The sequence below is a fragment of the Impatiens glandulifera genome, chromosome 2, assembly GCF_907164915.1.
Source record: "Impatiens glandulifera chromosome 2, dImpGla2.1, whole genome shotgun sequence".
In the NCBI taxonomy this organism is placed as follows: Eukaryota; Viridiplantae; Streptophyta; class Magnoliopsida; order Ericales; family Balsaminaceae; genus Impatiens; species Impatiens glandulifera.
In genome coordinates this window covers 2,565,318-2,709,496 of record NC_061863.1, presented here as the reverse complement: position 1 = coordinate 2,709,496, position 144,179 = coordinate 2,565,318, and the positions used below count along the sequence as shown (strand labels likewise).

Below are 144,179 nucleotides of genomic sequence, written 5' to 3'. Positions count from 1 at the left end.
AAAAAATTGGATAACTTGTTTTAAAAAAATGTAGTTATTTTTTTTTACTAGAAAAAGATGTATAGGTTAGTTACTAATAAAAGAAACATTTGAATTTGTTTATATGTTAATAGGTATAACACTAAATTAATTTTCTTTACCAAGAAACAAGCTTCTTGAAAATTATCACACTAAAGTTACTTCCTTAACAAAGTGTCATTTGTTATTAAAAGTACAATTTACTTGAAATACCAACTCATCATATTTTTGGAAATAATTAATTAGATTGGTGAATATAGTACATCTCATGTATTTATCAACGAGAGAGTTAGAGAATTGTTATGATCATATATATATATATATATATATGAAATAATTTGATTTATTTCCACTTATGTTGGATTGTAGATCAAATTGAAATGTCACTTTTAGGAGGAGTTTTTTTATTATTATTGAAATAAATAGAGGAGTTCCAACTCTTTCTCAAAATAAAATTTGACACAAAAGTGGACCATAATTCATTTGAAAGATTTTTATATCATTGTTTAAGTAGACAATTCAAGTCGTCTTCGGGTTGACGGTTCGAACGGACAAGTTAACAAGTTAACAGGTTGAGTGATACTAACCTAAACTTCACTTGTAACCTAAACTTCACTTACAGGTTAAAACCAATTGACCTGATTAACTTGTTTGGCTCGATTGATCTGACTCAACTTAAACTCAACTCCGATGTAATTAATATTATATATTTCTTTTTCAGATTAAAATAACATCAACACAAAATAAGAATGAAGTTAAATCACAAATTCACTTACAAAAACCCTACGAAAAATGAGTGAGTAAATAGGAAAAAGCAAACACAAATCTTTACAAAAAAAAAATTATAAATGGATTTGTGAGTCTACTTCGTGTCATTTAAGGTCGACCCCATTTTGACATATTTATTATCAGGTTAAATAAACCGACCTGATTTCGACCCAAACCTAAAAATACATGACCTTATATTGATTTTATCGTGTTCGGTTAGGATTGTGTTTTTGTGTCGGGTTATAATTATACGCCCTAATATCAACCACCAATTTAAATAGGATAATATTATTTAATTTTTTGTATTAAAAAAACTCAAATTTTTAAAAAAATTGTTAGATAAGTTAAGTGCCTAAATTACATTAAAAAATTAAATATATAATATTTGTTTCCCATACTAAAATTATTGTTATTGAGAGAAAAGAATAATAAAAACAAAAACAAATAAATTTAAAATAAAATATAAAAGTTACATAAATAATAAATAAAAAATATTTTTGGCATAGGCCCAAACTTCGGGCCGGTCTTGTAATGATTCGGAATTTTGTAAAAACAGATAAATTACCCTTTTAAAATCCACTGGTTTCAGCATGGAATAATATTACAGAAAAAATACGAATGGGCCTTTAGATAGTTCAACTTCAACCCAAATATAGGCCATTAACGAACAAACCCAAACCCAGTGTCATTAACGAATTTCTTTGTATTTTATATATATTAGTTGAAGATTAAAAAAAATATAAATATGTTTGCTATATCTAATTTATTAAAATATTATTATTTTATATTTTATTGAGTTTACTTATATATAATTACATCAACATATCAGTATTTATTATGAAGATGAAGTTAAATGACAAACAAATACTAAGAAATTATTGAAAAATAATGCATATAAATAATAGTAGTTTAAAGTACATTTGTTCTTAGAGATAAGAAACCTAGAAAAAAATAAGGACAAAATGCGTCAAGAGAATAATGAAAATAAATAAAGAGGAGCATGGATGATGACAATGTTTTGAATGATTTTAGACAATTTTATTGTTAGGAGTGACAAAAATGATAATTTCATTTGTTTATGGTTATTATCAAATTATTAAACATTTTGAATGATTTTTTTTTTAGAAAATTTAAAATAAATTATTATTTTATAATTAAATATTATTTGTAGGTAAACTCATACGAGTAAGTGTATACATTTTTCAGAATCCTCTTTATCTAAATAATGTGTAAATATTTTTTATTTTTCGATTTTATAGGATTTTTCAAAAATAAAATTGAATTTATATTTATAAATTATTAGATGAATTAATATAATTAATTTATAAATATAACATTTTGTATTGTTACTTATTTATTATTAACTTTTAATTAATTTTTTACTTAATTATTTTTAAAAAATAATTAATATAATTATAAATAATAATAATATATAATTAATATTTCTTTAAAATAATATATGGGATCTAAATTATGTATAACACTACAAGTAGTTCCAAGTAGTTATGTTTGATTTTCAACACTAATTCTCTTTTTCAAATGTTGGATATATAAACTTATTTAATACATAGATTTAAGGAACACAATGGATATTTAAAATCGAGTTCGAGTTCGGAATCAGAGATAGGGGGTGAAAATGTTATCCGATTAGGTTTGGGGTTGTGGATGGATACAGTTAGAAACTCAAATCCGATATCCGAATATATTACTTTTAAAAAATATATATTATTAAAATTTAAATGACTTTTAAATTCCACCTCTTAATCAAAATTATAATAAATATTGTTGTACCCAAAACAAAACTCTTTTACCCAAAACCATAAATACGTCCGCATCATTATAATAAGTTTTCACTCTCCTCATTAATCATACTCTTAATCTTCATTTTTCATATTTTTTCAACATCAATTCCACTTTTATCTTCAATCAAAAGATAAAAAGTTCTAAATCCAAGTCTCTAATAATAAAACGATTGTTATATTATTTAACCTCTACGATATAACTATGCAAATAAGTAATGTTTTCATTTGTGTTTTTCAAATTTCAATATTACTAGTTTTAATGTTATTTATTATTTAATAAAGTTATAATGCTTCTTTTTCAATTCTTATAATCCTATAAATATTTATTAACTTAATCTTCTATCTCTATTTTGTATTTTTTTCTTCTGTTTTAACAAAAGCAAAATTGACATTTTTATAAATTTTATAATATTATTTAAGAATGATGTGTTTTTTTTCTTTTGAGAAAAATGTATTGACGATAAAGATTTTGAAGTTTATATTTAATTAAGTATTATGTTATATTCATTTCAAGTTTATTTTGTAATATAAATGAATTTATATTATATAGTATAGATGATTAATGTTATTTAAGGATAAAATATTTATTAATATTGTTTGGTCTATCATATTTTGTAATAACATGTGTTAGTTAATTTTTTTTAATATTTAGTATATTTAGAAAATAATAAATATAATTTCACACTTTAATTGGGTAATGGGGTACTCGTCGAATATCGGTACCCTATAAATATAGAGACACGTCGGGTTCGAGGTCGAAATCGGGTAGTAAAAATCGAGTTCGAAGATGGATACTTCACTACCCGTAGGGTAAGGTACTCGTTGTCAACTCTACCTAGATTACAACAAAATCTAGTTGAATAGGTTACTAATATATAATTAATTTTCTTTTAAAAACTTTAATTTAATACATAGATTACAATAATATCTAGATGAATGGGTTGTTCTTTCCACATGACATACCAGCAATAATTAATCCATAACTTTGAGATAGTAATGTACTTATAGAAATAACATAGAATGCAAACTTATATTAATGACATTGCAAGAATGGATTAACCTTAGAATAATAAATTTGATAACTCCCATTTGTTAAAATAGTAGTTGAGTATGAATAGTTATATAAATTAACAATTGTTTTTGAACTTAATTTGTGGGATTGTCCATATATATAAAAAGGTTAGGGTTCAAAATGTTATCATCCTATGTGTGTTTCCATTTATATGTTGTCCTTTTTCCTTTTCTTTTTATTTATGCTACTTTGAACTTTTTATGATTTTTGTATTCTATGTTGTAACTTTTAACTTTAACATCCTTTATAAAATGAATCATATGAAAAATCTTGACCATACTTATAAAGAAAATTCATTAAGGAAATTGAAACAAAAGGTTCATCACACTTAAACATCTCACATAGCTAGATTAGTACATCTACTAGAAAAACATGAAATTATGATAACCTTTTTTTTTATTACACAACCTAGATGGGAACTTGAACACAGATCCCTTGTTACTAGAAAGCAATAACCAAAAGTAAATAACACCGCGCCAACTGCGTTTATTAGACGCGCGCCAACATGAAATTAAGTACTTAACGACTCAAACTCCAAACCTGAAAAACAAACAAAATCAACCAGTTCATTTCAATTTTGTCAATATGAATGGAATAATGCAATGAAAAATATTGAAAATCCTTCACTAACAAGATAAAAGTATTCTGAAACTTTCGAGTTCATTTATCTGTGCCCCCATCAACATTCAAATCTGCAGCTTTTTCCTGCAATGAAAACCATGATAAGAATTCTTACATTTTACATCTAAAAACATGATTTATTTCAGAAGAGTAATAAATGTAAAAAAAATAGAAAATGATTGTCATTGCATGAGTAGAAACACGAGTTTAAGGACAAACCTGTTTCACCATTTCTGTCTTACTATTACCCATTCCTGAGGGGCTTGAGGGGTTACTAACCACTCCTGGGGGGCTTGAGGGGTTACTAACCATTCCTGGGGGGCTTGAGGGGTTAACAACCATTTCTGAGGGGTTAACAACCATTTCTGAGGGGCTTAAGGAGAGGTTAACAACCATTTCTGAGGGGTTAACAACCATTTCTGAGGGGTTAACAACCATTTCTGAGGGGATTGAGGAGGGGTTAACAACCATTTCTGAGGGGCTTGAGGAGAGGTTAACAACCATTTCTGAGGGGCTTAAGGAGAGGTTAACAACCATTTCTGAGGGGCTTGAGGAGGGGTTAACAACCATTTTTGAAGGGCTTGAGGAGGGGTTGACAACCATTTTTGAAGGGCTTGAGGAGGGGTTGACAACCATTTTTGGAGGGATTGAGGGGTTAACAACGTCCATTTTTGGAGGGATTGAGGGGTTAACAACCATTTTTGGAGGGATTGGGGGGTTATTAACCATTCTTGAGGGGTTAATAACCATTCTCGAGGGCAATGCATCGTAGTTCAATGAAAGCTTCAACGGATTCGGATCTACCGGATGAGTTTTCAACAGAATTGGTCCGGCGAATGAAGAAAGAACGAAAGGTGGATTTGGACCTGCAAACTGGGACGTTTTCGATAAACTTGGTCCAGCGAAATTAGAAGGCACGAAAGGTGGATTTGGACTTGCCAACTGAGTTTTCAACAAACATGGTCCGGGAAAGGAAGAAGGCACGAAAGGTGGATTTGGACCTGCCGGATTAGTTTTAAATAAGCTTGGTCCGGGGAATGAAGCAGCCACAAAAGGTGGATTTGGACCTGCCGGATTAGTTTTAAATAAAGTTGGTCCGGGGAATGAAGCAGCAGCCACAAAAGGTGGATTTGGACCTGCTATATTGGGATTCAATAGACTTGGTCCGGCAAATCTAGAAGTGATAAAAGGTGGATTTGGACCTGTGAAATGAGTTTTCGATGGCATTAAAGCTAGATTGTGTGGTCCATAAAACTGATAGGGAGGTCTACCTTTTTGAAGCAAATTAGCCATCGAAGTACCCACGAAAGGAAAATAAGATGCACCATTATTCATGTTCGACATCGACCGGCCTGTCCCGGACCTCCTTTGCAATGCCATAATTTGTCCCCTAGGAGCCAAGTTTAATGGACTTGCTTTGACTGTTTTAATCACCTGTGTATAAAACTTAATTAGTAAGAAATTAACAATAAAACTAAAAGTACTCTTGATTGTTTGTTATATATAAGGTAGTGAAAAAGCGTACTTTTTGGCCCTCTGGTTCATTAGTTGCACTAGACTTTCTCTTCAAATTGACCTTGGACTTGACAGCAGTTCCTTCTCCACTATCCTGATCAGAAGAATCTGATAAAAAGATAATGGTTGGATATTCCTCCTTTTCAGCTACAGCATCGACCTCATCCTTCTTTCCCTTTTCAGAAATTGTTTGGTGAATAGTGAGACCGAGTTCATTAGTGATGAGTTCCTTTTCAGCATCAGCATCTTTTTGTCTGAAATTTCAAATAAAGAAAATAAAAAGTTCAATCTTTACAATAAATTAAAGAAAAACAAAGAAACATGTACTTACGACTTTTTAGATTTACGGGATATCTGTGCTTTAACACGTTCAAGCTTATTTTGTGCCATTATATAATATTCGTATAAAGGCAAGGTGAGGAATGTTGAAGAAACACCAAATGATAAATCAAGTTCAGCCAAAACACCTTCAATGTTCCTTTTTCTGAATGAAAATCAAGATTTGATCAATTATTAGCTAGCTAGAGATTAAACAAAACCCTTATGAAAAATATATATGTAATTTGAATAAAGAAGAATACTACTAACCTTTCCACAGGATTCATCGTTGTTAATTTCTCAAGCTCTAAAGAGATTAATGGTTCTTGGTGAATATTTCCATTGAACCAAGACATGGATTTTATAGGTCCCAAAAGCTGTTTTCTTTACTGTCACCTGTTGTTTTTTTTAGCAATATTTTAGAGAGAGAGTATATTAATGATGAAGAGAGAGAAAGAGAAAGAGAAAGAAAGACTGTATAATTAATTTTTTTTTTCAAAAAATAAATAAATATTAAAACATTTAAACAATTAGAACACAAATATTAGCAGACTTGGAATTTGAAGAAAACTACTAGGCTTGTTAGGTAATATTTTTTTTTAATTATATATTAATAACTTTAAAACAATTTATAAGATAATTAATTTGTATAATATATAGTTTGTGATGATAATTAATTATGCATGTAACATTGCAACCTTTGCCTTGCACGTGGACTTCTTATGATATTAAAAACAGACACCTAGCTAGGTTGTCTATGTCCCACACAATTTAATTTACATATAATAAAAACAAAGATTGTATGTTTTGAGAATTGTGTATAAGCATTTAAATTATTGCATGCAAATTGATGGATGTATGGTAATAGCGCACTATAGATTATCTCTAGGACTTGTTTGTTCTTGATTATTTGAAATTTTTAATAATTTTTATAAAAAAATATTTATTATAGTATTTTAATTAATAAATTAAATAATGGATAAACCAAACTTTTTTGGTATGAAATAAGGAAAAAAAATCAAGATAGAGATATTTTTCACCACATTTGGCCTAATCAAAAGAGTTTAATATTAGTTAATCATGTTTTTGTAGTAGTTTATTTTGTGTTTAGGTATTTTAGGTATTGCCTACATAATTTAGTGTCATACTTAAGATTTACTTTTATATTTTGGCATAGTCTCTTTTTACTGTTATAAACATATACATACTTTTAATTTTTTAAAAATTTTTTTTATATAATTTGAAATATACTCTTATACCTAACAAATTTATTATATTTTAAATTTTTTATATATAGTATATTGTAAACTTAATTTTATTTGAAGATGTAATGTTAGGGTTTATTCGGATTTGGGAAAAAATTATAACTCGGGTTATTTGAAAATAATGATGGGTGGTAATTTTGAAAAAAAATATAGAATATTTTTGATAAAAATACTTAAAATGTATTAATGTATAAGGATAAAATAAAAAATAATAATTTAAAATAAACGATATTTAGTATTTTGTGTAATGAATTAAATATTTTGATAAAAGAGATAAATTAAAATATATTTTTTGATTTTTTTATTATTTAAAAAATTAAACCGAACAAACCCTAGTATGACGTGTGAAAGACGACGTAATCTACCTTTCTGCAAATTCTGTTTTCAAAACCTGACTGATTTTGAAGACGACAAACAGAATTAAGAACGTTCCATAATCAACCTGTCTGCAAATCCTGTCTGATTTGAAGGCGACAGAAACAAAACCAATCTTTTTGAACCTTTCTGATGTGTAAACGACAGAGAATCAACATTGTTGACACTGATTGGTTCAGTTGTATGATACGACATAATTAACCTAGTTGACACTGATTGGTTCAGTTGTGTGAAAACAGAAAAAACTTCTAAAACGTTGATTTTTTTTAATCGCACAGGTGTCCGATATTTTAGGGTTTATTGAGGCCTTGTTCTCAGTTGTTTAAATAACTGAAATTAAAAAATATTATATCACATTTTTATTTATTTATTTAAAATAATTTTGTTTACTTTAAGTCTTTAAAAAAAAATTACCTCTTTAAAATTACATATCACTCTGTTTTAAATAACCTAATTTTCTCGTAATCTCAATCCGAACAAAATTTAAACAAATTCTGATTTATGTAAAAAATTATTGATGGCTGTGATTTTGATGAAATATATTTTTTACTTGTTTGATTATGATTACATTAAAAAAAACAAGTCTTAAACCTAATTAGTTAATTTTATTTTTATAAATCAATTAAAATAATTTTATTTATTCTTTAATTAATTAATTAATTCATCAATCAAAATATATAATAAAATACATTTTTTTAAAATTATCTTTTATTATATATTATACCCTTTAAATTGTATTAACATAAAATAATTTTAAAATTGTATTAACATAAAATAATTTTAAAAATCTCTATATAAAATAAGGTATTATTCGATAGAATTAATTTAAATAATTAAAAAAAATTAATTAATTCTTTTATCAATCAAATCACTTATCATTTAATTAATCAAAATATCAAAATATTTTTTTATTTCTTTTCAAAATTTAGTTTTCAATGAAATATTATTACCTTCAAGTTAATATTTCAATTCGGTAATATTTCAATTTTTCAGGAACTTTAATCAGGAGTTCAACGTTCTTTTATTAAAATTTATAAATGTATGTAATTTTTATTTTGAGGAATTAAAAGAGAACTAACATTATACCCTACCGACCCGACAATAATCACTACTTAAACTCAAAGCGCTTCCGGATAAAATCGAATCCGTGATCTTTTTAGTTTCTTAAACCGATTCTTACCCTTGACTACTCTGGTGAATTTTTTTTATGTAGATTTAACCAAAACTCTATGGAGTTATTTAATAATATTATACAGTGAGATTTTTTTAATTAATAACATACTTGATAGTATTAATATATAAGAAATTTTTAATTAAATGTATATTAGTTTATAAATTAAGTGATATGGTTATAAAAGAAGTGAATAAAAAAATAGTTTAGAAATTATTTAATAAAAACTATATAATTTTGCTCATAGACAATAATTTTATTTTTCATTTAACAATCTATATCCCAATAAATCTTTATATAGGCAATTTTAATGTTATCAATTGTGTTAAAATGATAAAACTAAACTTATGAAAGAAAATATGTAGAAGATTTGCAAAAATGAAAGATAAAAACTAAGACATAATAGTTTAATAAAAATAAATATGTTCTTTTAATTAATACGTTTATTTATTTTTTTGGTTAAGTTTATAGGTAGTAGGTGAATTTGAATTGATATGATTATTTAATGCGGCCCTGCTCTGTTTTTTTCAGTCGTCAGATCGATATCATATCTCCTGGCTTCCACCACAAAAATTGAATTTGAATTTGCATGCAACCTTAGGCTTGCACGTATATGTCTTATAGGTTGTCTATGTCCCACACACATTTATTTTACTTATAATAAATGACAAAAAAAGATTCCTTGCTTTGAGAATTGTGCATATGCATTCAAATTAGTACATGCATCGTGATGGGGACATGACGGTAAATAATGCAATGTGAGATTTAGGCCTTGTTTGATGTTGGTTATTTTGACATTTTTATTTGTTTTATAAAAAAAATAATTAATTGTTACTTAATAGATTATTGAGATTATTGAGTTTGTAAGTTCACGATAAGAACAATTAACTCATTAATTTAGATATATTTGTGAACTATCTAGAACAATCATAATCATACTTACATTTAATCATTATCATTAATTTAAATTTCTTAGATACTAATTAAAGACTCGGACATTACCCAATGATTCTCAATAATATTTCACAAAAGACTTCAATTTCTAGCCGCTCTTCGAAAATGCAAAAGTAAGTGAGTTATCGATTCAACTTTCTCGTGATAGTACAACAACGACTAGTATGTGAACACTTATTTACATTCTATCAAAAATAAACTTTATTATGAAATAAACTCTCCATAATATTTAATCTACTTCTATATCTAATTCGGTTAACGAATTGAATCACTAGACCGATGATCAAACATGTCATTAACTATGACATTTCTACATATATCAATAGAAGCAAACTAATGAGCCGTCGTAGCTAAATTTTTTACAATACACTAAATTTCATCTTAAAAACTGATCGAAAAAATCATACTCACAATGAATCTAAAGAACTCACAAAAAATTTTGCACACAAAATAAAATTTTCTCCAAATGCTATACCCATTGGATAATTAGATATTTTGGTGAAATATCTAGAACAATCATGATCATACTTATATTTAATCAATCGATACTCAAAAACTATTCGACTATGTTGCACATCTATTACACTTTGATATTTGATAAAAGAAAGATTAAAATATTTATTGATATTCATTAAAAAAAAATTACTCAAAGATTAAGTTATATTAATATAATGTTTTCTATTTGGTGTAACGTTTTCTATTTGGAAAATTTCCAATATTAAAAAAGAATATGACTTATAATAAAAGTAAAAAATAAAATAAAATATATACAAAATATAAGATATTTAATTAGTAATGAAAATGAGTACCCAACAAATAATACCGTCAGTATTCCCAAGACGGGATCGAGAATGAATAACTAAACTCGTGTTTGGGTTTGGGTTCGGATTCGGGTTAGGGTTTGGTTTCGGTTTTGAGATCTGGAAAGTGAGTAAAAAATGAAATATTCGTTGGGTTAAAAAGATTGATAGTGGTTGATAACCGACCTGAAATCCAAACTCAATTTATACATAAAAACAATATATATATATATATATATATATATATATATATATAATAAAATAATAATATGCAATATTTAGAATTTTCCTACTCTTCCACATATAGAGATAGCAATGTGCTCATATCCGCATGTATCTTCGGATGGAATCAGAAATAAGAATTCAAATCGAGTTCGGGCAGAGTGGGACCTGAATTTTGGGTTGCTAGACCCAGGTAGAAAAAATATGGTTTTTTTTTTTTTTTTACATTAAAATTTTGATTTAAAACATTGATTTGGTTAGAATTTAAACCTATAACTATATAAGAATTCTTAGTTTTTATCTTAAACAACTATACTACAACATTTCATATTTAAAAAAATATATTTAACTTAAATATCTTATTTGGACTGAAGAACAAAAACAAATTCTATTGTCCTATCAAAGGTATCCAAGGGCTTGATAGACTCATTCCATTTTCGATTCCGAGTTCGGATCGTGAATAAAGAATTAAATGAAATAATGGTCAAGTTCAAGGATGTCTAATGATTGAGAATCGCCCGTATCCCATAACAGATTTGTACATAAAAATATTTCACATATATATTAAGATTATTATATCTAATATTCATAATTTTCACTCTTTTACATTTTTTTAGAATGTAAGTCTTTTTTTTTTCTTTTTTTTTTCTTCTTATTTTAAGTTAAACAAAATAAGATTGATTAGAGATATCACAATATTGAATATTTTGGATGGGTATATTTTGGATACCCATCGGGATCACATACACATGTTATCGGAGATGAGGATAGTGTCGGAGATGGCTAGCTATATTAAAATTGGGGACGAGTTCAATACTACGCAGGGCCGGCCCTGGGTAAGCCCGACAAGCCCATGGGCTAGGGCACCCACTTCTAGGGCAATCTATTTAATAACAAAAATAGAATTTAAGTTAAATTTATTAAATTTTTAACCTAAGATTTAAGATGAAAAACAAATATTTTATTTAGTTATGAGTTCAAATTTCACCAAAAAATACTTTTTTAAATCAATTTTTAAAACTAAAATTAGGGCATCAAAAAAATTCGCCATTTTTCTACATGGGATAGGACAGCGCAATTCTCGGGACCGATACTAAATTACTAAGCGACGGGTTTGTACATATGTTGTCATCCCTATTTACGTATCTTTTTTTTCTAATCCTATGTTTAATTATTTTTTTTTACTTGTTTTTAGGTTTATTTTAAGTTGAAAAAGACAAACTGAGACCAAAATTATCATAAAATCAGGGAATACTCGAATTATTGAGAATGAAAATTGAATATAATATAGTGTATAATTGTATTGCAATCAAATATATGCGAAAATCCTACTCTCGTTTAGTATTGTTATCCTATATTTAACCCATTTAATAATATTTTCTTTAAGTAAAATAAAATGTGCTGTGAAATCTAAATAATTAATAGATTTTCACATATTTTTTGACAAATCAAATTTTTTTATATCAAACAAGATAATTCTAATTTTAAATATTTTAATTGTAAAAAATATAATTAAAATAACAATACATTGTAAATTAAAATAATATTCTATAATAATGTGATCAAAAGTAGGTAATTAGTTAGTACTAAGTTCTAAGTCCAAACACAACCATAACATGAATATGGCACAACATGATTCATTTTGAACCTAGATATCAAAATTAGTCAACACAAATTAATGATAATTCAGGAAAAACATAATTCACTTATATTCCTTTTCATTTTTAGTTAAATATGATTGCACTTTCCTAATTATCTCTTTCAAAAGTGATTTTGTATTTATATACATTTTATGTGGTATCTGGGTTAATATGAATTTTTCTAAAGGGGACACTATTGGATTGTTTGGTCCCACAAACATTATTGATAAATAAAAAGGATAAGACAAACAAAAACATGTTTCCATTGAATTTTTTTTTATAAATATAATCCTAATCAAAACATTATTTCATTCCTCTACTTATCATAATATCACTTAATTCATTAACTAACAATAAAATATTTTTTATTTTTATTTTATTATTATATATTTATATTTTTTAAATCGTTTTAAAAAAAAATAACTTTCTCAAAATCAACCCCATCAACATATTTTAAATAAACTTAAATTGAACCATTTGATATTTTATTTTGGATTTTTTTTGAAGCTTGAATAAAACATTTTATGTGTCTTAATTTTTTTAAGTTTAAATATCACTTTACCTCTAAGTAAATAAAATAGAAAGATGAAAAAAATTATTAAACTAAAATATTTTATTATTTTAATAAATAAAATTAGTTATGAGATAAATGAAATTAAATTACATTAAATGGTGAAAATATTGAATATTGTATACAAATAAAATAAAAAATTGATATAGAGTTTTTTTTTTTTTTATCACATTTCAAATCACCACAAAAGATAATTTTTGAAAGTCTAATTAGCATTTTACTTCTAACTAAATGAAATAAAAATATGAGAAAAAATTGTTAAAAAAATGTATTTTAATAAATAAAATGATTGATGAGATAAATGAAATTAAATAAAAAAAATGAAATATTAGGTAAAAAATCCAGAAAACCAATATCAAACAAGCTCTTGGTTATGGATATATATATTTTTTTATCACATTTTGAATTACCATAAGAGTTAATTAGATTGTATAGGAAAAAAATTACTGAATTTTTGGTATATCAAAATAGAGTAAAATATGATACTAATATCGAAAACTTCAATAAGGTAAAAGTAAAAGATTTTCAAAATTTTAGTAAATCGGTGTATACAAACATATCTAAATAATATTTATAAATTAAAAATATAATTTAATTTTCATTTTAATAATTAAATTTTGACAGAAGTTATAACTTTTCAGTCAAAATAAACTTACATCAACTAATTTTAATAAAAAAAAATTATAAACAAATTTGAAACTCTAACTCTACAAATATTTATTTTTTATTTCTAACCATATTTTTTATTTCTAAATATATTTGATAATAATTTAGCTATAAAATCCTATTTTTTGAAAATTAAAATATAAGTAAATTTCAATATTAATGTTTTCATATTGAAATTGTAGTATATAACGTCAATATTCATATTCAATAGGATCCTCGATCACTACGATACTATATCGAATTAATGGTACGATAATGATATAATTTTTCATATACTAATTTTTTTGTACGATATAGGGTTGGGGTGTTCAACGATTCGGTTTTCGGGTTATTCGTGTTTCACGGTTCAAATTTTCAAAATGTTTTTAACCAATTCAAAAACCGAATCAAACTTAAATAAAATTAAATGAAATTAAACCAAATTTAAATTTGAGTTTTGATTCGAATTCAAATAATTTAAATTCGAACCGAATTCGATTGTTTTAATATATTATATAATAAATTATAAATATTTAATATAATATATAATAAAAATAAATAATAAAAAATAAATTCAGTGTTCGGTTTGATTTTGAGTTGCAACTCAACTTGAAAATCAAGTTAAAAACGAATTGATATAATAAAATTTATTAATCGAAAACAAAATTCGAATTCGGTAAGATATTAAACCTTCTAAAAACCTACCTTAAGATTAAATGTTCAAGTTTTTTCTTATAACAATATTTATAACAATATGTCCAATGTTTATGTATTTTATATTTTATGTTTACATTTTATACACATTTTATGCACATTTTATACACGACTCAACATATAGTTGAGTTGTGTCATCTCTTTTTACCGGTCATAAAAACTTATTGTTTATTTATTTTGATTTTTTAATATAATTTTTTAATATATTTTAAATTATACATTTATATACATTTTAAATTAATTTTTATTATTTATAATAATTTTTATATATAATATACTATCAATAAACATAATTTGACCCGTGTCAGTCCATTTGAAGACATCATGTGAATTGACGTCATACCATTCTGATGTGAAGATGTTATGCCTGATAGAAGACGACAGAATCAACCAATGAAATTATGGATCAACAAAATCTACCTATATTGAAGACAACAAAATCTACCAATATTAACACTGATTGATTAATGTAATAAATAACACAGATTGTTTTAATGCAGTTAACTGATTGGATCAAACAATGCAGTTAATGTTATATATGTTACACTGATTGGTTCAGTTGTATAATGTTGTTAGAATGTTTTTTTAATTATAAAAATTCAAATATATCTGAATTTCTTATCTATTAAATAAAATATTAAAATACATTTTATTTTAAAAATTAATAATATTTATTTTATTATTATATATTAATATTTCTTAAATATTTTTTTTTATCAAAAAATCACTTTTTTAAATCAATTCTTAAATAAATTCAAACCGAACAAATTCTAAAACATTTTCGATAATTTTATTAAATCCAACCATAATCATTTTCTCGTAAATCATGTTATTTAATTCATTAATAAAATACTAAAATATTAATATTTTATCAACTTACATACTCAGACTTAATATTCCCATCAATCAAACCTATTTTTCTTTCTGTATAAATATGTTTATCTTTTTTTCCTTCTATATTATCGGATATTTTGGATATTTATTGGGAATGAGATATCCGAGTTATCAAGTATGTAGATTAAATATTAAGTATTTTTTAGGACCGAAATTGGGGATGAGTGACTATATTAAAATTGGTACGAGTTTGGATATAATATTCATTCGGTAGTGTATCTTTGTCATTCCTATATTTAACTCATTTTTTTTATATAATATTATATTTCAATAATAAAAACAAATAATATATATATATATTAAAACTTATAATAAATAAAATAAAATATGTTAGGAAATCTAAATAATTAATAGTTTTCCACATTGTTTTACTAATTAAATTTCAATCAAAATTTTCCTATCAAACAAAATTTTCTAATTTTTAAATAAAATTTTATAGTTTAAAAAATGAAGTATAATTAAAATATAATACATATATTGAATAGTTAAAAAACTTTTCTTTAATAATGTGAAACACAACCATTAATCGGCCTATATATTATGATCCATTGGTCGACACAACGTTAAGAAAACTTAACACGAACACGATATATAAATAAAAAATAATTTAATACCTAAAATATAATATAAATTTTCAAAAAAAAGTTATATATTTATCAAAATATATATTGTTATATTAGTAAGTACAATTAACCATATCACTTTTATATATATGTCAAAATTTTGAATCTTACCTTATAGATGTTATTAATATTTTAATGTCAAGACAATGGCTGAACAAGAAATTACTAGCACAGTTTGATATCTTTATTTTTATTTTCCTTCTAAAAACTCACTAATTATATCTTATTTATTGGAGTTACTTAATTTATTAATAAAAATATCAAATATTTTACCTTATATCAAATTTAAATTTTAAATATAAAAGTTATTATAATAATTTAAATAATTAAAAGTCAAAATAACTTAATTTTTTTCATTTAATAATTTTAAAAATATATATAAATAAAAGTTTTATATAACCCAATATCAAACAAGCTAGTAACAATTAGTCTAGACATAATTTATAATAATAAAAAGAACTTGTTTCTCTTATATAATTTTTCATTTTTGGTTAAATAGGATCACACTATGGTGATTATCTATTTCAATAATGATTTTGGATTTATATTATTGATTTTATGATTGACGTAAATTCTATGCATATAGAGGATATGGGTTGTCTGGTTGGATGTATGCTACTATGTATTTTTATGCATGTTGATTTTAAAGGACCTTCTTTATATCCAACATTGTCATTGCACGTGAATTTCGTTTGTTACTCAAAAAAATGGACACATGGATTATTTGGGGTCCACACACATTATTCGTATACAAAAAGTTAAAATAAGATAGACAAATTATGCACGTATTGAGTATTGTGAATCGGTGGTTAATACAATCATGTGACATTTTGGATATGTTTGTCTTCATATTATGCAACAAATACAAAAATAAAGATATTGATATTATTATTACACATTTGGGCCAACACGATCCATAGGTAATAGTTATTTTTGTGTTTAGGCACGACCTGAACTCATTCGTGTCGTATTTAATATTTACGTTTACATTTTTTTTGACACGGTATAAGAACATGTTGAGTTATCATTTTCTAACGTTATAAATTATTATATTTTTAGTTTTTTTTTTAACTTTATTAATACTATTTTTCATTATATTTTTAGGTCTAATAAATTTATTTTAAATAATTTGATCAATTTTTTATATATAATGTATTCATCAGTGTTATAAAACTTTTTGAAACCAAATTTGGAGTGAAGTAGACATAATTAACCTATAATGACTTGTGTTTTAATGTAATTAATCTTATGTTGACACTGATTGTATCAGTTGTGTCTACAAATGAGAAAAATAAGCTAAACATAAAAACTATTTAAATATATAATTAATCAAAATTGTTGTATTATATTAGTTTTTTTTTTTGTAAAAATATATTTATTACAAAATTAAAAAGGGTGTTTGAATAAATGTGTAAAAATGATATTACAACTTAAATATTTTACACATAGAGCTCCATTGATCTGGATAGTTTTCTTTTTAACTCAGAATTAACTCTTTTATATATATATATATATATATATATATATATATATATAATAAAATAATTTATTAATCAAAATACTAAAATACTTTTTATTTTATTTTTATAAATTTTAAATATTAAAAATATTAAAATAATTCAACAAAATAAAAATTAAATAACCTTAATTTTAATCAAACAAAGTTTTTAATTAAAAAAAGTCTTAAATAAACCCTTTAATTTTAATCAAACAGTTTTTAATAAAAAAAAGTCTTAAATAAACCCTTTCAAGTCAAAATAAAAGCCTGATAATATTTTAATAGAAAAATAATTGGAAGATGAAATTTAGGGGAGAGAATGTGGGTAAGAATGACATGACAAATAATAATTCGATTAATCAAAATAATAACAAAATTTTAATATCTTATCTCTTCTAACCCTCTTTTTACTCTTTATCATTTTTTTAACTAGTGAAATAGTGACATCATTTCTTTCTCATTCTCTTAATTTCTCTATGTCACTCCAAATTTAAAAAAATACAATAGGCTATTTATTTGGTTACAGAATTATGAAAATTATGGTATTGTGTTAATAAATTAAAAGTATTAATATTTAATGATTTTTTAAAAAAAATTATTCTTTTATTAATATTTTAATTAATTTATTCATTAACTCAACCTTAAATTAAGAGAAAACCATATATTCACAAATCTTTGTTACATGTATATAGTAATTGAATTGAGAAGTGTTTTGATTAATAGATTACAAATTTTAAATTTCACTTGATTTAAAATAAAATTCATTTCTGAACTTAAACTCGTGTTGAGAATTAAGTAAATATGATATTCAAAATTTCAATATCTTCTCTCTCAATTGTAAACTTATTATTTGCTATATTTTGATAATTAATTTTTTAAAACAAAATTTATTGATTGAAGATGATGTTATTTGAAATTATTATATACTCACTATTGACATTTATCTTTTGGAATCAATTTTGTGAATTGTAAATATATTTGAAAAACTTGAATTATGATTTTTTTTCATTATTGAGATTGTACTATTTTTTGTCTCATATTCATGGATAAATTATATTCATGCTTATATTCTAATTTTTGTCAGTCCATTGTTAGTTCATTAACAATCATAATTGATTCCCACATATAGAGCATTCATGGTAAACCCTTAGAAATATTTGTTTATTTGTTCTCATGATTGAATTTAACCAAAATGAAAACAAACTATTTTAATGGTATTATTTTGTTTAAATGGATAATTACATAAAACAAGTATCAAACACTCCTAAATACTAAAAATTAAAATAAGCCCAACAACTTTCAAACTCAAGGCCCAGTATTCCCCTCAGCCCAACCCATTTTTTTCTTTATAAATATATTGAATGTTTGTCCAATGACAAATTTGTCCACTTTTGATCATAGCTCTCAAGAGCCAAGAGGAATAACTGAAATTTAAAACTAAAAGGTTAAGAAAATATATTTTTGTGATTTAAAAAAAAATAAAATTTTGTTCTGATTATTAGGTTCCAATCACCAAATTTCATGAAAATTACAAATTTGGAATTAAAAAAAATCTTATTGTGAATTCTTTAAAGATGTGTATAGATATTTTTTTTTATCATGATATTGGTTTTCAATTCAATGAAATTGGTGAGAGATCACATGATGCAAATCTCTTACCTTTATTGTATTCAATAATAGAAAAAACCACAAAACTAAAAAAATATGTTTCCCCACAAAACTCATTTTTAGACCATATTACGACAAGTTTTGTCGCACGGATAAGGACAATCGGTGTTCCTACTTTCCGCCCTGTTGAAAAACCAATCTCCCACCGCAATTGCGACTCTCTGTTTATATTATCAATCAAAGAGTTATTTTAACATTGAAAATGCCTAAATAACATTAAGCAATAAAATGGTAATTGGTAATTAATTACCTTATTGCCAATACGAGGAGAGTCGATGGCAAACCACAAGTCTTGATGCTCGGTATGGCAATGAGTAAAACACGAATTTATAAACCACCCATTCTGTTTCGAAGTAGAGAAACTGTTTATTGCAGTCAACATATGATTTCGAAACTCTGTACAAGAAAAAAAAAATAAGTCAAACCATTTGTCTATTTACACATTGATCGAAACATTATCTGGAGTTAATAAATACCTTGAAAAAACTTGATTTGTGAAGTTGAACATTTTAAATGGCTATGCCTGCAGCCATTTGGATCATTTGTGGGGATTAAACTATTTTTAACCTGAAAAATGAATATATCTTTAGTCACACACGAATAGAAAGCAAATAATCGAAATGAAGAACATGTCCAATTGGGATGATTGTTTTACCTGCCATGAATCATATGCAGAATTGATTAAAAATAGAGGTGTTTTGATGTTCGCAATCAAGTTCTCCGGAAAAAAACACTGAGACAACAATTTTTTAATAAAATATGAAATACGCAGTAAGAAACAATGTTTTCATGATAATAAGATTACGAAAGAGAATTTAACCGAAGTAGCATTAAGACGGTTGGTGCAACTAGATGGCAAATTCTTTGCCACTTCCTGTTTGCAAAGAACAATAAACGATATTTAGAGTTTTACTTGCAAATATTTGTTACTAAAGTAATATGCTGAGAATAATACAATGGTAAACGAAGATAGCATGGCGCACCTGCAATGAGACAGTGCCATCGAAAATATTCCTCATTGTTCGCGTACCGTACCAATTTATCCTGTATTTTTTTTTATTAAAATTGACAACATTAATTTAATCACAAAAAAAACATTAGATAACTTTTTACAGGTATCGACAACATTAATTTAGTTTACGCGTCCAAGAATAATCCGGCGTCGCCGAGGCATTTCACTTTTGTACTACTAGGAAACAAGCCACGAAACTCGTCGCAATGTAGTATAGAGGCCAAACCCCCGGCTGAGCAACCGGAAAGAAGTGCCTGGAAATTAAAGGGAAAAATGTGTTATAAGAACAATTGCTATGCTACGATTAAATGAGCAATGTTAGTGTCAATAAATATGTAAACCTGGTTAGCTTTTTGCATTCCTTTCGACATTAATTCTTCCATACCAGCTAACCATATTCGTTGGCCCCGAAATTGGAGTCCTGCAGCCTATAAATCGACAATTTGGAGCGATAAGTGGTTCGGGTTAATTCAATGTTCATCTAAATAGACTTGGATGGTTTTCTAACTCTTGCAAGTTGTTGGTTAAATAATATTGCTATTTAATAAATGTAACATGATGCATAAAAATGACACTACTCATTGTTTGAAGATGTTTTTCTTCCTTTAGAGAAGGACAATTGTGCCATGTTGTTTTCTATGTTTTTACAATTCCAAAAACTGTGGTTACGTTTCTAACCAGAAAACCACGATAACGAGACGAACCTTGTCTTCGCCTTCTCCTGCAAATGATGCGCCGTCACAATAGCGAAGTATAACTCTGTTCCAATTAAAAAAATCTGAAAAAAAAAATATTGAAGTTGTTCAAAAATAATTTAATTAAAGGAATGTATAACTATAATCTAAATTTTATAGTTTATATTATGTAAATATTGTTTTGTCAACAAAATATAAAAGTAACATGTCCTTTTGATATTTAGGTAACCTTGAGAGTTTTTTTATCTATTGAAAATAATTTGTATTTTCAGATGTAATAAATAAAATTTCTCTTCAAAAAATTAAAGGAGCTTAAAAGAGATATATTTAGGAAAGAAACCAGGATTTTCTTCTGGCTTATCACTAAGGATTCCGGTGAACGGCCATCGTTTCACCATGTGGGTCGACGACCCTAGTCGAGTCCCCTTGCGAAGGACACAACTTGCCACATCGTTGCACCACCCTCCTCCCTGTATCACAAATGGGCAACACTATCGGTTTAGGATTCAATCCGACGATTTCCAATAGAAAAAAAAAAACTCTGTGAATCGTCACACAAACAAACCTCTAAATGAATGAGCCAACTATTTGCCCCCAAACCACGGCCAAGGTGTAGATGATATCCGGGTAAAGTTCCATCTAAACAAACTAAAATAACCAAACAAATATATTTCAAAATAAATAATGACAAAATTTGTAATAAGTTTTACAAAGAGTACTTACATGCGTCCTTAGTAGCCGCTCTTTGAATAAGAGTAAGACCCACAAAGAGTGGGTTGGGTCCGACGGGGAGTTTAAGGCCATCATCATTGACAAAGTTTTCATCGGTGTAGTTCGAATACCCGAATCCATTTACCCATTTGCATAGAACAATAAGAACACACAAAATTGTAGTAATATTGCCCATCTATAGTCACAGTCCCTGGACTACAATTGAATGATAGATCCAGCTATTTATAACAAAATGTATTAATTATAAGAGATATATGAACTTAAGGAAAAAAATCTAAATTGTGTATGAGTTTATGGCTACATTAATTAATGAATTATCAGTTTCTTTTTCTTTTATTTTTCTTGGAAAATGATTTATCTCTTTATAATGAATGCATTATCACTTTTATTATATTAATAAATAATATTTTTTTGTAATAGTTAATAAATCTACATAAAATTGAATAAATTGCTTAGCTTTTTTGATCCATTAATTAATGTTCTTCAACAAATTGAAATATAATATTATCATATTCATTTCACTTTTGCTTTATTTACTTTTTGATTATATATTTATATCTTATTTACTTTTTATTATATATTTTATTTTCTTCACTAAAATAATTATCACAAAATACAACATTTCAAATCAATATTTTTGAAAAGAGTAATGATAGGGGAGCAAAACATTTGCAGTGAATGGGGCAGGAGTGCTTACTAGACAACCTGACTCAATATATATTTATTTTTCTCTTTATTTTCATTAATAATCTTCTCTCTCTTCTCACTACTTGTCTTTTCTCTCTATATTAATTAAGACTCATTCAATAAAAAAAAATTAATTTGTATTATTAAAAAATACTTAATAATTATTCTCTTTAATTTTTATTATCATAAATATGTTTTTTTAAATTATTGTACAAATGCGATTATTATACACATTTTAATTATTTCTCTCTCTCGATAATTTGTTTTTTTATTGAAAAAAAATAAATTTTATTTTCTTTTTATTGAAAAAAAGTAAAATTTATTTTCAATAATAAAAATTACTCAAATTAAAATAAATAATAATTAATTGTGTTATATTTAATTAAAAATATTTAATTGAGTTAATTTACTATTTTATATTAATAAATTACATAATCAAATTAAAGTAACAAAAAAACATGATCCAAAATATAAAATAAATTTACCAAAAAAATATGGTCAAAAATGTATTATAAAATCTACTTTTACAAAATCAAACAACATAATATAATTGATAAATTATCTTTAATCATCTCATCGCAATAATAGTTTTCACTAGTCTTCTATCGTCAACAAAATTTCAAATCTACAAGACAAATTAGAAACAATATATAATTTAGAATAAAAATAATATAATTTAATACTAAAAATAATTGTCTAAAACATAATAAATTAAACCTTTTTTTCCAGCCTTTGTAATTGATTTCTTCACAATTTGTTCAATAACATATTGTTTTCTCTTTGTGGTGTACGACCTGGCCCTCGTACTTTTAATTAAGAGTTTAAAAAAGAGAATTAATTCGTTGAGTAAAATGATTAATAATTTATTATTATTAATATATATTATTAAATTAATAGATGATATAATTAATTAATTGAATTTTAAAAAAATATGTTTATGATAATAAAAATTAAAGAGATTAATTATTAAGTATTTTTTAATAATACAAATTATTTTTTTTATGGAATGCTTCTTAATTAATATAGAGAGAGAAAAAGATAAATAGTGAGAAGTGAGAGAAAATTATTAATGAAAATAAAGTCTATTCAGCACTCCACGTCCTTCTATTCAGCACTCCACGTCCTTCGCTGCCTCATTCCCTGCAAATGTTTCGTTCCCCCTATCATTACAGACCAAAACTGGGTTGATTAAGATGGGTGGATAAAGAGTTTATGATTTAGGATTTAGGGTTTAAGATTTAAAGTTTAAGGTTTAGCATAAAAAATTATATATATTTTTTTATAAATAAAATAATCAAAATAGGTTGATTAAGAATATAAAGTTCAAAAATGATATTTCTTTTTTTATAAACAAATATATGTTATAGGATATAAATGATAGTTTGGGTAAACGATAAAAATAATATAAAAATATGAATATTCATCCAACACTACCAAAATATAATAATAAGATTAACCATTTAAGAGCAACAATACAAATATAAGTCAAAATTTCTAACCAACGAAGAAGCATAACATACAATTTAATGTTAACGAGCTTGAAAATTCTTAAGAAGATCAATAAATTCACTGACCGTCTCTACCGATATTCTAGAAGAGATTTTCCTTATCGTTATAATAATAGTGTTGTGAAATAAACACATTAGTTGACAACGATCACTAAACGTTGTACGATTACTTTTGAATTAAATAGTCTATCAGAAAATAATTAAGATAGGGACTTATTGATACAATACAACCGAACTCGCAACTTCTATCTAAATATTATAACAACTGACGATCTTTAACTCGGGCATCACTCACTTAATGTCAATCATATTCGAAAGTAGACTCCAAATCGTAGTCACTCCTTTAAAATGCAAAAGTAAGTGATGCGTTATCTTCACATTTTCACAGCATATTCTATAACGACTAATAGTAATACCTCATTTTTTCATGCATATATTCATCAAAATTTCCATTCATGACACCCCGTCCAAAAACGAAATTAAAATTTAAAATTCCAAAACTTCTACCCTAAGAGGTCTTAAGAAACAATCTCCACAAACAATATATAATAATAATCACCCTCAAAGGAATTCATATATTGCCAACCCAAAATATCTGAGGAAAAAGAAATAACAATTTTGTGCCCCCACTAAGCAATATCCTTTCATGTAATCCAACTATACGAAAGGGCTCAATATTCATGGTCTCTCGAGGGAAAAGAATCTGAGTGTATTTAGAATAATATTATTATTTGATTAATTAATATTAAAAATCTTTAAAATTATTTTTATTGTATAATTAAATTTTATCATTTTTAATTAATTAAATAAAAATATATTTTTAAATTATAAATAATATAATAAATATAAAAATAATATACATGTTTATCAAATTTCAAAATTAAAAATAAAAATACAATTTTAGTTAAACTTGCTAAAAAAAAAAAATGCATCTAGAAAATTCTACAAAGACTAACAAGACAATAATTCTACTATACAAAGACTAACCGTTGACCTAGCCGTGTGAGCGTTAATCTTAAGCTACAACGGCTTCAATCTTAAGCTACTCTGTTTTAACGGTTATATAATATGGACTATGAGAAACGAATTCAATCATATTCATTCTCATTCTATTCTATTCTACTCTACTGTCCCAAATAAACTGATCATGTTTCCCGCCAACACCACCACCTCTTCCGGTAAAGCTCCATTTTTTCTCCTGTTTTAATTCATCATTTCAAATTTGAATCATTTTGAAAGATTTTTCCTGTTTTTGCAGCTGAATCCAAGAAAACCGGCCATGGAACGTTAGGCCTTTCGGGTTTCGCGGCATTCGGTCGCCCAGATTCTAATCCCTACGGTAGAGTTTCTTTTACTGATTCATCAAATTCTTTAATTTCATGTTTATTTTGATGTTTTCATTGACAGGATCTTCTGTTCTTGTAATTTCAGGTTATGGGTCATTTCATAATCAGTTTAAACCTTTCGAATCGGCTTTCCGGCAGCCAAATGATAGTAGAGGTACTCCGGCGCCGCCGTTGTCGGAAAGAAAAGACGGCGGCGTGGCTTATAATTCGACTTCTATCGATGAACTAGATTGGAGAGGAAAGAAATGTGTTGGTAAAATGATTTCTATTTCCGGCATGCCTGTTTATAACCTTAAAAGTCACGAAGAATTGAGATGGGAAGATAAAGATCTTTGTCGAGTTACAGGTTCAATGCCGCCGCCTCCGCCGCCGACCACTTTTTTGCCGCCGGCGTTTTCTTCAGGCAATAAAGAGTCGTCTTCTCCGGTATATGGTTCATCGTTTTCAATCCTTTCCACCATAACCGGATCATCAACTTCTTCAGTTATTTCCAATAGTTTCTCCCCATTGTCATCCTTCTTTTCACCTCCGGCAAAAGTTTCCGGCACGTTCGCCGGATTCGACTTAATTCAGGCGACGACGAAGACAAAAGATCCATCAAGATTGGATCTTTCTTCTGGTTTTGAAGATTTAACAGGCAATGAAGTTAAATCTAACATATTCCTTGATCAAAAGAATATTAATCAAGAACAACAGTATGATTTCTTTTTCTCAGACCATTCTGCTTACACAGATTCATTCATTCTTCTTCTTCTGCAGCCAGCTGCTGCTGGTAAGCTTTGAAAGAAGATAAAAGATGAACCCTAAAGATTGAACCTTTTCAATTTTACTAACAATGCAAATATTATTTCTTATCAGGTTAGTTACAGAGAGCAATGCTAACCCTTTTGGAATCTTGCCCATTGTTCACTATGGAATATCGACCATACCTGTAAGGTTTTATTTTTATAATTCAAACCACCCGAGTTTTGGCCTTTTCTTGTCGCTTGAACTACCTTAACCTGGTTAAGCTAATTTTAAAAGTAAATAAATAATTTTTTTAGGTACGACAAACGCATGCTTCTCCGAAGATCTCATCTTACTTGAGTCCTCATCGCTTGTCGCAAAGCAGGCGGACTAAATTCGCGGTTCGAAAATATGATCCCAAATGTGATCGTCCAAAGGTATGTATTATGTTATTAGTAAAACATTCGATGAAATTGATGTAAAAGAATATTGTTTTGACATAACTATTTAATTTCGGTCTTTTGTTACAAAAATTGTTCTATATGCAGGTAGCGTTTTTCGCTGACGACGAAGGCATAGCGAGGCCGGATGTTTACCTGATTCCGAGAGAGAATCCGAGAGCTTTACTTATGCGTAAATGAGTAGACTCAATTTGGAAGTGGGACGATTAATGTGCTTGTATTGATTTTAAACACAATCAAAAGATATAAAAAAATTGGTGAATTTTAATGTAAAAAAATGGCATCTTTTAAGTTGCTTTCTCTATAAAGTTGTTGAATTGAAACATATCTATTAAGTTGTCATGTGTATCTATTTTGTTTAATTTAATAAAAATGTATAATGATATAATTTATATGTTTTAATTACTTAATACAAAGTATATTGCAAGAATAATATATGAATATATTAATGTTAAATGTATATTAACCTATAACATTTTTAAGTGTAATTTAAGTTTAATCTAACCTAGCTCACAACTTCCTTAAAATTTCACCACTTCTGTTTTTGTATTATATCTAAACTATAATAGAACTTAGTGAGTCAATTCAATTTAATGAGTTGTAAGCTAAAACCCTAAAATTAGATATTCAAATCTATCATGCTAACTAAATCAACTGCCACACAAGACATTCAAATTGAACAAGTTGGAATATAACTGAAAAAGATGACCATGCATAAACCAAAATATTTACAAATTATCCAGCAGCTTACATAAACAACAACAAAAACAACAACAAACAAACATTAAACACGAAGACAAAATCAACCACGAGTCTTACTAGCCGCCGCGAGCTCAACCGCCACAATGAAAGTGGACCTACCTGCCTCTCTCAAATACTGAACATCTCCATTCATGAGCCTCACGAGCTTCCTGCACACATGAAGACTTATTCCTTCTTCCGATTGCTCTCCTTCGTGCCCAAACATCTGGTTCAACAACTCCTCAGGCACCCCTCCAGCGTGGGATATCCTGTCGTTTCAAACATGTGCTTAGTTACATAAATAAGAAAACGTAAATAAGGGTATTTTAGTAGATGATTTAATTGTTTTACCTGAATTCTAAATGAGCGAGCTGAACAGAGTCGCCAAGCCGATCCTTGGTCAAGCGCGCCGAAATGCTGAGCTGGCCGCCATTTGGGGTATAATTAACTGCCAATGAAAGGAAATCGGCTAGAACTTGTTGAAGCCGAAGGCTATCTCCATAGAGAGTTTCGGACATGATGTCTTCGGCTAAGTCGTTTGCAATACGAATTCCCTTCCCTCGGCTAGCCATCATAACTTGACTAATAGCCGCAACCAACACTTGATGGAGAGTAAACTCAACCATTTCGAGATCCAAATACCTGTTAATTAAAACAAATTCCATATAATCCATCGATTTTTCTTCATTTTTTCTTGTTTATTGAATAAATTATTAGCATTACCCGTCTATGATACTGTCGAGATCGGTATCTTCGAGAACTTTATTGAGTTGACGTTGGCATTGGGCGCTGTTACTAAGAAGGTCGGATTGTTCTTGTACCATATCGGTTCCTTCCAGCATCTTCCGAGCAAATATGATCCCGGAGAGAGGATTCCTGACCTGCCTCCTTAAATAAGCCAAGGATTTTAGTCGTTTCGTCGCGGTTTGCTCGGTTAATCGCTGGAAATGAAGAGCTTGCTGCAATTCATGGCTAGCCAGCTGCAAGAAACAGAACACACCTGTAACCGCTCCTTCCCTATCGAGTTTCTTGCTCACACAAAGCAAGCACTCGCTGTATTTTCCGCTGCGAGAAAAGAAACCAAACGAGACTTTCTCGCATTCTCGACCCGACATAGCCTTGTTTAGGACTACTCCGAGGTTAACGAAAGATTCTTGGTTCTTTAGACGACAACACGCCCTTTGAGTACCGAAAACCTCTCCGAGGAGCATTTTGTCCATGACCTCGTCTCTGTCCCAACCCGATATGTTGGCCATGGCTGGGTTCCATTCGGAACACCAACCGAATTCGTCGGTTCCGAATATTGGAGGAATCAAAGGGTTAGGATTTTGAACTATGGCTTTGTAGTCTCCTTCTATGCGGGTGAACTTGTCCATGACTGTTTTTTGGCTTGTTACATCTTGAGCAACGAAACAAACACCCACGACATTCTCGTTTAGGTCCCTACTCGCGCAAGCGTTAACGATCAAGCAGATCGGACCTTGATCTCGCCTTGTCCCATGCGTTTTTATCTCGAATTGGACGTTTTGCTCCTCTTTACCTATATAAGAGCGTACACAAAGGATATTGTTCAACGAAAAGTAGATTATTTTGGACTATAGGAGTCGAAGAATGCAAAATACCTTCCGTGGCGGAGTTCATCATCTTTTCAACTATAGAAGTGGAAGAATCTTCAACAAGTGTGATTAAATGTTTGCCAATCGCCTTTTCAACCGTCAAACCTGTCAACTCAGCGATTTTCAGATTCCATCCATTCACCATCCCGTTTACATCAACTGCCAAGATCGGGACCGTCGCTGTTTCAATCAAACGAACCATTTCTCTAGTAACTGCTTCCAACTCCTGAATCCCCTCGATCTTAAGATCATTCAGCTTTGTCTGAATCGTATTCGTCGGACAATTCATCGGTTCAATCTCTTTCGATGCATTCCTCAATATAAGCTGCAACGAATGGATCGCATCCATCTCGTAATCCCTCCAAGGCATGCTTCTCCTCCTAACAACCTCGAGAAAAGCCTTAAACGAAGACCTCGGGTGCATCCTTCGACCGTCGTCTTTCTCACCAGGTTCGTGTTTTGCACCGCCCCATCGAATCTCTGCGGCCGTGTGAGATCGAAACCAAAACAGCAGATCATTCGAAGTTATCCTCACGGCCGCCATCCCACAAACTGTATCGCCTAAAGAAAGAGCCCCGGGGAAGCCTGCATCGTACAAACTATCGGTACTAAGCCCGGTCGAGTCCATGTGGTATTCGGTTAGCCAAGAAACGATATCGCGAATTTGCGGGTCGCTAGGGGCTACCCCGAGCTTGTATATCTTTGTCTTGTAGAGTAAGACCGCGCCATCGCATTTAACAAGATCCATAACGTTCGGGCTTTGAGATACTATCCCCAAAGGAGCATCGCGCATGAGCATGTCGCATAGTAAGGTTTGTGTTCGGAGGATGTTCTTCTCGATAATTTGATTATCCAATTCCAACTCCTTATTCACGTGGATCGCGAAAACTTGCGCGAGAAACTCGCACGCGTAACGTAAAGGGAAAGGAACGAAACGGGGGGTCAGGTTATGGCACACGACCAAACCCCATAGCTTCTTCCTCTTTTGTGTGGTATCCGAAGCCTCCCCGACATCCTCATCGTCCTCATTTACCACAACCGACATCACGAGGGATGCGATCGAGTTCATGTTCTCCATGTATTGCAAATGACATGTGTGCGGGGCACGTAGAGTCGACCCGCACAACGTCAAATCGGAGGGGAGCTTATCATCTTGAAGAACCTTAACATGTTTTGCGCGACAATCGCAAATCATTCTAACCTTGTTCTTCATGAACAGAAACCGAGCCGCTTGAGGAATATCGGTCGCGGGATAATGCAAACCGAGGTAAGGTTCTAACCCCGGTTTGGTTACCTCGGAGATGACTTCCCCGTGATCGTCATCGTGAAATCGATAAATCATCACACGGTCATAACCGGTCAATTCGAAAACTTCTTGCACCATTGTATCACATAGCCTCTCCATACTCCCGCTAGGTAAAGATTGCAAACGGGTGATCGCTTTCGCTGCGAGTTTATACGATTGAAGAGCTCCGGCAGCCGTCATTGGAACTTCGTGGGGCTTAACAGGTTCGAAATCAATGATCAAACTTCCGGTGACACGATGGAGGATTGCATAAAAGGGCTTTCCAGACGTCTTACAATGGACTAGAATCGGGTTAAGAAGAGAAACCTCCCCAAACCCTAACGCCTTTTGTAAAGCCGAAGCACTCGGACCAGTGAAGATGGTTTTGACATCGGTTCCAATCCCTAGAACCGGATGTTCACCGAAACTAGGGACGGCGTGACTAACCATGGTTAACATTTCAGGTGCATTTTCACTATATGCTATTATTTTTTGAGTATTCTCATCAAGTGCTAGTAAACAGCCAAAGGGTTGGATTTGTGTACCCTTTTGAATTTGATGAAGGTACGCCGTCGTGACTTTGTCGGATCTCGGCGGTTGATCTCCATCCAGAGCACCTGTAACTCTTACTGAACTTGAGTAATCGAATGAACTTCCAGAAGATTCGAAATCGGCGTGAAGTTTCGCATCGACTGACGTTTGAGCGATGATTCTTGCACTATGTTTGGATCGTCCTGAGCTTGCTGATGACTGGGTTGGCCTAGGGTTTGACATATTTAACCAAACCTGCAACGAAATTCAACCAATTCATACAAATTTCAACAAATCTGCAAAAACCCACAAAAGGAAATCAAGAAACAGAGGAAAAAAGACTGACCTTTTAATCAAATGAAACCAGATCAAGCGAAGATGAACTAGCTAGAAGAGGGAAACTAAAACAAAGCAAAGCAATCTGCAAAAAAAAAAAAAACCCAGAAGATTCTAAGCAAATTAAACTAAACCCTTTGTTCTTCAAAAAGAGAGATGGATAAAAGACCAACCTTTTAAACCAGATCAAGTGATGAACAGAGGGAAATTGGAATAGCCATGATATGATGAGAAAGAAGAAGAAGAGAGTTGGGGTGATTTATAAAGGCGGGTTAGGATTGACATAAACTAGAAATTGACACTTGCCGATACAAATAGCAGACATGTATGAGTGTAAAATATTATTCTATTAATAGAAAGTACTGGATAGCTCGAGCTACAAAGGAGGGCACCGAGCTGGTGATCTTGTTTGCATCCATGGAAAAGAAAAGAGGAGGAGAGAGAAAGAAAGAAAGAAAAAGATAATGGCACATAGATGAAGTCTGATTCGTTGAACCGTATGGGCTGATCGAATCGATTATAAAAATATAATATTTGAAAGATAATAATGTTACCTGAAATCGAAGTCGGTTAGGTATTTAAATAATCTGGGAATGGAAGCTTAAGCTTTCTTTATCCATGGATGTGTACGGATTTGTTCATATTAAAAATGGAAAGTTACAGATGTACTGTAATCGAGATTTGGTAAAAGATAAAGTTTTTTAATCGGCCATGGCAGCAGAAAGAAGAAGAAGGTGAAAGAAGAAGAAGAAGAAGAGAGAGAAAAGAGGATGAGATCGTGAATCTCAACCCATATCTCCTTTTTTTTTATTATTTTATAATTTTTATATTTTGGTGGGGGAAGCCCAGCCCATCATTTCATCTCTAGAGAATACAAACAAGTGGAATTATGGTCTTCACGTGTTGACTCTCAGACTGAATACAACAACACTCTTCTCATCAAACACGAGGTCATTAATTTATGCCCATACATGTGTGTTCGATTTTCAGGTTCTTCACCATCTTACATTTGTTAACAATTGTCTTTTTTTCAATTGTTTGATAAGGGTGTATTTGATTTTGTGACCAGGAAGTTTACTATAATCCCAATTGTTAGGGTTAAATAGTCTCAATGTATGGTGAATACTCGAAGTTAAGGGTAGAGTACATAAACTCATATTTTCAGGGTTTAAATCTTCACCTCGAACCATTTAAAAACGGGTAATTTGAACATATGGTTTACTCACAATTGTTAGAGTTAGGTAATTTGAAAGTATAGTATTACATTCCGATGTTGGGTCAATTCAGACTAGATTCTCGGAAACTCTGTCATTGTTGAACAAGTGTCATTCGAATGAGAGATTTTAAGCCAGAGAATTGAATAGAGATTTTAAGCCAAGAGAATTGAATAAAATTACTTTTTGGTCAATGAGAGATTTTAAGACATAGAATTGAATAAAGTTTTTTTTTATTATTCCAAAGCCAAATTTACTCATTTATTCATTTATTCTGATGGTTATGAGTTATATGAAAATATTTTTAAATAATTTTGTTTGATTTTGATTATAAGATATTTAATTGATGTAAGATTTGATAATGTGTTAATGTATTAAGATTAATTGTCAAGAATTTGTTTATCAGATAAAATACTCTAAATTAAAGTGAAATTTAAATTGAAATGGAAATATTACCTGGATAATGTTAACTTCTTACATAAAAAAATGACACTCAATTATTTAAGATCAATTAAATGAGTGTGTTCTTACTTAAGTTCGGAAAAATCGTGATACCCTAATGGGAATTCCCTTGTTGACAAACTATTAAATTGTCTAAGATAATGTGAATTCCTTGTTGACAAACTATTATATTGTCAAGATAACGTGAAGTAAGACAGATTGTTATGTGTGTTTGTTTTTAATACTAAAATCTTTGATGGGAAAGTTGATTTGAAAGAAAAACAAATCTATTGTAAGGCAAAACTTTTTTAACATTTGGTTTGTTTAGTTGTTATGGAATATATTCTACATGCTTAAGAAGTTATTGCCTTATTTGGTGGTATTGTAATACTCATTTCTCTTAAAAGAAAATTTCTCATTGTAAAAATTTAAGAATTGTGTTAAGTTATAAAATTTTAAAATATATTTGTGTTTGTGCGATAAAATTGAAAATTAATATTTGAATACTAATATTTTTTTTAATTGCTCAATGAATATTTGTAATTATTTTTATTCAAACTTAAAGTTTTTTAATATTTATTATTGGTATCACAACTCTAATTCTCCAATTGACCATAAAAACAAAAAAACTATCATTAATTTAGAATAATTTAATTTTAGTTTAAGAAGAATGTAAGTTTTATGGCGGACAATATTTTTCAATTAGTATTAGACATAATGTTTGGGAAAAAGCTCGTGTTCGCTCATGTTCGACTTTGCGTTTTCAATGATGAATTGTTGTTGAGAGATCTTAATTATTTTGAATATATTAACCATTTCTTTTTTTTTATCGTCTGAAAGGGACAAAAGAAATACCTAAAAGAGTTGGCAAGGGCAGATGAGTCTAGGAATATATGACCCTAAGGTGCAAGGGACATTCATTGGTTTACTCTAAGGGCCTTGCACGAAACCAAACCGCCCCCAACCAATCAAGTACCAATTGCTTCGCTGGTAGGCCGAATTATCTTTATGGACATTGTCCTTCTTACTAACCTCCGGAGTGTAATCGACATGTTGTTAGCTTCAACTCAATCGAATAAGAATCATTGATTCCCTTTGCTGTCCATTTCTTATTCATTTAGGGCCTCGACATGACATGAGCGTGAAAGGGGTTCAAGAATCAGTTTTCTTTTTATAAGGGCTAAAATCACTTATTTTGACTTTTTTACTCCATATTGTAGGGTGGTTCTCAAAAGATATGAAAGATCTCCCTTCAAGTCGTACATACGACTTGTTACACTCCTAACTTTCTTCGGTTTGGTTAGAGGGGTGATCGCATAGTTTAGTAAGAACGGGTGCTTTCCCTGATCATCCGCTAAAAAAAACAGATCTTGACTGAAAAGTCTTTTAGAGCCGCCACCGTCGCCTCAATTTTCCCATTGGTTTGGCTCGGGGCCTCTATCTATCCTTCTGACCTTTTTTTTGTCTGAATTAGCTCCTTCCACCTCTAACAAGGTACTCCTATGGCAATATACATGCCTTTGGATACGACTCAAGAATCAACCATTATCTATCTTCTGTTTATCTCTACTTGAGCACAGATGACTCTTGTTAATACTTTATCAAAAAAGATGTACATAGTAAAAAATACCTTAATAGATGAAATATTCATATTATGTCAATGTCAATTGAATAAATTTTGGTTAACTGGATATGTATGTGGGAGTAGATTAATACTTAGGTCAGGTCATTGGCCCACCGACCCATAAACTTAAAAAATTAAATAAAAAATGTGATATACACAAGTTTCAAACTTACAAACTCACAATATAAGTTGAGCATTTTAATCAACTAGACTAATAACACTTTATATTTTAAATTCAACTTCAAAATTGATGAACGTATGTTATTTCTAATAATATAACTTCAACATTTTAAACAACTAAATTAATAATATTTTTAATTCGTTTATATAATTTAATATATATATATATTTATTTTCTCATAATTATATATATATATATATATAATTAGTCATATCAATTATATATTCATACACAAAATTATAAAATAAAAATTAACAATCTTAAGTGGTGTGATAGTTAAGTGTTCATTATACATAATAAAGATTGAGTGTTCAAATTTCACCCGGTACAAATTTGTAATAATCTTAAAGAGGGAATAATGAATATGTTGGATCACGGAAGTGAGTTGGTAAGTGAGTGAGAATAAGATTGAATGGAAGTGAGTTGGTAAGTGATTGTTGTTTGACGGAAATGAGTTCATAAATGTCGGTAAAAAGGGAAGATGGTTGGGTAATAAGGAATATGTTGGTTGACCGAAGTGAATTGATAAAGGTCGGTAAAAGTGAGATAATTTGATAATAAAGAATATGTTGGTTGATCGAATTGAATCGAAGTGAGTTGGTAAAGGCCGATAAAGAGGAGATGATTGAATAATAAAGAATATGATGGTTGACCGAAGTGAGTTGATAAAAATCGATAAAAATGAGATAATTGAGTAATAAGGAATATGTTGGTTGACAGAAGTGAGTTAATAAGTATTGAGAATAAAATTGTTGGTTGACCAAAGTGAGTTGATAAAGGTCGGTAAGAGGAGATGGTTGGATAATAAAGAATATGTTAGTCGACGAAAGTGAGTTAATAGAAGGAGTGTTATAGTTGATTGTATATGATTATAATAATTTTGTTATTTTGTTTTTAATCGTATAAATATACGAAAATCTCGCTAGTTTACAATAATTATATTATCTAATGAGAATTTTCTATGATTTTTTTAGGAGGTCAAACTCGAGATTTAAAGTATTGTTTTTCCTAAATTTAACAAATATGTCTAAATGTATAAGATTGAGGGACAAATAGACTATTCAATTATGATTAAAATTAAAAATATAAATAATTTAGTTACAGCTTATAATTAATATCAAAATATTTTTCATAAGAATTATAAGAATTTTATTTTTTAAATGATCAAAATATATTATGAAAAATGGTAGTAATTAGCATTATATCCTTAAAAAAAACCACAAAAATCATAAAATTAATGAACACGGAAAGTTCTCAAAGAATAATTAAGTTTTTAACTATTAAACTAACCATATAGACAGTTGTTTTTCAAAATAAATTTGAAGATAATCGTATTATTGTTTCTTGTTAAAATGATCATTTTTAAAAATAAATTTTGTTTTGATTTAAAAGTGAAATCAAACTAAGCACCGTGTAGACAAAAAAGTTAGCCAACAGCTTTCCCAATAAGATGGGCACAGTTGTTTCTCCCATACATCTTTATAGAGATCCAAACAAGCTCATGTGCACTTCACATAAAACTAATTGTCCTTTTTATTTAAGGAACACAAACTTATGGTGTACGTTATTATTGTTTTTTGTTATCCCTTTTTTCGTTTTTTCCAACATTTTCCATCCTTTTTAACAGGTATGATTTTGGGTTTTCCAGATTAATAATTTAAAAAAAAAATAAAAATACTAAGAGCTTGTTTGATCTTGGGTTTTATATGGGTTTTGGGTAAAATTTTAATTGTTTAATTTACTTAAAAAAAACTAATTCTTTAAACTTTAATTACTATTTATCCTCTAAATAAATGAGATAGAAAGATAAAAGAGAATATGATAATTAAAAATATTTTAGTGTTTTGATGGATAAAATGAGTGATAAAATAAATTAAGTGAAATGAGGTAAAATATTGAATTTTGGGTAAAAATTCCATAAAAAATATCAATATCAAACAAGCTCTAAGATCATGTTTAAGGTTGGGTTATTTGAAAAAATTTACTAAGTTATTTTTTTTTATAAATAAATAAGTTGTTTAGATTTTATTTAGTTGAGTTACAATAATGTAAATTTATTTCAAATTTATAAAAATAAAGTAAAAATATTTTTATCTATAAATTGATTAATTGATTGTAAAAAATATGATATACACGTTTATTTAGTATAAAAAACAACATCAAACAAGCTCTTAGAGATCCTTGGTTTGAGGTTATCCTACAAAATTAGGATTATTAATTCAAAATATTATTAAAGCGAATAATTGAATTATTTAGACTAATTGAATTTTATATAAATATTTTAACTGATAAATTAATTAATGCATATTACTGAATGTGATAAGGAATTATTTTAATTAAATTCAAATAACTTTACATCAAATAATTAGATTTATTGAAAATAAAATAAACACACTTAATTAATATTATTGAAATATTTTTGTATGATTTTTATTTGTTTTTAACCTTATATTTATAGCTTAAGACGTTGAAATTTACATTTAAAATTGAAACTACAGTAAAAAGGTGAATGTAATATCTACAATAGAAAATAACAAAATATTAAAAGAAATTATAATAAAAAAATATCATAAATGAATTAAACAAACAAATAGCTATATTTAAAGTATTGGAAAATGTTCGATTTAATCGAAAGAAAATTATGAAATTATTATATTTTTTGGATGGTAGATTTTTCACATTCAAAATAAATGACAACAGTGAATATATACAAAATCATGTCCAAATGAAGGGGTTGAAATTAAACAAACTATGGTTTTCATTTGTGGAAATGTCTATAAGTTTAGAGTTGAAGTTAAATTTGAATTTTAAGAAATAATTTTTAGATGCATTTCTGACATTAACCACTTTAATTGAAAACCATTTTTAATTTATAAATTTTATTTTCCATTTATAAGTTTGGTTGGTACTTATAGTAATTTTATATTTATTATAATATTTATAATTTAAAAAATATTTATATATTTTAATTAAAAATGATAATATTTAATTATAATTAAATGATACAATAAAATAATTTATTTTATTTTTAAATAATTTTCCATAATATTCTAGGTGTTAATACTAATTAGTATTATCTTAATATTACTAATTAGTTAAAATCATGATACCAAACTTTTTTTAAAAAAAAATTATGTGTCTAACAGTTTTTAAATTATCCTAATACAAATATCTTTAAAAATATTTTTTAGTTTAAATATATATATCTTATTTTTTTAATTAAATATTTTAAATAATTGTTTGTTATTATTATTTAATATACCCATATTAAAAAAACAATTTATACTAGTATTCCCATAGTTTTTTTAAACTAACTCACAACTAGCTATGATTTACTCAGTTAAATCCACCACAATTCTCTAAAATTATACTATTTTTTATATTTAAAAATTATCATTAATTTAAATAATATATATTAACTATCAAATATAAAACTAAATTATTCTTTTTATTCTTTTTCATATTTTGTATAGATTGTATGCTGATTTTTATTCTTTGTTTGAATTTGGTAGTGGATGTAATTTGGTTTTGACTTTAATTGTATGGTGTCTTTTTATTTTATTTTTGTTTGTGGGTGAGAATGTAGATTCAGTATATGTATTTTATCTATGTTTTATTGTAATTGTTTTTGTCGTTTTATTTAAATCATGTTTCTTTATTTATTACACTTAAGGAGATTTCATATACAAATTTGAAATCATTTGTTTATTTCTTAAAAATATTATTGATAATATTTTTAAAAATAATTGAACTTACTATAGTAATTGAAAAAATAACAATCACATACAAGACAAAAAAATTGCTTTCAAATAGTTTCATTTCTATGTTGGAAAAAGTAAGATAAGGCATATATATAGATGAAAGGAATACTCCTTAAAAGTTTACAAATTAGATATTTAATTTGGGACCATCTAAAACAATAAGAAAATAAAGTATGAAGTACAAATCTTTACTTCGAGTTTTTTTTAATTAATTTATTATTATTATTATTAATGTAGTAAGTTAATATAAACCTATCTTACTTATAATTTTAATTTTTACTTTTTTAAATGAAAATCGAACTCTAAACTTTTGATTTTGTAACAAAGTCATTTTTCACTTAGAAATAATCCAAAGTTATTTGAATCTTAAATTTTTTTAATTTAACCAAAACAATTGTGACAATTTTTTTTTGTAATAGTTAATAAAGTTTTCATTTATTTTTTACCTACAAAAAAATTCATTTAATTCCATCACACTTCTCAATCAAATATAAACAAAAAATCTTATAATTTTTGTTTTGAGAAATTTTGAAAACAAATTATATTTGTGAAATCACAGCCAATAAATAAATAAATATATATATATATATTAATATATAGAAAAGATAAGGAATTAATCTTAAATATAACATGATTTTTTTTATTTTTTTTTGTCTGTTTGTGACAATATCATTATATTGTAGAGCGATAACCAAAGAAATTTGGGAGATGAAATGGAGTGACATCACCTTATTCGTTTAGGAAAAAAAAAGTGTGATAAAAGAGAAAAGAAAGAGTTTTTTTTAAAAAAAAATTATTACGCCACGTCATTCTCTTAAATTCCTTTTCCTAAATTTTCTTCCCAAATTATACAAATAAATTATTTAATGCTAATAAATTATTTATTATTATTATTTGAATTGAATTCTCAAATTTGTTTTTGGTTTATATATTAAACATGATATCCGAATTTCAATATTTTAGTAAACTTGATGTATCAATAGACTTAGTTTGATGTTGATTATTTTGATCTTTGTTTTAGTTTCTTTTACATTTAAAAAAAACTTCTCCAAATCATTTTAATTTATTAATAAAATATTAAAATATCTAACTTTATTTTTATTAAATGTAAATTTTGAATAAAATAATATTTTATCAATTTATCTTAAACAAATCTTAAATAACCTAATTTTATCAAATATTTTCTTTTTACAAAAATCTAAAAGTTTCATTCATAATTGTGATTTTTAAGATACTAAAAGGTAATATTCGAACTTATAATGCCTTGCGACTTATAAGATACCAAAGGTCATATTTGGACTTATAATGTCTTAAATAAAAGTGAAGTAATGGTTAAAAGGCTCATCCTAAATTAGTATTGAAAAAAATTAAAAAGATAAAAAATTAAATAAAAATATCAAACATCGAGGAGCTCATGATTTAATATATAATTAAACTTAGATGCCAATTTGCCATTTAAGACTAAATGGAATATCCGAATATATATACCATATTGAAGAAGTATAATTTTTAATTCATTTCCTTTATCCCTAAGAAAGAAAACATATATATATATATATATATATATATATATATATATATATATATACTATCCTCAAACATTGTCATCAAAACAAGTTTCTCTTTTCATTTATTATATAGATTTTCATTTAAAAAAACTTTATGTAGCAAGGTAAATATGAGTTGAAATTGAGTTAGGATTAAGTAGACTTGGATGATTTTTTTATTATTATTTTTTTAATAGGAAGCTAGCTAACATTTTATTAAATACTACAATTGAATATTAATTTTGTTAGTTCTCATTAAATTCAATTCAGAGTTAAATATGAAAAAATAATTAAGATAAAAAAATAATATTTATAAAATCAATCTAAACAACTGATAGTTTAAATATCAAATTGTATGAACAATTTAAAAATTAAAATTTTCAACAAGTATACAATTTTGATAAACAATGGAACAATATTAGAATAATCTCTGCTAAATATTTAAGCGACAATTAAAAGTATCCTTGGTCGAGAATTGATAAACAATGTCGTAAAAGATGTTGTCAAATGATAATGAATCATTTACCTATATTACCGAACTAAAATTCATACAATGAGAGAATATATAGTTAGATCTCTATATACAAATTAGTTTTAATAATTCTTTATTGAAAATATTAAAAATAACTTGGGATCGAATAATTTGTCTCTTTTATTGTTAATAAGGGAACAAACATAGACTAAAAAATATCATATTCATCAACACAATCAAAAGATCAAAAGGTATGAGTAGAAAATGACTCACCAACAACTGAAAAGTGTTATTCGAATTCCAAAAATTCGAGATGAAAAGTTTAATCTAGTGCTAAAAAATTATCATGAGAGTACGTAGGGAAAAAATTATCAATTTTTGTTATTATTTTTTTTAAATTCATGTATTCGGATATTAATTTCATTGACATAATATTTTAATACATAATTAAATTACTATATATTTATAAATTTATTAATATTTTTTTATTCAAAGCCTTATACCAGAGTTAAAACCATAAAACTTTAAAATTATTTTTAAATGGATCAATAGATTTGTTACCGTTTAAGTCACAAATAATTATTAATAAAAGAAAAGTTAAAATTGAATGTATTTTTGTATAAGATTATATTATAAAATATCTATTATAGTATTTTTTTTACTTCATATATATATTATAAAGATTAATATATTGTTAATTTACCATCAATTTATTAAGCTAATTTGGAAAAAGCTTTCTAAACATAAATCAAAATTTAAAGAGATGTGATTCACTTCTGAGGCGCATTTCAGGAGGTGATAGAATCTTAAACCTAATGAGACATAAGCAATTCAATGAAATATACTAAAAAACATAAAGTAACGAGAAGTTCATTACATGAAAAGCATGAGAAATAGTTAGAACAAGAGGTAGATTGACATAATGTGGTATGGTCTCCAAAGATTATTCTTCGTCACCAATTTATTCTCTGGCTGGTATACAGAAAAATGTTGACAACAAAAAAAGAATTCAAAAATACATAAATATTCATGATATCAACCATGTCCTATGTTCGGTAGTTGAGGAAAACATAAACAATTTATTTAGGGAATGCTCTTTTGTAATACAAATCTAGAGGAGGTATGCTGCAAACATGAACATCATCAACTTTCTAGGAACATGGGAAGAAATCCAAGAGTGGATGAAAAATAAAGCAAAAGAAAGATCCTTCTATGTAAGTATGCTGAAATGCTACTTTGGAGCAGTAATCTCCAATATCTAGAAAGAAAGAAATTCAAGAACTCATAGTGGAAGAAGTAGAACTGTTGAAAATATTTGGGGAGATATAACTTCATATGGAAATGCACTCATTCAATCCTGAAGAGGAATCGAAATGAATGAGGAGAATATAAAACTCTACCAGATATGAGATATTTTGTTTGAGAAAGTTATAAGTAGAATCAAAGTAAAAACGCTTTAGGCGTTTATTGATTGTTGTTGTTTTCTGTAATTCAATTATTGTTTCATTGTCAAATTTAGAAATTGTCTAGATCTGATCTTAAACTTTTATATTTTTTTTTTCCTTTTTTGGGTTTTTTTAATAAAATGGCACTAAACTGTTTTTCCAAAAAAAAATTAAATGAAAAAAATTAAAAAGTTTATTTTGAAAATATTTGTATGTGAAGTATCTCATATAGATGTATATCCTGAAAATTAAAATTAGTAGATCACATATTTAATTTAAATAATTATTCATTCAAATTCAGTTCTATAAAGTATTTTCAAATAAATTTAATTTATTTATTTTATTTGGCACACGTATTATTTTTTAATCATAATTTAAACAATTATATGTAAATTTGATTACTAATAAAATGATAAATACATGTTTTTGTGATCTCACAAAGCCAAACTAACAAAAATACGATCCCTACTTGAGCGGTAACAAGATGTGAATATTTTTCTTAAAGTTCCAATTTCGAACCCGTCAGGCGGCAAGTTCTGCTCGTTTAATTAATTGGTTAAGTATGTTTGCGGGTTATATGTTTAACCTGCAGAGATTAGTCGCATTTCAAAGGAGAAGAGAAAACCATTGTTTGAAAAAATGTGATATATAACCATTATTTTTTCAAAAATTAATAGTCCTTACACTACAACTAGGGATAACAATTATAAACTTTCTTGCGGTTTTCAACCCAAATTGCCCATTATGGGCAATTTTTCCCCAATTTGACCGATAATGGATCAAGGAGGGTCAGGGATGATATTTGTATTCGCGCCTCCAACTCCGCTCTGATCTTACTTCAATTATACCCCGAACACAATAAACATAATTAAATATATAACATCACTATTATATTTATTTATTTTTCATAATTTATAAGAATTTTAAGTCTATTTCATTTATAATATTATAATATTGCAATATATATAGTACAAAAAATTATTTATATAATTTTATTAAAGAATATAATATAACAGTGCTCTACGGGGATTCCTTAAACCAAACGGGGCGGGGATGGTAACACATTCTCCACCCCGATCATTCCCATTGTCATCCTTAACTACAACACATTTTTTGTTTTATTAGAGTAAACGGATCATGTTGTTAATTTGTGGGTTGACCCGTCCATAAATTTTGAAACGGTTAAATTAAAAAATAAAATAAAAATGAAGTTTTTTCAAATCACTATGTCTTCGTACTACAACCATTGGTGAAAAAATTATTTTTAACGAGAGTATAAACCCTCGGAGAAAGACAACATGCCTTCGGTGATAGTATTCATCGAGGACGATAAATACTCTTGCAAGGTTTTGATATTACGACTATATGTGAAGAAAAAAGTATAATCTTCGAGAGTAGTTGTAGCTCTCGGAGATAAATTATCACTAAGAGCACTCATTTCTCTCCGAGAAAGGCTTAAACAATTATCGAAAACATTGGCTTTGCTCTCAGCGAAGGTCTTAAATAATTACCGAGAGCTAAAGAAAGGCTCTCAGGTAAGATCTTAATTAATTACTGAGAGCATATGTGTATTGCTCTTGGTGATTATGACTTTTTTCAATAAATTAAATTGTTGTAAACAGATTATTACCTATTTAAATCAAATAATTTCAGACAGAAATCATACACAAAATAAAAATACCAAATTTTATATACCAATAAACTAAAATTCATAAATTAATATTTTTATGCGAAGAATAGCGTAGTCAAGTACCCAAAAGAATGAACTCTCTTTATCAGATGCGGCCTAGAGAATGAAATCATCAAATAAACCATAATTCCAATCATCCAAAAATACAATAATACAATAATCCTATATACCAGTCAAATTTCTAAAAGATAAAAAGCAAGTCTAAATAATATATCATATACCAAACTGATCTAGAGGTGGAGGTGGAGGATATCTCGCCATAAACGCCCCTAGCTGGTTCTGGAATTATTCTCTTTTTCTTTCTAGTTGTCTTTGTGTCTCAAGTGCTTGCTCATGTATGACATTTTCTTGTTCATGTAATATAGACATCAGATGTTCTCTTTTCGAATACCCAGCTTATAATTCAGTGCGCAAATGTTCGAACTCTTGCTCCTTCTGCTGCAATTGGCTTCCACCCCACAAATCTCCTAAAAACTAGGTGGGCCTCATCCCAAATTTTGTTCCAATGACTCTCTCGTGCCCTTGTCGTTCAAAAAAGCTCTATGTCAACTCATATTCGGACATATCGGGCTTTCTCTCAAGCGTCTAACACATCGCATCCTACAAATGAAACAAAAGTTGATTAGGTAATTATAATATCAATAAGTAAAAGAAATATGAAATACACTTATAATTTTCTCATGTACATGTGGATCCATCACACGAGTATAGTCATCCCATGTTCCTTTTCTACTATGTGTCTCGTAAAAAAGGTCAATGTGTGATGGTGCCTTACCCATAGTTCTCTCATGTGAAGATTAAATGTTAATGTTAATTATCAAAATATAGTTAACATATTATTGACTCTCGAATAAATACACTTACCATTTTTTATGACACTTGAGAGAATGACACACTCCTTGTATGATGTGTCAATCGAACAATCTTCCTATTTTTAGAATTTTTCTCACTTCTTACCAAACATCAGTTAATACTTAGTTACATTGTAAACAAGGATGTATAAAGTTTAGAATTTAAAGATTCGCAAGGAAATCATCTCGGAGAAATTGGCGATCCAAAATATAATTCCAATCATCTTTTGTATATTCATTTGGGACGTGTGCTATGATAGCTGCTACATTCCCATTGTGAGCTTTAACATGATTCTGGTTGATATCACATCAGAACATATCCCAAGACACCTTAACATGTTCCATTATCTAATTCCGATAATGCTCTATAAGTTCCGGCACTACCTCAAAACGATTTTGCAAAGACACGAGATTAAGTTATTCATTAATTATTTTTATGTATTAGAGAATGAAAGTTAATAAAATAAGATATTAAAATTTTACCTTTATTAACTTCCAAAGATGCTCTATGTTGATGGAGCTCAAGTCTGACCAATGCAGCAAACGATGTGATATCATAGTGGGGTATCAAACCACGATCCCAATATGACTGGACCATGTCGTACCGTTGTCGCAACACACATTCCCACTTGGCGAGAATTTTATTATTATTTTCTGACCTAGGGTCAACTTCGAGAGGGTAGTGTTCTTATATTTTCCCTGATCCTTTCTCTTTGATGTAGATCGTATTAGACAACATTAGTAATTGAATTTTAATGTATTCAAAGAATTATAACATATACTTGTAGGCTGGGAGAATGATGTCGTCATCATCTCAGCCTCCAGAAACGTTGAATCTACATGGTCTGGTGTGTCATTTGGCTCATTAGAGCCACATGTCTCGAGGAGATTGGTTCTCCTTTAGAGATCCTCGAGTTGCCCAGACATGTCTCCTCTATAAGTTGATTGCTTCTGCTCATGTGTCATCTTCCCTGTTCAAAAAAAGATGTTACATAATTTAAATAATTAAATTAAAATTAAATACTATAAATCTTAATTAGATGTTCGAATAACGTGGGTTTGTCGTCATAATTTTCCAACCCGGCCTTGATGCCATATCTGGAACGTAAAAGACGTGTTTTGCTTGACTAGCTTGACTTGCTAAGATAAACGGTTCATGATTATGATTTTTCAAAGTGCGGTTCACATTAACACTTATAAAACTGTGTTTATCTATTTTTATTCTTTGATCTTTTCAACGAACATCAAACCATTTGCATTTAAAAAGAACCACTCGTCTTTCACTAAAGTATTTGACTTCTATAATGTATGTCAACACTCCAAAGTAGGACAATGTTTCGGTATCATTGTTACCAAAAACAACACCACCACTATTTTGAGTTGTTAAGCCTTCATCGTGTCTCTCAATGTTGAATTTGTATCCATTAATTTGACACAACATGAATCTTTTCGCATAGCAAGTATGACCAATTCATAATATTCCTAGATCCTCAAAAATATTTTCCCAAGTTGAGAAACTTAATAAGAGACGAGTAAGATTAGCCTTAATAATGTAATACAATAAAATTATACAACAATTGTAACTCACTCTTGTCTTGAAATAGGCTACGTAACGACAATCACGCTCATCAATTGGTATGAAATGATTATCATATTTTTCTTGAACTCGCGACATACAATTTGAATAAAAACCTTGAGTCCATGCATGTAAATTGGAAGATAAATGTACAAGTACTAATTGAGCATTTACTTGTAAATAGATTATACCTCCGGACAGTTCTTTAATATGTATGAATGAGCCATCTCTCGATCACCCGGTTTGTACGTGTAACTAATTCCCTTTGATAACTCTTCTAAACATATAAATACATATATGGTTGAATCTCGCACTGAAATACGCGGGGATCTTGATCTTCCAAATATCTCGTACATAAGTTAATACTTTCATTCACCAGATAACTTTCACTAACTGAACCCTCGAGAAATTTTTTATTTCTAAGATAATTCTTCAATGTACCCATGTACTACTCAATAGGGTGCATCCATCGATGGTGTACGGGTCCTCCAAGAAAAGCCTTGAACGCCAGATGTGCGGGCAAATGAACCATTATGTCAAAAAAGATGGTGGAAATATTTTTTCTAGCTTGTACAACATTATAACAATATTAAGTTGAAGTTGCTCCAAGTCACGTTTATTTAATGACTTACAACATAATAATCGGAAAAACTTCGATAGATTCACAACTACATCGTAGACATCTTCGATAATCGGAATTAATCCACATGTCGCTAGATGAAGAATCTATTTTATATGATATGACAATTGTGACTCTTTAAACTCCGAATCTTCTTTTCATCCAAGTTAACACAACCCGCAATGTAAGAATAGAATCCTTCCGGCATCTTTTTTTTTTTAAATTCACATAATTTTTTCTTTTGACTAGGAGAAAGTGCGTATAGGGCAGCAAAACATTGGAGAACTTCATCGACCTCAATGGGATGTAATGAGTGTCTTATTCTCATCTATTGTAAATCTTTTCAAGCATTCGGTCCATCTTTTGTCTTCTCTTTCACATCCATCATTGTTCTGATAAAGTTATCGCAAATGTTTTTATCAATATGCATGACATCTAGATTATGTCTCAAAAATAGAGTTTTCTAGTATGGTAGAAAAAGAATATAGATAATTTGTTTCAATTATCTCATCGCACATCTTGACGAATTTTCATTCTTTTAAATTCCGAGCTTGCATATAGGCTTCTGTACCTGACAATAATGGAAGGGTCATTCGATATTCTGTATTACCGTAAAAAGCTTCACATTCTTTCTGGGAATCTGTGGTTAGGGTGAAGAAAATGTCCATAACACATATAACACTCTTTCTGTCAAATTGTCAATCTCATTGAAGCATTACCATTATTACAACAAGGACAAACAAATTATGAATGGAATTTTACTGCATTATCTACAAACTAATGTGGAAAATAAATAATTGAGTGATTGAGTTTTTTATTACATTATCTGCAAGTTTGCATCTTAAAATTAGAGTGATGCCTTAGTATCTCTAAGTTTAAAGGAAAACAAATGGTTTGATATGTGTGTACATATATAATTTTCTTTAGGTGCATATTACCCAAGGTGACTAACATGGAAGAGGCGTCTTTATTTTGTGGGTGACAAATTTATGCACCAGGTTCAAACAATGTACATTATGAATTGAAGGAGAAAAAATATAACTTTTACGCAGAAGATAATTTACAACTTCAAGATAATTTTTCTCACAAATGCCCTAAACAAATGGCCTCAAAATATTATCTAATATCATTGATGTCTTAAATATCATTTGACAAAATTTCAACTAAAGATGAATAATTTTGATAAGGTTTTGGACAATAGCTCAAACATTTTAAGAAAAGAATCAACAATTATTGATTTACAACTAGGTTAAACATTCAACTATTCAATAAGCATCAGCTATTCTTTATCAATTCATATCACTTATCAAAGTTTTAATTCGAAATGATACCAAGACGAGGGTTCATTCGGCTTAACCACTAGAAAATTGGTCATAGATAGGTCTAGAGAAGGATAAACAAGCAACTAGTCTACTGTGAAGAAAATAAAATAAATAAAAGAAGTCAATTGTTAAAGAAGTTTAATCGATGAAAAAGAAAAGAGATTTTACCAATCAATCAGTGAAAATGAAAAGGATAGACGATTTACCGATCTCGTAGCGCGGGATTGAGGGGCGGACGATCTCGTAGTGCCGATGTTCGTTTGGTCGTAGCGTTGGGGACAAGAGCTGGAAATCGCAAGAGAGAGAAAGAAGAGAGGAAGAAAAGAAGAAAGAGGCAGACAAGGACTAAGGCGTAAAATAATATGATTTTTGCCGAGAGCATCTGAGAAAACCCTTAAAAAAACTATTAAATAAATATTACCTAGAGCTAAATTCAATTGTTCTCGGTAACAATATTTATTTTTGGGGGCAGATGCATGCTATCGGTAAAATTTCAACTATCACCGTAGGTGGAATAATGCTATAGGTGACAAAAATATTTCTAAAAGCGGAAGAAAGTTCTTGGCAATTGTTCTCGGTAAACGTGCATAAAAAAATTGAAGCGGTTAAATTTATATATATATATATATATATATATATATAAACTTCTTTTAACCTAATAATATAATTAAAATAATTTAACTAACTAAACTAATAAGGATTTATCTATATATTTTAATTTTTTTTATAATATATATATAAAGTTTTATTAAAATATTGAGTTCTCACACAACAACGCAAATTTGAAAGATTACGTTTAAAATTTTAACCAACTAAGCTAATAAAACTTTATATTTTAAAATCAACATAAAATTTGAACATTGCATTTATATAATTTTAAATTTTAGTATTTATTTTTTATAATCACTGTGTCCTTGCATCACAATGCACAGCCCGTTTTGTTAAGTAAATATGTAAACATTAAAATTTCACTTACCCAATTTATAAATTTTAAAATAATTATTTTGAATAAATAAATTCAAGATAATCAAAATTAAGATCAAATCATGATTAAATAATTAATTGAAATAATATTATATTTTAAAAGAGTTCATGAATGTTCTTCAACTCATAGTAAACTTCAATTCATATTGTAATTCAACTTATTAATTTAAATTGAAAATTTTTACATTTTGGTTCCACAAGTTTTGAGAATTGCTTAATTGTTCAATTGCTCGATTGGAAAATTATCTTAAGATCATTTTGGAGCTTTCTGTCGAAACCAATTCGAATCAATCGACCTAAATCAAAAGTACCTAAATTTAATTTTAAAAATTTTCAAAATTAGGTTTCTGTTTTTACTAGAAGTATTAGGAGTATGTTCAGATCAATTCCAAGCAATTTCGATCATGTTTGATCAAAAACTGAAATTTTTCATAAAAATAAAAATGGCAGTTCTTGAAATGGTTAAAATAAACCATCATTGTTTGTGTTTTGGTTCTACCAGATCTTAATGTGCATAAGGAAACTATTAGTAACCTCTTTATACCTAATTAAACCTTTAAAATCAAAATCTCTATTTTTTCTCAAGAGTTGTTGGAATCGAATGAGACATCATCCCGGTTGAATGATTCATCGGATAAAATTATAAACAATCCTTGAGGTCAGACGAAGCTCCTCATCCTTTAAGATCAAAGAATGGAGGTTTCATTCGAAATCACAAAACTTATAATTTGGTGTTCTTAGCGTCCAACCGAGGAATTCAATTGGGTTTGATTTTCGACCGAGAAATTGAACCCTCCCCTATACCCGAATAAGGAATTCTAGCCCCGATCGAGGAATTCTAACCCCGACCGAGTGATTCTATCCCCGACTGAGGAATTCTAGCATTCAATTGAGGTACTTTAGCTTGGGATTGATTTTTTACTAAGAAAACTAGTCGTCGTGGTTTTCGACCGAGAATCTCGTGCACCCAACCGAGGAATCCTATCCTCAACCGAGTAATCCTAACACCCGATGGAGGATACCCGCATCCGACTGAGGAACCAGCGCTCGCGACCAAGAAGAACGGTCTTAGGGCCTGTTTGTTTTGGATTATAATTTTTTAATTAGAAGCCCCAAATTATATTTTAAAAATCCAAAAAATAGAAAATAATTTATTCAGGTATGTTTTGAAAAATGCATGTTTGAATTTATTTTTTTAATTCTAATGCCTTAGATGGATATTTTTCAGGTATTATCTCAAAAATCATAAACATCAATCGTGTTATTCAACAATTTTAAATGCAAGAAAAATATATGCATGTTTAGAACTTGAAAATTAATTTGTTAAATAAAACGTAATAAAAACTATAATTTTAAAAAAGTCAAAGATTTAAAAAGTAGAGATCGTCTTTAATGGGTACAGATGATATAATGCAAAAGTCATTTCCTAAATATCAACAAACATCGAACTCAATTGAATCTCTAGTAAAATTACATTTATACACGTATATAGACATTTTATTGATTTTAAATCAAACGACAACTTTTTAATCAAATAAATAATATTTTAAATTTATTATTTTTAATTAATATAGATTTTTTTAATTAAATTGTTATTTTTTTTAAAGTTAATGTATATTAAAAATAATAAAAAAATTGTTTGAGATCAACGACAAAAATAAAGCATGACATGAAGAGAAATAAATAAAAATAAAAAACAAAAAACGTACTAATTATGTTATCGAGCTCGTAAGTCCTTGAAAAAAATGATTAACTTCCCGACGAACTCTACCAGCATTCCAGAATGAATTTCAGAAAGCATTGCAATAATAACATTATGAATGTGATACGCATCAGACGACTACAATCAATGAAAATTCGACGATTTTTCTCAAACTAGATAATCCACCAAAAAATAATTGGGATGGTAACCCAATTATGTAGGCATGCCTTATTAACCACATCAATTCAAATTTCCCAACAACAACCCAAAGAGTCAGACATCACCCAATGAATCACATTAATACTCCACAAAAGTCTTCAGATACTAGTCAACCCTCAACAATGAAAAAGTAAGTGAGTTGTTAATTCAACATCCTCGTGACACATACGACTAACCATAATACAATATCTTTTTATGAACATATCATCCGTAAGAATTCCACCTTGAATAACGATCCATCCAAAGAACAAAAACTTAGATGAAATATTTGACTTCCAAAGTTTCTCCCAACAAAAGTTATATGAACTCATCTTAAAGAACAACTTATAGCAATGTCCCACATGAAAACTATCTATGTTTTATCAACGCATAACGTCTTATTCAGATAGGGACACTTATTTACGTCTTACCAAAACTAAAACTCTATTTTGAGACGAACTCTCCATAATGTTTAATCTCCTTCTATATTTAATTCAGCTAGTGAAACCACTAGATCAATGATCAAACATGTCCTTAATTGTAGCATTTCAACAATGGAAACAATCTCAAGATATGTCGTAGCTAGACTTTGGACACTACAACAACTGTCGTCCCAAAAATTGATCAAAGAACCATCTCTCACAATGAATCTAGATTGTTCACGAAAACTTTTCCACATAGAATAAATTCCCCTCCAAATGCTACACCTCGCTGAATAATTAGATATTTTGTGAACCAACTAGACCAATCGTAACCATACTTACATTTGATCATCTATGTCAAAGACTATTCGGTTCATTGCAAATCTACAACGCCATTTTGATAGAAGAGCCTCATTAAAGGAAATAAGATCTCAAATATTCAAATCTTCTTGATCTTTAAAATATTTAACCTTATCCCAACTAACTAAATGACAAAACGATGAGTTAGAGGATCCCAATAGAAATTTACACATTATTATCTCCATTTTTACCGCCACACTCTTAGGAAGAATAAATAAAGACATCATATATGTGGGCATAGATGACATCACACTCTTAATGAGAATTACCCGACCCCTTTCGAGATTATTTTATTTTTTCATCTAGATAGTTTACATTCAATTTTCGTGAAAATTGGATCTTAGGAGAAATTGAATTGTAATTTAGCACTCAATGACATATCAATATGTATGTTGATGGAAGATCACCAATTCTGAACCCCAACACATTTATCAACATCATCCTTCTTCAATTCGAAATAAGATCTAAGAAAAAGATGTTTGACTTATTAAGATTCACTCGAAGACCAGTATATGCACCGAATACCCATAAAATATCCGAAGGTTTTTAAATTCATGTAGGTAACATGAACAATGCAAAGCATGTCATCAACGAAAAGCTAATGTGATAAAGAAAAAGGATATCTTCTTGACCCACAACTTACTTCACGAATGAGTACCGAGTTTTTTACAAACACTATCATTTATGAGAGAGCTTCCATAACAATAACGAACAAAAAATGAGAGAGTGGATCACCCTGTCTAATCCCTCGGGAACTTTCGAAAAATCCCTAAAAATGATCATTAATAATGACAGAAAACTTAACCGTCGAGAGACGCAATCTAATTCACACAATCCATTTCACACTCATTTCCTGCCCATTACATCAAACAAAAACTCCCAATTGATGTGATCATAAACTTTTTCGATGTCTAACTTGACAAAAGCACATTTTTCACCTCTTGAATTAGTTTTGTCAATGCACCCATTGACTATTAATACAACATCATATATTTGATAATATTTGATGAACTTCATCTGATTATTAGACTATCCACATCAGAGTATTAATTTTTTTCATTTAATACCCTGTCACGTCAGCTTAACACCTATTTTAACAACCACTTTTTAGCATATCCTACAGTAGAGTGTTATTCAAGGTATCAAAATTATTTTTTCACTTTTTCTCACTTTCACATCATTTATACATAATTTCATTTTTTTAACCATAAACAAGGATGATAATATGGTGGAAAATTTTAGAAATTTTTTGGTGTCCAAATGACACAAACCAAGTCTCTATTTATAGATCTCGAAAAATAAAAAATAATGATATATATATATATTTTTGGATCAATTATTATGTAAAAGTGTATTTAAAAAAGAAAACAAAAACAAAAAAGTAACCACCAGCGCTGCCACTTGGCACGCTGTGATTGGGCCACATCAAATTTGGTCTCGTACCAAAATTTGATACCCATATTTTAATACTTAATTTTGATACTCTGCTGCAACATTTGATATTATTTTAACACTCATTTGATACCTTATTTGACACTCTGCTATAGATAGTCTTGAATATTACCGTCTCTAATACATTTCTCAATTTATTGGCCAAACATTTTGTGTCAATTTTATAGAAAAATAAAATGAGATTAATAGGCCTAAAGTTTTTCACATCAATAGTCCCTAAAGCTTTACGAATAAGACATATCAAAGTAGAGTTCTAACTCTTATCAAATGATAAAAAACGATAAAAATGATCAATTACTTCCATAATTCTTGTCTTAAGAATATGTCACACCTCTTAAAAAAAGTCAAAGTAAACACATCGTATCCCGACACTTTATCACTTCCGCATCCCTTAATGATCTCATCAACCTATTCCAGCAAAAATCAAACCTCCAATATATCTTTTTGTGCTAAACTAATGGAATAAAATAATACCATTCAATTTAGGTCTGACTGACTCCTTAAACAAATTCTTATAAAATTTGTCAATACTATAGAAATTTTTTTTAATCAAATTGTGATTTGATTATTTTAAATTCAATGAAATATTTAAAATTGATACTAACCTAATTAATTTTAAAATATATTTTGAAAATTGTTTTAATTAATATTTTATTAAAATATTTTTGACATGCAAACTGGTGTTGAAATTTTTCGAACCTCAAATTTTTTTCGGAATAAGAATTTTTCGACAATTACAATAATATTTATAAGGAAATAAATATATTTGATATTAGTAAACTAAATGTATAATATTAATATCTTACCGAAATTAAGGTATATTAAAATTAAGATAAAATAATATATGATTTTTCTAAACCAACCCATTTTTTTTCAATTTTATAATATTATTTGATATGTACACACTATTATATACTTGTTTCCAAAAAGATAAATAATTTTATTTTATATTCTGAATAAATCAATTTAATAAAATTCAATAATAAATCTATTAATGTCTTTCTATATATTAATTTTTAAGTTTAATGTTTTTTTAAGAAAAAATCAAAATGATGAAATTAGGGAAATAGGAAAAGAAGAGGATTACAAAGGCAATCATATGATTGAGCCAACTTAATTTTTGCTGAATGGGTTTTGATTGATAAAAAGAAGAATCTACTTCAACTAATATGCAACAAAAAAAAAATAATAATCTAGAAAATAAATAAAAAAAAAGTGAATAAAAAAATTTCTTAGATACCAGAGCCAATAGAAAGAAGGACTTATGATTAGCTTTTCGGAAAATTTTCAAACGAACAATTTCAACAAAATCTGAAAATCTTTTGAAAACACTCGTACCTTTTACTCAAACTTTTTTTGTTCACCCCCACCATAATGACAAAAACACGTAATGACAAGAACAAGACATAAAGAAAAACTAAACACGACATAAAAGAGAAACTAAATATGAAAAAAAAAAATACAGACATATCATGTAATATATTACGGAGATTTTAGATTCTCAAAATAATTCTCTAACTTAATTCAACGGGTTTTTTAACAAATCTTAGAAATTATAAATGATATGAACTACTACAATCATGTAAAAATATATTAATTTTTTTAATATTATATAAAAATAATTTAAAACTCGTATTAAATATGAATAATAAATAAATATATATAACTAAAACAAAGTTCGATGTGATCACAAATATAAAAAAAAACTGAATACAGCAATTTCAATAGAAACAACTTTACATTAGGATAAAGGTAAGCTTAAATCCATCTCAAATTTTTAGATACACACACAACCCTTTAAATTATTTATTTATTTAATTCTCTAATTACATAAAAGGTTTCATCCATTATTTTATTTTTATTTTCTTCTAAGCATTCCAATTTTTAAATTTCTAATGAGAATCAAAAGAGGTCATCTAAAATTAGCATACCAAGATTGGTTGTTGAGATAATTACAGAAACACTGATAAAACAGAAATATATAATATGGTTCCAGATAATGAAGATGGATGGATAGTTATGTTCTTGCTTCATTCAATAAGATCATCCATGATGAAGAACAATTTCAAATAAATACAGGAGAAGCAAATCTCATTTAACAATCTAACAACATTATCCAAGAATATCAACAATAATAATATAATCCATATTGAATCCTTATTGTTCAAGGATTCAAAGATTTATCACTCAATCAACAATCACTAATCCAACCACAAGTAATAATATCAATCAGCATCCATTATCAAGAAAGAAATGTTCAATTCTAACAACTTACCAGTAAATCCAAGCATGATTGATTAGTCCAGATGAGAATTGCATTCCTTGGAATAGAAATCATTTTTTTCAATCAAAACCCTAAGCATCTCGTGATTGAATTCCGATCCATTCGGATCGCTTATTTGAGACTCAACGTACGATTCCAATGTTGTGCTTTCCTTGAAACACCAGCAACCACCGATCGTCTTGCTTCCACCGCCGTTTCTCTTGTTAGAACTTCCGATTCGTTGTTGCGTAGACGACGATGACGACCAATTGCCGCCGCGATGTCTGTTCTTTCTTCTAAGTAAATGTTTCGCCATATTATGAAATCGAATACCGTCTGACTTATGCGTCGTCGTCGTCGTCGTCGTCGTCGTCTTCCGAGTTTCAGATCCATCGAAACCGCGTCCTTCCTTGCAATCGAGACAAGCTAGGTCCGACGATCTCTCCACCGGAGAATCAGACATAAACAATGCATAGATTCCTAGCTAATCTATCTTCTTCACTAATTGATTATATTATATGAATCAATGAATGAATGAGATCGAAGAACAACGGGGATTGAATTGAATTCCGATGACGACGGATAATGGAGAGAGGAGAGAGAATATGATAAACTTCTGTTTGTTTTGCAGAACAGGTGTACCAAACAATACTGATGCAGGGGACACGTGGACGGTTGGATAACTTTTATTTTATATCTACGGTCAATATATGAGAAGTAATGCTTGAAAACAAAGATTTGGTTGGACCGAGATTTCTATTTTCTTTCAAATGATGGAGATGATTTAATGTGAAAGTTAAATATAAATTATAAATATTTAAGAACAACGTTACATTACAAAGAATTATGAAAATATGATTTTTGTTCTAAAGTTAATGATTTTCATTCTAATTGAAATTAAAATTTTTAATATAAAGTTAGTCCAACGATAAAAGTTAGTTTAAAAGACTTTAGGAGTTTAATTTCAAATGAATATTGATATATTAATTTAATAAATAAAAATTTAAAAAATTATGTTTAGTTTGTTATTTTTTATGAAATATAACTAACATAAACATATCTTTAATGTTCTCCATTTTAAAATTATTTTATTTAAAAAGAAGTTAGTATATATATAATAATATGACAATATTACAATATCAAAGTTAAATATTAAAATCTTATAATTTTATAAGAGGTTTATGTAAAATCTTAAATTTGTATTATATGATATTACGATGTCATAAATAATTTAAATTTTAAAATTTTATAAAATGGAAAAATATTCTTATAAATAATTTTTATTTAAGGAGAATTAACATGACACTTAAAGTCATGGACTCCTTTTCAATTCAAAGCACTTTCAGATGGAATCGCATCGTGACATCTTAGTCTATTAAATCGACTCTTACCACTGGGTTACCTTGGTGGGTAGAATTAATATTATAAATATTTGTTTTATAGTATAATAATCGATAACATGTTACATAATTAGAAAATTTGTTGAGATTCTGTTAGGGTCTAAAATTAAGGCCTCGGTCCTAGAATAAATTCCAGCAACGTTCCTCGGCACCCGGTCTCGGTCTTAGTGTGCACATGGGCCAGATTTCTGTTTTGTTGTATTATTATTTTGTTTTGCTTTCTTTTTCTACTTTACAAACTGAATTCTGTTATTTGTTAGTTATTGTTGTAACCGAATATTTTGGGGCAAGACATCACCTATATAAGGCTGATCTTTCTTCCCCAAGGACCCATGAATGGAATAATGAAGATATGAACTTCTGCCCTATTCATCTATTATTATTTACTATGGACTGTTTGGTATAGACCAACAGTAATTCTCTTCGCACCCTTGATTCTTCTATCCCTTCCCCCTAAATTCTCTATCGAAAACCTTCCGCTGCCTTTTGATTGTAGAATTTCACCGGTCTTATAGATCAAGAACGTGATTCTTGAACCCAAAACACTTCTTACGAAACAAGTCGTAACATTCTTGGTATCAGAGCAAGACGATTCTCAAATGAAAGAAACCAGATAGCAGCAAAGATGGATGATCTTAAGACCCTACTCGAAGGGCTGACCCAACAATATGCCTCCATGAATGCTGCCCTGCAACAAAATATGACCGAACAGACTGCCTTGCACAATGCTTTTCAGCAAAATATGGACAGAAGGTATGCTGCTGGAAAAAACTTGACAGCCATTAAAAAAGGTGCGTTTAATAATGGCCAAGATCCCGGCACTCGACCCTATAATATTGCTTCTTGCTACCTTCCTCCAACCCGGCTCACAAATATTGATATTCCTGAATTTGATGGGACTGATTTGGAGGGCTGACTCTTATTTGCCGAGCAAATATTTAGGGAGAGCAAGACGAATGATGCCACAAAGCTGGACATTGTCCGCACTCACTTCTCAAAAGAGGCAAGAACGTGGCATGAATCATATTTGCGGAATCGCAACCATATGGAAGCATTGACGTGGCATAAATTCAAGAAAGATCTCTTGCTGCGATTCGGTCGCAGGCCCTTGTACAACGCCAAACCGTCGCTGCTGCCCAAACCATGCATTGTTAACACGGTCTGGCCGAGCACAAAATGGGAGCCCAATCATAGGTGCAAATCCAGATTGTTCATGGCCCCGGCTGATCATCAAGAAGTCCAAGAAAGCGTTCAAGAACCCGTCCAAGAATCAGATTTTTATGTCCCACCTTTGGTGCTTGAGACAAGGGACGAACGTGTCATTTTCTTGCACACTTTTTCGGTCCAGCAAGGTGCCCCTCGGTCGCGGGTCAACATAATACAAGGCAGCCAGCTAGAAAAGGCCTTAGAAAATCATAATGTTGATGCCACGGTACAAATAAACAGCAAGAACGAATGCCAAAGTGTTTCACTTGTTTTGGAAGACGTTGCTGAAAATTTTCAAAAAATAATCAAAGGGCTAACCCAGCAACCCAACAACCGAACACCAGCCAGGAAGGTAGTCGGAAGACATGGCTATGTTGTTGCGCATGTGTTGCTGGTCTGGATAAAAGACTGGGCTTGGTTATTTGAAGACATTCTAGAGTATGCCCGGGAGAAAGATGACCCTTTTGCTGCACTTGGCGTGCTGGGCCGAAGGAAGGACTGGTCGTGGAGCAGGAAGACCGAAGGCTTCTAAGAAATGCGGTCCTAGACTCCGACACTTGCGGGACTTGCTGAAGTCCGACCGAATTTTTTGAAATATTGAGCATGCGCATTAGAGGCTCGGCAGACTCGGCAGACCACGGTCTTATTTCGTCGAGGGCGACGAATTTTGAAGGGGGAGATAATGTTAGGGTCTAAAATCAAGGCCTCGGTCCTAGAATAAATTCCAGCAACGTTCCTCGGCACCCGGTCTCGGTCTTAGTGTGCACATGAGCCAGATTTCTGTTTTGTTGTATTATTATTTTGTTTTGCTTTCTTTTTCTACTTTACAAACTGAATTCTGTTATTTTCTAGTTATTGTTGTAACCGAATATTTTGGGGCAAGACATCACCTATATAAGGCTGATCTTTTTTCCCCAAGGACCCATGAATGGAATAATGAAGATATGAACTTCTGCCATATTCATCTATTATTATTTACTATGGACTGTTTGGTATAGACTAACAGTAATTCTCTTCGCACCCTTGATTTTTCTATCCCTTCCCCCTAAATTCTCTATCGAAAATCTTCCGCTGCCCTTTGATTGTAGAATTTCACCGGTCTTATAGATCAAGAACGTGATTCTTGAACCCAAAACACTTCTTACGAAACAAGTCGTAACAGATTCTTAACGTGACCCTCGCGACTTAACGATCCTACCTATCGATAGATCGGCTAAGAGAATTCCTAACATTTTTATATTATTATTTTTAATTGAAAAAATAAAACCTCGATAATGTATGTACTCACTACTTCAGTCTCTTTATCCTCTAGTGCAATTATAATGTGGTTATATCACGAGAGTCCCGCTGTATATTGGGCCTTACATATATCATAACCGGGCCGGCTCGTTATCTCAAAGAAAAGTTCAATTAATCCATAGTTTTATGGGCCAGGGCCCAGAAAGACGTATTTTGAAAAGATAAGTAAAAAAAGAAAATAGGAGATAAAATATCTATTATTAATAGAGATTACTAACCACCAGAAGAAAACAAATAATGGTGGAGGTTTTATAGCGCCACAGATTTCTTAAACCTCCTCCAGAGCCGAGAGCCATTTCTCTTATCCTTTCTCTCTATCGTTTCGTCTCGCCTCTCTCTCCTATCTCCGGCAGCCGCACCAGAGCAGCCACCGCTCCGGCATCCACAGAAGCGATGGCATGTTCTTCCACAACCACCTGTCTTTCCGCCGTATGTCAATCTCTCTCTCGAGAACATTCAAGAGGACTATCCTCCATATCTCATTTCCCACTCCTAAGAACTTCATCCACTTCTCAATTACGTTACAAGAAGTTCGGATGTAGCGGCGGTGCAGGTGCAAGTCCCGTCTGTTTAGCCGTAGCTACTCCGAATTCGTCTGTTTTAAGCGAGGAAGCGTTCAAAGGATTAGGTCGTTTTGACGACGACCTGTTGAATGTTCGCGGTTATGTATCGGATACTGAACTTAATGTAGTTGATAAAGAAGAACTTGCTATCTCCGAATTGGATCTTCCTGAGCGGTTAATTGAATCTCTACAGAAACGTGGAATTACACATCTGTTCCCTATTCAAGTGAGTAGACTGTTCATTTCTCCATTTTGTTGTTTAACCTAATGTATGACTGAATGATTGGTTTCAATGTAGAGAGCCGTGTTACTGCCTGCACTTGAAGGTCGAGATATTATTGCTCGAGCGAAGACAGGGACAGGGAAAACATTGGCTTTCGGGATTCCGATACTAAAACAACTTAGCGAAGGAGATGACAGAAGTTTCCAGAGGTAAGCATTCCATTGAATATATCAATCTTAAGTGTTTATCGATATAACTTTGTTTGTCAATTTACGATATAAAGGAGGGGGAAACTTGCTAAAATGTTGGTTCTTGCACCAACAAGAGAATTAGCTAAACAAGTAGAGAAGGAAATCAAGGAGTCAGCACCGTATTTGAGTACAGTTTGTGTTTATGGAGGAGTTGCTTATAATATTCAGCAAAATGCAATTACTCGGGGAGTTGATGTGGTAGTGGGTACACCGGGGAGAATTATTGATCTTTTGAATAGTGGGGCGTTGAGTTTATCGGAAGTTGAATATCTTGTTCTAGATGAAGCTGATCAAATGCTTGCTGTTGGTTTTGAGGAAGCTGTAGAAACTATATTGCAAACGCTTCCAGCTAAGAGACAGAGTATGCTTTTTTCAGCAACTATGCCTGGTTGGATTAAAAAACTTTCTAGGAAATATTTGAACAATCCTCTTACTATTGATTTGGTAAGTAATTAAAGTTGGTTTTTTCGATTTTTGTTTCTTTATTTTCTTCTTAACTAAAGTTAAGTTTGTTTTCATAGGTTGGTGAGCATGAGGAAAAACTTGCAGAAGGTATCAAATTGTATGCGATGGCTACAACTGTAACATCTAAACGCACTATCCTTAGTGACCTTGTGACGGTATTTTCCTTAGTTCCAATGGAAATGAATTTATATGATTTTTATGTTTCTATTCCATTCTTGTTTTGAATACTGAATAAGATTCTTCTCATGTTTTTTCTAGGTTTATGCAAAGGGTGGTAAAACTATTGTTTTCACCAAAACCAAACGCGACGCTGACGAAGTCTCGATGTCTCTAACAAGTAGCATCGCTTCAGAGGCACTTCATGGTGACATATCCCAACACCAGAGGGAACGAACATTAAATGGCTTTCGACAGGGAAAATTCACCGTTCTCGTGGCTACTGATGTTGCATCTCGTGGACTTGACATTCCTAATGTCGATTTGGTATCAATTAACAAATATAAAAAATGTCAATTGATTTGAATACCTTTGTTTGAACTTATTAACATCTCCGGTCTCTGTTTTTCTCTTTACAGATTATCCACTACGAACTTCCTAATGATCCAGAGACATTTGTGCATCGATCAGGGCGTACAGGGAGAGCTGGTAAACAGGGAGTAGCTATATTGATGTTCACCAGTAGCCAAAAGAGAACAGTGAAATCTCTTGAACGAGATGTTGGATGTAGGTTTGAGTTTGCAAGTGCACCATCTAATCAAGAAGTTTTGGAGTCATCAGCAGAGCAGGTGGTTGCTACCCTCAATGGAGTTCATGCTGAATCAGTCGAGTTCTTCACCCCCACTGCACAGAAATTATTGGAGGAAAAGGGTGTAGGTGCACTTGCTGCTGCTATAGCGCAACTCACCGGGTTTGCTCGACCTCCTTCGGCTCGATCTTTAATTACCCAAGAGCAGGTAATTATTTTAACTGGTTAGCGTTTGTTTGTTTGTTTTATCTTTTTTTATTTATTTTTTTATTTTGGGAATTTATATCAGGGATGGGTGACACTTCAGCTGATACGTGAGGCAGGAAGCCTCTCAAGAGGGTTTTTATCTGCTAGAACCGTCACTGGTTTCGTCTCAGACGTTTACTCTGCTGCTGCGGGTGAACTTGGAAAAATACAGATAATTGCCGATGAAAAGGTTTGTTTGAATTTAATCCAAATAACTCTTTATATCATCATTAATCAATCGCATTATCAATCAAATCATCAACTACAATCCTCTTTATCTTTTTAGCCATTTATTTGACCTTTTTTTGAGAAAAAAATAGGAATATTAGGTAAGAAAATCTTGCTTTGCAAAAAGAACTGTTTATTTGGGTATTTAACAAAAGTAGCCTTAACTTTATTGACTTTAAAAGAAGAAGAGTATTTTAGTATTTTTTTTTTATTTATGATTAGATTTGTAGAGTTAATAGTAAATCCAAATAAACCACATCAATCAAGCCCTAAATAATCCACTATTTCATTAAAACCTACATCAAACAAGGCTCTTTGATCAAATGGACAAAATATTAGTAGAATCCTTTTGGAAACACATGAATACATGATTTATGAAATTATGTTTGAAAACTTAACTTATTCATTAACAAACCTTACTGTTTTTGTGAGAAATTATTAGTGTGTTCTTCATCTAAACCAGATACTTTTCAAATGGGGCACTTTATTTAAGATATTGTAAAGAATAAAGTGAGTGTATTTTGCTTGAAGAAATGATTGATAATGGGGATAGACAAATCCTGATGAACAAAAATATCAAATAAAATTGTATTCTCAGGTTCAAGGAGCCGTCTTTGATCTTCCAGAGGAATTTGCTAAGAAGCTCCTGACTATGGAGCTTCCGGAAGGAAACACCATTTCCAAAATTACCAAGGTTATATATGTATATATATTGTTTTTCTTTAATATAGAAAATGGTCGGTTCCCTAAAACTGGTTATTTGTGATTATTTATAGTTGCCGGAATTGCAAGATGATGGTCCTCCAGGTGACTTTTATGGAAAATTCTCTGCACGAGAACCAGGTTTCAGAGGAGGTTCAAGGGGCGGTAGAAGCAGCAGCAGTTCAAGAGGTGGTTGGGGACGTGATGATGATGGTGGTAGACGTGGTGGCGGTGGTAGAACTGAAAACAATTGGTCTCGATCATCATCCTCAAGGGATAGTGGAAATGATTGGTTAATTGGTGGTAGAAAGTCTGGAGGCAATAGGGAAAGGTAAATATTCTATTACTCATAGTCTCTAAGGGTTTCCAAATGTGTCAATTTATAATTTTCTCATAAGAATGTTTTTGGTTGGTTTTTAAACAGGGGGGCTTCTGGTGGCGCCTGTTTCTTTTGTGGACGCCCCGGCCATAGAGCTGCAGAATGCCCATCCAAAAGAGGGTTCTAGATTTTGTGCGGCCTTAGCAAGAAATGTGTAAGGAAGATTTTTGTGTTGTTTAAGCAGGAGCAGAAAAACCGTTGATTTTTCCTTCCCCTCCAAGACCAGACCAGACAGGCCAGACGACAAAGGCTGGCTGATGATATAATGGTTAACACGGGATGATGACTATGCTTTTTCAACTAGTTTAGGTATTATATACTAAAGGGAGACACTTCTTCAGTTAATGTAATGTTTTTATTGTGTTTATTATTACAGTTATCAACTCTTTGATACAAAACCCTAATTATTATTATTATTATGTTAGTTTCCCTCCCATGTTAGTAGTCAATGAATTGTTGGTAGGTACTACTATTAAATGAAGTTAATAGTATGTTTGAGTTGTTTTCATGCATACCATGAAAAGCTGTGTTTTTTTGTTTGTTTGTTAATCTATTATACACAATAAATATGATCAATGAATGATGTGGAGAAAGAAGAAGCTTAAGCTCTAGTAAAAATGAAATAAAATAATCTCTACCTGCCTTTGTAAGAAGCCGTGCAACTGAGTAAATTGGGTCTTTCAATAGTGAGTTTCTCCAACTCACAGTTATTAATGTCTGATTTGCTGCTGTTAATCTCAGCCTTCTTCAAGTCATCTATGGTTCTCTTTGCATAAACAGTAAAACCAATCGTGGAGATTATGGCAACCATGAAGGATATCAAATTATATATTATCTCTATTGGAGTTAAATGATGTTTCCCATATTGTACCACTGTCAATGTCCTTATTAACCGCCCACTGCAATTCATTCCCAAAACAAAACCACACTTAAAATGCTTATGTAAAATGGATTGGATTAACCCTAAATGTCTAAAAGATTAATGAGAACTAACTTACCTGTAGATGTAAATGAAGGCTTCTGGTACCATTCCAACAACAGATCCACATAAATAAGGCCAAAACTGCATCGTTGTCGCGACAATCGCGTAATTGAAAATCGTGTAAGGAAAAGGCGAGATCCTAAAGATGGCCACAACTTGGAATTGATAGAACCAGTCACCGTCGGCTGCGAGTCTAATCATTTCAGCTTTGTGTGGCCATCTTTTTAACCATTGCTGATGACACAAATGAAAAAAAAAATAACTATTAGTGTTCGATTTTCAAATTTTCAAATAATATGAAGGCTGGTGGTTCGATTTTTACATGAATTCTGTCTCGGAAAAATAAGCCTATCCAATATGGTAACACCATGCCAATGGTGGTTCCAACCATGATTATGATGAATCCGAGACCATATCCAAATGTTATTCCAGCCAACCACATTGAAGGACCGGATGGGATAAAGAAGACGGGGAACAATGCTAATGAAGAGATTAGTACAAATGCTAGAACTGGACGGCCAAATGCTGTGGCTTCCCATTTCATAACTGGAAACAGAACCTACAGAGCAAAATATGTATATATGAAAAAGATATATAAAATCATCATGTTATTTGTCATTGAAATGCTTAAGGACTTGTGTTGGGTTATTTGAATTGGTTATTTTCAAATAACCTCCTTTGAAGTAAGTTATGAAAAACTTGGTTTATATGGGGTAATTGAATTAAAAAATAATTAAGGGTATAAATGTATAATGAATAAATATATTTTTTTAAAAGAGGATATTTTATTACCATGATTTGATTATGAGTAAATTATTGATTGAATATTGGGTTAAATTTTGTTTTTTAAAAACAACTTGCTCTAATGAATTTGTCGCTAAAAAGGACAAAAACAAAAGTTAATTGCTATCATCCATTTTAACGAGAATTACTTCAATTGATGTGGATTTATATAAATCTCGTTTGATAGGAGTTATTTGAATTTAATTTCAAATAACTCACTATTTCATTTTGTCAATCATTTTATCAATAATCAAATAACATACTAAAATACTGTTTATTTGAATGTTAGGATTATAATATAGTTATTAAATATCCCTAAAGATTGTATAGTGATTTATTTAAATATTGTTTGATTGGAGTTATTTGAATTTATTATCAATAACATTCTATTTCATCATCAATTAAAGTACTAAAATACTTAATTGATGATGACGGGATTAGTAGGTTATTTGAATGTAATATCAAATAACACTATTCATCATCAATTTATTTATCAATCTTTAATTAAAATACTAAAATCTTGATTTAGTTGATGACTTGAATGTGGTAATTATGAGTAAATTGTTGATGATATGCAGTTATTTGAAATAACTCACTATTTCATCATATATCTCTTCATCAAATCATCTAGGTAAATTATTAATTGGGTAGTCGGTTATGTAAATCTTGTTGAATGAATGGAAAATACATAAATAAAGTAAGCTATTCAATTTAATCTCAAATAATATTTTTTTTTATACCCACAAAAATATATATTTAGTTTACTGAAATTTGAATAACCAAGATTGAACCATACATGCCTATGTTCATAATCTGAAATAAGGTGATAAGAAAGATTACTGACCTCTTCAAAGAGAAATGGAAGTCCCCATTTGACAAAAGCAAGAAGGAGTAGAAGAAGAACAAAGGACCAGAATGTAGCCTTCAACCACCAGATGAAAGTTGGATTACTACTTGTTACAGCCTCCTGCTGTAACAATTGATCAATTCTGGGTAACTTTGGATCATTTGGTATTAATCTGTCATATTCTTCTCCTTCACCTTCACCTTCCTCTTGTTCAAGCCCTGGTTCATTTGATATATCCAATCTAACATATTCACTATTATCCTCTCTTTGCAGGCCATCTAAACTGCCTTTTACCAACTTGTTAGCTGAATCTAGCATCTCCAAAACAAGACACCAGACTAGTCTAACTTCTATTAATTAAGAAAATTAAGATAATCAAATTTTAAAACAAGGATATATCAACTTATAATACTAAATCTTCAGTGATAAATTGCAAATCAATCAAACTAACAGCTAGACAATAATGCAAAACTCAAATCAGATCAAAACTAGCTAGATCTTCTCCAAATCAAATACATGTATACGACAATATATTAGGAGATTCTGTAATTGAAGCAAAATTGAGATGGATTATCAAGGAGAAGACAATAATGGACTGGATCTGAATACTACATGAATGATGTACGTAATATATATGATGAAATTGAGAGAGACGGAAGAAGAGAAATAGAGGATTGCGATCTACGAAAAGTACCTATATATCGAAGATGTTGTGTGATGCGGTCTGCGGAGAATTAGAGCAGCAAATTCTTTCTCCTAATTGTGTATATGTTATGAAATATGAATTGCGTGCATGAATTGAATTGAAAGAAGATGAGAGTGTGGAGAGGAGGAATCGGTGAAAATGAATCAAAATTTGAGCGAGGAAATAGAAAAATCAGTATGAGGCGAGCTTGTATTAGGGAGATGATGATCTATAGCTTGAAGCTTCGTCGTCGTTGTTGTCGTCGTCCCCGCTATTGAGGCCGCGTGAGAGAGCCCGCCCATTCTGACCAGCTTTGTGAGAGAAAGAGAGAGAGAATCGGAATGAGAATTATAAAAATAATATTATTTATCCCGATAATATTGGATATTCAGACAGATTATATTATCAATTATATATTTTCACTAATTTAATTTGAACTCATATCATTATTATATATTAGCTTATTATATTCTCTACTACAGTATTTGTTCCAGTATTATGCATGGGGAGATAGGATGAAATGATCTTAATAAAGCCCATATTTGGAGGAATGATAAGTGCCCAATAAAATGTGTGAAAATGATTATTTTTCCATTTTATTTCTTTGTCTATCTAGTTGTGTGACGCGATGGAACTATAATTCGCCGTGATGACAGTCGCGTCACGCGATGGCATACTCGACAAATTGGAGTTTCGTCGCGTTACGTGACGCAGCGTTACGACACACAAGAATATTTTCATCTGAAAACTGGGAGGTGGTTTACGCAATTTTTGTTAGGCTCTTATCATTCCTCGAACCATTTTATTTATTTCCCTTTTTACGGTTTAAGGCCATTACTAAGGTCATTTCATCCAATTTTCCTAGGTAACCGTCTCCATCGGAACTATTTAAATAAGATAGTTTGTCTATAAAAAATTACTTCAAATTATAAAAAATTACTTTATAAGAATATTATCATTATTATTTATATATATATAATTAAATATATTTTTTTAGGTCAACCATCTCAAACACGACTTAGGTATCTTCCTGCCATCATTTTTTACACTACACGAGAATATTTGATCGGGAAAATTGACAAATTTGGTCACCCAATAATTTTTGTTTATTTATTTATTTGATTTCTCTTACCATTATTATATTTTTATATGTTAGGTTTAAATAAATCATTGATTTTATAATATTATTGGTCAAATTGTAAAATTGAAACTCCTTATTTGGTCAATTCTGATTTCAGAAATTTTATATCAAACTTCATAATTGTAAAAGTGTATATAATAATTTAACTTTTGGAAAACCATTAAAGACCCACCTTTATTTTTTATTATAATTTTAACAATAAAACCTTAAATTGTAAAATTTGAAAATAAAAACAATAAAGACACTTTTATTTTTTATTATAATTTTAACATTAAAACCTTAAATTTGAAAATTTGAAAAAAAAAATTCAAATCTCAATTAACCCCTGAATAAAGAACTCATTTCATTGATCATTTAAAAAATTGAAAAAAAAAAATATTTTTATACATATATCATTTTAAAAATAATTATAAAAAATTCAAATTCAAAAATAATTATATTAACAAAATTAGTTACATTATTATATTTATTTAAATAAGTAATAACAATTTTTTATTTATAAAATAAATTTACTTTTTTCAACAAAATAGTAAAATTAAATGTATTTATAAATTGATGGAGAAAAGTCTAAACTCATAGACCAAAATAAAAAAGAATATTGTACATTTAAAATTATAAATTTTTACTTAGTTTAAATTTTTACCTAAATCTTCTCTAGTGAATAGTAAAATTTTAAATAACTCAAAATTTTATAGCATTACCCAACCTCAATTTAATGAATATGATCATTGTCACATGATGATATAAAATTTTGGTAATATATTTGAATATTTAAGCAAAAAATTATTGACAATTTTCTAACCACCCAAGTATAAGATTTGCATAAATAAGAACATTAAGATATATAACTGAACTCAAGTAAAGTATTTAATAAACTCTGGCAATAAAACTCAAGAATAAAGTAAAAAAAAACGTTACATTAATACACACAATTAAAAAGCAAAAGATTTTTCTGAGCCCAAAATTCCTGACATCATTGGTCAACTGGCAATCAATTATCGAACACCTTTGGTCAACTCTTTGATAAGACAATTTTTATCATATTTCTTGTCAAGTTGCTGTAGACATCGTGTCCTCAGAGTCCACCTTAAGCTGAGACCGTCGATAAACAAACAAGGTTTAGGGTAAACCGAAACATGGAAGGATTTAAAAAAATGGATATTAGCCTTACCAGATGGAGATGTTTCGATAGAGCCACTTGTAAAAGATGTCTCAATTTCTTAGATTGATCAACCATGTAGCCTCGGTTAATAAGTTCATCAAGCTGACACCATAAACGCTCCACTAACGAATATGGGAACCACACAGCAAATGGCCTTTTCCGGTGAATTATATCAGAAGGTCTCTGTGAAAACACAAGTAAATTTTCAACACTTTAAGCCCCATTTGAAAACACCTTTTCTGATAGATATGGTGGGTGAATAAAAATGAGATCCCTTTTGGAAATAGAACTTAGTCTGACACAAATTTCTCATATGGATCCTAATTCAGATCCAGAAACCACGGAAAAGGTAACTAAAAAAGAAAGAGAGGAAGTTTTCTAACCATTGAAGCAAACAATTCAATGTATTCGAGGAACAAATTGGTTGCCTCCGCAAACCTTCCATAGTCAACATATAGTCGAAATAAGGATGCGGGATTTGATTCATCTCCACTCATTCCCCAAATGCTTTCTCTTCTATTACCCTGCTCAAAGCACATATAAGCAAAATGGTCAGATTAAGTTTGATCTGGGTTATTTCAAAATAATCTTTTTCCATGAATAAGTTTTATTTAGTCAAATGGCCAATATTAATATTTAAAAAATATTATAAATGTTCAAACATGATATATTTTAGATGTAGGTTGATTTGAATTTAATCCAAATTAACCACATCTAAGCTTAAAAAAAAGTAAAAACACTACATCCTAGGTTTTCTCCAATGCAAAAAGTGCAAAAATTGTTTTGCATTATCAAATTTGGGTGTCCATCACAATAAGGGAAAGAGTTGGTGAAAAATGAAATATCAAGAACAAATAGGGTACTACTTCTATAGCATAACTAGTAACAAAACATTTATGAAATAGTAAAAAGATTGTTACCTTAAACATTTGAACCAGCCAAAGTGGCAACTCAATCTGTGAGTCGTTAGAAAGAAGAGTTTCTGCAACAACTACAGGTAATCTGGGATGAAATCCTTTATATTTTTCCTGGAATTGCAGAAAGGTCAAGTATTAATACAAAGACATCCAAGAAGCTATATAAACACTCATAATCCAACCAGAGTTATTAAGCATTATTTCATGTTTTTCAATAACTTTCCAAAAGTATGTTAGAAATTTTCTATGAGGTGATGGTATGCACCAGATAAGACTCGAGCATCTCCCATTGGCTATGTACTTTTGACTGATGAACTGGAGGGCTTGCATCAAAAGAACCTTGAAGATTAACTTCATCTTGTGATGATGTCAAAAGAAGACCATGTGATTTAGGAAGGTTCCTGTAAGGAATATATTGCAAAAGTCACATCAACAAAATGATGGAAGAAGATGCAAGACAAGTTCCTTAGTGAATAATGTGACAGAATATCTTACACAGCTACAGGTGGACCTGTTGAATTCGGACAGAATTTCAATGCCATTAGAGTGAAGACTCTTTCCAGCTCGCTGAAGAAACGAACACAAGTAAAAACGTCAAACTAGTAAACAAAATACAATAACCCAGGATATAAATGTTGGAAAGCATACCTCTTTAATTTTGAGCCTTTCCAAAATCTTAGTATTATTGTGAAAGCCATATCATAAATGTTTACTTGAATCAACAAGTCAACCAGATCTGGTGAGGGCTTCTCATTTCCTAGAATGGAAAAATAAACTATTATACAGTCCAATCCCCGCCCCGCATCTCAAACCAACAAGTTCAAGTCACAACAATTTTCAGTCCAGAAATTTTTAGTCCAAAAGAACGTTCATGGCGATATCTACTCAATTTAATAACGGCTGTAAAACTGAAAGTAGAGATAGATAGAAAGCTCATCATTGTTTGATTGGGCCCTTTCTTTACTAACTTTTTTTGTGAGTTTGAAAATTTTACATTATCACAATGATTTAAAAAATAATCTGATCATGAAAAAAATCTCTATATGTTGGGTTTTGTTTAGTTTTTGCTTGAGATGTGTTTAGGTTGAATTCGCGTTGAGACAGTCATAGGATGTATAATTTGTGTTAAGACAGTCATACAACGGAATTAGATTCCTAAGAGAGCTCATCATTGTCATGGGACTACATGGGTTAAAACTTCTTTGAGTTTCATAAGCATTCTCTCAAATTCCTAAGGGAGATATATCAACCATGTGTCAACAAAAGTTTCAGTAATGAAAATAGTAAAGACGTGTATTTACCTGAAAAGGTCCATTTCACGTTTCTCATTGAGAGAGTATATTCAGCTGATGTTAAAATGATTTCATTTTCTAGCTTCTCCACGTCTATGTAAGATTGTGACCTTTGTGGCTGACCATCATTGCCCATGGTTACTAAAGAACAAAAAAAAAGGACAATAGAAACATAAGCTGTGGATTCTGGATCAAGTGTGGATTTAATTTGATACAAAAGCTAAACTAAAATTTGCAGGGAAGTAATACATTGTTCATGCTCTGTTAGCCTAGCCTTTTTAATTGGACGATGCTCCTTCTGAAAAAGCTGTTCATCAAGAATAGGGTTAATCCATGCACAATCAGAATGAACAAGATGCAGTGCATTGATGGCAGCAGAAAGCCCATTAAGCCTTTCTTGAAGAAGCATAGATCTGGGATGGAAATCCTTATTCGCTGCTTCAGTTCTTATTTGAGAAGCATACAGATACATGTATGTTGCTGCCTTTCGCCAGTTATGTCGACGCATCTCAAATGCGTAAAGCAGTCTAAAAGGATTTGGCTTAGTTGAAATATCTGAGCGTGCCGCCTAGAGAAACCAAAGCAAGAACAGTTAGCAATTAGTACATATTGTCCCTATCTTGGAGACAATTATTGTTTGTGGTTCTGTATCTGGATCCGTTTCCAGATACAATCAACAAAAATAAATGTTTTACTATCTCTAACTAGAATTTAGTTTCCAAACGTTTATGCAAATGTTTCCGAATGAGGTCAAAAATAACCAATGAATGATGATTCCAAGATAAATCAGTATCAAACCTTCCAAGCAAGCTCTCGTTCTATCTTGTCAGCTAACCCAATAAAAGGCAGTTGGCCATCACAAAGAACCTACATCAAATGAAAAAGTTCAGAGCCAACAGCAAGAACTACTGCAACAATAAGAAAGGCAAAAAGAATGAACCTACCTTTAAAGCCCCACGTTCATAAAGGACAATGATGAAACGCCTCAAGCAAAGGTACTTACTTTCCTCATCTGGGTTTGAAATTATAGCACAATATGCATCATAATAACAACTAAGGTCTAGTGTAAACTTAAAGACATTTGCCCAGAGTCGCCCTCGAATCGTAATAGCAGATTCACTCTGAATTTCCGCCTCTAGTGTATCAACTTTAGTTCCTAGTGCTTCATCAACTTGCTCAAGAGCAGCAAGAGCAAATTGGCAAGCACCTGAACTCAAATTATACTGCTCAAATATCTGCATCGCCCATTGATAATACTGAAGCTTCCAAATTGTCGCTGATGAAGAGCAAGCTGGCACGGGTATACATGATTAACAGCTAACAAATAAAGATTTCATTAATTTAAGGCAAGGAATAAACTACACTTACCCAAATCAGGACAAGGTAATCCTGTTTCATTAGCCAAGCTCTGCAGAACCTCTGGAGCTCCATCAAATGAGCTAGCTCTGAAGATACAAATTTAATGGCAAAATCAAACCAACGTGATTGTAACCAATAAAAGTACTAACAATAAATGCAGCCAAAAGTATGCCACTAAGGTAATTGTTACGTATTAGTAGGTTAGGTTAGTAGTTACGGCACAAAGGCCTTTGGCTTTATTATGTTAATTGGTGTGGAAATAGCCAAACTAGTCTAGTAAATAAGTAGTAGTTGATTATTAGAAGAACCCATTAAAGTGATGGAGTAATGGTTGGTTAGCACTTAGTTATTTTATTTCTATAAAAGCACATGTAATTTCACTCAATTAATATAGAAAAATCTGAGAAGTTTTATCCCTCACCAAATCTCTCGCGAAACACTCACAATTAGTATAACCCAAGTTGTTAGTTTGTTAGAAAAAGTGGTTAACCTCTATAACTATAAATATTGAAGTACCTGACGAAAATAAATCAATAAAGAAATATATGAATAGAGACTCTTCTTAGCTACGGAAGTTATCCATGGTTTTCTCATCTATAAACATACCCTAAGAGATTGTTACATATATAAATGTCGAGGGTTAAAACAAAGCATACTACTTAACAGCCAGCAAAGAAAGCCTGAGGTTCGGTAATTCATGTTCATAGAGAATAATAAATCAATAAGATTGATCTGTGCCACACAAAGAAAGAGGAATACGCATTATTACTACTTCTCGTGAGCTAAAACAGCCTGTGGGAAAACAAGGAAGCAAGCTGCTAACTAACTGCCTACTTCTTCAAGTCTTTATGCAATTGGTCAATATGGAACAGCTTTGCAATTAGAGAAGGGAAGCAGACTTGAAGCGTTTGTAGGTGGCTTTTCAAGCCCACCATTAAATCCCACAAAATGAAACCTGAGACAGGCAGTAGAAAATACAAAGCTAAAATATGGCAGGGCAGAGGAAACTGGAAGTGGAGGGTCAATTCCAGTCCTGGCTTTCTTTGATCACGAATTCAATAGAAAAAAAAAAATCAATTGTGAATTTTTAGAGAGATTTTGAGAGGGATTTTAGACCTTTATTTTCTCTGTTTTATAAAACATATATCAAGTACATTTATATACTAAATACTAGTATGAGACCACTACTCTACTATTTTACCCTCTAATAGTTTGAAAATGTCCACATAAACTTTCAAAATTATGCAACATAATTGAAATCCTTAAATTAAGCATATTGTTATAGAAATGTTACCTAAATAAACATCGAACAGCTTCATTAATTTTTTTCTCTCCAATCTTCCCCACTAATCCTCTTTGTACTTGAGCAAGCAGGCAACAACCAAGCAGATGGAGAAGCTTGCACCATTCACCATCTTCACCCTGAACACTCTGAGATGTTTTCTCCTTCCGCAAATGTGCATCCACAGTTGTAAGCAGATACTTCAATGAAGCACACAAATATTTAGCATACTAGTAATTTTTTTAATGCAGAATATGAAGTAAATCAGAAACTCGTGAATAAACCTCGGCTGCAGCATATTGTCCATGTCTAAGTAAGATTAATGCAAGCTCAGTTGAGTGACTAAAAAATGAATGAGATTCTTTCCCTGTCTTTCCCCATACTATCCAGCTTGTGAAGTCCCGCATTGACCTAATAATGCTTTCTGGGTTAGGAAAACTAGCACATAATTGGCTTGGGTCTTCAGAAGATCTTCCAATATTTGGAAGAAAAACACAAGCCAAAGTAAAGTCACCCTTTCCAAGCTTCTCATTCCAAGGCCTTTTTCCAGTATTATTATCTGGTAAATGAAAAATAAATAAGTAAATGTGTCATGAAACAAACATCCCTCATGGTATGAGTACAATAAAAAAAATAAAGAGATGCAATCATGTGTACTGCTTTCAGACAAGGTGCTCAGTTTGTTTGATAAGACATAACAAATACTTCCGCCTTGCATAATCTGCAATTTAACAAGTGAAGAAATGATAAAAAAGAATCAGCATACCTATTTGTAAAGAAGAAAGTTGGGAACTGAAGTCTGCATTGGTAGGAATCTCAGATGGAGTTGTCGCCAGAAAATGGATTATATGCCACTCGGCAATAATTTCTTGAATCATAGGAATCAGTTCAAGCTTTATTCGTGATACATCCTCATGTGACATATGAATCTGCAAAAAGAAACAATCAAACTCTAAGCAGCTCATGTATGTGTCATGATTATGATACAAATGGTACAACAGTAATTTTTTTGTAAAGCATCTTTTCAAGCCAAAGATAAGTAGTAATTTGAAAGTATGACATGAAGTGAGGACACATCCATGCCATGCCTAATAGTCTTACCCATAATGTTGTATTTCACCCAGTTTTGTGAAGAATGCATAACAATATCACTCATAATCAAGAAAAGAAACTTGTGTCAAAGTAATTTAGCATAATCATTGAAGAAGTATAGTGAAAATGCCCCAGGAACTGAGAAGTGCTAACTTTCTAAAGGACAGCATGGAAAAAAATTACTTTACAAATACACATTCTCACCCCAACCCCACAAGCCAAAGAAAACCAATGTGTTGAGAATAGACTGCTTCTACTAGAGCAAAACATGAGAATTGTAGAATAAATTATAAAGCATATTAAAAGTGAGAAGAAAGGACTAACCTGCCCACTGATATTAGCCAGATAATTTAATAACACAAGTACGTCCAAGGTAGATTCAAACATCACTTTTGCAACTTGAGATATAGCTTGAACAGTAACAGAGATATCAATGTTGAAGTGGACTTGAATATCAGACTTCTGTTTTATATTGTTGGGTACTAGAAACTTTAGGAAACTCTCCATAACATCCAACACTTTGCCCCAAGAGGTTGTTTTGTTACGTAGAGCATGCAGTGATAGAAAAATGTCCACGGAAAACTTCCTCAGGTTTTTGTGATCAGTCACTTTCTTCTCCCAAAAAGCATCTGATCCCAACTCAGATACCTGCAAAGCTTCCCCAGATGAACTGTATCCACTTTCTAGAGTTTTCAACAAACGAGGAACAACCTCTTCTGGTGATAGAGAGGGAGCACTAAGAAGTGATTCGTAATATATGGCTGAAGCAGCATTCCCCAGCTGTCGACTAACATTACTGATGGACTGGAGCAAGTCAAAAAGGATCGTCTGGTCAACATCATCAGGCAACTGTATCCCAGCGCCTAATGTATCAGCAAGTTCGTTGAAAGAACCTAATAGATAAGCACATAACATGAATATAATTTGATTCATCAAAAACTACAAGGCAATCAATAATGGAACTGATTAATCCTCAAAAGAGGTCAAACATACCATAGGTACGTTCTATATCCTCCAAGCACCTGAAGAGAGAAGTTGAACTTTTCCTTACTAGAATAATGGCACCTGTTGAAGAATCAACAAGAAAGCCAAAAGGTGCATTGATTTTGCACCAATAGTTGAAATAATGAGTACAGAAGTTCCTCCAGAAGTATAGTATCGAAATGGGATTTCCAGAGAGGCCCTATGAAAATAAAGAAAATAAATGAATAAATATAAAAGAACACTTGAAGAAACTCATTACAAGTCTTCTCTTAACAAATAAATAAAATGAAACAGTTCAACAGAAAAGGCAATGATGAAAAATAGATCATTGAATTAAAGAAACAAATGGAAGCAACAGTAAGAAATAAAACCTCTTGTTCAACAAGAGTGAGAATTTCTTTCTTTAACCCTTCAGCTGATAGTGAATTATAGTCAGAATCAGACAAGTGCTTGGCAAAGTCTCCTAATGTTGCTCTGAGGACAGTAGCATGATGGACACCAGGAAAAAGTATCCTACGCAAGAAAATGGAAGACACTAATGGGAGAATCTCATCCTGCAACCATTAAAACAAGTAAATGAAGAAAATGCATTACAAATCAACAAATTGCAAGTTTACAAAAGAGCACATAATGAAAACTTAAGCTCAGAAAATAACAGGATAAAGCACCACCTCACTAGAGATAACAAATGGGATGGATGAGACATCAACTTTATTTTATTGAGAATAACATAGAAGGGGGTAAATGTATAAAATAAGCTAAAACTATCACTGTATATACCATTTATACACCTACTGGAAAAAGGGGTTTAAACTCTATCCCTAAAAAAAATGATTTACAAGAAACAATTGAAGACAATACTGGAAACTTTTCTAAATATATTTTCTTGTGTAGATCAGTAAAGATTCTAGCTTGATATCAAACTAGGATCTCTATCTAAAGTGTACTTAATTTAATGTAAGTGGTTGAAATCTAAGTTGTATCAAAAGGGAGAGACATGTTAAGAGCAAAATACAGAAGTTGCTCCATAGACCTTTTAAATTTTTCATAGTAAACACGGGATCCCCAGCACATGTGATACATTGTTTTAGCTTCCCATGTACAGCTCTTTGTTATTTGTGTGTGTAGATTATACAGCCTAAAATCACATCTCCTATGGAACACTGAATTTGGGTAATTGTAAATAAGGAAATATAAATTTAGGAATATATGGACAAGATAAAACTACTAACTCCCTCATTTTAGATTTTTTTTTATAACCATTGATCGCTTCTTGCGCTCTTCTTTTCTATGAAAGTTGACCTTTTTCAAAACAAAATAAAACAAACATTTTAGATTTTTACACTGCATTCACCAATCACGCTGTAGCTACTCTTGGATGGCTTCATTGGCCTAGTTAATTTTTATTTTTAATCATGTTATTTGGTTCCTCTATAATCGATTTCAAATTTACGTAATAGAGAACTATTTACATATACAAAGAAGTGTAAAAAAAATATCTCCAGCAAGGAAAATTAAGAGAGGCAAAAAGAGTTGGAGACTGATCAGTTAAAGACAAAACAGCGGGGGAGTCATTAAATAGAGCCTGAGAAAAAACCTTAACAGGGAGAAGCGGACCTTATAGAGCGAAGACAAAGAATAAGAATATAAGAACGGGTAACGAAGTCATAGCTACTCTTAACCTAAGAAAGTATGTTGCAAATCTAAGCCAATTGTAAAACATACTAACTTAGGTTCAAGGGAAGTGTTGGATATTAGATATGATATTATATTATGATATTAGAGAATATCTCATAGTTTAATATTAACATGATATGGTTGATGTTAATCATATGTAATTAGATTTGGTTATGATATTATTAGTATATATTATACTATAAAATTATAGATCTCTCTTATGCAGGCTTAACATATTTTTAATAATATAATATTTCTTTAGTTTTCTAAAGCAAATAAGATATACATACTAAGAGGCCTTCTTGTCCTCAACAAATCAGTGTCAATAGGCAAATATCTACAAGTACTCAGGTTCTCCAGTTCTAACATAAAGTATCAGGATTTCAGTATAATTAAAGCAACAGAAGTTACCTTCACAGAAGAAAATACTGTTTGAGCAAGCCAAATAAAGTCATCCAAAGAGTTTTGAGAATTTTGAAACAGCTGGTCAGCAACTAATGCTTCCTGCAAAGCATAGCATTGTGCTACTCCCCTAACATCAAATCGACAGGTTAGTAATTGGAAATGCTTGAGAGAAACGACAAAGTGAAAAATAAATGCATCATCACTCTTCATAATCTATAGGAAGAGATCCTAGTACAATATATTGATAACTATAAATTCTAGCACAACTAAAACATCGAATGCTCTGATTATATTTTACAACTTCATTTTAAATGCTCTGATTTAAAGGGGGGTCATGCTAGCCACCCACGGAATAAACCTGGGTCACAAAAAAAAATGCTCTTGGGTGAAGCATACCTTTTTCCATTTGTACTGATCAAACTCTCAACAAGCAGTCCTTGTTCTTTAAGAATCCAGATCTTGTCTGAAGTTAGCTTCACATCTATGAGCATACCCTGAAATCATTTGAAGAATGGGAACTAATACAACCTGCAAATATACACTTACAAAAATTTTAGGAAAAAGCATAAAAAAAGTACCTCCTCCAGTGGGATGTTCTGAACTGAAGTGTCCAATGAAAACAAATTCCTATCCCCTTGAGTAAATCGTAGATAATATACAGTGATCATTTCCGTACAGACTTCCTTCAACATTACACCAAAGAATCAGTTATGATACAGAAAACCATCAATATCCGTCAACCACAGTTTCTTTAAGCAATACTAATTTTTCTCAAGAGTCCAAATTCTAAAAGAGGAATCCACATATTAATGCTAGCTTGAAAATGGAAACTATCAGTAAAATATAAGTTGACCGTGTATCATGTTAGGAGCTAGCTACACTTGAGGTGATGAAGATGGAGACAAACAATCAACCTCCGGTGCTACAATTTCTATTTCTAATGGACACAGGAATATTCACAAATATTGCACAATTTGCTGCATCTAATAAAGAGAATTATCAGAAATCCACACCCTAGGACAAGCCACATAAATGCCTAGCTCTAGATTTATTAAACCACTTGACTAGTTATTTAATTCAAACCTAGGTCAAACTACACCAAATGACTTGATGTAACTGAAATAATGGAGGACATCAACTTCATACATCTAATCAAGTAGTGATAAAGTTATCATGGTACTAGAGAAAAGTACCGATTTATGCAACCACACAGATTTAAAAAATGGTCATGACTTATAAAAATTAATGTTGCATCCTATGATTCTCATCGGGTACCAGCTTCCGGGTCAGGCTATATTTCAGAAACACACTCAAATTGTCAATTAGGAATGAATTAAGTAAAAGTCCAACAACGTCAAATTAAAGCCGGGAAACAGATAATTCACCTAGGAATTTGGCCACACAATAACTAATCATTTAAAGCTTAGCCCAAAAAATAAAGGGACTAAGCTTTTATCACAATTCAAAACGTAAGAAGATAACACTAAAGGTTAACACTAAAAAGAAAGGTAGTGCGCTAACAGCCAATAAGACACTAAAAATAACTGTAGAAAATAAGTGAGGTTGAGAGACCATATTCCCCTTGCATTGAGGACAATTCAATTATCAAATATATGAGTGGATACTTACCAAACTGTTTCTATAGAAAATCCCAAGAGGAATATAATTGGTTCCATGATGAGCTTCACCCACGTATAACTTCAGAAACGTAGCTTCTGAATGTAATAGAAAACACATCACATTGAAGAGAGAGAGAGAACAACGAATAAATACAGGAAAAAAAAGGATGGAGCACAAAAAAAATTATGTGAAGGTCAAACCATGCAGACTGTTGGCAAACTATAATTTTTCAGGATAAACAAAAACAAGACTTCTTCCTAAAAATGATAGTGCCTCGGGAAAGAAATGCTTTAAAGTCAAGAAGAATATAAAGCTATATTTCAAATGTTCCCCAATTCACATTGTACAATATTTCGACCTTGTTTCCCCAAAAAAAAATATTTCGACCTTGTCTAAGCAAGTTTACATTGTTTTATATGAACCACCAAGTGAATCTATAGCATCCTCGGGCTAAAATAATAAAGCTCAAATGATAGCAATGATAAACATTCCATAGAATAGAAACAAAAAAGGAAAGAGGTATACCTCTTGATGATGGAACAGTTAGTGTTTGACTGAAAATTCTGCTGCCATTTACAATGTCCCAAATTCGTAAGGTCCCATCATGATGAAGAACAAAGAGCAATTTCATATCATGCACATCTGATATTACCATGCCCTGAACAGAACCAACAGATCTCCTGCAGGACATGTTAGAGAAGAGAGAGATTTTAGTTATCGTATATCTTTCATAAATGGAAAAAAAAACATCTAACTAAGTTCAAAGATGGTATGCATCCTGCAACAAGAAGCCTGGAAAAAAGTAACTTCAATCAACACCAGATTAAAACATTATTTCCAATCACACCTGAGCTCCTGTACATACTGCTTTGGTTGGTTACCACATGAGTACATTCTGGACAATATTCAAGTCAGAAAAGGGGGGGGGGGGGGGGGGGGGGGGGGGAGTACAGACGACAATACATGTCAGTATGAAAGAGGAAGCATGATTGCATGGAGCACACATGACCATAAATCCATTGTGATACCCTCTTATTATGAGAATAAAAATAGGGGATGGTGGTAAATGCAGGTTAGATCAAAATTGAAACTAGGAACCAGCTACCATACAACAAAGAGGGGATTTTGTGTTTGAAGTAAATAAACCTATTCGAATGAAAATGGGAGATTGAAGTCTTGGATCATGATTTATTCAACAGGTGGCTTCCTTCAGTTAGTATAAAAACCACGCTGTCAAGAAAAGTGAAACAGATATTCCTTAAATGCTACAATGACAGCAACATAAAATTATTATGTGGCGTCTAGTATCTCTTGACACTTTTATTAAATAACCAACTATTTTTCATGGAATCAAACAAGGTTTTGTTCTCTGAATGAGTCTCAGCTACTAGAGCATGTAAAAAAAGTCAAGACAGCATAGCATGCTTACTAAGGGTTAAAATGTTTTTTTTAATGCTAAAGTTTGTATTATTAAAATTGCTGTAAGGCGGCTTCCAATAATATAAAAATCGTTCATACCAAGTCTCCTGTCCTAACTACTAAGAGTTAAATACTATAAAAGAGAGTATTGTTTCAACTGGGAAAATTAACTCAGACATGTATACAGTCCAAAACTACCCATCATAAGCTTTATAAAGGAGAAAGAGACATCCAAACAGTTAAGTCCATAAGGAAAATAAGATCAGTGAGTAACAATTCAAACATAAAAATTGGTCTCCATTTCCTTTAATTTTATGAACGGTGGACAGTAAATGAATTAATATGCAGTCAAAAAATAGGCACCTTGACATTAAACCCCATAAGCGACCAAAACCTGTATCATCCCGAAGGTCAAGCATGAAACCTGCAGATTTAAAGATCACAATTATACCATATATTTTTCTGGTTAACATGAAAATCATATAATGATAAGATTCCAACTTGAATGACAATCCCTTCCACTATAGAAAAGTAAGCAAATCCTAGCATAAAATTATGAAACATATGCCTAAATAAGCTAAAATAAGAACAATGACAACAATAGACCATTAAATTCCTTACATCAAATTACGAAAAAGAAAATATATCCTTATAAAAAACAATTACCCAAAGAAAAAATATATGAGAAGTTTATCTCTTACCTGGATCACTAGGTTCAAGTCTTCCAAGATGGAGACAACTAACCACCCCATCATCTCTCCCAACCACCAAGCACCCTGACATTGCTGCTACAGATGTTATAACTCCAGCATTCGGAAGTTGCTGAATATTGAACTCCACAACCTCATATGGTGATAAAGTATAACCAGACGCATAATTATGGATGCTCTTTAGTTTAATGGAATATGCAACTCCAGAAACAGTTAATGCGTACAGCAAATAAGGATTCCCCAATGCATACTGGGACTGCAGATAAATAAACTAATTCTGTATTATGAGCAATCATAAATGAATGAAGTTAAGAAAAACTGAGTGAAAGAAATGGAACCTCATCCTTGCATATCAAAGCAAAAGGACTTAGTGAATCTGGAAATATAATTCGTAACCCAGTCTTGGGAAATTCTTCAGAAGCACGTAGCTCCTCTATTTCCAGCACGCGAGGCTTATCCTTATGAATTCTCCTGAAACGGAAGTTCTCATGAGTAATAATTACATTCATTGGTTATCTCGAACTTATCGGAATCTAACTTTATTGCATTTTTTGTTTTTTCTTTCTTCACCCTCTTTTTTTCCTGAAAATTGTTTAGGAACGTTTATTGGTTCCACTCTCGATTTCAATAAAAAGTTGACCTTTTTTCCAAAAAAACAATTACATTCATTGGTGGACAGAGAATTACATATCCTTAGGTCAACTACAGTACGAATCTTCATGTAGTCCAATTTATTCAGCGTTCTTCTACTTTCAGGCAAGAATATCAAATAAAAAACGATGGAATTCCAGTTCACATATAACAATGTGGGTAATCTACAACTGAATTATTCAAGCTATATTCTCTTAGTGAAAAATAAACAAATGCATTTTTTGCTGTATAAATATATGTGGGAAGAACTCAAGATAAAGAGGGAGCAAGAGATAACCAAATGCAATAAGTAGGAGGGCTTCCAACAATGGAGCACGATGCCGCATCCTCTGCTGGAGGGGCAAAAGACGGCGACGACGGCAAAGCTTCAGTGTCCTCGAACTGGAAAGAAGAAGGTACAGAAATTTCGATCCACTTGACTGAATCACTTCCTGTGATGGGAACCTCGGCCCCAGCTAATGATCGAGTTTCCATCAGCTGGATTGGTTGAGAGATAGAAGTAACAAAAAACCGAAAACCCTACTCAATATTATGTATTAGAGATGCTAGAGATTGCAGAAAAGAGGGAGATTTAGAGAGTGGAAATTGGTAAAGAAGCTAAGAGAGTTGAGTGAAGAGGTTTGGTTCGCAGCAGCCGGATTCGGAAGCGGCGGTCACCAAAGGGTTGTCATTGGCGGGCGGGAAGTTCTCGTGGGGAGTGTTTTTGGCTGCTACTTTTCTTTTTTCCTTGCTACTCTATTTTTAGGTAATTTGATACTGGATTATTTGAAAAAATTTAGCTTATACATTTTTTTTATTAAATTATTAAAAATTAAATAAATTAAGATTATTTTAGTTATTTAAGTTGCAAAATAAAATACAATAACATGTATTTAAAGTATGAGTTCAAATATTACTGTTCGAGGAGTAAGGATGACAATGAGCGGATCCGGGGGACGGGGAATGCGTTTATCATTTCCGTCTTTTTTTTTTTTGATATTTTTTATCCACATCTCGTTCAATTTCGAGGAATCCTCACAGGACACTCTTATACTTAATTTTTTATTTTTTTTTTAAATAAAATAATTATTTGATAAAATTATATAAATTATTTTTTATATTATATATATTACAACATATGAAAAATTATATTATTATAAGAAAATAAATTTAAAAATCTTATAAAATATGAAAAATAAATAAATATATTAATATTATTATATATTTTATCGTATTTATTAGTGCTCGGGTAACAGATGAAAAATAAATAATTATTATATATTCAGGATTATGATAGTTAAATGATATAATTTATGAATAACCATTATTTATTATTATTATTATTAAAAAGTAATTAAAAGAAACTATAGGTGATTGATGATGGATGAAACACAAATGAGCAAGTTATTGGTTGATGGATTGGATTACAAAACAAATTCATTTTTTTTCCTTTAATGGACTTAACTTGCTCTTGTACTTTACCTAAGATCTCATTCATAAGAATACAACAATTAGAATTGTGTATCATGTATTAGAGTTGGTATTGGGTAAGCCTAACAAGCACATGGGGCAGTCCGCAACCACAAGGGCATCCGATCAATCTACTAATAAATCAAAAAATCAACCTAGTAGGTTAAAATATTTTTTTTCTAATTTTGTTATATATAAGAGTTCAATATTTACAAATAAGAAAATTTCCTTTATATATTAAGTAAAAAACAATTTATTGTGAAATGGTTGGTAAGTGTAGCACCATGGCGTGTGGCATATTGATTTTCTAGCATGACTAACAAACATGTGGACTTTGCCCTTTGAATTTTACAACCATCATGTAATAAGATTTATTTTATTTTTAGTTCATATATAATCGTCTAATTGACAAAATTTCTTGAATTAAGAACATCTGAATAAATGGAGAACTATAATTATGGAGAAACCCTGGATTGAAGATTGGATAGAATTTAAGAATAACATGATTAATTATTATAGAAAAATGATTAAAACAAATTATAGATGAGTGGATGACACACAAATGACTGAGTTCTTGTTTGATGGATTAAATTGTATAAATGATTGTGTTTCTTTATCTTTAATGTACTTAACTTCATGTCTTGTATTGGATCAATGATAGTCTTAGTAGGAGGACGTCAACAAATTCTCTTCATACCAAAACTTCTTAACCTCAACTTTCACTTCAAGTATGGTAAGCAAAACATGAAAGTGTACCTTAATTAAAACAAGGTCACGGCAAGTTTTGGTCTGAAATCATGTTGTTTTACCTGCGCAAACTTAAATTTTGTCGACCACGTAATAAATTTATTTTATTTTTTTATTCATAAAATAACTTTATTATGGAAAAATTAATGAAATTAAAATATGCATAAATGATTGTGTTTTTCTCTCAAATACTTAAACATATGTGGTCGTGCTACCGTGGTTATCAAACATTATTAGAAATCATGTGCACTTTGTCCGCGCAAGTTTGAATCTTATTGACCCTCTTCTATACCATAAGAAAAAAATCTTTAAAATGTAAATGTTATTTTTTCTCTTTTAATATGTGACTGTGTTTTTTATTTTTAATATAGTTAGACAAATATAGTCATGTCAGAGTGGTTATTAAGGAAATTATGTGCAACTTTGAATCATGTCGACCACATAATAAATTTTGGGCATGACTATAAATTGTCCGCTAATCATTTAATAAATTTATTTTACTTTTACATCCACAAAATAATCTTAAATAATGAAAACAAACTATATTAAATATTTGTGTTTATTCTTTTTAATGTACTTAAGCAAATGTTGTTGTGCTTGAAGGGTTAATGAGCATTACTCAAAATTATACAGGTTTTGTGTGGGTAGATTTATATCTTGTTGACCACGTAATAATTTTTTAAAATTTTTTTTATCCGTAGGTTCAAATCCCCGCGTAATAAATTTATTTTTTTATCCACGAAATAATCTTAGTTATTAAAAAAAAAATAATGAAAAAACTATGCATAACATGCATAAACAGATGTGGTCGTACCGTGGTGGTTATCGGGTATGACTAGAAATCATGTGGGCTTTGTCTGGAATGTTTGAATCTTGTCGACCACGTAATAATGATTATTATTTTTCTCTTTAATATATTTAAACAAATGTGGTCGTGCCGGAGTGGTTATTGGGCATGACTAGAAATCATGTGGGCTTTGCCCGCGCAGGTTCGAATCCTGCCGACCACGTTATAAAAAAAAACTATGCATAAATGATTAACTTTTTTCTTTTTATGCATTTAATTAAACAAATGTGATCATGCCGGAGTGGTTATCCGGCATGACTAGAAATCATGTTGCCCGTGCAGGTTTGAATCCTGCTGATACGTAATAATTTTTTTTATTTTTTTATTCACAAAATAAATTTGTTATGAAAAAAAAACAATGAATAAATGATTGTCTTTTTTCTTTTGAATGTACGTATATAATATAAACAAATGTTGTCACGTTATTGTCTTTTTTTTCTTTTTAATGTACGTATATAATATAAACAAATGTTGTCACGCCGGAGTGATTATCGAACATGACTAGAAATCATGTAGGCTTTGCCCTCACAGATTTGAATCTTGTTAACCACGTAATAAATTTATTTTATTTTTTTTATCTACAAAATAACCTTATTATGAAAAAAAAAACTATGCATAAATGATTGTCTTTTTTTTCTCTTTAATGTATTTAAATAAATGTGGTTATGTCGGAGTGGTTATCGGGCATGACTTGAAATCATTTGGATTTTACCCGCGTAGATTCGAATCTTGCCGACCACGTTATAAAAAAACTATTTATAAATGATTGTGTTTTTTCTGTTTAATGTACTTAAATGTGGTTGTGTTGGAGTGTTTATCGGGAATGATTAGAAATATTTAATTTTATTTTTGATTCACACAATAATCTTATCATGGAAAATTTAATGAAAATAAACTATGTATAAATGATTTTTTTCCCTTTTAGTGGTTATCGAAAATGACTAGAAATCATGTGAGTTTTGTCTGTTGTAGAGACTCATTTTGTATTCTGTTGTAGAGACTCATTTTGTATCCCTCAATTTATAATTTTTAAATAATCCCGAATTTACAAATTAAATTTTATAAAAATAAAACATACTAATAGACAAAATCCCGAGCAAGACATTGTTGGCTTAACAACAACGATCGATGTAAATAGTTTAAGCTGGAAAGAAATCGGAGTTAGCCTATTAGAAATAATGGAAAATGCTGGTTCAACGATGATAATAGGTGAAATCCAACACAAATTGCAGAAGAAGTCAAAGTGGACCTTAACCATAACTAAAAAGTTGTTGGCTCAGCGGCGATTTGAGACATAATCCAAGGAGAGTTTAAGAGGAAGTTTAACTCGACCTAATAGCAACAATAAAGACTCACTTGGCTCAACAGCAACGTGAAACAAAATTCAATGAAAGTTGAAGAGGATAGTCGAATTTGACCTATTAGCAAGTATGGGGACCATGTTGGTTCAACATCGAAAGTAAATTGAGCCCAATGAAAGTTGTATAGTAAATTAAAATTGACCTATTAGTAACAGTCAAATATTTGTTGGCTCAACGAAGACCAATGATTGAATCCAATGAAATTGTAGAATAAGTCGAGGTGTGATCTATTAGTAGAAGATGATCGTCTTGAAAAAGAAACAGTAGTGGACAAAAAAAGTCTCAAACATCATGACAAAATTTGGATTATTCTTCTACTTTTAATTTGCGTAAAAAGCTAACCCCAATAGAGATAAACGCTAGATGTTTCCTTACTTGTGTAAAAACTAACTCTAAACGGGACAAAGCTAACAATGACCATTTTCTATTAACACGAGATCGGTGTGAATAACCTCAAGTTAATATGGAATAAACATTGGATAGGTATTGACATTGTACGTACACAAGTTTCTTATACTCATTTAATTTTTTACCCCTCAATTTATACAATTTAAAATAATCTCGAGTATAAAAATGTAATTTTATCAAAATAAAACATACTGTATTTTTAGGTTCATTATATCGGATTAAAATAACTAATTTTGAAAAAAAAAAATTGTATCTATTGGTTTCAAGATTATATAAATATTGGGATAGAATTTCATAAATTAAAATATTAAAAAATAATCATAGTAATAATAATAATGATGATAGTAATAATAAAAATATAACCAAAAATTAAAATAAAATAATCATAGTAATAATAATAATAATAGTGTAATAAAAAACAATAAACCCGAAAATAAAAAATACTAATTAATACTCATGCTAATTGTAATAAAATATTGTGTGATTTAGATTTGCCAATTAAACAGGACTAAGAGAAGGTGAATGTCCCGGATGATCAAAAGGATGCTCTTATTCATTAATTATGTTGCATGCATGTACTTTTCAAATGATTCCTAACTAACCCGAAAACCAGCGCGGGCACCTTTCATTCAATTGACCACCACAATGCACCAAACGAGATGCATGTGGTGTCAAAATGTTCACAATGAGCCTATCTATAATTGTGCACAATTCCATGAATGACAAGCGTCGGTTACTAGTTACTACCATTTTAAAGCATTCGTTCACGGCTTTAATTTTGTCTATGGTTTATTCCCTTTGGTGCAGTCTAGCCTTAGTTATTAGCGATTGAATTTCAGGCAACTGTACTTGGGACAGCTTGCGATTCGGAGCGTTTCTGGGACGACGGCCTAACATGATGGCTCGATCGAGGCTACTCCAATGTCACAGATGCCTCTCTTAGCCTCATTTAGATAGCTTATTCGTGTAATTTAGTGCACTATATATATATAGCACAAGTTATGTACGTTGGGAATGAGGCTGCATGCTCCTGTTTTTTTTATTTTTTAAAGTTGAAGTCCTTCACTATATGCATGCTATGCTGTATGGGAGCTGAAGAAGGACTTGCTGCTGCATGGAGGCCTGTTGAAGAAGCATATGCCTACATCAGTTTGGGCATTTAATTTCAGCAGACTTGCTCCTTTGGGTTTAGGTCCGGTTTATTTGCTTCTTTTTTTTTTCAATACAAAAACACACATATTAATACACAATAGTATTGTTATTCTTATTATTATTTGTTTGTTTTGTTTTGTTTTTTTAATACTAAATCATTTTTTTTGTTTTATTTTATTTTTTAATACTATCATTATTATTACTATAATATTTTGATTTTATTATTCTTTTTGATTTTTTATTACTATTATTATTATCACGAATTATTTTTTATTTGCTTTTATTATTAAATATTTTTTTTAGAAAATTCTAGTCCAATATTTAATTAATTTTGGAGCTGATTGATAAAAAAATATTTTTTAAAATTATTTGTTTCCATTTTATTCTGGTGCAATGAGCCCAAAAATAAAATATATTTTTATTTTTGTACAAAATTAAATTTTAGGCTCGGATTTATTTATAATTTATAAATTAGATGGTAAAAAATGAGTGTCTAAATTTTTTCAATATCATGCTAACAATATCTAGGATTTTCAGAAGAATATGTCATTCGTTTGATGAGAAATAAAAAAAAATATAAAAAATTCGAGTGGCTGAAACTGAATCAACTATTTTCAATGTAAGTATACAAAAAGAAACGAAGGTTAGGTCGGTTATTCAACTACAACTTGGTTGCAATGTAGTTGGTGTACCATATTCTGTAATAGCTATTCTTTGTTGCTTTGTTGTTGTGTTATATTTTTCATTAAAATGGAAAGAAAAAAATCAATAAATATAAGGAAGTCAAAGAATTTGTGATTGAATGTTTAAAGTAGATAACTGAAAAAAATTTGATAAGATTACTGAAGAAATTATCTAGGAAAAATAGGAATGTAACAAAGGTAATTAATCAATTGTTGATAAAAATTCTTAAAAAAATGCAGCAAAAAAATATGGGAAGAAAGAAGGAATTTGAAAAGTTGATTATAATGAAAGAGTCAACATGTTTGGTCTTATAAACTAGATTACCAAACTCCTAATTAATGCTAAAAAATGAGAAATCACAATTAGTAAAGAGAAAGCTAAGCAAATAACAGTCCAACTCAATATTCACTATCTTTAAGATTGAAATTTACTAAAGAAAGTAGAATATGATGAGATAGTTAAATGGTCAGTTGATACAATAAATAGCTGATTAAGGCTCCAAAAACCAAGACTTACACTATCAGGAGTAATTCAACATGGAAAGTCAACGAGGTATGAAAGAATAAAGCAGAAAAGAAATCTGAAGACCATGCATACAAAGGAAAAGTCTACTTGGGGATATCCAAACAAATGTAGAGGCACTCAACTCTCCTTTTGAATTCAAACTGCCTTTTAAAGTAGAGGAGAAATGTATTGAAGACTGAGAGTTTGTGGTGCTGATTGAAAATTTTATTGGAAAAAACAGAGTATCATTGGCTTTAACTAAACGATGGGGAGAAAATTGACTTAAAAAAATTTCTGTAAATATACATGACATCTACTTTCTATAGTTCAAAATCGCTTAAATCTAAAAAAAAAACCTAGAGAGAGGGCATATTTACATAGGATCAAATTGCATGAAGTTGGAAAAATGGTTAGAAGAGATAAATCTACATAGTAGACCAAAGGAAATGGCCCAGATTTAGTTCAAACTCTCTGAAACATTTCAACCCACATGTACAATGCTGAAGTAATTAATCATTTTGCAGGTACAATTGGGAAACTATTATATATGGACCTAATAATTGAAGGAGGAGTAGAGAGCACTTGTCCTTTGCTAGAATTAGCATTAAAGGCATCATATGAGTGTTCTGCCAATGAAAATGACAATTGTTGATAGGAAAGGAAAGCACACAATGTCATGAAGATCTCTTATGAATGAAAATCAAAGAGGTGTGCTTTTTGTAACACTTTCCTGCACAATAAATGTGATAAAGCTAAAGAATAGTAAAAAAACCAGAAAAGTCAAGAAGTATTAAAGAAAAAGAAAGAAACAGAAGAAACTAAACTCAAAGATCTGACAGTTATAGAAGAAAGTAAGAAAGATTCTGGGAAAAGGGAAAGAAGTGAAAAAAAAGTAAAGGGAATCAATGTGAAGTGAAAAAGAAAATTTATTATTATGCGAAGGATCAGAATGAAAATGGAAGATGAACCTCAGGTTGTTGTTAAGAAACACAAGAGAAAGATACCTAACTTTCAAAACTGAAACAGAGAATTCTAAAACCGATAAAGAATATTCTAAAGCCAATGTGAAGTCTAAAGTTGAAGCTAAAAATAAGGAAAATAAGAACACAAAAATTCAAGTTAAAGATAACAAAGATAAAAGCTTAAATTCTAATAAACAAATCTTTCTATCAAATCAGAACGGGCTCGTACAAAGAGAGAATCCAAATTGAGAAACAACAATATTCATCATCCTCTTTAATACAATCTCATTTTATCGTTAGAGGAAAGGGAATAAGGCATATCAATCAAAACAGATGGCATGCAAAAATACTAGGTTGTGATGATTATGTTTGAATGTAGTATTTTCTGTTTGTAATCTCTGTTTTTTTAGAATATGAATGCTACTAATTAGTTTTTTAGGGTCTTTTGATTGTCATCCTTAATCATAGATAGAGTTTGTCTATCTTTGATTTCTAACCCTCCCACTTTAGAAATTTTTATGAAATGATTCTAACCGTTTTCCCCAAAAAAAGAAACGACTAGAGTGGGAAAATCGGAGTCGAAAAGAGGATTTCTCACTTCTTTCTCTCATTCAAAATCGTGCAAAATCGGATCCAATTTATTGTAATTGATTAGTTAAAATATTGGTTAACTGTATTCTAAAACACGAAAAATAAAATCATTGGCTTATCAAATTATCTATCAAGTCATAAAAATGATTCAACAAAGGACATAAACAAATTCACTTTTGTTTTACGTCAAGTAATACGTGGAGTAACCCCCGATCTAGTAGTAAAAGCAAGACGTGTAGGTGGATCGACTCATCAAATTCCCATTAAAATAGGACTCACATCTACAACAGCGTAAATTCGAATCTTGCTGACTACGTAATAAATCTATTTTGTTTTTAGATCCATAAAATAACCTTAATAAGAAAAAAAAATTATACATAAATAATTGTGCTTTTTCTCTTTATTGTACTTAAACAAACGTGGTCGTGCCGGAGTGGTTAACGGGCATGACTCGAAATCATGTGGGCTTTGCCCGCGCAGGTTCGAATCCTGCCGACCACGTAACAAATTTATTTTTTTCCAAAATATTATGCATAAGTTATTGTATTTTTTTCTCTTTAATACGTATACAAATATAATCGTGTTAGAGTGGTTATCGGGCATGACTAGAAATCATGTAGATTTTTCCCGTGCAAGTTCGAATTCTGCCAATCACGAAACTTGATATTTATATGATTTTATGTTGAGCGGGCGACACCCGAGAACACATGCTCTAAAGCAGACATGATAAAACTATCTTTAAATTCAGCTAGAATATTAATAGCTAAGTTTGGACTAGGATTTTCTTGTATTAGTTGCTTGAAAAAAAAAGTATTTTATTTTAAGGCTTATTTTAATATACTATATATAATAAAAAAGCTTATCACTTTGTCTGGATACTGGACCATCATATGGGCCGGTTAAGTTATCTGTAGCTAAAAGTTGACCCTTTTTATCTGTTCTCACAGATAAATTTGATGGAACAACACCTCACTTGTTTGTTTCTGAATATATAAAAATAAATAAAAACAAACATGGGCATCCTGCTTACCTGCCCTTCCCCTTACACCACCTGCATTTATTATATTATTATTATTTTGAACAAAAATAAAAATAAAACTCTAATTTTCTTATAAACTAATTTTTATCACTTAAGTTATATAGTTAATTATATAATAATATTATTAATTTTATTATTTAAATCATTAATATTATGTTTGTGATATACTAGGCATAATTTATTATATGTTCTTAATAAAAACTAATTAGATATTTTAAGTTAAAAATGAGGATGGTATGAGATTAAAAAATTTAGATTAAAATCTTAAATTATTTTAGGTTGAAAGCGGGAGTAACGACGGTGGATGAGCATTCAAATCGGTACAAACCGTTCAATCATTAGAACGACTATCGAACAATATTTGATCCGTCAAATATATAGTTTTAATATAATAAACACCGATATATTACGTCGGATATATGATTTAATCAAATAAACTATTTGCACTCAAAATATATTAATTAAAGTTATAATGTACAAATAAATTTACAAATATTTTTATTTGATATTTTTATTTTTTTTTATTTAATAAGAAAATTGTTTGAAATTATTAATAAGTTGATATTTTGTAATTAATTTGATTAATACAAAATTGGTTAAAACATTTTTATATTTTTTTAAATAAAAAATTAACATAACACTTCACAACATTAATTTGGTTTCATTTAAAGCGTTTTAAATAATTATTTATTTTTTAAGTAAATTTTTTTATTAAAATTTTATGAAATTTAAATTATTAGAATTATAAGATCAAATATTTCAAAAAATTATCAAACAACTCAATATTTAAAATTTTAATATGTCAGATATATGTCAAAATATAGTCTTAATATATTATAATCAGTAAATTTTAAATTTAAAAACTGACCCAATCTAATTCTTATGAATCCTAATATATGCTCTAACTAAAAATAGAATAGAAAAACATAAATTTAAGACCCATTAATATTATCCTTGACCAGGACAAAAATAAAAAGAGTCCTATCCATACCCACAAATAATATTATTATAATAATGTGAAATTGATGAAGGCATGCTAAGCTGGAATAAATGTGGCCTTATCTTCTTCATAAATGAAGCCTACAATGTGTATTATGCTCAATATATAAATAAATAGACTTGCTATATCTAATTCAGAATAACAAATAATTAAATAGTTGGATGGGAATATATATTAACAATTAATTATGCTCAGCTAACTTAATTTAAAAACATATATTTTTCATATTTATTATTTAATTTATTCAATATAATTGTATATATTAAATGTGGGTAATGTGTTATTAAACTTATTATTATTTATTTATTTTAAAATTTCAAGGAGCTAATGAACTCATAATGAACTCATAATAATCATATCATTTAAATTTATGTCTTTAATTTATAGATTTATTAATGAGAATTGAAAATGAGATTTTCTTATCTTTTTTTGAAAGAAAAAAAAAAGGCAAGCAAGTGTGGCTTTATTAACAAAAATAATAAAAGCTCAATAAACTAAATAAATTTATTTTAATTTTAAATAATTAATATATAAGTTAATTTAATAAAATAAAAAAATATATAAGTTGATGTTTTTTATTCGTTTTTAATATATCACTTACTCAAGTTATTCATAATTTCATAAATTAAGTTACATTTTATATTTTAATTTGAGTCCAATCAGTGATAATAAATAATAGTTATAAAAATGACTTAATTTAAAAATATTTATTAATTAAATTGAGTGATAAACCATATTTATATTTTATAAGATATTTGATTTTATCCGATCAAGAATTGAATATTCTTAGATCAAAATATTTTATTTGTTTGCTTGCTTACGATAAATAATTGAAATTATATATATATATATATATATACATATGATTTTTACGATTACTATTTTAGAATGAAATTTTACAATTTTTTTAAATATAATAATAAAAATATAATTCAACTCATATATATATATATATATATATATATATATAATGATGCTTAATTTTTAAAGTGTCCGGATTGTCTGGTCGAGAGCTGAACTTAAAACGGTTAAAAATAAATTTCAAAATTATTTTTAATTTATTCAATATAATTGTATATATTAAATGTGGGTAATGTGTTATTAAACTTATTATTATTTATTTATTTTAAAATTTCAAGGAGCTAATGAACTCATAATGAACTCATAATAATCATATCATTTAAATTTATGTCTTTAATTTATAGATTTATTAATGAGAATTGAAAATGAGATTTTCTTATCTTTTTTTTGAAAGAAAAAAAAAAGGCAAGCAAGTGTGGCTTTATTAACAAAAATAATAAAAGCTCAATAAACTAAATAAATTTATTTTAATTTTAAATAATTAATATATAAGTTAATTTAATAAAATAAAAAAATATATAAGTTGATGTTTTTTATTCGTTTTTAATATATCACTTACTCAATTATTCATAATTTCATAAATTAAGTTACATTTTATATTTTAATTTGAGTCCAATCAGTGATAATAAATAATAGTTATAAAAATGACTTAATTTAAAAATATTTATTAATTAAATTGAGTGATAAACCATATTTATATTTTATAAGATATTTGATTTTATCCGATCAAGAATTGAATATTCTTAGATCAAAATATTTTATTTGTTTGCTTGCTTACGATAAATAATTGAAATTATATATATATATATACATATGATTTTTAGGATTACTATTTTAGAATGAAATTTTACAATTTTTTTAAATATAATAATAAAAATATAATTCAACTCATATATATATATATATATATATATATATATATATATATATATATATATATATATATATATATATATATATATATATATATATATATATATATATATAATGATGCTTAATTTTTAAAGTGTCCGGATTGTCTGGTCGAGAGCTGAACTTAAAACGGTTAAAAATAAATTTTAAAATGTTATTTGTAGGTTTTGAACTTGCAACCTAACAAACCAAGTACAACCCTTTAACCAACTAGGCTAACAATACTTTATATTTAAAATTCAACACCAAATTTGATGAACGCGAGACATTTTAACAATAAAAGTTCAAATTTTTAACTAACTAATATATATATATATATATATATAATGATACTTAATTTTTAAAATGTCCGGATTGCCGGGTCGAGAGATGTGGTTAATTTGGATATTTATGTAAGAGTAAATGGATACTAGGGTCGGATTGTGGGTTGACCCGCCCATAAACTTAAAACGGTTAAAAATAAATTTAAAAATGTTATTTATAGGTTTCGAACTTGCAACATAACAAAACAAGTACAACCCTTTAACCAACTAGGCTAACAACACTTTATATTTAAGATTCAACACCAAATTTGATGAACGCGAGACATTTTAATAATAAAAGTTCAAATTTTTAACTAACTAATCTATTAATATATAATGATGGTTAATTTTTAAAGTGTCCGGATTGTCGGGTCGAGAGCTGTGGTTAATTTGGATATTTATGTGAGAGTAAATGAATAATTGGGTCGGATTGTGGGTTGACCCGCCCATAAACTTAAAACGGTTAAAAATAATTTTAAAAATGTTATTTGTAGGTTTCGAACTTGCAACATAACAAAACAAGTACAACTTTTAACCAAATGTGATTGAGATGTAGTTTGTCGAGGGATAATAGATCGGTATCATTTGAAAGTGGTTAAAAAATATGAATTAAATATTTAATTGACCAAAGTATGAGGTCACGATGTTAATTATTAAAAAATATGAATCGAATATTTGATTGACAAAGTGAAAGTGTTAAGTCACGAAATGAGAGATTCATTCAAAAAAAAAATATGTGATGAAACATGTGAGAAAATAAGTTGTTTTATCGAAGTGAATAAAATGTGAAATGAGAGCGTTATATTTTTTATTTTAATAATTTTAAACATTGAATAAATATTATTATAATTTTTTCAATTTATTTTATTTTTATCCTTATTCGTGTGTATCGTACGGAAATTTTTCTATAGTTATGATAATATAAAAATAACAATTATAGTTTCAATTAAAGTGTGTTTGTACCATACCACTTTAAATTATAAGTAAGTTTAGAATTATAATTCTATAATATTTGATTAATCACAAATGAAAAAATCTTATAATTATAATTCTTAGAGATTTGTTAATTTCATTTTATTTTTTACTTAATTGATGTGGAATTGAAATTAAATATGTATTTTAGGTTTTTATAAGACAATTAAATTTTAAATCCAATCCAAGTGATATGGAATTATACATTTTATATTTGCTGATATTTCTTTTTAATTAGTCAACAAATTAGTAACATTTGGGTATGTGATATTCTTATAATTTGATTACTTTATTAGATTGCATTCTAAAATTTTAATTAAGATTTCACACCTAATTTTTTAAAATTTTACAATTTAAAATTTATTATTATAAAATTATAAAAAACGAGATTTTGTTTTAACGGTTTTAAACGTCGTTAATTTATTATCCAAATGACATTTATAAATAAAAAATCAGTGTCAGTAATTTAACTAACAATTTTAAATAAATGTAGAGTATTGACTACCGAATTTTAGAGAATTAATAGTTAAAAATTAAAACCCTCGATTTGATAACATTAACTAGTTCAAATTATTGACGCGTTTTTTTTATTTGTTTATTATAAATAACATATAAATAATAATCCAAAAACATTTGAAATTATAAAAGACAAATAATATTTATATAATTTTAACAATAAATAGTTTAAAATTATAAAATTATAAATTTTTTTTTAAAAAAAAAAATCGATGTTCGAATTGAAACTCTAATTCAACCATTCCGCTGGAGGTCAAGTAACTTGTTCATTCAATATATATTTTTTAAAATGTTAATAACTATTAAACAATAAAATGATTATAAAATAATATTCTTAATAAAAGATTAACCAGTATAAAATAATATTAAATTATGGAAGTGACTTTTCGATTAAACAAACGAAATTATTATTACTATTTTTCAAAATGAAAGTCAATAATTGAAAATTTTCAGCGTCGGTGGATGGCAATGGAACTGGCCGTTTGCATGACGTGATGATGATGGTGACAAAAAGGTCAAAGTCAATTGGTTTACTTGCCACGTAGGATTAACAGTATAATTGCCTTTTTTTTTGTGTGTTTATTTTATAAAAAAATAACTTATTTGATTTTTGTTTATATTTGTATAAAATATGAGATTAAAATATTTTGAAGTAAGAAGTAGATAAAAATATTTAAAAATTGATGAAAAATGTGGTTTTTGATTTGTGTAATAGGTCTTATTTTTTTAAAAATGAATCTTATTATTTATCTTTTAACACATAGATACCAAAATAATATCATCACTATTTTTTACATATATTTTTATATTTTTTTCCTATATTTAAAATAAAGATATTATAAATCATAAACAATAATGAATTTATTAGACTATTTATTTTATAGATTATTTTAGTCATTTATTTTATATCAATACAAATATAATTTTTGTTCGACTATAATAATAACATCTCCATACTTCTTCAAACTTGATGTTTGCCCCCATAGAGAATCCCTGAATTGATTCAAAATAAAACGAATTAGAGATGATAAATTCACTCACGGTTAAAATTTGTTTTATTGTCATCTTTAAAAGTAAAAATCAAATCATTCATAAAAGTAAAAAAAAAAAAAAAAAAAAAAAAAAAAAAAAAAAACTTTGGTTTGTAATTTATAATACCCTTATATATAAACTTAAATATATCAAACACAATCAATTTTGCACCACCAAATACACCAGAGTGATTAAGAAAAAGTTTTATTGAATAAACTAAATATATATATTTTTCATGATTATATATATCATACTTAGTAATTTATATTATAGTCTAAAATAAATTGATTTTTTTTATATAAAAAACTTTTAATTCCATTCTAACTAATAATATTTTGATTTAAAGGATTTTGATTTTATTAGCTTCATAGTCACAGCCACTCAATAAATTAACTAATATATATATATATATATATATATATATATATATATATATATATATATATATATATATATATATATATATATGTAAAATTTATTTGATATCAGTTTTGACAGTATTGATAACTTCTTACATTTAAAAAAATCCATTAAATGTGGAATGATATATCTTATTTATTTTTATTATCCTCTGTAATATATTGTGCAAGTTATAATGTATTGCAGGTTTTTAATTTTTGATTATTTGATACCATTTTGATACTTATCATTATAAATGATAAATCCCATTAGAAGCCCAAAGATATACCTTTTGTAAGTAATACATTATTATATTCTATCACTAGTTACAACAACAGCAGCATCCTATTAATTATAATTTACTATTTGTTTATTCAATTATTAACAAAATATTAAAATTTATTTTTATCTATTAATTTTATTCCAAATTTCCTTGTTATTTTTTTAAGTCCACAATATATTTTTTTTAAGTTCATTCTAGCTATAAATTCTGAGTCCAGAATTTACATATTTATCAAGTTAATTATAATGTATTTTAGGTTTTATTTTTATTTTTATTTTTAATTTATGATTTTTTACTTGTTCATTTTTACATTGATTTATTTAAATAATACAATTTTTCTTCTTCTTCGTAAAGCAATATATCTGAAAAAATACAGTATAAATATTACTTGATTATTAATATTGAATTTGATATAGCCAAATTATTTTTTAATACATATTTCTTTAAACCAATCCATAAATCCTCTTACATATTTATTATATATTTTTTTGATCTTCTGAATACTTTTAATTTCACCCATACTTTTTTAAAACTTTACTTTTATTTGAGATCTCACCTATCTAGTTCTTTTCACACTTTCTATTATTATTATTTTTTTCTAAGTGATTAATAAAAAAGTAAATGCATTTTTAATAAAAAAAACTTTAAAATTTGGTTAATATTTAATTTATATATATCTTAAAATCAAGACCCAATTGTTATTTTAGACACTTTTATTCGTTTTCATCGATTTAAACTAAACTTTTAATAGTATAATAAGAGACTCAAATTATCACAATTTTAAACATTTATAAAAGAACGAAATTTCTGCATTCTTACTTTAACGCAATATTTTCATTTTTTTTTAACTAATTTGCGATATTTATAAAAAAAAGTAACAATTTTTTACTTTAATTTTCAACTCTTCCCCCACGTCACATTTTTTATACGCCATTCAATCCACGTTTAATAGTTTCAATAGCTTAGAGCGCATAATATACAAATACGCTTAAATTGATAAACCGACACACAAAGTTATATATTTTCAAAGTTCCGTAAAAAATAAATACAAAATTTATCTCAATTTAAGTGTTCTCAAATCTTTTCCTACACCAGAAACCAGTTTTAAGAAATTAGAATATGTAGATATTAAAAAAAAAAATCATTTAATGGTGCCAAATTATTTAAAAAAAAATGATATGTTATAATAAAAATACAAATGTTTTGTCATTTAAAAAGAGCTCTATGACATTTAATAAAATTATCCAAATTGAATTGGTAAATATCGGATCACATTTAACATATATTTCAGGTGATTTTAATAATTTTATTATGTTAATATAATAAAAAAATAGAATCAATATCAAATCCATTAATGCCAAACAAGGCCGAGTCGGAATCACATTAAAAAAAAGGGTCGGTTAAATCAATATATGGGGTTAAAGACATCAAAATCAGAGATGAGGTATTGTACAGTATCAAAGAGAGAGAGAGAAAGAACGAGAGAGATCTCATCCGTCCCAGTCGTCTTCTACGAAATCCCGTTTCTGGATTGAGGTTGTTACTGGTTTTCATTCCGTTCATACTGTGTGTTATCTTCTTGCACATTCCTGTTCGTTTTAGCGGGAATTTTAGTTGATTTCTGACTCGATCTCTACCCTTATCAACCGAGGGCCGGCGGAGGGGAAAAGGAAGACCTGTTTCTGGAAACGGAACTCTCCAGTGTGTTAGTGTGTATCAGTTTGACCGCAATGTTCTGAAAAGAGGTAATTTAACATTTTACGCTGTTGAGTGATTTATAAGGTAGCGAGCTGACTGTAATTTTTGTCTGATTTCGCTAACTTTGTTAATTGTTATATGTGGGTTAGTCAAAAGATTTAAAATTGCCCTGTTAATTCCAATGCATCTGAGATTTGCTTATGAAACTGCCTGGATTTGGATTTGATTCTCATGTGATTTCAGTTGGATAGAACAGTTGATTTGAATATGAATGAGTTTTAATGTAAAATTTGGGAAATGGTTTAATTTGCTTTCAGATTTTTGTGGTCATACTGAATCAACTATGGCATTATTGGCATGTCAAAGTGAAGCTGAAGATTGTTTTTATGATACACGCGATGAGATTACTTCAGTTTCTGAATTGGGTTTGGATAGCTTTGATGATTGTTGTTCCAGTCATGCTTTTTTTGATGATGATTATGAACATCTTGTTCGTGCAATTTGGTTTAGAAGTCCAGAAAGTTCTTATCTGCGTAGATTGAGATTATTGAGGTGGATGGGTTTACCTTCAGATCAGAATAAGTTTGAAGAAACAAATATTGAGATTCACAGAACTACTGATGAGAGTGGAGCTGCTGTAACCTGTGATTCATATCTTGAAGGACCGGTTTCCTCTATCAGATTTTCTGTGAGATCAATTGAGGATTCTGAGTTTCAGATTAACAACAACTTTCTCTGCAGAATCAAGAATTTAAATGATGGGACAGAGTTTATCATAGACGACAGTCCCAATGAGATGTCTTCTGGATTAAATCAAGTGGGGTTGGATAAATTGATTACATTAGAAGAGCTCCATAGAAATTTTGGTTCATCACCTTTTGTTCAGCAGTTCTTCCGTAGAGAAGCTGGTGGGGCACACTGTTCATTTGATTTGAAGAGAAAACAGAGGAAAAGTTGGCTACACAGGTTAATTGGCAGGTCTTGTATGTCGTTTAGTGTCCGTGAATCCAAAGCAGTGTCTGTCGGATTAAGTTCTTCAGAAGCCGGTGCTCTTATGGGAAGAGTTCGAGTTCATTCCATGAACAAGAAGTTTAAGGAGTTATCGGCTCTTTACGGAGGGCAAGAATTTCCAGCCCATGAAGGATCAATTTTGACGATGAAATTTAACCACGACGGACAATTCTTGGCAACTGCTGGAGAAGATGGTGTTGTTCGTATATGGAAAGTGATCGTCGATGAGAGACCGAGCAACTTCTCTGATCAACTAACAGATCCCTCTTGTCTTTATCTTTCCATAAACCATCTTTCAAAACTAGTTCCACTAGATGTAAACAAGGAAAAACTCAATAAAATGAGAAGAATGAAGAAGTCTTTAGATTCGTCTTGTGTCATTTTACCACAAAAAATCTTCCGGTTGATAGAGGAACCATTGCATGAATTCCACGGGCATACTGGCGAGGTCTTGTCTCTCTCTTGGTCCAACAAAGGGGTAAGAATTATTATCTAATGGCAAACTCATCCATTTAGAAACACTTGAGCTCTTTTGATCTAAGATTTTTTTGAAGGTTATGAAAATATTGTTAGATGAGAAAGTTGGTTTATTGGGATTATTTGGGTTAAATTACTAAAATGTCTTTTTATATTTAAATTTAATAAAAGTAAAGTAAGGGTATTTTAGTTGTTGATGAATTAAGTGATTTGATGATTGAAAAGATAGATGATGTGATCAATTTTTTTTTGAAACCCCAAATAACTCAAGATCAAACAAACTTGTTTTTGTTCAGATTCAAATCAAGAAACATAAAGTGTTTCCAATTGAGCCAAACTAAGCTTTAACTTTCCTGTATATTGTGATATATGTTCTGCAGTATCTCTTATCATCATCCTCAGACCAAACAGCTCGTCTATGGAAAATAGGTGAAAATCAGTGCCTACGATTATTCCATCACAATAACTACGGTTAGATTCTTGGCATTGGTGTAGCTTCCTCCATCACAATTAATACCTGTGATTAAAATTTTGTTTATACGGTGCAGTGACTTCAGTAGAATTCTGTCCAAATGATGATAATTACTTCATCAGTGGCTGTATAGATGGAAAAGTACGCATATGGGAAGTTCATGGAGGTCAGGTGATTAATTGGATTGACATGAAAGATATTGTAACTGCTGTTTCTTACTACCCAAATGGAAAGGTTGGTGATTTCAATCTGTTCCCTAGAAACTTGCTATTATTATGTGTGTCAATTTGTTTGTTGGTGACACTCAAAACTCTTAATGGTTTTAGGGCGCAGTTGTGGGATTGATGGATGGGAGTTGTTGTTTCTATGACATTGTAGGTATGGTTGAGCTTTACCTGTCTTGGTTGATGTTTTTTATTTAGAGCTAAATGTAAAATTCTATGATTATGTTATGATTCAAATATGTAACCTAGAGTTCTTAAGGAGAGAATTAGAGGATAAATTAGAATGGCCTAAGCCCTTAGATGAAAAGCAATTCTGAGATATTCATGAGAGTCACTAATACAAGGATTCTGACTATATATATCTAGTGCACGAGAAGCTGGCCGGGCACCCTTTTGCATTCATATAGATCTCATTCCATTATCACACATCTAGTGAGAATCCGCCTTTTTGAGAGAAATAATTTTGTTCATGCACCATACTTGTTAGAACTGTAAGTGATCCTTTGGAGAAAGAAAGACATTATAATTGTACTTTGATATGACAGTAGATCTTTGACTGAGCAAGGTGTCTTGGTTTTTCCTTCTCTCATTTGAAAAAGGTTTCCACCTTAATTTTTTCTTTTTTGAAAAGTCAGAATCTTTCCATTGATCCAGTCAAAGTGAAACTCGCATTGGTAAAATCCAAATCAAAACAATACAAGTCATAACAACAGTCTACATGAATTAATCAAACAAAGACCTCCAAGATATGAAAGCCTCAAACATTCAAAGCTCTAAATCAAGTTCTCAAATGAACTGAGGTTGATCTTAAGCTTGAGTTTCTTGGGAATGTCAGGAATGTGTAGTTGACACTGCTATAAAGTCTGTCCCTCTTTTTTCCAAGCTTAGATTTTGCAATTTTAGCTTCCTTTTGTATCGTACTCTGAACAATCTCAGGGACAATTTTTTTTATCATTTATTCCGCCAAAAGGGGTAATCAAGCTTCTCATCGATAATAGTCTGATCTTCCTCGGGAGTCTTCTCCTACCTTTCTCTACTCTTCTACCATCGGCCTCTTGCCCAAAAATGGTGTTTAAAGGTTTGATGAGAAGTGGTACACGTTATAGTTCTTGCTTTCTCTCCCTTGTTCGATGCACGTCATCACAAATTATTCATCAGTTTCCTCCTTAAATATTGAATTATTCAACTACTGCCTAACCATTAGTTGCTAATTTACAAAATAACTTTTTTACCCTCTAATTTTCATGTTTAGTAACATTGATTTTTTTATGATTCAAGATGGCTCTAACTGATTACTAAACTATAATATCTCTTCGACAGATAATCACTTGCAGCTAAATACTCAAACATGTTTGAAGGAGAAAAAGAAGTTATCCTGCAAGAGAATAATTGGGTTTCAGGTAAAAATTTTGCACTCCTATAATTCGTAGCAGAATTTTATCTCCATCCTTCACTTTGTACCCATTTTGTATTTTCAGTTTTCTCCTGTTGACCAGAGTAAAGTTCTCGTCACTTCCGCCAATTCACAAATTCGACTACTTTCTGGCTGCAATATCATCTTCAAATTTAAGGGTAAGATGCCAAATGTCTTTTCTCTCTAAATTGTAATATTTGAACTACATTGAACCTATTTTGAAACTGATATTTTGTCACCATCACGATCCCATCGAGAAATTGCCGAAGAAAATGTTTTCTTTTTCTATGACTTAACTTGAACAGTATCTGTTCTATAAGTAGGGTACATATGTGTATTGATGAGACATGGCTGCTAGACCAGGGACTAGTTTTCTGTAATTAGTGTATCCTTTTACTTTATTTGGTATAGATTTTTCTTTTCATGATTATGATCACATAGTTTTATAGATGATTAGTATTGTTATTCTTCACAAACATTGCAAATTATATATTTTTAAATATATACTGAGTTAGTCTAATTCATTTTCAGCCAGAAAAACTCTTGGAAGTCAAATAAAAGCTTCCTTTACCATGGACGGAAGACACATTATCTCAACAAGTGACGATTCTCAAATCTACGTATGGGACTGCGACCAAGAAACCCCTTCAAAAACAAAGAAAATCTACTCTAAAGAGACTTTCTCATCACCATTCTCATCAATTTCCACACCTTGGTCAATCATGAATGTATCATCATCTCCTTCACCCCCGTTTTCCGCAGAAAACTTGTCAAAATTCGGTTTAGGCGATCGTCTTCCTTCCTTGTCTACACCCTCACCAGATTGCTTCTCCTTGAGCCGAACCCTCCTCTTTGATCCATTCAAAGGGTCGTCTGCAACTTGGCCTGAAGAGAATCTCATATCCACAATAAACAAATCCAAGTATAAATTCTTCAAGAATGCTTGTCTGAATACATCTGTTTCTCATATGTGGGGAGTCGTAATTGTTACGTCTGGATTGGATGGGCGGATCAGAACATATTGCAATTACGGGTTACCTCTTCGGCTTTAAAAACCCAGGTTTTTCATTATATATATATATATATATATATATATATATATTTTGTGTGTAGTTGAAGTTGAGGAATGAGGTTACATATTCATTTTAGGCCTTAATCCACCATTTTACTATTTGCATATTAACATAATGAGTTTAAGAGTAAAGGGCTTATTACCCTGTGGTCTCACTAAAAGAAATAAGATCACCCTAGTTATACAAAAGAAATAAAAAATAGTCTTAAGTAGATATGGACATTCTTGGTATATAGATAGCCATAGGATTTTTTTGGTTTCTTTTCCAACTTAAAGCCTTTTGGTATTTTATTTGAAAGTGAGAAACTAGTTTGTAAATTACGGGAATGAGGATTTGACAAAGTATATGACTGGTTTTATCCGTATTTTTTATTGTTTTTTTAGTGTATGTTTATGTCAAACATTGTTCAGAATTTTTTTTGTGGTTTATTTTTTTTTCCGGAGAAGTGAGTAAGATCTCGACCAATATAACTCTTGAGTCTGAGCTATTATGTTGAGACTTGAAAGATTAGGGACGACAATGGGGGCGAATCGGGTCGGGTATTGCATTTACCATTTCTGTCCGTTCTACTTCGGGAAGTTTTTCTTACTACCATTTTCGTTCGGTTTTAGGGAATTACCTTTGTGCACATTTTATACCATATTTTCTAAAATAAAATAAAATATTTTTATGATAAAATTAAATAAAATTGATGTTTTTATAAAATATATTATCATATTGAAATTTTACATTACTATAAATAAGTATATCAGTCCTCTTGTATATTAATTATATATGTTTATTAGTATTTTGGAAGTCTGTTTAATATATATTATTAATATATTATTATAATATCATTAACTTTAATAGTAAGATTATTTAAAATTATATTTATTAAATTATTGGTATTTTTATTAATTATTATTATATAATTAATAATAAATAATATGATTTACTTGTACATATATTTTTGAATAATTGGATATTTAAAATAAAACTTATTAGATGGAAGAGGGGATTATTTTTTGGTGTGATTTTGAAATATTATTTTATGAAAAACAAATTATTTAGTGTTTCTTCGAGAAAATGACGAATTATTTTATTAAATAATGAAAGAATTGTTGTTTTGAGCACATTCAAATAAAATTATTTAAAATAGTCAAATTTCATTAAGCACTATTTCTCACTATTAATTTGATTTATTAAATATATATATTCGTTAAAAAAAAGAGAAATAAATAAATAGTATTACATGCATATATCAATAAAGCAACAATTAGTAAATATTATTCTCTGTTTTTTTTTTTTTTTTAGTACAATCCAATAATTATTCTAATTTAAAGTGTTATACTTTGAAATAATACAAACGACTTATTTAAATTTCATTATTTTGAATTGATTTTAGTTGACAAAAATTGAGTTCAATTCAAAATTATTTTTAAATGCATCAAATATATAAAATTAATATATATATATATTTTTTGTTGACCCATCATAGTAGACTAGTGAAAAAAAGTGAACTTAAACGGTTTGATTCATACTAATACTAGTTCTTTTTAATTAAAAAATAATAAAATTTAATTTTTATTTAAAACACATAAATAAAAGATCAATTGTATATTTTGTGAAGGTAATAGATATATGCTTGGAATTGACTTTGATGGTCAAAAATGTTATAATTCTCTATTTAATCCTATTCTCTTATTCAATAATCTAACTTTTAAATTTTGTGTTTTTCAAATTTCATGCTATGAATAATTGGATTAGGTGAAGATAATAGATAAGCTTGGAATTTGCTAATAATAATAGATATATATTTTTTCTATTTGTTTTAAGCACACACTCTAACTTTAAATATAAAATTTTAATCTTAATATATTAGGCTAATGAGATTTTATATTCTTAATTAACACCACATTTAACAATATAAATTCAACTTTTTAACTAACTAATATATATATATAATATGATGCTTAATTTTTAAAATGTTCGGATTGTTAGGTTGAGAGCTGTAGTTAATTTGGATATATATGTGTAGGGACGAATCTATTTAGGGGCTCGGGTGTGCGGAAGACTACCCCAATTTTTTTTTTTTTTTTTTTTACGGTAGAAACATGACATTACCCTTAATTTCTCAAAAAAAATTAATAGAATTCATTATTTTTTTTTATTTAATTATTAAAAAAATGGTAAAATTTTACTTTTATATACTTGTTTTTTTCAAAATTTTCTCGTTATTATTTTAAGCACATTACAGTTCGAAATTTTGGGTCCGTCCCTATAGGTGAGAGTAAATAGATATTTGAATCAGATTATGAGTTGACCCGCCCATAAATTTTAAACGGTTAACAATAAAATTAAAAATGATATTACATTTTTACCGTTATTTTTTTTTACGATTTTTTATATTATTACTCGTGCAAATACATATTAATTTGATTTAAGTATTTTTTTTATATGAAATTTTATCATTTGATTGTGAATTTTGCAATAAAATGAATCAATAAAATAAATTTTATTTTATAAAATAAATATTATCACGTATCAAACATAACCATTATTATCTAATTATTTCTCAAATATTATATAGAACAACTAATTATCCGCTACTTAAATTTAAAATTATTTTTGACTAAAAAATTGAATTAAATTTTAATTAGTGCTCATCATCTAAGTTGTTTTCATTATGTTATGGATAATTTTTAAAAACGTAATTCTACTTATAAAAGGCCTTGATTTGTTCATATTAGCATTGTCAGACCGAATTAAATCCAATTTGATCACTCATGCATAAAATCTTTCAACCCAAAAAATAAAATAAAAATTTACATGTTTATTTTCTTTTTAATTCACATTATTAATTATGAGTATTTAGGTGATTATATGCATGATTCTTAAGTTAAATTTACACTACCTTAGACAAAATTTAGTTAAGGCCTTATTGGTATTGATGAGGCCATAATTTTTTTTTTTAAAAAAAATGGTAAGGGAAATGAAAAAATTATGCAAAAGTGGAAAATAGTTCAACATAGAGAATGCGAACATAACACAGAAAACGTCCTCGTTGCGATCATATTTTTTTCCATAGATTATTGTATTTATCGTGTACCAAATATTAAAAAAAAATACGAGACTCTCTCCCTTAATTTCTGTAGGAGATGAGAGAGAAAATGAGGGAGGACTCTTCCTTCTCGCCACCAAACCCTAAAGAGGGTCACCACTTGAGGTTGGCGATACCTCCTCTACCCTACAACTCAACTAGAGCCAAAGGAATTTCCCAAGGAGAGTAGAAGGAATCTCCTTTAGACAGCGCACCTTATATTTAGTAAGTTTTATGTTCTTTTCTTATTGATTTGGACCGTGTGTAGTCCAGATCTGATATAAAAGTGATCGAGTTTTGTTATGTCTATGTTTTTTGTTTGATGGTCTTAATTGTTTGTTTGAATGCATTAACATTTGGATGTGTGATATTTATCCTCGTTTGTTTAAAAGTCTAAATCTTCGAATGAACCTTATTAGTCTTCTCGTTCTTCGCAGTACTTGTAGCCTGTTTTTTAAGTTGTGTTAATGTCGGAGATTCTAATGATTCCGTAAAAAATGTTGCCCAGTAAGAATGCATAATTACTATGAGTTTTACCATATACTATGACACAAATGATGAGGTTCGACTAGGTCACCATACGCTCCACGGAGATGAACTTGCTATTTTTGTTACATTTTAAGCTTTTTAAAATTTTTATTTTTTGTTTTACTAATATATTTTCGATCTAGTGTGAACTCACGACAATCATGTAGTCAGTAATATTTTTATTAAGTTCGTTCTCATCATTATTTTGTGACCTTAAAAAATGTAGATTAATTGAAGGTTTATATTTCAATAACAAATAAAGAGCACGTCTCACCAATGACTAAAACATTTTTTTATTGTAACCATCACCATAATTAAATCTAAATAGAGTATTTTTAGCATTATTTTCACAATTTTCTTTGACTAGTACTATTTACAAATATTCATATAATATTATCATAAAAAAATATTAAGATAAAAATATGATATTATTTTAATATTAGTCTTTTTACATAAAAAGAAAAATTGCACAAAAGGAAAAAATATTTACAACTGTCTAAATTTTTATATGGTATATGTTAAGGATGTAAATAGATAAAAATCTATCTAGTCATAAATGAATATTTTCTTCCAAAATTGTTATGAACAATTAATGGCAAAATTAATTATCTCTTTGTAAAATTATCTATATAAAGTAGGCCTAAGGTAAGCTAAAACCATATACAAAATCAAATCTTTATGCCCTTCTTAGTAAATCTAGCTACCTTCAATGACATTCTCAACCGGAGGCAACCCGATCAAAGCATCAATATCCCCAAGAGATCTTAAGGTCGAATATGACAAGCGGATCAAGAAAAAACAGAAGGTGCAAGAAGATGATGCTCATGATCTTAGTACTCTCAAGAATGAGGGGAAAAGATTCAAGCGGATCAAGAAGAAACAAAAGGTGCAAGAAGATGATGCTCATGATCTTAGTACTCTCAAGAATGAGGGGAAAAGATTCAAGCGGATCAAGAAGAAACAAAATGTGCAAGAAGATGATGCTCATGATCTTAGTACTCTCAAGAATAAGGGGAAAAGATTCAAGCGGATCAAGAAGAAACAAAAGGTGCAAGAAGATGATGCTCATGGTCTTAGTACTCTCAAGAATGATGGGAAAAGATTCAAGCGGATCAAGAAGAAACAAAAGGTGCAAGAAGATGATGCTCATGATCTTAGTACTCTCAAGAAAAGAATGAGGGGAAAAGATTCAAGCGGATCAAGAAGAAACAAAAGGTGTAAGAAGATAATGCTCATAATCTTAGTACTCTCAAGAATGAGGGGAAAAGATTCAAGCGGATCAAGAAGAAACAAAAGGTGCAAGAAGATGATGCTCATGATTTTAGTACTCTCAAGAATGAGGGAAAAGATTCAAGTAAGAAGATTATTTTCACTCCGATGATAGCGATAATGATGAAGAATGTAGTCTCTCCGATTTAGAAGAAGCTGCCGATTTTCTTGGTGTGTTTTTTGATGCTAGTGCTGAAAAGGAGAAAAGGGAGGGAAACAAGTTGTTGATGTTAATGGGAAAGGGAAAACTTTAGTTGAAAAATGTTCTTGAATGATGTTATCTTGATTTTATTTTTGTATTTGTATTTGAAAAAAGTTGTTGATGTTAATGGGAAAGGGAAAACTTTAGTTGAAAAATGTTCTTGAATGATGTTATCTTGATTTTATTTTTGCATTTGTATCTGAAAAAAGTTGTTGATGTTAATGGGAAAGGGAACACTTTAGTTGAAAAATGTTCTTGAATGATGTTATCTTTTATTTATGTTATCTTAATTTTATTTTTGTATTTGTATTTGAAAAAAGTTGTTGATGTTAATGAGAAAGAGAAAACTTTAGTTGAAAAATGTTTGTTAATGATGTTATCTTTTATTCATGTTATCTTGATTTTTTGGGTGTTTTTTTCTTATGGTAGTGCTTAAAGGAATAAAGGGAGGGAAAAAGTTATTGATGTTAATGAGATATGAAAATCTTTAGTTGAAAAATGTTGGTTATTGATGTTATCTTTTATTTATGTTATTTTGATTTTAGTTTTACATTTATATTTGATAAAATTATTTTATGATAAAAAACTATACTTCTATTTTTAGTTTAACCCTTGGATGCACACATATAAAATAATAAAAATATATTCTTTGTCTTAATATATAAAATTGTTCAAATAGTCAATATAATATAATATAATATAATATATATATATTTTAATACTATTAATGTCTAAAAACAAAATTAAAATATTTTTATTTATTAAAAATAAAATTAAAAATAATATATTATGAGTTAATTGTCCACATTTAACTTAATTTTTATTTTTATAATTAAAAAATTCATTTGTATTTTTAATTTAGAGCTCTTAATTAGAGCAAGTCCTTAAGTCAGTACGTGGATTCCAAAATGATAATAAATAAAACATTATATATAAACTAAAAATAATTTCAATAATTAGTTAAATTATTAGAATAAAAGAAAGAAGGAAAAGCTACATCAATCAAGTCCATGACTTGCATGCATATTCATCACATTCAAGATAAAGTTTTAATCTATTTTTTTTTTAAAATATTGTTAAATAATAATTGAATAAATGGTCAATTGTAACGTAAAATAAGATCTACATTTTTAGAGAGAAAGGAAACAATAGAAATTAAATAATAATAATATTGTCCTAAACTAATAAATCTATTTTTCACTAGAAGAAGAATAAAAGAAAGATTATTTTCTTATAACGAGATCACTAGCATATTTTCTTTAGTTAGGAAAAAAGTGACAACCTTCCTACCTAATCTATCATTATCGCCAATAAGAAGAAAAAATCAATCCAATTTTTATGTAAAAACCAAAAATAAAAGAGAAGAATATATTATTACTAAAAAATTAAAAATTTCTATACTTTTCATATTGATATTCTTCAACTATAGAAATATATATTTACTCTAGTTTATTTTTGTAAGATGTTGACGTCCCAGAAATTGAGAAAACATTGAAATATTCACTTCTTTTACCGTTAGACTAAAAGAATATACACTAGGAGCTTGCGGGACGATTTTAATTCCCAATAAATACATTTGTTAAATACTTTATACGTACTTTTTTTTAATACTTTTTTTTGACACATATTTATCGTTTAGCTAGAATGTACTAACTTCACAATGCAGATTCACATTCACATCCTTTAAAATTATATACAAATTTCTTCTCATAGTATATTTTTAGGTTCCATTCTTAAAATTTTTTGAGATTATAATAAATGAATCAAAACACTATTTGTAAAACCATTTTTGTTCCAATTTACTCACATAAAATCACTATTTACTTTTACAAAATGTTAAAATATCATCTTCATAAATTTCAAAATTTTCAAATCAAGTTATTAATATTTTAAAGAAAAATATCTTATGCTAAATTAGAAAAAAAAAAGTTATGAAGGATAGAAAAGAATAACTATTTTTGTGTATAATCAAATATGTTATATTATATAATTTATAGAAAGAAATCTGGTAAATATATAGAATCTTTTTGAAAAATTTAAAAAATAATTATGAAGGTCGAAGGGAGAGAATACAGTAACATTTGTTTTCTATTAGAAAAAGGAAACGCTTATTTTCCAATTTCACATAGTACAATAAATAAAACATTTAAAAATAATTCAAAGTAACTAATATTCCTCTTCTCTCTTATTTCAAACTAAGATTTCTCCATTTCATCATTTTCTTTATATTTTAGCGATTTTTTTTTTTTTTGTATTTTTCAAATTTTTTGCGATGAATAATTGAACAAGACAAAGAAATACTTTCAAGATTCCAAGAAATAGATCATCCGATCTAGTTGAACGATTCTCAATAAAAAAATAAAATAAAATTAACAATGACTTACAAAGGAGAAAACCCTTCTAAAAGGAGCAATCACATGAGAATTATAATTGCCATACATCAGATTTGAGAAATACAATTAATATATTACTACAATATAATTAACTTTAATTTTAATATTATTAAAAATTATATTTATAATATAATTATATTTTTTTTATTAATTCTTATTATGATTTATTTTTATATACATTTTGAATAATTGAATATTTAAAATAAAACTTATTGGATTGAAGATAGGATTATTTGAAAGGTATTTTTGAAATATTATTGATTTTTTTAAAGTGTCCGACTACATCTTTAAATAAATCATACTCAAGTTAATATCAATATATTGTCAAAAACTCTAAGAATTTTAAAAATATTCTTACCACATTTTTTTAATTGTATTTCCATAACAATAAATCAAATTTTATTTGTGTTAATCTTATTACTAATAACTAAATTATATAGTAAAAAACATAGTTTCATTTTGTTGAATATACTCTTTCATTGTATCAAGATTGAGTATCATGAACATATCATCATTGTAATATTGTAAATTCATTCTCAACCCTCTATTTTTTTTTTCAAAAAAAAAAAACACTATCTTGATTTACATTTTATGTCCTTCTTGTATTTCATGCTCTAATTTCTCAACAAACAAAGTCTCCATAGATAATAAATCAATGAACTACCAGTACTATATACATTGTCATATATTTACACCTTCTTGATAACAACTTCTCTTTGCTCGACTATGCTCCTCTTGATGTATTGTAGGCACTCATTTTTTACCCATAATTTCATCATTTATACTTCTAAAATGAGCAAACAACAATTTCTATAATAAAAGTGAATCTCATTCAAACTTAGCAACTTTCTAGCCGCGCACATGTACAACCTCACATCGAACTTTAGTGTGAAAAATCTCTTCGACAAGAGTAAAACCACGAGACTCTTATGCTGTTTAAAACATTCACTATATCATTCATAATGAGTTACGCTATTCTTACAAATTAAGGTTTACAATCTAACATATTATCTAAATCTTTAAGAACAATATTATCAATAAAGATGACGCATACATATATAATGTATCTTCACCAATGATGGAAATACCTACACCTAATTATCTAGGGAGAGAAGAGAAAGTAATTGTATAAAAAAGAATTTCTTCCTAAAACCTGTCTTCGTCTTGATTCATCTCCCTCTTTTTGTCTTGTTCTTGTCTATGAGGTTTACAATCTAACATATTATCTAAACCTAAAAAATAACGTACATACATATATAATGTATCTTCAACAATGGTGAAAATACCTTAACCTAGATATCTAAAGAGAGGAGAGAAAATAGTTGAAGATTTTTTTTCTTGACGTTTGCCTTTGTCTTGTTTATTGTTTCCTTCATTTAATTTTTCAAAACCAGATATCTATAAAAAAAACCGAGGACATCTAAGAAGAACTTCCATTGTCTACTTTCTCAAAATAAGATATCGATCAAAAGCGGAGAAGACCTAATATGAACTTTTATTGTTTACTTTTTTAAAATCAGATATATTGAAAATAGAGGACCCCCAAGACTAACATTCATTCATCGTCTACTTTCTCAAAATAAGATATCAATCCAAAGCCAAGAAGAGATAAGACGAACTTCCATCGTTATTTTTTCAAAATCAAATATCTATCGAAAAGAGAGGACACCCAAACGAACATCCAAACGAACATCCAATATCTACTTACTCAAAAATAAATTATTGATCGAAAGCCGAGAAGACCCAAAACGAACTTTCATCGTATACATCATAACAAATAATTATGTATCTCTCGACATCTCTTTACTCAAGCACAAGATCCAGAAAAACATTTGTCACTCATCTTGTCTTGAACTTTGCACACTCAATCAAATTGAACCGCATACTTATCTTTCAACAAATTATTTTATTTTTTTTATCCACAAAATAACATTTTTATTAAAAGAAATTATGCATATATCATTGTGTGTTTTTTTCTCTTTAATATTATTAAACAAATGTGGTTGTGCCAGAGTGGTTATTGGGCATGACTTGAAATCATGTGGGCTTTGCCTGCGCAGGTTTGAATCCTGCCAACACTACGTAATAAATTTATTTTTTTACCCACAAAATAAACTTGTTATGAAAAGAAATTATGCATAAATGATTGTGTTTTTTCTATTTAATATTCTCAAACAAATGTGGTCGTGTTAGAGTGGTTATGGAGGGGCATCACTGAAAATTATGTGAATTTTGCCCCATCATTTGTTTTCCGATCCACAATATAATATTGTTACGGAAAATAATGAAAAAATTTAAGCATAAATGATTGTGTTTTGTGTCTTTAATATTCTTAAATAATTGTGGTCGTGCCGGAGTGGTTATCGGGCATGACTAGAAATCATGTGGACTTTGCCCGCGCAATTTCAAATCCTGCCGACCACGTAATAGATTTATTTTAAAGAAATTATGCATAATTAATTTTATTTTTTATCTAATGTTTTAAAACAAATATGGTCATGGCATAGTGGTTAATCATGTGAGCTTTGCAGTGTATGTTTGAATCTCTATTTAATGAGTTTACTTTATTTTTTTCCACAAAATAACCTATATTATTAAAAAAAATTCATATATGATTGTGTTTTTTTCTTAATGTACTTACAAGGAATGTAGTCCTGATGTGAACTTAAAACCATGTTTATATAATTATATCTTGGTATTCATTAATATCCAAAAATAGAAAATGGGTATAATTAAGTGCTTTAATTTGAAATATAAATAATATTTTATATTCTAATTTGAAAAATAAAATAGTTGATGAGTTAAATTTTGTTAGGTTTAAAAGTTCTGAGTTGTGCTACCTATATTATTCATTTCTTTCAATTTTTCCTCATTCTTTATAAAATTAATTAAATTATATTTTAATATATTTAAAAATAGCCTGTTTTATTATTCTATATTTTAAATTCTTATATTTTATCAAATACAAATTATAAATTTAATATTTAATTAATAATAGTTTTGCAGAAAGACTAAATTTATATCTAAACAGTATATATAAATATATTTTAATAAAAATTTGTATATTAAATTAAAATCCATTGTATAAAATGAAATAATTAATAAGAAAACTAAGTAACCTACTAGTATGTAAGTTTTGTTAATAGAGATTCTTATCATTTTTTTAAATACTTAGAATATTTAAACAAAATTCAAAAACAAAAATAAATGTAAATAACAAAAATTTAGGTTAGAATAATAATTTTAATTAAGAAACTAATAATTTTTGTATATTACATTTTTATACCATCAATCCAATACAAAATTATAAAATAAGACTATATATATATATATAACTTCTTACCTTATTGTTATAGAGTATAACTTTTATCATCTATAATTATGTCCTAATTTGATTTAATTGTTTTGTTATGAAATTTAATATTTTATTGTGAATGCAATAAAATGAATCAATGAAACAATTTTTATCCTATAAAATAAATATTATCACGTGGCAAACATAACCATTATGATCAAATTATTTCTCAAATCCATAGAACAACTAATAATCCGCTATCCAAATTTTAAAATTATTTTTAACTAAATAAATTTAGTTGAATTTTGATTAGTGTTCTCATAATCTAAGCTGTTTCCATTGTGTTACCATACTTAAAACAGAATTCAATCATAAGAAATTCACTTAACGTGGAGATATTAGACTAATAAAAGGTCATTTGTGCATATTAACCTTGTCAGACTGAATAAAGCCTAATTCGATCACTCAGGGCAGACGACCTTTCAATCCAAAAAATAAAATACAAAAATTACATGTTCTTTTTTATTCATATTATTAATTATGAGTGTTTAGGTGATTATATTCCTGTTGTATTCATATTATTAGTTTATAGGTATATAAGTGATTAATTATACGAGCTTGATGCTTAAATTAGTTTTGCACTACTTTAGATAAAATTTAGTGAAGTCTTATTGGTATTCATGAGGCCATAAAAACAATTCAAGAAATGGCAAGGGAAATGAAAACTTCACGCAAAATTGAAAAAATAGTCCAACATAAAGAATGAGAACACATATACATAAATTAAATGTCGTCGTTGCGATCATAAATTTTTCATAGATTATTCTTACCCAATATTAATAAATAATACGAGACTTTTCCTCTCCCAGTATCAAACTCTAGAGAGTGTCACCAACTCGACTTGAAGTTGACGATGCCTCTTCTACCCTAGCCACTCAACTAGAGCCAAAGGAAACTCCCACCGAGCCGGAGGAAACTCCTATAGGGAGGGCACCTTATATTTAGTTGGTCTTATGTTTTTTTTTTTAACTTTTGGATGTGTAATATTTTCCTTAAGTTGTTCAAATCTTGAAGAAATTCGTTGTATTTGTAGCCTGTGTTTTAGGTTATTTTGACGTCGGAGGGTTCTAATAATGCTAAAAGATGTTGCATAATGTGAATGCATAATTACTACGGGTCTCACTTTTGGCTAGTACTATTTACAAATATTTATATAATATTATCATTTTATATCAATATGAAATCTGATATTATTTTAAATATTAGTCTATATACATAAAAAGTCATTGCCCATTATTCATATAATTAATATATTTTGTGATGTAAAAATATTTACATCTTTCTATAATTTCATATAGTATATGTTAAGGATGTAAATGGATAAAAATCTATATAGTCATAAATGAATATTTTCTTCCAAAATTGTTATGACCTATAAATGACAAAAATTAGTTCTCTTTGTAAAATTATCTATATAAAGTAGGCAAAAGGTAAGCTAAAACCATATACAAAATCAAATCAATGCAAAAGTTTTCCTTAATGATGTTATGTTTTCTTGATTTTATATTTGAATGTGTACTTTCACAAAATTAATTTGAAATTTATTTTTTATCAATGCAAGTCTATCCCTTGAAATGTTTGAATTCACTAGTTGATGATAGTAACCCTGGAATCCCTTGAAATGTTTGAATTCACTAGTTGATGATGGTAACCCTGAGAATGGGTCATTGGTGAAAGTAGCTTATCAAAGTTGGATGATTGAATGCGTTTTAACCTTGGTTTACGTGTCAGACATACTTTTTTTTAAAATATTATCTGTAAAAGATTTTGACAGTACTTGAGAGCTTTTGAAATTAACTATGTAAAAACAATTAATTTTATTCAAATTTTAATAATATGAGGATTTGATTTGAAATCCAGTTTAAATTAATTAAACATGATTAATTAAAAAAATTATTTATTTGAAAACAGAGTCGCCAAATAATTTTAGAAAAATCAGTAAAATGTACTTTTACAAACGTACTTTATATCAGAGTTTTCATAAGGGGTTCATTTTTTGGTTACGCTCGGAAAAAGACTTTCGCGCTATGTGCTACATGCCTGTCGGAGCAGTTTTATTTTTAAGGTAAAAGTTTGGCTATCAAAAGATTTATTTATTTAATTATTAGTTCGGGGATCCTAAACAAGGATAAGTTTAAATTACGTAAATAATTGTACACAATTATTTAGATGGCGTACCTGTGATTGTGTTGATAACATATTAATTAAAACCTGAAAAATATCAGAAAAGTATTAGAATTTAAAAATAAATTTCAAACGGGGTCTTAGCCAAAATATTTGTTTGAGAAATATCTCGAAAATATTTTCTGACCTTTTGAGATTTTTTGAAAATGAATTGGGGGTTCCAAAATTACAAAAATAATTTTTGATTTTAAAAAGTGGAACAAAATAGGCCTTAGGACCAAAGTCCTAGGGCTTGGGTTCGTTTTTACCGGTCCGGGCTTGGATGGGTTTGGTCTAGACCGAAGGTGGTCTAAATCGGGGTTTTAGACACTCGATCAAGGGACCGAAGTGTTCGACCCTGGGGTTCGGGAGGCTCGGTCCTAAACTTAGATTGTTTGGTCCTAGGTCTGGGAGTCTCGGTCCCAGGTTTAGCTTCCTCGGTCGTGGGACCTGAGAGTCTCGGTCCCTGGTCAGACCTCTCGGTCATATGTTAGAATCCTCGGCTGTATTCCTCAATCATTGCTCAAGAACACCGATCCTAAGGCTCGATCTTCACTCAAGAATACCGATCATTGGTCTCGGTCCTAGGTCAATTTTCTCAGTCCTTGATCTCGGTCCGGTCCTATAGGGCTTGGTCGTTGATGATCGAGTGTTCTTTATTTGGTATAAAGAAATTGCAAGTTTATAACTTTAGATACAAATAATGAAAACATGATCTGTAAGCCGCAAACAACTCATATTGATATAGGAATCATAATCCCTAACCCTAAACTCGATCAATCGAGCTCTACAAGGATTAATTTCTCAACCCGATTTCTAGGGCAAGAAATGAGAACTTTTGATTTAGGTCATCTCATGGACTAATTTTTGTTCCAACAACTTTGAAATGATATTTATAGTTGAATACAACCAATACAAGAACATAGATCAAGCTCTTTAACATAATTCAAAAATGAAATTTAAACTTTTTTTATTAAATTTCAGTTGGATTAAAACATTATCGGGATGTTGATTTTATGATTTGGAAATCATCATAACATATTTACAAACATGTTAGACTACTAATTGAATCAAAATTCTCACTTAAAATCCCAAGAACATGAAATTCAAAATTTCCAGATTTTCAAATCAAATTTGGGTTTTTTCGATTGAGGTAAAATTGATGAAATCTCTTTCGACAGAAAGCTTAGAAATCATATAGGGAGTGATTTCAACTAAAGAAAATACAAAATTGAACCCTAAATAAGATCAACCCGATCAAACTTGAAAAAATCCAATTTCAAATCCTAACTTGAATTATAGTAGATCTGTAAGATTACTAGTGATTGGAGAACACTCCATGATGTATAGAAAGCTTTCTCAAGCCCCGGATCGAATCCTAGATCGCCGAAGTAGTTTCTTCAAAAAAATAGTCACTGGAGTTCTTTATAGATCAAGCTATAATATTCGAATTTTGTTTGATGGATTGGAAGTTTAACACCTAAGGAGTATTTATACTTAGCTAGGTCGGTTATCATAGACATTCAACTTCAATTTGGCTTCTGAAGTTCTTCTTCAACATTTCTGTTTTGTCCTTAGCAGCCTAGGTCTAGCGTAGGTTTTGACTTATAATTCTAGGGGTATTGATGGTGAGGTAGAGATGTGCACGCTGATGAAAGAATGGAGGGATAAGGTTGAGAAACGGAGGAGATAGACTTTCTGGAAGGTCACTAGCATCCATCGCGTGCCTCGAAGTTCGCGAAGAAGAAGAAAAAAATGACGTCGTTTTGTTGAATTGAACGCTCCATTGACGTTCCGTCCATCGCCTATCGTTCCGTCTGACGTTTGGGCTAACGGGGTTAGTGATCCCGTTAGTTAATCCGATGTGGGCCCTGAATTTTCATCTGATGGCTATGAAACCTATTACAACATTTACACATAATTTTTGTCACACAAGATCATCAGTTTATATTTTTAATAAAAATGTTATTTGAAATCGAATTTTTAACCATTTCTTGCGTTTTTTTCATCAAATTAATACACAAAAATATTTTTGACAACTTAATAAAAATTATGATTATTTATTTTATTTTGGGTATTTTAGGGTATTTTTTTAATTATTTTAAGCCATAAATTATATATAATTTATGTTTAAAATCATAATTAAATTATTTCAACCCATTTTTGAATTTAATTTGGGTAAAATAAATGCAATATTTTGATCTCAAATTTAGTTTTGGTTTTTATTTAATTTTCTAATTAAGGTTTAATTATCACAATAATTAGCCCTAATTTTTTAACCTCTCCTTTGGGTTATTTTGAATTTAAAAATATTATTTTAATATTATTGTAAAATAATAATATTATTATAAATTGGGGTATGCCAACTTTCCATACTTACAGAAAATCCCTCTCGAACCGAGTTTGAATAATAAATTTTATTTTTAGAAAACGTGGGTTCAAGGTTTGAATAATTTGAAATTTATACCCCAACTTATAATAAGGCGGAAGGATAGAACCTGGATGGAAATAAATGTCGATGATGAATCATAACAATGATTCATAGGTCAAATCGCTATCAGATCACGTCGAATCTTGTTAGGGATAGACTATCGCAATAGTCTCACGCATGCTGGAGAGTAGTTTATCAACTGCATGTAAGATTTCTTTTAAGATACCCATCAACAAATAGGATCCTCCTAGAGAATAGATAGGATCCTCCGGGAATAGATAGGACTCTCCGGGAATAGTGATAATAATCACGTTATGTCCATCAAGAGATGGAATTTGCCACTAGAGATTGGTCATAATTATGACTTCGTTGGATGCTTATCCTAAGATAGGACTTACTGTGGGGAATGATGATAACAATCACTCTAAGGGGATAGGTTACAATAATGACCTATGTTGATGCCTATTAAAATATGGCTTTATGAGTCATAACAATGACCTATGGTGCCTATCAACAAATAGGACTTTGGAGAAGTCTTATACAAAGTGACCTTCACAGCTGGATGAAACATCAACCTGTTGTGTTGAGGGGAGCTTTGACTTTGATTGAGCTGCTTTGATTGGAAACTTATCTCTTCCGGTTTTGACAAAGTGTCCTTCGCAACGGGGTGAAACATCAACCTGTTGTGTTGAGGGGAGCTTTGACTTTGATTGTGATAAAATGTTGTTCACAATAGGAATAAACCCGCTGGCTTTCAAGGAACTTATATTGTTTAGGGAACGTTTCAACATAACTTTTTACCATTTTTGTTTTACGAAGTGACCTTCACAACTAGGTGAAACATCGACTAATTGTGTTTTAATCTCCCGTTAAAAAGAAGGGATGCAGGTTACTTTGTCATGCTTCATGGTTCCTTGTTTGTTTATGGCGTGTGGAGCTTTGACAAAAGCTACTTGGGGATGGACTATTCACAATTCTGTTTCAAATAAGGTTTGAAAACATAAGAAACTTTGATCATATCCATGAATCATGGAAACTTGGATTCGAAATGTGTTCGGGACTAAGCTACGAACATTTATGAGATCGGTAGAGATTATCTTGTTTAAAGAGTCCAAGTTCCTTTCCTCCTATGTTAAGATATAGATGATAAATTCAATCTCGTGTAGACGATTATCCAAACTCTTATCTCGCAAGGAAGGTGACCGGGATGTAAAGTCTCGTTCAGTTATATTTTTGGTTGCTTTAGCCATGAGCCGCAATCCTTCAAAAGTTCAATTATTCCTGGTATATTTGCAGAGAGGGCTTCAAATTTATGGCTTCAAGATTTTATTTATTTTTGGTTTTGGGGGTATATCTGGAGGATTCGATACGTTTTTGCTCTTACGATGGTAATCGGGACAGTCGCCCGAGTGAGCATAACTATAATTTCAACACCTCAACCTACATGGGAATATTTATATTTTTTGATTTTGGTTCTCGAGTATATCTAGGGGAATCGATACGTTTTTCTCTTACAATAGTCATCGGGACAGTCGCCCGAGTGAGCATAAACGATGATTTCAACATCTCAACCTATAGGGTAGCTTTTATATTTTTTTTGAAGCCTTGAGTATAACTTTCTTTATTCTCTTGTACAAAGGGGAATGCGACGTCCTTTCTCAAATTGCGGTTTTGTCTTGGCATTTGGGGGTTTATTTCATTTTTTTCAAAAGCCTTCCATAGAGGGTTAATTTCCTGAATAATCACGGAGCACGAAAATGAGCTTATTAAGGATATCCATTAATTAGAGTTTTCTAGAAACTCAGGTCATGTTCGGGAGATTTAATCATTGTTCGATTAACAAAGCTGCTCTTGGCTTTTGCCCCTACTTATTTCCTAAAATCCTTGTCACCGATTGGTGAAAAGAATCAAGGTTCCTACTGTCTTTACACTTTAGGTGAAACAGAACAATGAGTTGTCATTCATTTTATTTATTTATTATTGAGATCGGACCTATATATAGGCTGTCTACGTATCTTCCTTTTGTCCTTGACATATTTTACGTTTTTTATTCCTTTAGAATAATCAGGTCTCACGTAGTTCTCTCTTTATAATGACGTAGTTATAAAAACTAGAGGTCGATTAGTCCATTCGAGGCTGGTGACTAAATCCGTTTTAATCCTATTAGGGTTGGATCAGAGTCGTTATAGTCCTAATTAGGTTGAATTAAGAGTCGTTCTAGTCCTGGTAAGGCTGGATTGAGAGCCGTCATAGTCCTGGTAAGGATGGATTGAGAGTCGTCATTTTCACGTGTTGATATTACACATAATATCGTTTCAGTGCGTCTAAATTGCTTAGAGCAGTAAACTCTTCACCTTCAACTATAGATAGACGAACTACACATGTAGAGAGGATTTTCTTAATTATGAAGGTTCCATCCCATCATGGTCGGAACTTGCCCCTAGGGTTTAATAGTTTTCGGGTTCGTTTGAGCACCAAGTCACCTTCTTTTAGGTTTCTGGGCTTGACCTTTCTATTAAAGGTATCGACCATTCGTTTCTGGTAAGTGTTTTGCATAATGCATCCAACCTATGGTCTTCCATCAATGTCAACTAGTCCAATCGAGATTTTATCTTGTCTTCTTCAATGACTTAGGACTCCAAAAGGACTCTGTTTATGGATTTCAATCTCGATAGGATGTACGACATCCATACCATATACTATAGAATATGAAGTTTTGTCTGTCGATGCTTGAGCAATCGTACGATATCCCCACAAGGAAACTGGAAACTTCTCATGTCAATCCTTGTATGTGTCGGTCATCTTCTAAATGATCTCAATATAACATTTTTGTTAGCTGCTTCGATTGCGCCATTAGTTTGGGGTCGATAGGGCGATGGTTTGTGGTGCTAAATCTTGAATTCTTTGAGCAATGATAAAACTTTTCCTTGGAAATGTTTTCCGTTATCTAAAATAATGGCATGAGGTACCCCGTATCTGGCGATGATATTGATACTGATGAATTTTGTCACTTGAGTAGATTTTAGAATCTTGTAAGACGCTGCCTCGACCCATATAGAAAAATAGTCGATGGCTACGAGTATGAAGTCATGTCCATTTGATGCATGTAGATAAATTTTCCCAATGACATCAATGCCCCATATAGAAAAGGGTCAGGGTGTCGTCATACTGTAAAGCAAAGATGTCGGGGTATATTTTAGATCAATATAGATCTGACATTGGTGACAATTTTTTACATAGTTGATACGTTTATGTTCCATATTTTTCAATAATATCTGAGAAAGAGTATTTTCTTGTCAAAGAACTAGTTCATTCATATGTAGATCTCATGCGATATATGTATTTACACAAAGTCAACCACATATGTATAAATAGTTGAATAGATTTATACAAATATATTTAAACAATGATATGTATTTTAAAAAGTCAACCACATTCACTTAAGATCAAATTTATAAAAAGATAATTAAACAATAAAAATAATAGTTTAGAATCAAATTTTGGGTTAAAATTGATTGAAAAAAAAAACTGAGGTCGATATTAATTTAAAATAATATTGGGAGGAAACATTATTTTAGGTTTTTGACAATTTTTTTAGGCTTGGTTCGGTTTAGGTTATTGAAATAACTTAAAGGTGGGGATGTTTTTTTTATTTTATATATATATATATATAAATAAAATAAAAGTATTTTAATATTTTGTTCAATTAATTTATTGATTTGAGAGATAAAAAGAGAAAATAAAGTGATATTTAATTTATTTGGGTTATTAGAATAAAAAAAACGAACTAAACCTTATTTAATATAAGTTGATTATGAAGTCAAAATTGAACTATTTTAAATAAATAAAAAATGACAAAAAATATTAAAAAAAAGTGAAAGAAAAAGAAAAAGTTTAACTTTCTTAAAGAATTTAATCCATAAGTAACTATGTTTGTAGGTATATGTTGTAAATTTGACAATTAATATTGCCATAAATTATTTTGCCCTTAAATTTAGTCTAAAATATAGTTTTGTTTCATAATTGTTTTGAAAATTAAACATTTTACCACAGTTTGAAAATTTTGAAATTCTATCCTTATACTTTTTAATATTTTCAAATTTAACCCCTCTTCTTAACCAAGATTAACACCAAATGACAATAATACTATGCTTACTTAAAACTTAAAATATTAAAACAATTTTATTAAAAGTTAAATAATTATAATATTATTAATACAATGATTAAAAGTTTTTAAATGAAAGAAGAAACTTGGTCAAGCTCCTCGCCTGTGTCATCATTTGCTGGAGTAATGCGCGCAACTCATCCAACAAAATTTCTTTGTTAATTCTGCTTTCCAAATCTTCCAAACTACAAGGTTTGGTTGCTGCATAAAGCCACGTGTTATATTTTTGCGCTCTTCTTAGTCATCTATTTGCATCGTCTTTTCAATGAGAATCGAACTTGAGAACTTAGGGTAATATATCTTTAATGAATAAATAACTTTCTGTAATATAAAATTGAAAAATAAAGTTATTATATCAATTTATCATAGATATTAATATATTAAAAAGAAAATAACACTTACTTTCTCGTTTTTTTGTAATACTCTTATCAATTAAATTTACGAAGAAATTTTCCTCCACGCAATCATTTTCTATTGTAATGATCACAAGAAACCATCTAGGTGGTGGTTGGTCTATTCTTGAAAGGATGATTTCAACCACCTGTTACCATTAAAACACTTAATGACAAATACACAAAAAAAAACAACACTTAAAATTTAGTACATAGATCTTTGATATTAATATTTTTCTCTCAAATCAATGTCGTAATTGCTATAAAATACCAAATATGAATGAATAGTCTTTAACACGTTACCTCATTTTTTTCCGCATAAAGTTTCAATGTGTTCACAAAACACCAACTAAGACTATTCTCGTCCACTCGAACAATTTCATCAACAAACAACGTCATGTTCACCTTATGGTTGTCGTCAAACCTGAGATGTGCCTCAATCTCACCTATCCCAAAATGACCGACTTTCATCTCTTTTACTCACAAAGTTGTTGGATACGGCGGCTAGGTATGAGTAGACAATCTATTTATAGGATTTGTTTATATTAGGGTTTCATTTATTTTGGTCATAAAAGAAAAAATTCCAAAAAAGATCGGACGATATGTTGGGCCATGCCTCATTTGGGCCCATCTCTCATTTAGACCCATCTCATTTGGAGGTAGAATTAAGCCTCAAATTGGACCAAGACGGTAAAAAACGAGAGTTTATGTAAAATCATTGGCAACTTGTAAACTCGTAAAATTTAGAGTTTATTGAGAGTTTAATTTGAAAAAATTAATAGTTATATATTATTATTGTTATTATTTATATATATAATTAAGTATTTTATACTTAGCCAATTTTAAAATTTTATATATTTAAATATAAAATCAAATAAATAATAATAATAATAAGTAAATAACAATATAAAAAAATTATATTTATAAAATTAATTATATTAATTTATTTATTTGAATAAATAATAAGTTTATTTTTTAATTTTTAAATATACATTCATTTTTAACGTAAAATCGTATAAAATCGAAAAATCAAAATTATTTATAAATTTATAAACTTGTAAAATCTTAGTATCGTAAATTTAAAATCGTAAAAGTTTAACTATTTAAGAATTAACTTAAAATTAAACTCGTTAACCTTACGTAAAATCGTAAATTAACTCGAAACTTTAACCGCCTTGAATTAGACAACCAAATTTTAAAAGTCCATTTTAAATTTTAACCAAATTATCAATATAAAATGTTTGGCACCAACTATTTGGACTTTTTAGTATCATATCAGTGAAAGTACTCACCTTTGGACTGCCCTATTAAAAAAAACCATGTGCCTACTCAATCCAACAATGTCCAATCTTGACACCATAACAAGAGAATATGGGCATTGACCATGTTAGTTAATTGTCCTTAAAATTACTCTTTTGAATTGAATTAAGTTCTTAAGGGAATTTATTCTCTCAATTTTACATTTTCAATATATAAACAATTTTACCTTTCCAAAGTCATATATTTTTTTTTTTGATTTTTGCATTTCTCATCAAACAATTTATATACAAATACGATTAATTTGTCTCATCCCATGGCTAAAATTATGTCTCATTACAACTGCCTCTAAATTTACATCTAAATTAAATGTATTGACTTTTGATTATTCTACTCACAATTTTTCATTAGCTAATCCTAGTGACACATATGTAAATACTATTATATTCTATATTTACCTAAAAGAGAAGAAAAAATGTGTCACCACTATCACCTCGTTTGCATAGTGACAATGTATTGATTAACAATGCTAAAAGTCACTTAAGTTAATTAATCAAACTAGCATTTAGCCCGTGCATTTACACGAGTAATAATATAAAAAAACCGTGAAAAAATTACGGATAACATTTTTTATTTTATTTTTAACCGTTTTAAATTTATGGGTGGGTCAACACATAATCCGACCCAAGTATCCATTTACTCAACATCATTATATATTAGTTAGTTAAAAGTTGAACTTATATTATATTAAAACGTCCCACATTTATCAAATTTGGTGTTTGAATTTAATATATAAAGTTTTTGTACCCTAGTTGGTTAAAGAGTTGTATTTGTTTTGTTAGGTTGCAAGTTCGAAACATACCTCTAGCATTTTTAATTTTATTTTTAACTGTTTTAAATTTAAAAACGGGTAAACCCACAATCCGACCCAAGTATTCAAATTAACCACAGCTCTTGACCCGGCAATCCGGACACTTTAAAAATTAAGCATCATTATATATATATAGATTAGTTAGTTAAAAAGTTGAACTTATATTAATGTTAAAACGTCTCGCGTTTATCAAATTTGGTGTTGAATTTATAATATAAAGTCTTTGTAGCCTAGTTGGTTAAAGAGTTGTATTTGTTTTGTTAGGTTGCAAGTTCGAAACATACCTCTAGCATTTTTAATTTTATTTTTAACCGTTTTAAATTTAAAAACGGGTAAACCCACAATCCGACCCAAGTATCCAAATTAACTACAGCTCTCGACCCGGCAATCCGGACAATTTAAAAATTAAGCATCATTATATATATATAGATTATTTGAATTTATTTAATTCTTCTTAAAATAAATCATTGTTATAAAAGGCTCTAATGATTTCTTTTGAATATCAATATTTCAAAGTAAAAGAGGTGTTCCTTGTTCATAATAAACATTTTTGTGAAACTACAACCGTCTCAAAATCCATATGGTATATTGTTAGGTTTGTAGTGTAAATGACACAATTACTACCACTATCTTAATTTATTTATTTTTTCAAAAATATCTAGTAATGGCATAATCAACGGTTAATACTTTTAAAAAAAATAAACATGAATGTAAATATGGATTAATGATATTATTCTAAATAAATTATCTTTTTACCATTGTTTTATGATCCGAGTTTATTTTTGGTCCTTTAATTCTGAGCGTTCTTAATGAGAATCAAATCCGAGACATCTTATAGAATACTCTTAAATTTACATTATTCTCGTGATTTTTTTTTATGTTGAAGACTAGCATGACTCCCTTTTGTCATGATCTTCATTTCAAATATTTAAGTTGTTTTAAGTGGAAATTGAACTGATAACTTTTGGTATCTTAGAAACATCTCTTGTCACTTGAACTATCTTAGTGGGTTTATTTTTGTTAATTCAATAAAATAACATTTTTACCTTAAAAAGTAATTATTTCAATACTAGTTTAAAATTCTCTACTTCAAAAAATTGTAGATGATGTTTTATATATTTATTTATTGAGATAGTAAAAAAACACGGTTGTATTAAATTGTGATTATGTAAAACATTAGTGGGCTAAGATGTTTTGTTACTCCATTGTGAAAGGTTCTCATATTTTTTATAAGCATGATGAGCTTGTTAATTGACTTTACAAGCTTAAAATAGAAATCTCGTCAAACCACCGTTATAATTACATTCTGATTCATATTAGAAATGGGATGGGAACTCTTTCTGACTGGCTCTTGGTTCAAGTATAACCGATTATACTTATAATAATTTTCTCTTACTCGGATCATGAGGGAATGCAATTGGCCTATTATTTGTCAAGTCAAGAACGGGGAATGAAATGATTTTCCAAGAAGTATATTAGAAGGAATGAAGATTATTGATTCTATATCTTCTTATCATTTTAGTGATCGTGAGGATTCTCGGGTTTGGAATGTTGAAAAATGAAGGAAGATTTTCCTCAGCTTTAGTATGAGATGTTGTTCGTGCTAGAGGGGAATCGGTACCATAGTTTCAGTTGGTGTGGTATTCAAAGTTATTCCTAGACATCATCAATTCATCTTGTGGTTGGCGTTTCGTGAAAGACTTAATACGCGAGATCGAATTAAGAGGTACATGAACATTTCAGATTCAAGTTGTCTTTTATGTGTGGGAAATGAGGAGACCATAGATCACCTTCTTGGGGGATGCCCATTCACTTCTTTGCTTTGGGATAAGTTTTTCACATCTATAGGTCTTCTTAGTTTTCCAAGAGAATTGATTGATATCAAAGATGTTGCTCTCAACAAGGCCAAGGGTAATGTATTCACTTCAAACGTCTTTAAGGGTTTTTTTTGCCGCTATTGTTTATCATATTTGGATGGAGCGAAATGTTAGAGCTTTTTCTAGAGTTGAAGTAACGTTGAGCATGTTTGGAGGAACATTAATTTCGATGGAAATGCACTTATTCAAAAGTGGATGCAAATACCCACTTCTGAAAGAAATTGGTTGATATGTCAAAGATGGTGCATCCCTAATGAAGAAGTCCTCAATATATTGGTTTCAAGACACTTCAAATTTCTATTGTTAGTATAACTAGGAAAATTTCCGTGCGATACACACGGATAAGAATAAAAACAAAATAATTAAAAATTATAATATATTTATTCAATGTTTAAAATTATTAAAATAAAAATATAACGCTCTCATTCCACATTTTATTCACTTCGATAAAACAACTTATTTTCTTACATGTTCATCACATATTTTTTTCCGAATGAATCTCTCATCTCGTGATTTTACACTTTCACTTGTCAATCAAATATTTGATTCATATTTTTAATAATTAACATCGTGACCTCACACTTTGGTCAATCAAATACTTGATTCATATTTCTTTAACCACTTTCAAATGGTATCGTTTATTATCCCTCTGCAAACCAAATTTCAATCACACTTGGTTAATGTTGTACTTGTTTTGTTAGGTTTGCAAATTCGAAACATACAAATAGCATTTTAATTTTATTTTAAACCGTTTTAAGTTTATGGGCGGGTCAACCCACAATCCGACCCAAGTATCCTTTACTCTCACATAAATATCCAAATTAACCAACACTCTCGACCCGGAAATCCGGACACTTTAAAAAATTAAGCAGCATTATATATATATTGATTAGTTAGTTAAAATTTGAACTTTTATTGTTAAAATGTCTCGCGTTCATCAAATTTGGTAATTAATCTTAAATAAAAGTGTTGTTAGTCTAGTTTGGTTAAAAGGTTGTCTTGTTTTGTTAGGTTGCATGTTCGAAACATACAAATACATTTTAATTTTATTTTAACAGTTTTAAGTTTATGGGTGGGTCAACCCAAATCCGACTCAAGTATCCATTAATCTCACATAAATATCCAAATTAACCACAGACTCTCGACCCGACAATCCGGACCCTTTTTAAAATTAAACATCATTATATATATATATATATTAGTTAGTTAAAAATTTGAACTTTTATTGTTAAAATGTCTCGCGTTTATCAAATTGGTGTTAAACTTAAAAATAAAGTGTTGTTACTTAGTTGGTTAAAGAATTGTACTTATTTTGTTAGGTTGCAAATTCGAAACATACAAATAACATGTTTAATTTATTTTAACCGTTTTAAGTTTATGGGCAAGGTCAACCCACAATCCGACCCAAGTATCCATTTACTCTCACATAAATATCTAAATTAACCACAGCGCTCGACCCGCAATCCGGACACTTTAAAATTTAAACATCATTATATATAAATATATAGAATAGTTAGTAAAAATTTGAACTTTTATTGTTAAAATGTCTCGCGTTTATCAAATTTGGTGTTGAATATTAAATATAAGTGTTAGCCTAGTTGATTAAGGGTTTGTACTTGTTTGTTATGTTGCAAGTTCGAAACATACAAATAGCATTTACCTATTATATTTAGTACTTTAGTGCTTCTCTTGTGTATAATGTAACCCCGTAGCGGATCAATTCCAATGAGCCTTTCAAACTAGTACTTTTGTAATCGACTCTATAACCTCTTCAATAAACGCTGGGTTCTTCGATCAAGTTTTGAATGATTTCTAGTCAGATCGTTCATGCGTTTCGGATATTCAGTCTCATTCGAAGCTTTAGACAAAGGTGTTATTGAGATATTGGGCCCTTATGGTATCTCGTATTAATTTATTTTTAACCGTTTTAAGTTTATGGGCGGGTCCACCCACAATCCGACCCAAATATCCACATACACTCACATAAATATCCAAATTAACCACAACTCTCGACCCGGCAATCCGGACACCTTAAAATTAAGCATCATTATATATATAGATTAGTTAGTTAAAAATTTGAATTTTTATTGTTAAAATGTCTTGGCGTTCATCAATTTGGTGTGAATCTTATATATAAAGTGTTGTTAAGCCTAGTTTGTTAAAATGATATACTTGTTTTGTTAGTTGCAAGTTCCGAAAATACAAAGAACTATTTTTAATTTTATTTTTAACCGTGTTAAGTTTATGGACGGGGTCAACCCATAATCTGATTCAAGTATCAATTTACGCCTCACTTAAATAATCCAAATTAAGCACAGCTCTCGAACCCGGCAATCCGAACCCTTTAAAAATTAAACATCATTATATAGATATATATATTAGTTAGTTAAAAGTTGAACTTTTATTGTTAAAATGTCTCGTGGTTCACTCAAATTGGGTGTTGAATCTTAAATAATAAAGTGTTGTATAGCCTATGGTTAAAGGGGTTGTAAATTGTTTTATGTATGTTGCAGTTTCGAAACATACAAATAATAGTTTTTAATGGTATTTTTAAACCGTTTTAAGGTTTATGGGCGGGTCAACCCACAATCTGACCGAAGTTTCCATTTACTCTCACATAAAATATCCAAATTAACCACAAGCTCTCGACTCTGCAATCCGACCCTTTAAAAATTATGCATCATTATATATATATATATATATATATATTATATATATATATATATATATATATATATATATGATATATAATATATATATATATATTAGTTAGTAAAATTTGAACTTTTATTGTTAAAATGTCTCGCGTTCATCAAATTGGTGTTGAATCTAATATAAAGAGTTGTTAGATTAGTTGGTTAAAAGGTTTCTACTTGTTTTTGTTAGCTTGCAAGTTCGAAACATACAAATAAATTTTTAATTTTATTTTTAACCACGTTTTAAGTTTATGGGCGGGTCCAACCCACAATCCGACCAAGTAACCATTTAACTCTAACATAAATATCCAATTAACCAAACTCCTCGACCCGGCAATCCGTACAACCTTAAAAATTAAGCATCATTATATATATATAGATTAGTTAGTTAAAAATTTGAATTTTTATCGTTAAAAATGTCTCGCGTATCATCAAATTTGGTGTTGAATTTTAAGTATACAGTGTTGTTAGCCTAGTTGGTTAAAGGGTTGTGCTTGTTTTGTTAGGTTGCAAGTTCGAAACATACCAATAACATTTTAATTTTATTTTTAATCGTTTTAAGTTTATGGGTGGGTCAACTCACAATCCGAACCCAAGTATCCATTTACTCTCACATAAATATTCAAATTAACCACAGCTCTTGACCCGACAATTCGAACCCTTTAAAAATTAAGCATCATTATATATATAGAGATTGTTGTTTTTAAATCCGTTGAGTTTGTTATTTCCACTTGTTGTCTATTTTTCGTCTCAATTAATTAATCTCTAAGTTCATGTAAGTTTTTGTCTTCCATTTTGGAGTTTTTTGCAATATGATGAAGTCGATAAGAAAATAATTTTGTGTAACTATAATATAATAAACTCAATAAAATTATATTTTTAAATTTAAACAATAAAGAATTAATAAAAATTGAATTAGGCCCATTGTTGCTCTGGTAACCATAGCATTGTGAACTAGAATAAGACTATACACAAAATGACAAAATCTATTGTTTGTGAAGTTGATTCAAATACAAATAATATCTTTCACGTATATTTATCTTAATGTATTGTACAAAATAAATAAATTTGAGATAAAATGTAATCAGACAATCTGTTCAAAGGAGACGTCCATTTATATCATAATATTGGACAATACTACTATTAAAAAAATTTAATCTATCTTGTTATAAAGAAAATAATGTGTCAAAGTATTTTTTTCTTAAAGAGATCAAATATCACAAATCCGACTTTAGCAGAAACACTTAAATTTAAAATGGATCAAGACTATACGGACTATACCCAATCCATGAATTATTTTCCTAAGGCGATCCAAATATGTGTATTACACTATTACGGGTATAAGTGAACATATTAAGCATATTAATCGATACTTATCAATTAATACATTTACTAAAATAAAATAAATATTCAAGATAAAAACTGATGGTAATACCTAAAATAATTTTATATATTTAAATTTTATCTCGTTTAAGAGGTATTTATTAAGAGGTATTAAGATCAATTTAACCTATTGAAAAATATAAAACATGTTTCTTTCTTCAAGTTGATGATCTATTCTCAACTCAAATTATATTTAATTTTTTTATTTAGATTATTAATTTATAAGTAATTGGGGTGATCATATGCATGATGATTCATATTATTAGTTTATAAGTATATATGCGATATGCACTATAGATTCTTAAGTTAGATTTACTTTGATAAAAATTAGTGAGACTTTATTGGTATTCATTAATGGCACTAAAAAAATTCAAGAGATGGTAAAGCCCATGAAAAAATATAATGCCAAAACAAAAAATAATAATAATAAAAACATAAAGCTTAAGAACTCAACCAAGAAAACGACAAGTGGGAATCATATTATTTTATTGACTAAAACATAGTTGTTGCAAACGTTTATATTTTTTTCTATGATTGTCTTATTATTGTCGGTACCAAATATTAACAAAGAGGACGTCTTCTCCCTCATTCCATGTAAGAGGAAGAGAAAACGAGAGATAACTTTTCGCTTCCGCCTTCGATCCTAGAGAGTGTCCAACCCGACATGAAGGTGGCGATGTCGCCGCTACCCTCGCCACACATCTAGTTCTCAAGGAACTATCACTCAGCCGAAGGCTTTGGTGTCTAGAGAGCTCAACTTCGATTAGTGAGTTAATTTTCTATTGTTTTCTTACTAATATGGAAGTGTGTAGTCCAGATCTACTATAAAGTGATCGGTTGTGTGTTTTTTTTTTCTCTATTGTTGTGTTGTTGATCTAAATTTTGAGTTTAGAAAGAAATTTATATTTAAATACATTAATCTTTGGGGTGTTGTGATATTTTTCTTGAAGGAATTTATATATAGTTGTTGATAATCGGGTTTCTTTTAATCGGAGAGATTTTGATAATGTCTTAAAAGATGTTATCAAGTGAGAATGCATAATTATGACAGTATTCAAGGCCTACTCTTGATGAAGCTCGAGTAGGCCACCATAAGCTCACTTATAAACTTGTTATTTTAATTTGTTGCGTTTGAGTTTTTTTAGCTTTCTTTAGGTTTCTTCTAATATATCTTTGATCACTTAAATGACAACTATGTCTGATTTAGTTAGTAATGTTTTTGATGAGTTCATTATCACTGTTATTTTGTGACCTTAAAAAATATAGACCAATTGAATGGGTTTTCTTACAAAAATTTAAAGAGCACATCTGACCCGATGATTAAACTAATATTTTATGGTACTACCGCCAAATTGAATCTAAATCAAGTATTTTAATCATTCTTTTCACAATTTGCTTTTCCTAGTACTATTTACAAATATTTATATAATATTATCATTTATATCAAGATGTAAATGTTGGCTATTATTTTAAATATTAGTTTTTCTACATAAAAAAAAAGTTGTACCGTATTCATATAATAATATTTTTGTGATGTAAAGATATTTACAAACTATCTCAAAAATTCATATGGTCTGTATATAGATAAAAAATATATCTAGTCATAAATTAATATTTCTTCCAAATTGCTATGACCAATTAATTAATGCAAAATTTATTTATCTCTTCATAAAATTATCTATATAATAAATTAGGCCCAAGTTAAACTAAAACAATATTAAAATCAAATCTTAAAGCTCTATGTACTAGATTCTACCTCTCCAATGGCATCCCAAGCAGCATCAATCCAATAAAAGCTAGCCCATCCCAATAGATTTGAAGGATGAAGATGACAAGCGGTATGAAGAAAAACAGAAGGTGCAAGATGATTATATATGTTCATGATTATAGTCCTCTCAAGAATGATGGGAGAAAAATATATGAAGACTACAATTAAGGAATAGGATCTTGAAGATGTAGTACCAGATGACTTCGATGCAGAAGATTATTTTCACATCCTCGGATGACAGCGATAATGATGATGAAGACTACAGCGTCTCTGATTTAAAAGAAGCTTCCGATTTTTTTGGCAATGTCGTTGATTTTGGTGTTGCTGAAGTTGACAAAGGAGAAAAGGGGGAGAAAGTAGTGAGGCTCGAAAGTGAAGGTGATAGTTGATATTAAGGGGAAAGGAAAAGCTATAATCGGTCTAAGTTGTTCATTAAAATAATGTTATATTTTATTTATGGTCTTTTTATTTTACTTTTGTATTTGTACTTAGAAAAAATATTTTGAAGATTTCTTTCATCCATGCAAGTTTTGAATATATATATATATATATATATATATATATATATATATATATATATATATATGATTGTTTTTATATTTTAATTCATTAGTTAATGATGATTGACCTACTAACAACAATGTTTCCCTAACCAAAATCATGAATCACAATTGATCAACAAGGATTAATGATATAATTAGGCGGAGTAGTAACAATTTAATATGAAACTAGATTGAATTGTATCTAATTTTAAGAGCAGTTAAAAAAAAAATATTGTAAGTGTTAATCTATTAAGTGTTAAAGTGACAAAAATTTTGTCTAAAAACTTACAAGTTTTGAGTACTATTTATCAAGATCGCCTTAATTAAAGTGAGAAGAATTTGTTTAAAGGGTAGTGATATGTTTTTTAAATTAAATAATAATAATAATAAATAATAATAAATATTTGTTTTGTTTTGTTTTATATTTTTAAAAGGGCTGTTTATGATTTTTTTATGTAGACAACGTGTAATCATCAAGCATTGAGATTTTTTTTGTGTGGGTGTTTTGGCTGAATTTTATTTGAGATAATAGGCATTCTAGTAACTATTGCTATTAATTAATAGATTTCTTTAGACAACAATTTACAAATTTCTGTAATTATAATTAGAGGTTCAAAGTTATAAATTAGATTGATCTTTCATCAATTCAAGTGTATTCCTTGAAAAGAAAAATATATGTTATTGTTTATATGTTTTAATTCAATAGTTGATAATCATTACCTACTATTAACAACAATGTTTCACAAAATCATGAGATTAATGATATAATTAGGCGCGACATTCGGCGTTTCGTCAACGTCCAACGTCTTGTTCGCGTTTGGGCTAACGGAGTAGAACTTGGAAGTAATGGATGTTGGTTCGACTTCGTGTTGTTGGGTGTAACATTTATCAAAGATTTCTAAATATTTTCTATGATGGCCTATCTTTATGTTTTGACAATTGTCCTACCAATGATTATTTCCTTATTTGGGGGTTGTTAGTCTTTGTTTTGTTTACATAACTTTGTTGAATGATGATCATAAATATTGTCATGAGATTCACTTGTATCTAGATTTATCATATATATTTACTATATTAATCATTTACGTTAAATCTTTTTATAACTCAGTCGATAGTTTTTGATTGATTGATCATATGCAAATTATAATGAAATGTCGACTGACATAATATTTTTTGGAATGATCATGTATAAATGATTGGAATAATATCAACAAATAGATTAAATTTTGTCGTGAATGTTAATAAATTATTCAAATTAGTTATTGGCTAGTAATATTTACGGTGATTATATATAAATGATCAATTTACTATCAACATTTATATCCAGTTTGACAAAACATACAAACTTATATTTTAAACGATTAGTAAGCCAACTAATAATTACAAATGTTGAAGTTAACAAATTTTAAATAATACCATTTTTGAGTTATTGATATATATACCCTTTCGAATTTTATAACGTTAAATGATTTTTCTCATTTACATTGAAGGATCTATAGAATATACATCGAGACCCACAACAACATTTTATGTCAAACAATGTTCGCAACCAGCACGTCGATGACCACCTCGCTGGAACGAAACTATCTATCCACGATGAGATGATTTCAATTCCCGAGTATATACTTTATAATTTATTTATTTTTGTTGACAACATATTTATTATTTAGAATAGACTAGCATCACAATTCACATTCATCCTCTAGAAAAATTCTTAATTTATTATTTTATATAAATATTTTTAATTAGTTTATTTAATTTGAGTCTTTTAAAAAGTTATATATAAATTCTTCTCATAGTATATTTTTATTTTGTAAAATTTAGATTTCATTCTTAAAATATTTTGAGATTATATAATAAATGAATTTTGCAACCATTTTTGTTCCATTTACTCACAAAAAATCACTATTTAATTTTACTAATGTTAAAATATTATATTCATAAATTCAAAAATTTCAAATCAAGTTATTATTAGTTTTAAGAAAAATATCTTATGTTAAATTAGAAAAAAAAAATGGTTATAGAAAAAAAAACTATTAATTTTGTTTATACATAATAGTAATGAAATATGTTATATTATATAATTTATAGACAGAAATCTTGTAAATATATAGAATCTATTTGAACAAATTAAATAATAATTATGAGAGTCAAAGGGAGATAGTAAGAAAAAAATTGCTTTCTATTAGAAAAAGGAAACGGCTATATTCTAATTTCACTTAGTACTATAAATAAAACATTTTAAAATAATTTGAAGTAATTAATATGAGGGATAAAAATTTAGGTTGAGATTTTTAAATTGGTTTCGGAGAGCGTGCTAAAACAAACACCCCAAATATTAATATTAAAATATGAGCGAGAGAATTTGGTGAGGGAATGACGTGGCATAATTTTATTCGCTGAAAAAATCAAATAATTTCTCTCTCTTTCCTCCCATTTTTACATTTTTCAACCAATAAAATAATGATACGTCATTCTCTCACCAAATTTCCCTCACTAAATTTCCCCGCTCTATCACTCCTCTTAATATATATATATATATATATATATATATATATATATATATATATATATATATATATATATATATATTAAAATTTAAAATGACTTTTTAAATTCCATGCTATTACCATAATTATAAATTATATATTAATTAATTACTCCCACACTCCACGTCATAATCATTTAATTTATCTTCCCCATTTCCCATTACTCTCTTCCATCTCTTTAATAACAATTTTTTTTATCTCTTTATTCACTCTTTATTTCTTATTTTCAAGATAATATATCTTTCTCTTCCGATTTTCTTACTCTTGATCTTTATTTTCAAATTCAATCATACTTCTTCTTGCTTATCTTTCTTCAATCATCTCTCTAATCCTCTTCTTTCTCATTTCAAACTAAGATTTTCTATTGATCTTTATTTTCTTCAATAATCTTACTTCTTTCTTAATATTTTAGAGGGTCTAAAATTTGAGTGTTTCAAATTTTATGCCATGAATAATTCTACTAGGCGGCGAAGAAATTCTTTCAAGGTTCCAGGAAATATTGGATCATCCCATTTCAGAAAACCTCACCTTGGTTAGTTAATTGTACCATTTGAATCCTTAAATTTATTATTTTTTAATATTTGTAAACAGAAATTAGACGATTCCATGAGGAGTTAATGATTATAGAAAAGGGCGGATCTTAGGGATCCTGTTTTTAAGCCCACCTGAAAAGTTTTGATGTTTTTTTTTTTTTTTTTAATTTTGTCAAACTCACATTTATCCATTGTTTTTATTTTATTTTTGTATGACCATCCCAAAAATTGTTTGAAACCCACTTCAGCTTTAAATTATGAATCAAGTCTCTGATTATAATTATAAATTTTCTTATACTTTCAGGTAATAATAGATATGTTTGGAAGCCAACTATTCATCGTGGGAGAAGAAGTTCTGCAATGAAATTGGTAAGATGGTCTCATGGGGAAGGTTCCTAGAAGCAAGCGGTATATTAATATATTCCAAAACGTGCTAAATTGGAGAGATTCGCAGTCGAAGAAGCATTCCACTAATGCAAAGAAACGGTTTTTGGGCCAACATAAATGAGTTGTCTTGCGATGTATTATCATTGCCTGATCCGGACATTCACAATGATGTATGGACTGGAACAACATGATATTGATCCCGAACTCATCTTGGATTTAGGACCGTGAATTCGTTGTCCAAGATGATCAAGAAGGTGGAGTAATCATGGCTTACCTGATCCTTATGCTGGTTACTCCACTGGCTGGGGTGATTGGACGACATTCCAAATGCCAAAATCGATGTTGTCAAGCCCTTACCCCCGACCGGAAATGAGCCCATACACGCGACTGGGTGGGCGACGGTTTTCAATGAGCCCGTACCCGCGACTGGGTAGGGGCGAGGGTTCGAACGAGGCTATACCCGGATGTGAGATGATAATTATGTAACAGGAGATCGACAAATTAATTCTTCTAGGAAATGGGGATGTACAATTCTTGAGGTTTAATGCTAATAACCAAATTGAAGGGTTAAGAACAAGAAAAATACAATGATATATTGTTCAGTAATACTAATGTATAATAGTATCGCTTTAACTACTAACTAGTTCTAACAAAATTAATTTTTAAAAATTCGATTCTCACCTAAATCAAATTAAGTTAAAGTGGAGATAATGTTTGCTTTCTACTCTTAAACAAAATGTCTTCTTCGAGTTCATATGTACATTTAGCCAAATTTTATGGAAAGGAAGAGAAGATACTAATTCAAATGGAGCTATAGTAATTAGATATGAGATTAAGTATTCAAATGGGACTTTAATAATTAAGATAAGATGACAAAATATTATTAATAAATAGACAAAATATATATTTACATTATAGCTAGCTTAGTTTATATTCTATCATTATTCTATATTAACTTGCCTAATTTTGAATATTCATTCATATAAAATAATTTATATTTTATAAGTTATAATTTTAAAATAAAGATCCACTATGAATAACTAATTAATTGGCGGACTCCAAAAATAGTTAAAGTCGTGCCTAATCAACAAATTATGTTGTCTAACGTTAAAAAGAATGGTTGAAAAATTGAGAAGTAAAACTATCATTTGCAATTTCATTAAAAAGTGTCATTTAACAATTTTCTTATTAATATCTACAACTTTTAACTATGAAAAAAAAGAAGTTGCAAATACCCCCTTTTCAAAAAATTATAATGTCTTGTACAATCTTTTTTACACTCAAAAACAAATATGATACAAAATTTATATTTTTTTAATTTTTCAATTATAGAGGATAAAATGACTTTGACAGTTACGGTTTTAATATTTTGTCTGAACCGAATATCCAACTGAATCTGTAATTCGAATAATCGAATTCGAATTTATTTTTGGTTTCGAATCGAATTTTCAATCTATTTGAATTCAAATACAATTTTTGATTTGGTTTTTCGATTCGGATTCGGTTTTCGAGTTAGGTTTTAAATCGAAACCAAACCGATTCATTTTTATTATTTATTTTATTATATATTATATATAATATATAATAATTTATGTAGTTTATTATAATTAGGTAATTTATTAAATATAATATATAATAATAATTATATTTTCATCGTAATATATATTTCTAAAATTATAATTTGCAACCGTCCAATTCAGTTATGTTCTCTAAACTTAATTCTTATATATTATCTAACATAATAAACCATCTTTCTCTATCTCCGAAACATAATTTTTCTATTCACCCTCCTTCATCTTTATTCTCATGTTAAAGAGTCTTCAGTTGCCCACCTCTCGTCTAACACCCCACCTCAGAAATGATACTACTAATCTAATCTCGTCATCTCTGCCCTCTAGAGGTTTTTTCTGTCAAGACTTTTTAAGTCTGGTCTATCTTCGTCATTCACACATATTTCGAATTCAAGATCTATCTTCATCGTAAATATCTTAATATCAAATTTTGTTTGAATTAAAATAATTTGAATTCAAGATTTGACAAGAAAAAATAAAATCGAATTCAATTCAAATTCAAATTATTCGAAATTCGAAGTCAGTCAATGTTATTAAAATTTATTCGAATTCGGTTCGGTTTTCAAATTTACTAAAAAATAATTTGTAAAAAACCGAACTGGGAACTCAAATAACCCGAAAACCAAACCGATGAACTGTTATTATTTTTGTTTTCAAAATTATAGAAAATATATAAAATACAATGTTACAAAGAGATGAAATAAAGCAAAGTGTACAAGGAAAGAAATCAACGATTTAAGAAGTTGATTTAAGACATGTGTAAGACACATTTTCTAAAACAGTTCATCTGATCTCGTTTGTGCTAGAGTTTATCACAAATGATTTTTTCCTAGGATACAACAAATCTAGTAATGATTCTGTACTAGAATTATGGATGACAATGGCTATCCGATAATTGGGTTTATGTATTTTAAATCGGATTTAAATCGGGTCGGGCATGGGGAAGGAGAGAAGGTACCCGGTCGGGTACGGAGTCGGAAATGAGGAGTGTGCGAAACTCAAACCCGATACCCAAAATTATGAATATTAAAAATATTTAATTCAATTAAAACTTAATATGACTTTTCAAATTTTCATCTTTACAAATATCTCATAAATAATCATTTAAGTTGGTCTTATCTACACTTCTCTCCAAATGTCATCATAAATATATTCCACTAGATCTTTAAACTTTTTATATTACCAAGAAAATATTTCTTACATAAATCTTGATATTCAAACTTTCTTTAATACAAAATATTACATCCTCTCATTATTCTCTATATTTAATCTTTTAACTTTTTTTCAACTTTTATTTTATTTTGTTTCACTATAATTTATCTTCTTCAACATCTACCAAATAAGTATGTAGGTAACTAGTGTTTTTATTTATATTTTTAATATTTCGATATTATTAATTTTAAAATTTTTTTTTTTTTTTTCAAACTTTATAATTTCATAATTAATTTTTTAATCGGATAATGGGGTACCCGTCGGGGATAGGATACCTGACAAATCGGGATGAGAATAGAAGTAGAGATACTCGTCGGGTTCGGGTTTAGGGTCGGCTAGTAAAATATAAATCGAGTTCGGGAATGGGTACTTCACTACCCGACAGGTAGGGTAGCCGTTGTCATCCCTAACTAGAATCACTACGCATCGAGTATGACAAGATACATAAATTCTATCACCGGGTTTCGACAAAAATAATCGAGTCAAAAACTCGAACAACACTTACCAGAATAAGAAATAACTTTTGAAATTCTAGAGTTCATCTCAATTTTCTTTTTAATCCACCCTAATTTCCACCCTAATTTTCCTGAATCTGTACTCATGTGTAATGTTTGGATGACCATATATCAATAGTAAAAAAAAAAAAAAAAATTATATCTTCGTATTCGTTAATACCCAAAAATAAATAAGGGGTATAATTAAGCGCCTTAATTTTAAATGAATATTAATCAAATACATATAAATAATAGTTTATATAAAAATATAGCTGGTGTGTTAAAGTTTGTTAGGTTTAAATATCTAAGCTGTCCAATCTATGGGCCGCTCAGCGTATCCCAGTCAGTCATACCTTGCTCACAATTTTCTCATTTTTTTTATTAAATTAATTAAATAAATAAATGTTAATAAGATATTTTACATAATTAATTTATATTTAATATAGTGAAAATAGCTCTTTATTATTATATATTTTTAAATTCTTATATTTGTATAAATATAAATTAAAAGCTTAAATTTAATTAATAATAATTAAGAAGATAGACTAAATTTATATCGTAACCTGATTTTAATAAAATTTTGTATATTAAATTTAGAATCTATGGTTTAAAATGAAGTAATTAATAAAAAAATTAATTAATCAATAAGTTAGCTCACTGGAATAGTAATTTTTAAGATATCAACAAATTTCAATTCTCACATAGATTAAATAATTATAATAATAAAATTAAATTATTAAATAATTGTATAAATATAATTATAATAAAATTCAATAACCACAATTATAACGTTTTCTAATTCTCGTTCCAAAAAATCATAGAGTTGTATATACGATTTTTTAAAAGTTTTTGTATTTTATGTTATGGTTTTGTTTTTGTAATGATTTCTATTATTTTTCAATGTACATAACCATGGTAAATAAATAAAAAAGGTTATAATAATCATTTTAATTAAAAAACTAATACATTTTTTTAAACATTTGTAGACCACCAATGAAATACAAAATTATACAATGAATATAATTGTAATTTCTTATATTTTAAACTTATTTCAACAATACTAATAATAATAATAATAATAATAATAATGTGTATATATCAATTATAACTTCTTACTTGTTATCCTAGTATAACTTGTACTATCATCTATATTGAAGTTTTTTATGATATATTTTTACTGTTTGATTGGACTTTGGCTATAAAATGAATCAATGAAACAAACTGTATCCTTTCAAAAAAAACAAATTTATCATTGTCAAACATAATTATTATGATTAAATTATTTCTCAAACAAATAGAACAACGTTACCCAAATTTGAAATTAGTTTTGATTAAATAAATTTAATTTAATTTTGATTAATGTTCTCAAAATCTCATATAATTAAAAAATATAATTAAAAAATTATGATGTGAAACGTCATATTGAGACAAGACACCATATAAGTCGGCGTGAATTTGCACGTGGATTGAAGAAGTGACAAGAAATAAACATATATAAACTTAAAATATGTTCTCTAATTTTCAAAATTAAAATGTACTAACTTCAAAATTCCAATTCACACACATCTTCTAAACAAATTAATTTATTATCGGATATGAATTATATTTCAATTAGTATATTTAGTTTGAGTCTTAAAAACTTATATATAAATTTCTTCTCATAGTATATTTTTACTTTATTAAAATAGATTCTATTCTAAAAAAAATTTGAGATTATAATTAAATGAATCAAAACACTATTTGTAAAACCATTTTTTTCAATTTTACCTCACATAAAAACCACTATTTAATCTTTACAAACTTTTAATAATCATCTTCAAAATTTTCAAATCAAGTATTAATATTTTAAAGAAAAATATATATATTATGCTGAATTAGAAGAAAAAAAAGAAGTTATGAAGGATAGAAAAGATAGAAAAGATTAACTATTATTTTGTGAATGCATATAGTAATAAAAATTTATAGAAAGAATCTTCTAAGTTATAGAATCTATTTGAAAATATTAAAAAATAATTATGTAAGTCAAATGAGAGAATATAGAAAAAAAACTGTTTTCTATTAGAAAAAAAGAATCGGCCTATATCAAATTTTCTAAAGTCAAAAGACTAATTAGTTTTCAAAATTTAAAAACTAATTTTTTTAATTTTCATTAAAAAAAAAAAGGATTTTTAGAATAAAATTCAAGTAAAACCCATAAAACTCTTTCATTTCTTTTCTCTTCAGTAATTTTACTTATTTCTTGATATTTTAGCCGATCTAAAGTAATTCTGTGTTTTGAAATTTTATATAATGAATAATTGTACTAGACAAATAATACTTTCATGGTTCCAAGAAAAGGATGATCCCATTACAGAAAGCCTCACCTTGGTTATTAATTAAACCCTTGAAATCCTTAAATTTATATTATTTATATTTAAACAAAATTAGATGATTCCATGAGATTTGATGATTATAGGAAAGGGGCGGATCATATGGATCATGTTTCTTAATCCCATTCCCCAAAAAATTAATCAAAATTGAGAAGAAGGAAGTGAAATTGTAACTGACATTTGCTTAAAATAGTTATTTTTGTCGATGTTGATGATGTAGGGAAAAAAATAATTTTGCGAGAACCATAATCGATAAAGAGCAAAGTCGGCCCCGAGTTTGGTTGGGCTTTTCCAGCCCCACGTAAATAAAATGCGGATATTTTTTTGATACTCTAAGTCTAATTTTAAAAAATTGATAAAAAAATATTTGTAATAAATTGAATTCAATAAAAATAAAAATACTAAATTTTTATTTTGATCACTATACTATAATTATTAGACTTAAAAACACAATAACTTTTAACTAAATATTTTAATTGTCTTAATAAATGGGCTGGCATAGCTGACTAATCACGGAGACTGACCTTAAATCGATTACCATAATACTAATATTATGGTTGCCTTACCAAAATTGGAGCATAGGACCAAATTGGAGCATAGGATTTAGGGTTTAGGGTAGTTATCTAGATCTATA

General features: G+C 29.2%; 9 protein-coding genes and 2 non-coding genes across 11 annotated transcripts; 5 read left to right on the top strand and 6 right to left on the bottom strand.

Moving 5' to 3' along the window:
• Positions 1–4,320: 4,320 nt before the first annotated feature.
• LOC124923749 (vegetative cell wall protein gp1-like) lies at positions 4,321–6,401 on the bottom strand. The gene is made up of 5 exons (XM_047463716.1): positions 6,385–6,401; positions 6,128–6,280; positions 5,807–6,050; positions 4,501–5,715; positions 4,321–4,365 (listed from the first exon to the last, which is right to left on the bottom strand). Exons 1-5 carry the CDS (start codon positions 6,399–6,401, stop codon positions 4,321–4,323), a joined length of 1,674 nt encoding a protein of 557 aa, XP_047319672.1.
• A 12,812-nt stretch (positions 6,402–19,213) lies between these two features.
• Positions 19,214–21,362, bottom strand: LOC124927154 (pectin acetylesterase 12-like). Its single transcript, XM_047467515.1, has 10 exons — positions 21,202–21,362; positions 20,871–20,944; positions 20,508–20,594; positions 20,296–20,420; positions 20,138–20,198; positions 19,975–20,028; positions 19,810–19,887; positions 19,631–19,721; positions 19,405–19,550; positions 19,214–19,315 (listed from the first exon to the last, which is right to left on the bottom strand). Exons 1-10 carry the CDS (start codon positions 21,257–21,259, stop codon positions 19,214–19,216), a joined length of 876 nt encoding a protein of 291 aa, XP_047323471.1. The 5' UTR covers positions 21,260–21,362.
• Positions 21,363–24,885: 3,523 nt separating this feature from the next.
• LOC124927872 (nuclear pore complex protein NUP98A-like) lies at positions 24,886–26,699 on the top strand. The gene is made up of 6 exons (XM_047468363.1): positions 24,886–24,966; positions 25,047–25,127; positions 25,220–25,829; positions 25,993–26,065; positions 26,178–26,297; positions 26,409–26,699. Exons 1-6 carry the CDS (start codon positions 24,936–24,938, stop codon positions 26,499–26,501), a joined length of 1,008 nt encoding a protein of 335 aa, XP_047324319.1. The 5' UTR covers positions 24,886–24,935; the 3' UTR covers positions 26,502–26,699.
• Positions 26,700–26,996: 297 nt separating this feature from the next.
• On the bottom strand, positions 26,997–31,521 carry LOC124927158 (phytochrome A1). The gene is made up of 6 exons (XM_047467519.1): positions 31,004–31,521; positions 30,841–30,915; positions 28,685–30,749; positions 27,786–28,602; positions 27,414–27,704; positions 26,997–27,331 (listed from the first exon to the last, which is right to left on the bottom strand). Exons 3-6 carry the CDS (start codon positions 30,735–30,737, stop codon positions 27,124–27,126), a joined length of 3,369 nt encoding a protein of 1,122 aa, XP_047323475.1. The 5' UTR covers positions 30,738–30,749; positions 30,841–30,915; positions 31,004–31,521; the 3' UTR covers positions 26,997–27,123.
• Positions 31,522–54,814: 23,293 nt separating this feature from the next.
• Positions 54,815–55,574, bottom strand: LOC124927748. Its single transcript, XM_047468213.1, has one exon. It carries the CDS (start codon positions 55,415–55,417, stop codon positions 54,989–54,991), a length of 429 nt encoding a protein of 142 aa, XP_047324169.1. The 5' UTR covers positions 55,418–55,574; the 3' UTR covers positions 54,815–54,988.
• Positions 55,575–59,106: 3,532 nt separating this feature from the next.
• Positions 59,107–63,102, top strand: LOC124923773 (DEAD-box ATP-dependent RNA helicase 3, chloroplastic-like). The gene is made up of 10 exons (XM_047463743.1): positions 59,107–59,648; positions 59,721–59,854; positions 59,929–60,340; positions 60,418–60,516; positions 60,620–60,844; positions 60,937–61,314; positions 61,396–61,542; positions 62,179–62,274; positions 62,357–62,613; positions 62,707–63,102. Exons 1-10 carry the CDS (start codon positions 59,253–59,255, stop codon positions 62,786–62,788), a joined length of 2,226 nt encoding a protein of 741 aa, XP_047319699.1. The 5' UTR covers positions 59,107–59,252; the 3' UTR covers positions 62,789–63,102.
• A 45-nt stretch (positions 63,103–63,147) lies between these two features.
• LOC124923774 (uncharacterized protein HI_0703-like) lies at positions 63,148–66,316 on the bottom strand. The gene is made up of 5 exons (XM_047463744.1): positions 65,968–66,316; positions 65,271–65,623; positions 63,966–64,202; positions 63,660–63,877; positions 63,148–63,560 (listed from the first exon to the last, which is right to left on the bottom strand). Exons 2-5 carry the CDS (start codon positions 65,589–65,591, stop codon positions 63,296–63,298), a joined length of 1,041 nt encoding a protein of 346 aa, XP_047319700.1. The 5' UTR covers positions 65,592–65,623; positions 65,968–66,316; the 3' UTR covers positions 63,148–63,295.
• A 1,581-nt stretch (positions 66,317–67,897) lies between these two features.
• LOC124927976 (nuclear pore complex protein NUP160) lies at positions 67,898–82,410 on the bottom strand. The gene is made up of 27 exons (XM_047468490.1): positions 81,947–82,410; positions 81,357–81,489; positions 81,010–81,274; positions 80,672–80,732; positions 79,415–79,569; positions 78,899–78,984; positions 77,848–77,952; positions 77,666–77,763; positions 77,276–77,396; positions 75,559–75,741; positions 75,197–75,386; positions 74,528–75,096; positions 73,878–74,040; positions 73,396–73,670; positions 73,124–73,311; positions 71,839–71,915; positions 71,415–71,761; positions 71,269–71,337; positions 70,720–71,038; positions 70,480–70,611; positions 69,827–69,935; positions 69,674–69,745; positions 69,444–69,579; positions 69,182–69,289; positions 68,645–68,785; positions 68,271–68,444; positions 67,898–68,191 (listed from the first exon to the last, which is right to left on the bottom strand). The coding sequence occupies exons 1-27, from the start codon at positions 82,141–82,143 to the stop codon at positions 68,150–68,152; spliced, it is 4,515 nt and encodes a 1,504-aa protein (XP_047324446.1). The 5' UTR covers positions 82,144–82,410; the 3' UTR covers positions 67,898–68,149.
• Positions 82,411–84,793: 2,383 nt separating this feature from the next.
• Positions 84,794–84,875, top strand: TRNAS-AGA. The gene has a single exon. It is a non-coding gene; the product is annotated as a tRNA-Ser (tRNA).
• A 5,918-nt stretch (positions 84,876–90,793) lies between these two features.
• On the top strand, positions 90,794–90,875 carry TRNAS-CGA. Its single transcript has one exon. It is a non-coding gene; the product is annotated as a tRNA-Ser (tRNA).
• An 8,258-nt stretch (positions 90,876–99,133) lies between these two features.
• Positions 99,134–104,163, top strand: LOC124926531 (WD repeat-containing protein 44-like). Its single transcript, XM_047466775.1, has 8 exons — positions 99,134–99,435; positions 99,706–100,877; positions 101,257–101,347; positions 101,425–101,582; positions 101,675–101,726; positions 102,893–102,972; positions 103,051–103,144; positions 103,518–104,163. Exons 2-8 carry the CDS (start codon positions 99,732–99,734, stop codon positions 104,036–104,038), a joined length of 2,142 nt encoding a protein of 713 aa, XP_047322731.1. The 5' UTR covers positions 99,134–99,435; positions 99,706–99,731; the 3' UTR covers positions 104,039–104,163.
• Positions 104,164–144,179: the final 40,016 nt, after the last annotated feature.

Excerpts from the sequence above, each read along its gene's own strand:
- LOC124923749 (XM_047463716.1), bottom strand. Across the intron at positions 6,051-6,127 it reads TCCCGTAAATCTAAAAAGTC|ACAAAAAGATGCTGATGCTG; the intron begins GTAAGTACATGT and ends TTGAAATTTCAG. Across the intron at positions 4,366-4,500 it reads AGACAGAAATGGTGAAACAG|GAAAAAGCTGCAGATTTGAA; the intron begins GTTTGTCCTTAA and ends TTTTCATTGCAG.
- LOC124927154 (XM_047467515.1), bottom strand. The coding sequence starts at position 21,259 with ATGGTGAAACGATGGCCGTTCACCGGAATCCTTAGTGATAAGCCAGAA. Across the intron at positions 19,888-19,974 it reads ACCGTCTTAATGCTACTTCG|TGTTTTTTTCCGGAGAACTT; the intron begins GTTAAATTCTCT and ends TTGTTGTCTCAG. Across the intron at positions 19,316-19,404 it reads CTCCTCGTATTGGCAATAAG|AGAGTCGCAATTGCGGTGGG; the intron begins GTAATTAATTAC and ends TAATATAAACAG.
- LOC124927872 (XM_047468363.1), top strand. The coding sequence starts at position 24,936 with ATGTTTCCCGCCAACACCACCACCTCTTCCG. Across the intron at positions 26,066-26,177 it reads ATGGAATATCGACCATACCT|GTACGACAAACGCATGCTTC; the intron begins GTAAGGTTTTAT and ends TAATTTTTTTAG. Across the intron at positions 26,298-26,408 it reads CCAAATGTGATCGTCCAAAG|GTAGCGTTTTTCGCTGACGA; the intron begins GTATGTATTATG and ends TTCTATATGCAG.
- LOC124927158 (XM_047467519.1), bottom strand. The coding sequence starts at position 30,737 with ATGTCAAACCCTAGGCCAACCCAGTCATCAGCAAGCTCAGGACGATCC. Across the intron at positions 28,603-28,684 it reads GATGAACTCCGCCACGGAAG|GTAAAGAGGAGCAAAACGTC; the intron begins GTATTTTGCATT and ends GCTCTTATATAG. Across the intron at positions 27,705-27,785 it reads CTCGACAGTATCATAGACGG|GTATTTGGATCTCGAAATGG; the intron begins GTAATGCTAATA and ends TTTAATTAACAG.
- LOC124927748 (XM_047468213.1), bottom strand. The coding sequence starts at position 55,417 with ATGTCTGATTCTCCGGTGGAGAGATCGTCGGACCTAGCTTGTCTCGAT.
- LOC124923773 (XM_047463743.1), top strand. The coding sequence starts at position 59,253 with ATGGCATGTTCTTCCACAACCACCTGTCTTTCCGCCGTATGTCAATCT. Across the intron at positions 60,341-60,417 it reads ATCCTCTTACTATTGATTTG|GTTGGTGAGCATGAGGAAAA; the intron begins GTAAGTAATTAA and ends TTGTTTTCATAG. Across the intron at positions 61,543-62,178 it reads AGATAATTGCCGATGAAAAG|GTTCAAGGAGCCGTCTTTGA; the intron begins GTTTGTTTGAAT and ends TTGTATTCTCAG.
- LOC124923774 (XM_047463744.1), bottom strand. The coding sequence starts at position 65,591 with ATGCTAGATTCAGCTAACAAGTTGGTAAAAGGCAGTTTAGATGGCCTG. Across the intron at positions 63,878-63,965 it reads TTTTCCGAGACAGAATTCAT|CAATGGTTAAAAAGATGGCC; the intron begins GTAAAAATCGAA and ends TTGTGTCATCAG. Across the intron at positions 63,561-63,659 it reads GCCTTCATTTACATCTACAG|TGGGCGGTTAATAAGGACAT; the intron begins GTAAGTTAGTTC and ends AATGAATTGCAG.
- LOC124927976 (XM_047468490.1), bottom strand. The coding sequence starts at position 82,143 with ATGGAAACTCGATCATTAGCTGGGGCCGAGGTTCCCATCACAGGAAGT. Across the intron at positions 77,397-77,665 it reads ATCAGTACAAATGGAAAAAG|GGGAGTAGCACAATGCTATG; the intron begins GTATGCTTCACC and ends ATTTGATGTTAG. Across the intron at positions 71,916-73,123 it reads GCTGTTCGATGTTTATTTAG|AGCTAGCTCATTTGATGGAG; the intron begins GTAACATTTCTA and ends TTGTATCTTCAG.
- LOC124926531 (XM_047466775.1), top strand. The coding sequence starts at position 99,732 with ATGGCATTATTGGCATGTCAAAGTGAAGCTGAAGATTGTTTTTATGAT. Across the intron at positions 100,878-101,256 it reads TCTCTTGGTCCAACAAAGGG|TATCTCTTATCATCATCCTC; the intron begins GTAAGAATTATT and ends TATGTTCTGCAG. Across the intron at positions 101,583-101,674 it reads CTTACTACCCAAATGGAAAG|GGCGCAGTTGTGGGATTGAT; the intron begins GTTGGTGATTTC and ends TAATGGTTTTAG.